Genomic DNA, 144,179 nt, shown 5'->3' with positions numbered 1-144,179 from the left:
CGATTAATCGGTTTGAAGCTTTTTTCATGATTAAAACAAGATTTCTGATTGTTTACGCTTCTTAAATGTGAGTATTTTCTTCATTTCTTTGCTCTGGATAACAAAGAAATCATTAAAAGTTAATCCATTTGATTTGTGGACAAAACAAGACATTTATGAACACCGATCAACATTTTTTAAGGTTTTCAGATATTTTATGGACTTAACGATTAATCGAGAAAATAATTGACAGATTAATCGATTATGAAAATGATACAGTTAGTAATACAGTTGAGGCTCAACTTAAACCTATGCGTGGCTGGTGCTTATCCTCTTTAGCGTTTAATTTTTTTTTTAATCTGGCGTACTTGGCGCGTGCCAAGTAAGACTGGTTTATGTTTGCCAAGACTTGGCAACCATGGCAAATCGTTTGTTCATGTTTCATTTATTGCATGCTTTTCTTTGTCGTGTAATGTTTTTTTAGTTGTTTCTTTTGTGTACTGTTTTAAGCACAACTGGAGTTTTGCACTCACTATCTCATTGTATCCAACACACTGACAATAAAGCTTTCAAAAAATACTATAACAGTATGTTATCCTAAATAGGGCCAGGATGACCTGCGGCAGGACGCGGTGATGCAACAGGTCTTTGGCATGTGCTCCATGTTGCTGCAGCGCAACACAGACACTCGTAAGAGGAAGCTCAACATCAGGCGCTACAAGGTTATACACATTATTCTCTCACCTATGAAACTTCATTTTTCATTCATCTAAAGTAGATCAACAGTAAAATGTCAATAATGTTGCACAAAATTGCACTTGTGCTTTATCCTCAGGTTGTGCCATTCTCGCAGCGTAGCGGTGTGTTGGAATGGTGTTCAGGCACTGTTCCCATCGGGGAGTTTCTGGTGGACTCCAATAAAGGAGCCCATAAACGCTTCCGACCCCAGGACTGGGCCCACTTATCCTGCCGCAAGAAGATGATGGTACTGCTCAGGCACATCACTGTGCTACTGTGGAATTAGTAATTAATGAACTACAGTTGCCTGTACAACTGCAGATTTATCATTGGAAATTCAGATGAAAGTAATAAAAGGAAATTCTAAATTTAAAAAAAGCACTTGGCATGATTGATAGCAAATTTAAAAACCTGCTCTGTTGTCTTCTATCGTCTATCATGATGCGTAGGAGGCTCACAAACTTGGGTTCGATGACAAACTCCAGGCCTACACTGATGTGTGCAAGAACTTCAACCCGGTCTTCAGGTATTTCTGCATGGAGCGATTCCTGGATCCAGCAGTGTGGATGGAGAAACGTCTGGCTTACACACGCAGTGTGGCAACCTCCTCTATAGGTATATGAGTTTACCTGGTGGCGTACCATGAGAATAATGTCATTAAATTGACGAAGACTGTTGCACAGTACATGCATGCCTACAAACCTCAACATAAAAACAAACAAAAAAACATTTTCAGCCTAAAGTGGCTGACTCCAATTTAGCTATTTACATGCTGTGTATTCTCCCAGTCAGGCTTTTATGCAAAGGAGGGGCCTGCTGTCCTGGCAGCCACTTGCGCTGTGGTTTGTGCCGCTTTGCACTGAGCATAAGACAGGGCCCTATTTCCTCCGTCTGAGTTGGAAATGAAAAGTGAATTGTTCAACAGGGTATTTACTCAAATTTCAAATTTGTAGGCACATTTGTTAGGGGTTTTCAATGGGTTTAATCCATGAGTGAGTGGCTGCATTGAAATCATGAATTAACCCCAGGTTTTTGTGTCCACAGTTGGGTACATTGTGGGTCTGGGTGACAGACATGTCCAGAACATCCTGGTTGATGAGCAGACTGCTGAACTGGTGCACATTGATTTAGGTATGTTTTATTCTTGTTTGTATAATATATGTATGTGTGTGTGTATATATATATATTACAGTATAAACACAGCGGTTCTTCGTCAATCATTGTAGGAGAGGCTTTGTAGGAGATCTATTTTACATCACTTTATCTTTTGTTTCAACAGTTAACCATAATATTAGCTATCATATGTTTATTCTTCACATCTTTGTTTTCCAAACCTAAAGATGCCTTTTCATGCTTTTACCTTTCAGGTGTGGCCTTTGAGCAGGGGAAGATCCTCCCCACACCAGAAACTGTTCCCTTCAGACTCTCCAGGGACATTGTGGACGGGATGGGCATCACTGGTGTAGAGGGAGTCTTCAGGAGGTGAGGGGGAGTCAGGGAGGAGTTTGTGAATACTGAGATTGTGTTCTGATGGTAGATATTTCATTTAATACTTATTAACCAAGGTTAAAGGAAAATCAAGCCTGAGAATGTTGTTTGTTTTCATCACATATGCCTTTTTTGTCATGAATATAAAAACTTGAGCACATTCACCACAGATCTTGTTAACTGCTAATGTACATACTTAAAATCACTTTTGATTATTTTCTAAATTGTTTAAGTTGATTTCCTACAATTTCCTTTGAGTCAGCCAGAATTTTAGATTCCTGCCACTTCATGGTAAAAATCTATTTTCGGGGACAGGTTTTTACACATTTTGGTTTGTGTTGCTTTCAGTGACACTGTAACTCAACGAAACACAGCTTATAAAGGGTAATTAAAAAGGACGACATATCTAAACCCATTGATTAACATTTGTGAACAGCAGAGTCCCATCAGAATGAAGAAAGTGTTATAATTCTTTAGTGGCTTAACTTCACCTATTTCCTTGTTTAGATGTTGTGAGAAAACCATGGAGGTGATGAGGAGCTCTCAGGAAGCTCTGCTGACTATTGTTGAGGTACAAACACACAAATATACAGACAAAAACATTTATTAGCTGTTCCTCAATTGCATTGCCATTGTGTGTTTTCATAAACCGTATATTTTTTTGTGCTGCTTCATGTGTGAAAACAGGTGCTGCTGTATGACCCTCTGTTTGACTGGACCATGAACCCTCTGAAGGCCTTCTACCTGCAGCATGAGGAGCAACAGGAGCTCAATGCAACACTGAGCTCCACGATGGGGGGTGATGACATAGACAACCACCGTAAATCCAGGTGATCCGCATAGAGGATGTGTGGTGTCTTTTTTTGTTTTTGCGTCATTTTGACATCATTTCCCACTGCTCATTAAAGCCATAGTGTGTAACTTTGTAAATATAAACAAATGTCTGTTACATTTAAACCATCATCAAATGAGTTCACACAATACCGATTCATGATATTAGCCCCACATGATTCTCTCCGTTTTTCAGTGTAGCTGTGTTTTATTCTCCCGCACATTTCTCATTTGTGTTTGTACTACTGAAGTTTTAATGCTCGTTCTCTTGCAGTGACAGTCAGAGTTTTAACAAGGTGGCCGAGCGGGTGCTGCTACGGCTGCAGGAGAAGCTGAAGGGGGTGGAGGAAGGCACGGTGCTCAGCGTGGGAGGGCAGGTCAACCTGCTCATTCAACAAGCCATGGACCCCAAAAACCTCAGCAGACTCTTCCCAGGATGGCAGGCCTGGGTGTAGAGCTGAGAGAAGGTACGCAAGGTCCCTGCCTCAGCCTTCATGAGGGAGTGGACACATTCAGCCAATTGCTGAGTTAAAACTTTTTTCATATCTCATTTCATTTCAACTTCCTCAGCTGTTGACGGAAGTGATGTGGTGAGAGATGAGAGAAAACATGTGGCCGACTCAAACAAGCTTAATAATATTATATATTATTATTTTTTTGTTTGATAGTGAAGAACGGTTCCTGGGAAACATAAACTGATTATCATTGTATTGTAATCGGCGCTGTCACAAACCTTTGCACTTTAACCCATTGAAGAAAACGTTCATCTGTGAATTGAAAATCCTGAATTCTTAACAGTTAAACTAGCCACACTGTCTTGATTTTTTTTTTTTTCTGTAAAAGTCAAACATATTTTGTTTTATACTCAGTTGATTGGGATGTTTTTTTTCTCACTGTTGGACTGATTGTTTAAATTGATTAACCATTTCCATACTATTTTACATGAAAACCATGTATGTATAAACTGCCTTTAAATAAACGTAACTTCACCATTAAATTCTTCTATAAACCCGTAATTTGTTTCAGTTCAGCTGTGAGCACATTAGAGGTTGATTCATTCAATAAGTTTGAAGTTTAAGATAAACCAAGACACAAATTTACAGATGAGTTCACTAATCCAATGAAGACATGTTTCACTTAAATGCAAACGTCATACATTTCTAAATGTCCAAATGAGAGACCTTCTGTCACCCATTAACTCAAGTACTGAAGCTTCATGTGTTTGCCTGTGTGTGTTCATCAAGTGGTGTAGTACTTTTCCAATGAATACTCAGTATAACGGTGCCCACAATTCCAAGTGTGACACCTGTGGGATGTTTAGACGAAGTATCAGTCCTCATTGTGTGTGTTGTGTGCTCAGGAGTGGAACTTCAAACCAATGCTGATGAAGTGTGGGGTGTGAGCACGCAGGCAATCATGCAAACTCTTAATGTTATCACAGCAGTTCAGGGCAAATGTGAGAGGAGTTGATATAGATCTCGCTCGTGACTTTGAGCTACAAGAAACTTCTTTTATAGCTTCATTTGCTCTTGTACTAGTGAATTTATTTCATGAAGACTTTTTTTTTCCTCTACATTCATCAGTGAATTGAAAGATACTGATTTAAACAGAAAATGACCACCGATCTGGTAAGTACAACTTGTTTAAATACATGTAAATAGTCTTCATACATGAGTATTTGAAATGGTTATTTCTGAATTTGACATGCTGGACAATCTCATTTTTTACAGTTGTGAGAGTTTTACTGATGCTCTGAACTCTTCTTTCACAGAGAATAAATGTAGCCACATTTTGAAAACGTTATTCTCACTATCACTGAAACTTTCTCTGACAGTATCTGGACTCAAGTCGTTGTTTCATTCATGAAGATGGAGAGTGGAAGCATGGCCAGGAAGATGTGAAGCCCCAGTATGTTCACCATATGGCACCAACACCTCCACCTGAGTTTAGCCACTCTGTCCCCCCAAAAAAAGGTAGCTAAGTCTCTTTTTCATTATAGTGGCAAAAAATGTATCTTTATCTCAGAGATTTGATGGTTTTACTAATTATGATCATGCATTTTAATGTTACTCAGCATTTATTATTTAATGCCATCTTAAGAACATCTCTTTTTCTGAAAGTTGGACACAATTTGTCAGCTATGTATCTTAATATTAACCCATAGAACTTTTTATGTAAGTGATATATTTGTAACCGATAATTACTCTTCTGCTCGGGTTAAATAGGTTCAAGTTAACACTGTTTTACTGAGGACATCCATTATTCTGTTATGACTAAAATATCAGTGTTATAACCTGTTTTTATTCTCCCTGTGAGTGTAAGTAGTATAAGTCAAAAAGTACTAAGAGGAAGAAATTATTTTTGATGGATCCAGAGTTTTCTGTATTAGGTTTTTAAAAAAACAGGTGTTGTGTGACAGAGTTTTGACATATCTGTTAACAACTCTGCTAAAAATGTATTTTATTGCTTGAAAGTGTTATTGTGTAGTTTGTTTGAAGTCTGTATTTTGTTCCATTTTGACTGTGGGAAATGGAGCAGCCTTAGCTGACTTTTGGTTCGCTGAGTGCTTTCTTCAGTTTATTTAAAGAAGAAAAATCGGTTTGGTTTTAATGCAACTGTCTTTTGTCATGAGCTTGTATTTATATGATGATTTCAGGCGAAGAATTTCTTCTTCTACAACAGAAAAATAAAATTGTGGTGAATTTAAAAAAAAGTTGCAAGACGGTTCATATATGAGATATGCGTCTGTGACAAATGGGAAATCTTTGTGAAAAGGATTTTACAGTCAGTGTGTGTTGTGTTTTGTCAGATGCAAATCAGAGGTGCGCTTCGTTCACTGTGACTGTTGTGCTCTCTCTAATGCTCCTGCTGCTGGTGACTGGAATCCTCCTCGGTTATTACTGTGAGTGCAGGATTAATTTCTGCTGTTCACTGTACACCTTTACCTTGCACACACTCACACACACACACACACATATTTGCACAGCAAAGACACTTCATTGACTTCCATTAATGTGGAAATTAGACATTGAACCATAACCAAGTTAATGCCTCACACTAACCAGTTCCTCAGAAATTAGCTTCTGCCCCTTTAGGACCAGGTTTTGGTCAAATGGTCCTGACAAGGTCAGTGTTTATGCCAGAAAATGCCCCAAAGAGGTAACAAATACAAGAACACACACACATATCAGTGCATTCTTGTACATTATTCTCCTGTGTTCTATCTTACCTCTCAGTTTCCTCCTCCTGTGTGCACGGGAGGCAGTGTGGTGATGGGAGCTGTGTGTGGGAATACCAGTGGTGTGATGGAGTGATGGACTGTCCAGCAGGCCAGGATGAAGCTCACTGTGGTAAATTGCCTCAATCTGAGCAAGAAGTGCAGGATGAAATCCACCTGAAAATCCTTCACCTGCCATTATATTTATAAAACACAGTAAAACAGTAAAAAAACAAAAAATGTTTTTTTGTGGATCATAACTACATCAAGGCTCTGTATTTTTTTCACACTCTGCTGTTCATGATTATATTCTGTAGAATGACATAATCCTGAAGGGTCATCATTAGTGTTGGTATAATGTCAGTCGTGCTGATAATAAGTGTTAAAAAGTGACTTGACTCTTAACCTCCACACCTACTTTCCACTTGTCACAAAATGACGAGTCACTGTTTGTGTTTGCTGTGTGTTTGCGCTCAGTGAGGCTGCGCGGCTCCAGTTTCCTCCTGCAGATGTACTCAGCTGAAACTAAAAGCTGGAAGAGTGTTTGCACTCATGGCTGGACCGAGCAGCAGGGCAAAGCAAGCTGCCGCACCTTTGGATACAGCAGGTAAAGTGTTCACGTGGTTCACTGGATACTGAAACAATCACTGCCATGTGAACCGTCTAACTGAGGTGGTACTTGATGATTGTGTGGTTTGACAGGGACACATACTTTAAATCAGGCCAACAGAGGACGGACACTGATGACGGATTCTTAATTGTGAAATCTGGTTTTAACCCTGATGCATTCATTCTCCATCAGCTTGTTCCCAGGTGAGCAACCTAGTAATAATAAATAAGTAACATTAAGGACTAATACTGGATCAATTTAAAGCTAATTTGTCCTTTTTTTTTCATTTGCAGCAAATTTTGTCCCAACAACAGTGTGGTGACATTGCGTTGCACTGGTATGTTAACCTATATTTTGTTTTTAATATTCTGATTTTTAACCTTTCTTGTTGTGTTTTCGCTTCTGGAGCCATTGTTTTCTAATTGCGTTGATAATTATCTGTCTCAGACAGAGGTACGGTAACATTTGCCTTTTGTTTTCAGTGAAAGTTGATGCAGTTTTGTTTGTTCTTAAATACTTTCCATGGTGCTTCAACTATGTAATTCTCCCATCATTATTATAGTACAAATAGTTCAGAAAAAGCTCCATCAACATGACAATTCTGTATTTATTCACAGTTTGACTGTGATTATTATTAAAAACCTTTTTTTTACACAAGCATGTAAAATCACAGTTGCATTGAAAAGCCCCCTCAGTAACTACAGTTTTATCCTCAGACTGTGGGAGTGGGGTGAATTCCAGCACCGCCTCTCGGGGCCAGCAGGCCTCCCTCGGGTCGTGGCCCTGGCAGGTCAGTCTGCAGGTCTCTGGCTCTCATCGCTGTGGAGGAGCCATCATCTCCCCCTACTGGATAGTGACTGCAGCACACTGTATGGCCAGGTGAGGTCTTACCACACATATTCTCGACGCAGTGGTGGTTGGTCTGATCCAGCCTGAGTCTTTTATCTGGTGTTTCTTTACCAATCAGGGACTCTAATCCTGGAGACTGGGCAGTGTATGCTGGGATAGTGGATCCGTTAGGCTCACTGTTCAACCCCGCCCACACTGTGAGTCACATTATTGCCCATGAGGGCTTCAACCGCCTCACTCGCACAAATGACATCGCTCTGATGAGGCTCACCAAAGCTCTTGACCTCACAGGTGCTTTTCCATACTTTTACCAAATAAATTATAATGGCCGACACTTGACCAGGGCTCCTGGATAATAATGAATTGTGGTTTGTTTAATAAAGATAACGTAGTCTGCTGTCATTTTACCGGTAGTACACCTAAAATGAATACTAATACTACTAATAAACTTTATTTATATTGTACCTTTCAAAACAAAATGCTTTTCAAAGTAAAAATAAGTGTTGTCATTTTTGTGCAATTTTTTTTATCTGCCTCATACATTTTTTCCCCACTGTATTGGTATAAAACTGTGAAATTCATCGGTGTAACAATCCTGTGCCTCTATTCATTTTGAATATCCTCACTTATGTTTTATATTCCTCTTTACATCTCTTATTGAATTGCATATTCTATTTAAATAGCTTATTCTATCCATAAGTTTTTCTTTCTTAAGTCACTCGTTTACCTAACTCGTTTTTAACAGCAGCCATCTTGTTTTCTTTGTAAGGCTCCAGAAACATCGGCGCTGTCTGCCTCCCAGATGTTGGTCTAAACTTCACCGTTCCTCAGAAAGGCTGGATAACACCATTTGTTCGCACAGCAAATGAAGGTGAAACAACAAAACTGACTTGGGTGGAAATGTGTGTTGTTATAGTACTACCACTGGAGGGCACTAAAGTTTATAATGTTGCTTTTATTGGCCTTTAAAGGAGGAAGCTAAGTATCTCTATGTAAGTGAATAATCACTTATGAAATTAAATCTGTTTGGTTTTCATAGCCCTAGAATAAGACTTTTATATGAACTGGGCCTGCTATCACATTTTTTTTCGCAGTAAGTAAGTTTGTTACTATTAACTATAACTTTATATAAATGTCAAGATGAAAGAAGGTCCAGGTTTATTATGATGATAATAATAATAGTTAATGATGTGGTATTTCTGTCTGTTGTGTCTCTTTGCCAGACGCTGCCTCTGCACACCTGATGGAGGCTCAGGTCTCTCTCATAGATGATGCAGAGTGCAACAGTTTCTCAGCTTACAATGGCAAGATATCACGGGACATGTTCTGTGCCAGAGAGATGGAGGCAGGGACAAACACATGCCAAGTAAGAAAAACTAAATATTTGTATCTCTTTGAAATTACACTGAATCCACAGCAGCACGAATCAGGTCCTTTTTTTCTAACTGTGAAAAGACATTATACACACTCGCATATTGTCACATGACGTGAAGTGTTGGTTGGTTGGTTCGGCTTTCAGGGCTGATTTGATTCAGTATTAACTGCAAATGCATTCCTTGAATACTGAATAAAGGGATTAACGGAAAAATATTATATTAAAAGAAATCGGTACTCACATAAGCAGTAACTGTGTCTTTCTGACAACTTGTTTTCTGGTATAACTCAGGTTTTCCTGCTCAACCAGATCAGTGGGATTAAAACTGTTCCTGTTTGTGAAAAGATTCAAGGCATTTTCACGCTCTTACGTAACGTGCTTTGGGGCGTATTTAAACAAAACCTGTACTGTGTCCTCGACATAGTTTAAATAATCCCTTCCACGTTGTAACTAACAACAAACAATGAAGTTGGGGCACGGGGAAACTGTCCAATGACGCCACATACTTTGAAACTGAATGACTGACAAATAAACCAAAGAAGACAATTGTAAAAGCCTTTGACATGAATTTAAAAGTATAGTGTATAAAATTCATTTATCGATGAAGTTGCATGTTGCAGCTCACCACATCCTTCCCTTCCAAGTATTTTACGGAATATATGCAGCCTCAAAAGATTAGTTTGTCATTTGTGGGCTACAACAATGGCCGTCTCTATAGAGCTCACCCAGCTCCTGATAAAACTGTAAAAAGCCTATTCTGGGATAGTGAAAAGCAACAATTCATTATTTTATTTTATGCTAAATGAAAATAATTTCACCAAAAAATGTCCACAATGAACCTTTTCATTTGTACACGTGCTGAACTCATTTGTAGACTGACAGTGGCGGCCCTCTGGTGTCCCTGAAAGACGGCCTGTGGTGGCTGGAAGGGGACATTATTTGGGGGGAACACTGTGCTGAGAAGAGCAAACCAGGTGTTTTTGGAAACGTCACTTATTTCCTGGACTGGATCCACCTGCAGATGAAGGTATGTTGAAGCATTTGCAGCAGATATTTTACAGAGCAATGATGAATTTCAAATTCAGTTTTAATGATTTAATAAATGGTTAATTGGTTCAACCCTAATCAGCAGTATGTTTGACTCAAAGCACGTTCTTGATACAAGTTAGGATTATTATTAGGATATTTTTAGTTCAACTGTTTTGACAAGTCAAAAGTGTGATCCAAATGCTGACATTATGTTTAATTGGTCTTTAACCTTTTGTTGAAAACTGTCTGTTGTTTACATAATGACATTCTATGAGCTAATCTTCTCACTAAGATATTTCATTTTGTTGTCGTGAGACATGGAGACATTGATTACATGCAGTGAAATAGTTTTTTTGTTTTTCTGTTAACAGATGCATCAAGATGAGTGATCACAAGGCCAGAGCCACTTCAAATGTTTGTTTACAATATTTTTAACAGTGCAGGCACATTTTTTTCCAGTGAAATATCTGTATCAACAATATAACTTATTCCCCATTAGTCGACCGCTCTGCATCTTCATAGTTTACATCAGTGTTGATGAATTTTTCAAATTAATGAGATTCTTCCCATGTTTTCATACTATATATTTTATTTTTTGTAACATATTTGTGAATTATATGTCTTTCAGTCATCTATAAAACAGCTGCAAAATGTCCCCGTCACTATTTCGTGGTGTATCAGTCAGTGGAGATACCGCACGTCAACACAAGATGTCACCCACAAACTACATCAAGCTTGTAACACCATCATCTGGTCCGTTTTTAGTTACAGCACAAATTTAATTTAGGCACAGGAAATACACTTTCAATATAAATAAGCAAACATTCAAAGATTCAAGTGTACCTTCACTTTCCAACTCTACGATTTGGTCGACAGTCGTGTGTTCATGGAGCTCAAATCACAGGATTCTCAGCTTAAAGGCACAGATAGTTTCAGAATGATTGTGCAGCACAGTCTGTGGTCTCACCATGTTCCATGAACCTGTATCACTGACTTCTACAATACTATCAAAGTGTTTTGAGTGTCAGGACACTATAAACATCATATTGCATAATACATGGAAAGCTAATTGGTTCACAGAAAACCAAGTAGTCTTTTCCAGTTTCCAAAAAAAATCATTTGGCTCCTAATTTTAGTGTTTGATTTGTATAAAATGTGATGTATAAATATGCACCCTTGAACATCTAAAATGAGAAGATTCAGAACAATACAACCATATTCAAAGAAATTTAAATATAAACTTGTATGTATGCAGTATTAGTAAATAGTACATTACATTCATAACAAATTGCATGATAGATCTAGAAATATTTGTCTTTGACGTTCTATTACACTTTTAATTAACTTAAGAAAAAAGGGCAATTCAGCAGAATAAGTCTGCTGTTCATAAAGCACTGAACAGAGACCTAAAGGCACTTCAGGCTGCACTGCAAACATGTGTAGTACTCCTTCCTCTGAACAGTGACTGACTGAGCAGCTTCATCCCATAACTTTAATAGCCTCGGACATTATTTTGATTGGAGGTTAACGTAAACATACAAGACGGTAATAGAAACAAACAGCTGTCGTTAGATCTTTAAAAGAAAGGGCTAAAAGAAAGATCTGTTGATAACACACTCTGCTGTAAAGACACACTCAAAGGTCTCATCTTTGACCTGAGTAACACTGAAAAAACTTTTTAAGCACTGCTAATCCACATTCATTTGATTATGTGTAAGGAAGACAGTTTACCTGTAGACATTCTTAAACTGCCCCGCATCATAAAGTGATTCATAGTTTTGTTCACATTTCTGTTTGTGTCCGTGATCACCTTCAATTCCCGAGACCCCTTTGTGCTCTGCCAAGCCGGAACTTGACTTGAGTGCCCTCTAATACTTCACCCAGGTTTTTGGTGTGTCATTAGAAAGACCAATACTGTCAGCAGCCAGCCACAACATCACTAAACGCTGTCCCATAGCCACATGGCATTAAGATCTTTAACCTGCTCTTCCTCTATGCTCGATGTCTTTCTCCATGTCACATTGTCTACATATGACAAAAGCTGTCATGAACTATCCTTGAGAGTAAGAAGGAAGCAGGGAACTGTAATAATGACTACATTGACAGTCGTTGGTTTTTCAAGAAGTCCACTTTTCAGTGTTTTTAGGGTGGACTTTCCCTTTAAGAGGCAGTTGGTCTGTGAAGGCTACCTCTTCAGGCCAAAGCAGATGAGTGCAGTCTTGAGTCAGTCAGACGTTCAGAGCCACGTGTCACTGGTCCATGCAGGCTCAACCCCTTCTCCACTGCTGTGGAGGGGCTCTGATCTCTGTGTCCCTGCCCGTTCATCCCGTTCACCCCTCCAGTCCCTCTCAGTCATTTGATACGATGACGGACCAGTGATGACTCGTCCGTTATCTCTCCGAAGTGGTCTCTGCGGCGACAGGGAAGGACCAGCAGCAGCAACAGGACGATGAGGACCACACCGCAGATCGCCATCAAGGTGTAGGAGATGATCCACAGCAAAGGCTCCTTCAGCACGCCGCTGGAGCAGTCGGCCGCCACGTCAGATGCTGAGAAAGGTCCCGTTATCTCTGATAGAGCCACTCCACCTCTAACTGCAGGAAATACAAGATGGGTGGAGGGAAGAGTTGTAGAAATATAAAAACATAAGTAATGTGGATATTGTTGCAAAAGATAAAGAACAATCAACTGCAGATTTGAAATTGTATCGCTAAATGTGTATCCCACTTCCAAGCCAATCCAAATTTATTTCTGTAGCACATTTAAAAACAAATTGACCAAAGTGCTGTTCATGACCACATAAAACCGAAAAGATATGAAACAATGCAAACTGAAAGCAATATAAAACATAGAAACAAGGTCACTAAAAAATACAAAACACTACTTCCAACTCTTACACGGTCAGGGAACGCCAAGGAGAAGTGATCAGGATTTATAAACATCAGTTTAGATTACAGATTAAATATATGTTCTTCACCAATTTAAGAACAGTTGATGTATAAATGTAAAGATGAGAAAATATGTTTGGAAGGATTTTGTTCAAATCTGTTGAGAGATTTTTATCACTTGATAATAAAACTATTGCTGATTACAGAAATTAAATATCAAGTGTTTTACTCAAAGGCAGCTAGTTGAGAGTTTTGTGTCTTGATTCTATCAGTGCAGCTCAGCTCATCATAGCTGACAACCCTATGCCTGTGGCCATATGTAGAAGTATGTTTGCTTAATACAGAACAAAAGTGATATAGAGAGAAGAAAGGTAATGTTGAATAGAAAATTCAGTCTTGATCAGTTGGCCTCGAAATGATTACAGGTCATTGCACAGTTTGCGCCTTTTTAAGTTATCACTCAACAGACAGCACTTTATTTACTTACAGCTGTTTAAGTCGAGTACTTGAAACTCCTTTCTTAGGATGACTTTCAACATGGGCCCTTCTTTTCTACTTGTATGCGTTTGAACACTTCATACAATTACACACAATTGGTATGGTATACCAAGAACGAGGACTTAAATACAGCCCAAAAGTTAAAAGACTAAGATTATGATAGCAGATTAACATTCACACCAGTGTTTAAGACACAGAATCAAACTGCAGTTATTTGGACCACTGTCTATCACTTCTTTGTAATGGTCTTGTCTAATCCTGTACCTGCACAGGTGCTGAGTGCAAAGCCAACTCTGTGTTGGGCTCGATCAAACACCACATAGAAGCCTTCCATAACAGTAGCTCCGATAATCAGGCCATTAGTTGACGACGACAATCCAAAACGAAAGCAGTCGAGTGTGCCGTCCACCTCAGTGACCGGCTGGATGTACAGCTGTAAGATGATGACAAGTGAACAGAGATGAATGAGAACTGGTATTGATGATGAAAGGATGACTTGTCTTTGTGTTTATGTTCATCTATTGTGAGTACCTGAGGCAGAATGGTGATACGAAAGGACTGACTGGTGTTTGTGGCTCTCAGGTAGATGGAGAGCTTTGGGAAAAATGTCCAGGGGTTCTCTCCCTTCATCCAGCATGCAAGCTTTGAGCCATCCCAGAACCCTGAAGAAAAATCCTGGATCTGAATCCCAGAAAAAGGAAAGCAAGCGACAGAGAGCGAGAAAGAGGTCAGTACAGCACCGCAACAGGTTTTTGCTTTTATTTTCCAACAAATGTCATTTTTTACAAGGATATGGATAAATTAATTGAAAATGCTGCTTGATCCCTGTTTTGTGTGCTGTAGTAAAAGGTGAAAAAATGTGTGAAATGGAGGGGGCCACACTTTTCTACAGCAGTAAAAGTCCTGATCTTTTCTCTGAAAGCAACTACGTCCTTGAACAGTGAGTGTGCGCTATCTTCCTCTGCATCTCTTTGCTCTGACAACATGTTTCATCATTGTCTGTGGAGAGACATCAGCGTACCAGTGAGCTGCGTGTGATGGCTTCTACCACCGCATTGAAGACATTGACAGGAAGTCGCAGCAGTGTTGTCCCACTGTCAACTATAGCTTTATCCATGTTATACTGAAAGAAAGGGAGAAAGAGAGTGAAGTGCAGCAGGGGTTTTCTCAGCTCAATAGGCCCCTATAGAAGACCTTGAACAAACAAAACAATAGAAGTGAGGGAGTTTCTCAAAATGACAAACTGGCTAGCATTTCCTTCCAGAACTGCAGATTCTTTTTCAATTTTGTGCTGTTACTCGTATATAGTCAGCTCATCAATAATGCCTGTACGATTGCTTAGAATAATTTTAACAGTCTGAGGTAGGAAACACAAGAGGTTGAAATTTACCTCTTTGCAGTCAAGGTCCAGATTCTGGTCTCCAACCTCCAGCTTTAACACCTCCACTTGGTAGTACCACTCCTCTATTATAGGAGTGTACCACACTGACCCATGGTACAGAGTAGGCTCAGCGCCTCCCATAATCTGAGGAGGAAAAAAGATCTCTTCAGTCATTTATGGGTCAGGTGAGACGACAGAAACACACTCACACAATCCATTTATTTTGGCTGAATATATAGTAAATACACACACAGTTATCTTATATCTTATCCATCTGTCTGTGTCAGTAGATCAATATGATGCATGGATGTAAAGCTTTGAGCCTGTCCATGTTCCAGTGTCAGATACTATCTTAGCTTCATTAGTGGCATTCAGACTTGACAGTGCCTCCAGTGGAAAAACCACTCAGACAAGGAAGATACCAGCTCATGTCACTTAAATACGCCAAGCTGATCTGACTGATCTAATTGTTTATTTAGTCTGAGAGTAAGAGCGTCTCATCCACATGCCACTCAAAAACCCCTCACTCAGGAGAAAGCATTCAGAGACTCCATTCACACCTGGTATTAACATGTGGATAGCACTGTTCTCATCTGGCTTGAAAACGCTTCCTAGATGTGTCTCCTGTGAAGCATGTTAGGAGCTGGCTGCCCTACCCTTAATACAAATACAAGCTGACCTCATGACTGTTTGCACAAATAAAATGTTGTTTGTAAGAGAGAGAGAGAGAGCGAGAGGAGCTAAAGTTAATCAATGCTCTACTCATGCTCAAATAAATTCAACCATTAACAAAAAAGAAATCATATGGCAATCAGAGTTAATATTGTGGAGGTGGCGGCAAATACATTCATGTGTGATCGCCTCTTAGTTTTAATACTAAACTACCACTGGCCACATGACCACCAGTATCTGAGGAGGTGATCTCTAATCCCTCTAATCTGTCCTGAGGATAAACTGCATTCATGCAGTTCAGGAATGTGGACAAATGCCACCTCTGAATGTGGTTTCTGTGATCAGACCTTGAAAAATGTGTTTTTTAAAAAAATCCTGAACTTCTATTACGACCAATCGTCATCAACTCATTGGCAGAGGTAATAAAAAAAAGTGATTCTGTTTAGTTCAAAATACATCTTCCTTGCCTTTGAGGGAACAGTACGATCAATACAGTTGACGTATTCATCTGATCAAACTCCTCTCTGTGTACTACTCACAAAACTGCCGCCTGCAGGGTCTTCTGTGCTGCTGGCTGACAGTCCAGCGCCGCACATCTGGAGGGAGAAGATGTCTGGAATTCCCAGCTGTTGCACCACAGAGTTGAAGAAGGGCTCCACAGTTGAGTCAGGCTGATTGAGAGAGAAGAGAATACTGTATGTAGTCCTTAACTTTTTCCACATTACAAATGCATTTAAAAAATGTTTCTGCCAGACTGTATTTTACAAAAACTTTCTAACTAAAAAAACATCCATCACAAAGAGCCAGATGTGAATTTTTTGGAAACATGGAATAGCTTGTACCAGTAACATTAATTACAGTAGTGTTCCATTCCAGGTTTAAGAGAGCCAGGGTCGTGCTATTGTTTAAGTGTAGCAGTAAGTCACACTGTAAACTGGACAGTTTAACCTTCAGAAGCTGATTTCTTTCTGGGAAAATGTGTTGTTGTTAAAACTGCATACATGCTTATCATATTCTCTAGATTTGTTCCAATCAAGTAATTAAAAACTAACATAGCTAAAACAAATCTCATGGCGGCCTAAGTCTTTTGCACAGGGCTGTATGTAGAGTAGTAGGTGAGAAAAAGTGACCCTTGACTAAAGAACAATCTCCTGTTTCTAAAAACAGGTTTTCACAAACAGAATAACAAAAATCCCTCAGACTAGTTAAACCTGAACATTCACGGGACACCCAGCAGCACAAAGTGGTCAGTGTGAGCATATCTGACCCTTTAATCACTGGCATTTCATCCCAAAGGATGCTGTGGTCGGCACAGAATCCAAGGATGCATTGTACCAGTTTACACTGTCATCACTCTTTATTTTAATTTTTTATTTTAACCAGGTAAAACTCATTGAGATTTATAACTTCTTTTTCAAGAGTGACCTGGCCAAGATGGCAGCACAAACACAGAATGTTACTGCAGATTAAGTGATAAACAGTACAGATACAACAGATTACACTGGGGGGCAAAAGCACCACCAGTGTTATTTTCTTTGCAGCAGAAAATAAATAATCAACATAGAACTTTTCTGTTGTCATGTGAAATGCCCATGACTACAAAAAAGATCTTATTTGGAACAGATATTCAGGGTTGGAAAATAAAAGCAGGACAGTAGAAGGTTATGCAGTGCTGTTCCATTAACTTGATACAATCTGACATTATCACATTACATTACGAGCTGGATGCTGGATGTAGAAAATACATTTTCATGAATAAAATAATACTCACCGTTAAGACCATGTTATAATTTGACATACAGCCTGAATGAAGGGGAAAAGTGCTGTTCCACATTCAAATGTATTGTTTCTATTCTACATAATCAATCCCCTAGTCACAGTTATCTATTCATGTTTTCTGATTTGAGCAATCTCAGATTGAGGAAATTTGATACTGGGATTTTCTCTCTCACCCGTGCCAGCATGGGATAGGCGAGTCCCAAGATGCCTTGCCAGTTGACCTGAGGAAGGAAGAAGCCCTCAGACGACAGGATGGCAGCTATGTTGATGATCATGGACCCATTTGGGCCTTTGGGGATGGAGACACGGTCGAGGCCCAGTTCACCTTCCCAGTTGCCCTGGGTGTACCTGACAGCCACAGTCCGACCAACTGACTGGTATGTGCTTGAGCTAAACGCAGACAGAGAAGCCCAGAAGTGGGAAGAGTTTACAAAGGCTTGTGGTGAGTTGATGAAGTTCCATTGAACTACATCAAATTAATACTCGTAGTAAGTGAAAACTCTGAAAGGGACTACTGGATACTGGTTAGAATATTCAATCAATAAATCAAAAAGAGTTTGTGTAGAAGAGCTGGAGCCACTCACAGTGCAGTGTTAAAGTAGTGAGTAATGAAGGGGTGTGGAGCTGCAGCCACAGCAAAGTTGCTGCTGCCCGTGTCCACCAGGATGTTTAGCTGGAAAGAAAAAGAGGAAATGTTTGCTTTAACAACCACAACTGTTATCTATTGCAACCACACCCAGATTTTCAGAGCTTCGAAGTCACAATGTAAAAAGAATATATAACCTTAAGGTGAAGCTTGTGGGTTATTTTGATGAGCAGACTTTCATGTTTAAAAACAATTACAACTTTAAAAAAAAGAAAATTGTTTATTATAAAATAAAGCAGTGCAAGAAAAAAAAAAACAGCGTCTTAAAAGAAAACATGGCAACACAAAATGTAAATGTATTAAAAAGACACACATTTTATGCTTTGAAAAATACCCATCACTTGCATTGTGTTGTATGTGTTTGGCAACTGCTTGTAGGACATCTGCTGTGTGTATTGTTTTAGAAACGTTTTGGTCTGTCTTTAGTCACAGGCTAATGCAGAGCTTTTCACTCAGTCAAACTCAGAGCATAACTGCACATATTCAGTATGGGCAGGAATGTCATACTGAATATCTCTATTGAAACAAACAGCCGTAAACAGCTTTGTAAATGAACACCTCCCGTTATAATTACTCTCTAATGTGTGATTTATAAGTCAAACACGATTGCCTCTGGCTTTGGACACAACTGGTATGTGTCATGTGCACAGTGGGCACCAGCTCACAACAGTTGAGATCATTTTGTCTTCCAGGCATCGAGTCAGCGTCTAGGATTTAATGAGCCTGCAGATTTCTGTCACCCCCACAACTGAGCAGTAGCCACACTGGCACTCACGAGCAGGCACTCGTCGCCATGATGAGGTCATAAACCATGACTCCATGCAGCCTCTTGACGACTCAACATCAAAGAGTTCTATACAGGGGTTTTTCAGTCACATCACATGACACAGTGCATGAAAATAGTTGGAAATAATTTATATGCTCAGCTGCTCAGGAATGAAAAGTTACTGCAACAATCAATCATCGTTTCTCTGTGGCTGTCTTTTGCTTTGTGTCAGACCAGAACAGCAGGAAGTGTTTTTTCTTTAGTTAAAAACGAGTATGGCAGACAAGGAAGTTATTCCAAACATCTACTTCCTTGAGCTTTGTCTCTTAAGCCCTAAAGCTAACCACACATAAACCATGACAAACTAAAGTCTGCTCATTTTTACACTGCACTATTTCCTCAGAAACCCAAATGACCGTAATTCCTTACAGCCATCAGTCCATTGTCATGCTTAGGTGTGCATAAAGTCATTACGAAGCAATTCTGTAATCATCAACCATGCGTTATCGATCGGTTAAGTCTTGTACAGGAAGCCACTGTTGGTCTGCCTGGAGGATGTGGGCTTATCAGTTCCTCCTCATTGGACTGGCACTGGTCCCATCACAGTGACCGTGCCTTCTAAAATCCCCTCAACCGCCTTGTAGATGGCATTAGTCCAGTCACACAAGACCTGAGCTGACCAAGCAGGCCATTTTAGAAAACACTGGGACCTTGTAGTGAAGGAGAGGGAGCAGGGGCATTTCTTATCCCCACGCTGCTGATCTGTTCTAGTCACACTATCCTCCTCTTGCTTGCCACCTGAGCCTCAGGCAAATCTCTTCCCCCACTGCTGTGCCAGCCTGCAGTTGAGCGCTCACTGTCTAATTGGCAGTGGCTCCGTGGCAGCAATGTGCATCTGCTACCTGTTTGTACCAATTAGCAGATGTGAGGCCTTCCAACCGACACCTCAGCCTCTCTGTGCCACATGCTAACAGATGTGGCAATTAGTGGCTCATTTGAATATTGCCTCATTTAACACCTTGGCCCTGTAATCACATTATCATTTAGTTCGAATAATACAGGGAGTATCACTTAATAGCACCGAGTTACAGGTCATTTTGCCACTGCATATGCTACAATATTAGTGTGACGACACTGACTGTATTTCTCCATCTACCACAAAATAAACTATTCCTGGGAAGCTATAAAAGTGGTGTGTCGCTCTACAACTCATATTTTCACTTACAATTCTGTCACAGCAGAGACAATTTTAGGGCTGCAACTAACTAACTAACTAACTGATTTTCTCGATTACTCAAGACCATGTTTGGTTCATAAAATATAAGAAAATGTCGAGACTGGTAGACTAGTTCACTAGCTTAGTGGGACAATTCAGGGGCCTGAGTCATTGGTCACGTCATTATCTGCACCTGTACTTCCCCTGCTATGACACGTTAAATCACCTGCTGTAAAAAAGTGAGAAATCAACAGATGCAGCTCTGTTGAAGGCCAAAGTTTCCTCATAAAAAGGTTAACACACGGTTGTACACATGCTAACAGATAAAAACAGTTTACAGTAAAAGCTTAATGGAGCCAATATAGGTAATGAATAGGGATGTATCAATTCTGAAAATGAGAGCATGCTACACATGTCACAAATGTAAAATTTTATTTTTTTAATGTAATTTAAATATAGGATTGTTTCAATTGTCACACACTAGACTTTATTTATTTATTTAGAGATTAACTGATGGATGGACTGTGATGTAAAATGACTAGGGATGGTTGTGGTTTTAGGAAGAAATTATTAGATTACTGTGCTGATCTGTGTGGTAATACAGTTGCTCTGTGAAATAGGGCTGTGGGAAACTGCTTATAGTTGTGAATAATTATGAACCACAGAGTTAATGACTGAGTGCTACAAGATAGCATAACCACTTTCTCTTCGCATACGTTGAAAAGGGTCAATGGGAATACTTTGTTAATACATCTGAATTAATTGTAGTCTGAACAAACTTGAATTAAATAGAATTGTCTCTTGTGTGGTGTGCCATTACGACATCTCTGTGTAAGCACAACAAGGACTGGCTGTTAGGTTGTGAGACAATTGCACTCTGGCAAGTGCTGCTATATTATCCTCCAGGAGGTTAACACAAGGAAGTGACATGCCAGACTACACTGATAAATCTCAGTGAGCCTGAAAACTGAGCTGTGCCACCAAGAACCTTAAAAACACTCATCTGTTGAAGTTGAGAAGACCGAGAACAATGAGTCAATAATATACCAAAGAGATTGGTTTGTTTGAGCTCCATTTTTAAATGCATCTACTTAAAGCACAGTCTTAAACCTACAACACCCAAAAGCATCATGAATTTTTAATAGTGACGGACCAATTCCCTCTTCCAGCTCTCCCGGGACCATTTAGTCCTCCTTAATCATTAATATGAACTTGTTAGACACTTTATGTAATGAGCAATATGAAATAATGACAACAAATTACATAGGCATATTTAAATGCAAACTAAGAGGAACACAGCTGAGCAGTAAATATGCCTGCACCCGGGTTACAGTAGTGGGGCAGCTCTTTGCTCCCAGGGAGCCTCATAATCCCTGTCAGCTGCCTGGTAAGAAACACTGGTCCTCACAGGCAACATCATATGAGTAAGTGCACGTGAGCAAGTCTACCTACAGACCCCAAGGCTGTGCAGACTACAGACAGCAGCTGCAAACCACAGCAGTGATATTGTGGTCTCTAAGAGAACCCTGTATAAAAACAGTTGTTGTGTTTAGGGATGAGACGATAACAAAATTCCCTGCCCATAATAATTGCAATACACACAATTTCCTAAATGTAAAAACGCAAGCCTTTCTGAGTGTGCTCTACATTCATTTGTTTGATTTCATACATATTTGTGCACATATCCTCAAGGCTTACAGAAACAGAGGAACTAATGTTACAAAAAATTTAGTTAAGCTACCAAGAGGTTAAGGATACACATTTAATGCAAGGGAAAAACCAAATCAAAACAAATGTTAAATAAGATAATGATAAATCATGCATAGAAAGCTGCCCTTGTGGCACTTCACTTATAAATAAACCACTAGGGCTGTAGGTTGGTGCAATAGACAGCATTTTTAAGTAACTCGCATGCAACTTTATTGATTATCCTAATAAAGAAATTTACTACAATCAAGTCACTGTGAAAGCTTTTGTGATAACATCTTGGGAAGTCCCATTCCTAGTCATGAAACAAACACAGCCAGCCAAGTGTTCCCTCATGCTGAGGCATCATTCACACTGAGACACCATCAGTGGATCACATGGTGCTTCACAGCAGCCACACAAGGTCTGCCATCAGACAGTGAATGCAACACATGACCTTTTGCATATCTATTGACTAAGAAGCAGAGGAACACAAGGATAAACAGAGGTGCATATAAAGCCAGTTTGATGGAATTAAGTAAAATAAAATAAAATATATTGTGAACACCTGTAGAATAAAGATAAGAAAAAAGCAACACATACAGAGTGAAACTGATAAGAGTCTTACTAATTCATAAGTACCAATGAATTCGGTTAAAGTGTACGATCGATTAATAAGTTAGTCTTGACAAAAGAAAGCAGAACATTGTGTAAAGTATCTGACATCCTTGAAGTTTTGTTTTGTCCACAAATCACTTATATTCATATGCTTTGTAATACAAGTGCAAAGGAACAAGAACATATTCACCTAAAGTAAATGAATTCAGAGAGGTTGTTGTTGTTTTTTAAATTGTATTAACAACTCGCTCAGACCTATTAATCGATTATCAAAACAGTGCTCATTTTGGAACCGATGCGATTCGATTTATCATTGCAGCCATACACGAAAACACATGTATATTACCGTTTGACCAGGAGTTCCAATGGACATTTCAATGTAGTAACCTCTTCCAGAATCTCCAAGCAGGTTGTTCTCCATGTCCAGAAAGTTGACAGTGCCAGTCGGATCAGAAGCAAGAGACAGGCCGTTTACTTCGGAGCTCGACGACGTCAACCGAGCAGGAGTCGCATCCAACGCCGACGACACATTCAACTTCCCCGTGTATATTTTCAGCGGTATGGTAAAGAGACACTTCGACACACCGATGTAGAAGCTAAAAGCAAATGCCCACATTATGGCAGATGTAGAGTATGCCATGGTTGTTGTTTTGCTGTAATATGTGTGTATAAATTATGATAGCAGCAGAGAGGAGTGTCGTAAAACAAGACTGCAGCTTCTTCAAAGTTTCCAGCTCAAGTTTTCAGTTTAGCCATAATGAAAACGCCTGTACTAACGTGACCGCCATTATGGAAACACAACTGTATCCCCGTTGCTACGAAGAATAAGGGGAAAAAAGAAGAAGTCGCTTAACATATTTAACATAGCAACATGTTGAAAACTGACTCTATCTCCACTGAAAACATGTTTGGCTGCTTCCATCCACTCCTCCTCCTACACCAAGCTAACCGAAATAGAGAACATAATTTCCGGTCAACACCTTCAAAATAAAGGACTCTTAAACATCCGGCACACGGTCAGATTTGTACATTAGAAAGAATATGGCATACATAACCCCAATCAGTGGTTCCCAAACTTTTCACAGTCCTGTACCACTGCAGACATTTGACCACACAGAGTCTCTAAGTCAATTATTTCCCACCAAATAGATCTATTTTTAACTTTTTAACTTCATTAAATAAAAAAAATAGCTGAATTTATCTGTGTGTCTTTTAATATGCTTTTTTTTTTTTCTTTTTTTTTTTACTTTGCCCACCTCCTACAACAATTTGCACACCCCAATATTGGAATCACTGGCATGGATGATAGTGTTTTCCCACTATGAATTTTGGATAATAATAAATTATTATGGTGTCAATATTGATTGAAATAATTGTAATTACTGAGAGGCCTTCTGTTGTGTTTACAACTGAATATAATACACATCTTTACAATATAATGAAAAGAATAACTAAATGAGATTAATTTATTAAGATCCACCCAAAAGACAAATGATCTACTGTGAATTGTTGTATGTTGGATGACACATTAACATCAGAATTACTCTATTTTACAGATCAATTGTATCAGTGATCTGAAATAGCACACTTTTCTGGAAAATAGAATTATAAATCCCCACAAGGATCTTTCAAACAACAGACATTCTGACTACAAATATATGTAATTGCTTGCACTGAAGTTTTACATTCAGTCACAGTGATTTTAACAGTGATGAGTGAATGTTGCGTAGACCAGTCCTGATTTAAAATCCTGAGTACTGACTTAGACAAGACAGATTAAAATGTGTCTAGGAAATACAATAAAATAATATGAAGAAATGAGTATAAGTAAACGTGAGGTAGAATCTTGTATTTATTTATTTTTTATGCCAGATGAACTTCCTGACACAACCCTCCCACTTGGGGACTCAAACTGGCAACCCCCCCCACCCCCCATGTGTATTTTTTGAGGAATAATCTGAGTAAAAATGTTCAATTAAAAGTAATCAGATTACTCTTCCAGTTCACAACATTAAAATGAATCATTGCTACAGATTTACTGTAAAAAATAATAATGCACAAAATAAGAGTGCCATCCCACACAGTTTTCCTTCTGCCCTGCCCAAACACACCTGATTGAAACTCATCTAGTGGGCTTTTATTGTGAAATCAATCTGGCCCAGTCGTTATCACTTCATGTGTGCCTGCCAGAACCAATATCCAGACTCAGAGCCAAGTATGAACGTAGAGAAGCACAACATGGATTGTTTGCGTCACTTAATCCATTGCCCTTGGATGTCTCATTATGGTTGTTAAGTAAAGCGAACTTGTTAGTCATGGTCAAGGACATTTCCTAATAATCTGCAATGTGCAAAAGTTGTAGTTATATAAAATCAATCATACATTTATAAGGTAGATGAGGTTTCTCAACCTTATCATTATATTTTAAGCACAACACCCCAAACAATTATGTGGCTGAAGTCATCCAGAAATCATGGCAGTCAGCATCAGTGTGTACAGAGCATCACATGTTACCTAAAAATAAAAAGCTTCTCTGTTTTATTCTGTACCTAAGCCCCAGCTCCTGAAATACAAGCTCTGGTGTAGATTAGTGCCAATAAAAGAAATCTCCATCTTCTTTCACACATTAGAAAGTGTGTGGTATTTGTCCATTGCATGTTTCAGCTGGGACAGTTTAATTTGCTGCTTTGAGACTTAAAAAAAAAGAGGAAGACCGATGTCACAGGCCTTCTTTATGCTGGTCATTTCACACAGAGACAACCACTGTCTGGCTCTGACTTCCTCATGAGTCCTCAGCTACACTGTCACATGTTTATCCCATTTCTCCCTTTCTCTCCCCCCTCTCATGGAACTTAATCACTCCCGTAACAATAACCTGAATTCCAGTAAATTCATCTTTCTGGTGCATTGCTTGTCATGCACTTGGTCTTGTGAATAACCCATTTAAGCACAATTCCCTTTTCTTCTTCACTGGGATACTTACTGGCCTGAGAGTATAAAAAGGGGGGAAGGAGGAATGCATTGTTTACTTGTCTGTTACTACAAATGAAATGCTGTGGGTCCGGATGTAGATCATGTGTGTTACAACTCCTTAGCTTAAAGGGTTTTTCTGACTCATTGATTTATTTTCTTCTAATCATTAAACCTATTTCGAAGCCGACAATCCTGCAGGACATGAACCAAATACTAATGATATGATATGATCAGACTTCATTTAATGTAACAGATTTCAATCAGTGACTATGATGGTGTTTCATAAAACAAGAAGAATTATGTTGACTGAATTTGACCAATAGCAATTTTTCCAGGAAATGCAGAGTTTATCTTAGTTATATTTTACTGACAACCTTGTGTTTTTTCCTTTAAGCCAGCGTGTCGCCATGGACTTTCTTCTTGCAGTTCCACTGTTTACCACAACAGGGCACTCTGCACCATTTCTCTGTGTTAAATCCAATCTGAGGGCCTGTAGCAGCATCTGTGTGTGAGCATTTGGGCATCTTAAGAGAGCCAGTGGCCCTATTTTGTAGTACAAATGTCCTTTGCTGGGACATTGCTACTTTATCTCACAGCTGTGATCATTACACCTGATGAGAGAGGAGGAGTGAGCGCTCTGCATTATCTCATGAGCATCCACTCCACCTTTGCCTCAACAACACTCATACAGATCCACTTGATCTCAGAAATTAGCTTGGGATCTTCAAGATATTTCCGTTACAGTTCCTGTACATTAATGAATTACAATCCAGGGAGCATGTCCATATTCAGGCTCACAATAAGTGACAATATGACATTTAAATGATATTTCTAAATTGTGATAACTGTTGGGGATTATTAGTCTATTGATCATTGTAGAATTACCTGAAGTAGTATAAAAAGTCAACAACTTTAGGTTAAAAGGTCAATAAATTGACCTGTGTGAATTCCACTGATCACATCTACATACTATATTTATTTGTTTACCGATGATATATTTTATATGTAATGTTGTTATACAACATTGCATTTATTCATTATTAATTGTTATGTAGTCGGTGTAATCTGTGATTAATTGTTATGTACTGTGATGAGCAGCCTCACAAATGCCCAATCACCATAAATCTATAATGCTGAACAGAGATTTGTTGAATCTGTTTGCATTTCCCAGTTGAATCAAATGCAACATAATTACAGCACAGGCATGACAGAGCTGAATGAGCAGCAAATGGGGATTACACTGGGGCAGGTCATAGTGATCAGTCTGGCCACATGTTTCAGAGGCAATCCTCATTTTGATACCCTGTCTATCACACTGTTTTATTAGCACACCGGCTGGTGTCAATTACCTTTTTATTCTTTAGTGTGTAAGGATTAGGGTTGTCAGTTAATAGTGGATAAAGTCATGGCTGAAAAGACGGAATCAACTTGGCTTGTACAAGTTACGGTTCCAAACAAATGTACCCAACATCAGTGTCCTGGTCAACTCGCTCTCATTGGTTATTGCAGTGTTCTGTTCACGCCCCCGAACGCTATTCAGTCGTAAACATCAAGCATGTTTAATACTTAAGTTTTGAAATGAAGGGCCACATAGGGACCGAAATCTGGCGAAAATTTGACGTGATTATACAAACATACTTATATTTAGTATATCACATTTCTGCCAATAAACTCTCCTAAATGTTACACACTAGACCTTTAAAGATCTCCTTTTTATGCTTTGTTGGTTTTCCTTCAGCATATCAGGTACTGACTTAGAGTTTGCCCGTGCTCCATAACAAGCTACTTTGCTGTCTCTGCCTTTGCCAGACCTGTCAACCTCCTAACAAGGTGTACATATGCACAGCTACTACTGCAGGAGAGCAGCCCAAATGAGGAGAGGCTGGATGAGATGAGGGGGACGAGCCAGACAACAAGTGCACAGGTACATCACTGCTCATTCACTGGTACCAGCAGTAAAAAAAGACAGCTAGATTTGGTTTATTTTGCTTTTCTTCAGATCAATTACTTGTAACTGTGAGGCAACTCTCACCACTACGACAGGCAGGAGTATGACTAAGGGTGGCTCATGCAAGTGTCACAGGCTATGCACACACACACTCTTCCCCCAGTGGTGGTAATGCTGCTTATCTAAAGTGTATCTGTGTTTGTTTTTTCATTCACAGCAAAGGCATTAGTGACACGTAGATTAGTCATAGCAGCTAGCATCTAAAAAGGCCTTAGTGGGAGTCAGGAATCCCACCACCCGTTCTGCTCCTTGCCTCAAGGCACTACTCGTACCTTCAATGCTTACATACACACACATATGCCTTCTGTGTTTGTTCAAATACCATCGGTCCCTCCTGATGTGTTGGGTGCCACAGAGCAGATGTTGCTGTATTAGTGGGTAGAGGGTGAGACTGGTGGCGGGCTGTGGACTCCTCGTTATGGAGATGTTATTTGTCAGTGTAGTTAGGGCACCGCTGTGCGCTGAGTTTAATGAAGTGGTTTCTGTAATTGTTTACTCCAGGACTCGCATAAGAATTGTGCTCTTTCTTGCAACCTGTCTAAATAAATCTAAATCAATCAGGAGATGTTGCATCTTACAAATGAGACCTTCCAGTTAAGGGGTGTTTCTCCAGTTTGTGATAACTGAAACATAAAGAAGATAGGTCTTTTGGTAAATGGTATTTGATATGCTTTATCAGTTCTGACAGACTGGAGTCACATGAGGCCACATGTGATTAGTTGTCATACATCCATTCAATCATTCATTCATTCATTCATTCATTTTTAGTAATGAAAGATAATTCTTTGCATTCATTTTTTCACTGGATTGCATATTGCTGTGCAGTGTGGTGTGCACATGGACTGTATATAAACTGGACGTAGTTTTCCTGTTTCAAAAATTAAGTTTAGGATGCAGCAGTTAACCATTAGGGGGTGACATTTTCCATAATGTGGATAACATTATCACGCCAGTTAACATTTTAATGAAGTTAATGATCTCAGGTCTTAATTAAGCTAGTTTCAGGTTTCTCTTCATATATATATAACTCAGTTCCCATTTAGAGGAAAATTGACAATAAAACATGGCACACATTATGAGTGGAAACCAGCTAGTCAAATGGGTATGGTACTGGGTGCAGGTGATGTCTGCAAACCTCCGGTTATAAAAAACTGACATGGGGCCGGTCAAAAATAATATCAGCCAGGAGCACCAACGAAGCAATAGTCATCCGTGGCCTTGATAACAACCCCACAGCATTTAAATTAATATATGATCTTAGCTCCTCCACAGCATGTTGATGGGTTAGCATCACCATCATGGTGAATATGTTGGTAGTTGTTTATACACAAAATGTAACAGTTTTCTGGCTTTCATAGTTTTCTGATCCAAGGATGAACAAATCTGTTGCAGGCCACTTGCAGATTCTTCCGCTGCTTTTGGTGCGAGGTCAAATTGGCTGTTAACTGAGACGGAGCACTGGAGCAGGTGTGTGCGTGTATTTGATACCTAATTTCTGAGGAACTGGTTAAATGTAAGGCCAAAATTTCAATTGTGGTTAGGTTAAGGTTAGAATAAGATATTAAGTGGTTATGGTTAGGGATAACTGTTTGTAAAGGCTGTCCAAATTAATGGAAGACAATGTAGTGTTCTTACAAGGACAGCTGTGTGAACATGTGTATACACTATGTGTCACTGTCCTCCACTGACTTCCAGAGGTTATATCAGGTGTAACATGCTACCTCATGAGGACAGGCATCTCCAAGGTGATAACCAATTAGAAAAGCTGAACCCAGTAGTTAGGAGTTGTAAGGTGTACAGAGATCAGATACTTCCCATCTCTCATGAGCCAAATTGCATTCACATATTTGTGAGACCTATTGCAGAGGTAAGCCTGTTGTTCTCTCATTCAGACAAGCACATTTCCTACACTCCACCACGTTTCTTTTCCCCCCAGCAGGCAGTGCAGAAATTCCACTCAGAAGTAATATTCTCACGAAGGCTTGTGCACTGACTCACCTTGCGGTTTGGTATTGAGTCTCCTTTGCGCTTGACTGTGTCCCTCTGTTCTTACAGCTATCCATCAGTTTCATAGCATGCAATCTGCATCCCTCCAGCCTCCCACTACCCGCCCACCAGTGCTGTATCTGTTTTGCTCTGCGTGTGTGTGTGTGCAGTGCAAAAATGTCCATTGTGTTTTTGCAAAAGGTTCGAGTGTGTACATGTTTCCAGCCCCCACCCCCTCCACAATAAAAAAAGAGAGGGGAGCTCTTGGTCAAATAAAATCCACTGCAGTGCTTCCCTGGCAGTGATAGGTGAGCACTAAGGGTGCTTGCCCCCTGGGTAGATGCTGCTCAGAGAGGGGGAGATACGGATGGTGAGGGTGGTAGTGAAGGACTGAATGAAGGCAAGCAGGGAGGATGCTGGGAGGCAATGAAGGGGGGGGGCTACTTCATACATTTTTATGACCACATAGATAAGGTCAGTAGTGTGCCATCGTTACTAGGCAACACTGCGACCCTGAGTTGGATTGAGTTGTGAAGCTGAGAAGTCAGATATTCTTATTACTACAGCCCTGCTTCAGTTCTGCTGTGTGCATTTGTTAACAAGCAGCCTGTCTCCATGTGCCATTCTGACAGTCAAGGCTGAAAGACTGCTTTAACTGGTCGATTAACTAACGGCACTGAAATAATTAGAAGGCCATTGATTGGGTTATTACATTGTTACAGTCATGTTGATGATACACTGGCATCCATGTGCATTCAGATGCGTGATAATGGTAATAGTGATGAAAAATGATGGTGAGGTATTTCATTATATATTTTTAATGATCCAGTTCATGTGGGGATACACTAGACTGTGGGTGTATTGATTTTTCCAGTTTTCAAGCAGAGAATGGAGGAGATGGAAACCAGGCACATATGCAGCCAGAGTACAAATCACCCAAACCCCCCCATTCTCTTTCTCCCTCCTTTTAATAACATGCTCTACCTTCACTCCCCTTCTTCTGCACTGCTCCTTTCGCTCTCTCCCTTTTTTCCATCACCCACTCAGCTCTCCATCCTCACCTTCTTATTTCTGCCACTCTTCTTGCAGGCTGTCATTATGTTTCCCTCCCCTCACCTTTTTCATTCGCTCCCTTGCCTCCTCTCTTTACTCCTCCCATTTCTGTCCCCTTCAGCGTCCTAGTTTAGAGCATCAAGGTTGGCTACAGATATGCTCCTCTGTGCCTTGGGGCTAACCAATGGGAAAGTGGCTGGGCTTGCTGTAGCCAGCTGGGGTGTTGGTATCAGAAATTGAGAGTGACTTGGAAAAGGTTACTGCAGGTTACTACTACGGTCTGCAGGAGTTACAATACATCAATTAAAAGAATGTGACTGAAATCTGCTGATATCTTAACCCACAGATTGGCAAATTTAGAGGAAGAAACTAAAAGAACAGCTTAACTATTCCTCCTGTCATGTGCTAAATGAGAAAATGAATATCAATTTATTTTTGTGAAGCTACAGCAGTTAGTTTGCTTAGCTGAGCATCATAAGATGGTCTCCAAATATCAAACTGCTTGTTTATTTTATTTCTGTGAAAAAGGTCTATTTATTGAAGACATGTAAAGTATTGTACGAGTTAAACTCATTGACAGTTTGCTGTATAAGACTAAATTGCAGTCACGTCATTCCAATCCAAATGATAATGATCACACAATTTTTCATTAAAAATAGTTGTCTTTTCAAAGATACTGTATATATACGTAATAATGTATAATGATAATGTATACATATACATATATATATATATATATATATATACATGGGTGGCCCTCAACTGTGCGTGACCTCATGTCCTTTGCTTGCTCTTTCCACTGACCTCAACAGAAACATCTACTCTTTGACACATTATCTGCTTCAACCCTGATGTCTTTGACACAGTTGGCGCAGTGTCAAGTTATAGCAGTCTTAATTTAAAGAGTGTGCATGTGTCCTGATGCTGATTGACCTGCAGGTGTCTTTTTATCCCACGGGGACAATAGTGGGTAAGACAGCACCTCTCTGATCACTCTGGCCCTGGCAACATGTAACCTTATACACACTTCTATCAGGGGCCACGAGCGCAGCTTGTCTCTTATCAGTGTCATTGTCATAGAAAACAAAGGGGATCATTATACCAGTTGCAGAGAATGTTTCTATTCTGAGTTGATGGGTCACATAGTGTAAAGGCAACCTGATCCTCCTCTGGGTGCTGAAAGAGTGAGCCGAGGGTTGACATTTTGCTGATGATAGGCCAGTCTATGTTTTGTTGTAAGAGACACTGGGCTTCACGGGAGTTGTCAAAACAACAGACCCCATCCTGAGGGATTACCCAGCCTGTCTGCACACACACCAGAGACAGGGTCAGCTGGAGGGGTGGGTCCTGGTGTGTGTGTGTGGGGGGGACATGTATGGTGTGTGCTGCAGGTCGATGGAGGTGGACGAGAAGACACAACTGAAGGAGAATGTGTTTTATCCTATTTTAAATGTTTTAGATGCAATACTTAAATTATTAGGGTTACATGGAGTTTCAACCATAGTAGAATTTTTAATATATTTCAAACTTTTCCCAAGAAACACAGAAAGTTGTCTCCTTTTATTTAAATCTATACACAAACATTTTAAATGATATACTTCATGTACAGCATTATCTCTCATGTAATGTTTGTTTTTATTTTAAGATTAGTTGTAAATTAAATATCTCAAATAAGTCGAACGGCGGAACCTTGATAGCATGAGTAATGAAGTCTTCCTGATACTGGACTATGCTACACAGTATATCGATCAATACACATTGTGTTTTTTAAATTCAAATAACATAACTTCCTCTTGTGTAACGGCTACCTCTTTACTTTGATCATAATCACTCGATTATTTGAGCTAAGGCTGGGCGATATGGGAAAAAAATCTTATCTTCATATACCCTCTTATATAATTCAATATCAATGTATATCACAATATAAATCAAATCAATATGTCTGTGGCTGGGCAATATGGCTTATAAATAATATCTCAGAATGTATATATATTGGGATATAAAGCTACACACAGGTTGTTTCTCTGGGCTCAATACAGTGACAGTACAGTAATTCTGTAAATACACACAAAAATATCTACTGTTGTGATCATTATCTTTCATTTCAGATAATATCTAATTTATTTCTTTGGCTTTTTATGTTATATGAAGGATATGTATGTGTGTTAAAAACAATTAACTAACTTAACTTTGTTGATTCCATGTATTTTGAATCAATATATATCAAATAGGTACTATTTTGTGTATTTCACTTAATATAATAAAAAGCATTGCTATAAATGCAACAGCCTTTAAAAGCAGGACAATCATGACATGACGAAATCCAAAATCCAAGGCGACATCTTGTCTCAAATATGGATACACTGCTCAGCCCTACACTTAGCACAGACGCGAGTATTACAGTGTGAGGACTCACGACCTTGGACGAGTCATGTTCATGAGTCGTCTCACATGTGCTTCACTTATCCACACACACACACGCACGCACACTAACACAGGCACATGCAAACACACACCCACGCACAGAAATGCATGCATGGCCACACAGCAAGACCAAGACTGTTGAGCAGCAGCTTCTAGGCCTCATTGTCACATTTACTTACCAATGTTTAGGCATCATGCTGGGGGGCTTCAATGAACTACACCCTTGTGCTCGTCTACACAGTAAACACCAACCCACTGGAAATCCTCTCCTATCATATTCAAACATGACTGCAGAGATACTGAATAATGCCACCTGCTATGTGTTATATTTTCCAGTATATCTTCATATTATCCTCCACATGTGACTTTCTTCAACTGTTGGCAGTCACACATGCAAAGCCCTGCAATTCACACACAATTATGTGCAGCTTCAGCCTTAACTTCCGTACACAAATGAATATCTTTTGCATTTAGTGAACACATAAGTCGCCTCTGCATGCCTAAGTATAATCTTCCAGGGGTTTCCACTCAATACATCAGCCCATTTGGCCACAAGGTCACAGCCCTCGTCTTCAGAGTGAGAATCAAGGTATTGTTTTTCACATAACAAGTAGCCAGTTCAGTGATACAGCTGTCTGTGTGGGGTAAGTAATGAACACCAGCACCTGTTTTTCATAAGGATTGAAAAGCCTGTGTGCCACCAAGAGAAACTCTCGATCTGTATGTAACGCCACGCTCAGCTAAATGTGATCTTTGGATATCACGAGAATCGCAGCAGAACTCCCACTGATATTAGGCTGTGCGGTTGTTGTTGTTTTTTTTTGTTGTCACTGGCTTCACAATAGTACTATTGGATTGTAGCTCTGAGAGTTTGATATGTTTGCGCAATTATTTTCATCAGAAAATGAATCTTCGTCAACCAAACGTCAGATAAAACATAAATACATAAACACAATACACTTTGTTTATGTAGCACTTTGTGTTATAAGTGCTTTAGAAAAAGAATGAATCCCAGAAATAATCAAATCGTTACGTGGTGATGCTGTTCATATACATTTCTCTTCAATCAGTAGCATCAATACTATGCTCAGCTGAGCATGACAGACTCACACAGCTGCTCTCATTTGGTGGTTGTAAGGGCATTATGGTCAGTGTTGATGTTGCTCTGTGTTTGTTTGCTGTCAAACACATGTGAAACTGTCCTTGTCCTGAGTAACTCCCTGTTGTGTGTGTGTGTGTGTGTGTGTGTGTCTATGTACAGTATGTGTGTGTGTGTGTATACTGTACACACAACATGAGTATCCCCCTTGCAAAAATTACCCTGACCTATGTTCTGGGGATAAAAAGGTCTCTCTGCTCTCTTCTCTGCTTTGATGTTACTAGGCAAATCATTCCTTATACTGTATGTGTCCATATTGGCTTCCTCATCCCACTTAAACATACTTATTAATGTTACTTGTATTTCTTTACCTTTTATCTTTAAAAAAAGAAAAGAAAATGTATTTCAGCCCCTCATAACATCCTTTTTGCAGAACTCGATCATACCAATGTCTAGAATACCAGGCTCGCTTGTTACCTGAAAGGCATTAGTTGGCTTCGCTCTTTGCCTCATGCACACATGTAGTCCTTGAACTTAAAAGAGGATGGAAATTAAAAATACAAACGTGCCCTTGAGCAAGGCATTTCAAATTCACCTCCTCCCCCACCGAGTGAGGAAACTATTCAAATACAAGAGCGAAGGCGCTGCGAAGCAGAATGTGCATCTTGTACGTCTTGTCAAATAAAGATCTGATTAATTTGCAGTCAGACTGTTATAGCATCCTCCCTCTTAAATAATCACATCTCACAATCGGCTGCCGCTAATGAACTTACTCGCTCCTCCATGCCAAGAATCCAGAGATGAAATGCCAGCATAACGCTCCTTATCCACTTTACATGACAGGCTGGATCCTTGACCCACTGCCCTGATTCACCCGTGCTTTTACCTCAGTGCACAGACTTGAACTTGCTTGGGTTTATCCTATGGCTTAGAGGGAAAGTGATGGGTGGTCAAATGATCCTCTTACTCAATTAAACATTCATTTTGAGGAGGTTACAATTGCTCCAAAAATGTAAATAAATGTTTAAAAAACACACCATACCATCTGGGCTTTACCAGGACTAATAAGAGAGCTATATATTTTTATGTCAAGCTAGAACCGTGTGTTCTGCTACAGACTCCAGCAAATGTTGTGCAGTGCTTGTGTTCGGCTGCTGCACTGAAGTGACCAATGTAGAGACAGGCATTTGACAACTACAACCATTTACACCACCCTGAAATACATAGGGTATATATGCACACACACACACACACACACACACACATCGCACTGCACCGCAATTTATATTTATTTTCCTTTGTACACGTTGGAATTGTAAAGATCCTTCCCTCGATCTTGATATAAGCAAATAAAATGAGTATCCTGGGGTGAATAAACAGGATTTCACTTTCAGTATATTCTGTCATGTGGGATAGAGAATGAGATGCAAACTGCCCCGCTAGTGATATCACAGTCAGTGAAACCCAGCTCTGTGGACAGGCCCACAGGCTCCCACTGCCTGCTGCAGCTACACCCTTGACTTCAAGGCAAGCATTAAAATGGAGGGGTGGTGGTGATGGTGGTGGTGCTGTTGGGTGCATTGTGAGGTTGAGGCAGGACGTATGTGTGTGAGCCTTTGGGAAGGGGACTTATTAACCCTCTATTTTCAGCCACCAGTAAGAAAATGTTGCTCCTGTTTTTTTAAAAAATGTTTTCTTTATAAAACAATGTTCCTCTTTAAGTGAACAAAAACGCGCATCATTTAATGCATGACTAGTTTTTTCCTCAGAATAAAGTTGTAACTCAGCGCACCTGCACGCCAGGAAGCCACGCTTTCAGACTGAGGCGCCACATTTCCGTGCGTAAAAATGTTATTCCAGGTGCCGAGGTGCGTCAGGTGCAGCTCATTTACTTAATGCAAATGCGCCTCGCACACACAGCGCGCTCTCACACTCTTTACCTCCACTAGCACCTTGCCCTCAGAACCGACCGGCAGCCGCCCCTGCTCCTTTAAGGCAATGAGGAATTAAAGCGTCTGCAGGGGCAGGGAGAGGGTTATATTCTGTGCAATGCTCACAGAGTCAGTGTGGTTCGATTAGAGAGCGGCAGCGGGGAAGATGCGCTTGCTCGCCTCTTGCTGGACGCACAGAGGCGATGAAGATGATCTGACTTTGGAGTCTCATGAAAAACCAGTTTTTCGTTCTTATTCTACCACCCCCTCCCCTCAGTTTGCTTCTTTGCTCTTTCAGTTATTTTGATTTCTTAGAAGAGAAAAAAAAATGTTTTCCCAATGATGAGCCGTCACTCCGTCCTGTGCTGAGAAAATTGGATCTTCTGATATTTATTTTTTTTAAGATTTACTTTAGCCACTTTGGGTAATTAATTTATTTTTCTGTACCAGGATCCGCTCCTATCGCTCTGACTCAGCATCACACACCTGGGCTTCACCCATTCAGCATCCTTCTGAATCACAGGGAGAAGCAGCAAGACGCGGAGCAGAGGAGGAGAGTGTGAGCACAGCTCTCCCCAAGACAATCACTGAGGCTCATTTATGCTCTAAGCGTAAAGAGAGGGCTAAGAAAAAAAGGGAAAAAAAACAGTGTGTGAAAAAAGTAAGAAGAAGATATTAAAAGTAGAGACTTGGACCGGTTTGTTTCAAGACAGTGGCAAATGTTTAACCTTACCTCAAGCGCACAGAAGAGAAACCCAGGGAGGCACCGGTCGGAGGAAGAAGAGAAAGCATAGCTTGGGGGGATTGAACGGAGCAGGGCATGTGGATATTGGCTTTTATCTTTTCCCAGAGCATCTTGAATGGTAAGTTTCTCCCGCTTATCTTTTGTTTTTCCTTTTTTTTTTTCTCTTTTTTTTTCTAGTGCTCATTTCCAATAGCAGAAAGCAAATCAATGGTAGACGGCTAAGTGACTGAGAGGGAGGATGGAGGTCACCTGTGACCCACATGAAATGGATTTTATATGGTTGTCAGAAGGCTGACACCCTTGATAGAGGGAGAGACACGGGCGAGGCACTGATGGCGTTTTAAATCCTTCAAGCTCTCCTACAAACTACTAAATCTCTGGCCTTCAGTCTTACAGTACAAAATAGCAGTTATTTTTGTGTAGTTCTATTTGTGTTTCATTAATTGTTTTGGTTTAAATGTGATTTTATAATTTCAAGTTGTAATTATTTAAAAATGTCCATCATTGACCTGTCATTTATTTCAGTTTTTATTTGGTGCCCAATGATGCTTATACTCTGTCACAACCTTGTTCCACTGTGGCCCTTAGTAATAAGTGACGTATTTGATGTAATGGACATTTGGTTTAACCCCACCCCCCTCCCCCACAATGAGCATGATTTTCAAGTTCAAAGTGGCTTAAATGAATATTCTGCTCCAAAATTGGACATTTAAACTCACAATTTAGAGACAGTAGTCAATCATTTTTTATTTGAATCATATTCAGTGTAAAATATTCAGCTGTATTTTTGGGTTTGGCTGTATGTCTGTGTCCAAAGTGGTCACAGATGTGCACCAGCTATATATGATTTATCTCTTAATGTAGTTCATAGGCAGAAAATGAACACCATTCATAGGAAAAAAAACAGTATTATTGATGAGACATATTACACAGACCTTTGTCAGTAAATGCAAAAATATTTCACCAAAGCAGACAGAAAATGTGAAGTAAATTTTCTGTTCAAATAGTAGATTGTCTCATTCTTCCATTCAAATACTGTAAACACCCAGATTTGGTTTTGCATCTTGTCTCTCTTTTCTTGCACACTTGTGTATTTTGCGCAAGTGCATGCATGCCATAGCATGCGGCTGTCGCCATGCATGCATATTTGCATGCTTATATAGTGTATCTATAATCAATAGCAGAAATTGAAACAGTTTATTGCATTCACTTATTGGCCAGAGTCTCTTTCTATGGAGGAATTATGGCTGATTGGGTGTGTACAAAAACAGGGGTGGAAAAAAGAATCGACGAAGGAGAGGCAGGGGGAAAGAAAATGGAAACGTATAGGAAAACGCATCAAGTTGACAAAATGGAGATTGTGCACATTCGGAAACAAAATGATGCCCATGGTTGCCTGCTTCTGCACCAAAGGGTCAAAAAAAAAAAAAAGCTGAATTCACAAAACAAAATACTGTGAAGGTGAGGATTCCCAGGTATGAATATATTTAACCACATAGAGCGACTGTGATATAATATGGTATCGTTCCCCAAAATGGATTTCCCCCTCTGGCTGGGATGATAAAATAAGGCTTCGAAATGGATTTTTGTTCCTGTGTTGTCGCCTTTTTCCAGCGCTGGAGCAATCCTCGGTCCGTATCATTTATTGACACTGACTATAATATGGTATCTCCCTCAGCCCAGCTTGTGCTGAAACTCATAAAGGAACAATAAGGAATCCTCATTAATCATAATCGTCTGACTTTGACATTAGATCAACTGCCATGCAATATTCTGTCCATTTATTGCATAAGGGATTAGTGGGTAGGCCTGTGGCAAACCACTGATAGGGACTAAGCAATAGACAGCGCTGTTTGCAGACGTTACACATTCTTTGTTCATCATTCGTACAATGTGTTTTTATGGCTTGGTGTGTTTCATTTTTTATCTCATTGTACAGGAGCCTATATGAGCTTGTCTTCTGCGGCTGGATGTTTTGTTGATTATCATGGAAACAATATGTTGACTGACTGACTGAATGAATGACCTTGTAGATAAAAGCCAGCACAGTGATTGGATTTCAGACAATTCTTGCCATTTTAGAGTTAGGCCTATCACATGCTCACAAGCCTGTCTCTATGGTAACCTCCATCATGGGTGTCAAAGGCTATCTGGAAATATTCACTTTTAAATATACAAGGTAGAAAGAACTATACAGTGTGTTGTCCACAGACGCCGTTCGTGTCTGGTGCTTGTTGACGACTTCCTTCACTCCCTGGTAGAGTCGTATTTGTCCACTATGTGGCGTATGATAATGCTTCTGAAATCAGACATTATTACAAAATGGCAGACAGAAAATTGTGCACTACTGTAAATGATTTTGAAAATAAAATTGGGAGTTTGGCTCTTAACCCAGTGGTAGTTGATCATGAATATATCGCACCTTGTCAGATCAGGTGAGAAGTGGCCAAATGGCAGAGAAGCTGCTCCCTCACAGGTTTTCATATTGTATAATTATCATGTCACGAAGCTAACAGTGATTTAAAAAATAAATAAATATGTAAAATGGATACTGCACTATATTTAGGCGACAATGTCCATTTCCAAAATTGCATTCATCAGGGAAATTTTAGCAAGTATAAGCAAGGAACGGACACAATTCTTCCAGATATTCAAAAGGCAAACATTTGACACATTTGCTTCATGTATTTAAAATACAGTGCTTTTAATATGCCCTATGCCCCATAAATTCAGTCATCAGTACAAGAGAGAAAGCATATTAAATATCTCTGCCTGAAAGCTGCCCCGAGGCAAAACCACAGCAGGCTAAACTGGCCTATTCAAATACTCACTGCAAAAGTATAATGAGACCAGACTTCTTGTACAGTCCCTGTGATGAGACTATGATGATTTGTGGACATGCACGTGACTTAACATGAAGCTCATGATCCAGGAAGGACGTCTTGTAGCTCGTATGTCTTCAAAACAAAATCACAAATTTTAGTCTCAATTAGCTGTTGCCTCTCTCGGTGGGGCAAAGGCAGATCCACTATGAAATAAGACACTTCAATCCAGTATATCTTAAAGTAAACAAAACAGCTGCCAACATCAGTTAGGCTGCCAATTTTACATGACCCTACATTATTAGTAACCTGAAACACTGAATGAAAAGTCTAAAAAAAAAAAAAGGTGGATGGATTGAGTTTGGCTGTGCGTTGCAAAGGGGGAACCAGCAATTCCCCCTGGCATGGCATGGCATGTACATGAAGGCACAGATGAGAGTCCCCTTTCATGAATCTCTGTGGTCATTCTTAAGTCTATGTAAAGCCGTCCAGATCAATGTTTCAACAGTGGTCTTCCCAGTGGCGACAATGGCCGCTCACATGCTCTGTAAAGCGGAGAAGTGAAACCTGACCAACCTCACAGCTGCACTCACAGGCATTAGACTGTTTACTAATTATCAATTAGGGTTTGGCTCAAGAAGCAATATCGCAACTCGTGAAATTGAATTAACCCATGAAAACATGTAGCGCACAGTCAAGTGATAGATCATCTTGTGCAGTCTTACCCTGATATGAATATCTAATGGGCTAAATTAAGTTAACAAAACCACTTAACTCTTGCTCACTTGTGAGTTATACGATGGTGTGTTGGCTTGTGTTTTGAACTCTGTGTGTGATTCCAGTTGAAAGGGCCGCTAATGTTGGGTAATGGATACCTTGATATGTGATCATAACAGATATCCCCCAGTTCATACATCCCAGCTGTGTAATGAGGGCTATTCTACTGTACTGTTCCTCCTTGAGCCTGTCTAGCTCTCTAATTAGGAGCAAGCTTTGGCAACGCGTGTGTGTATGAGTGCGTGCGTGCGTGTGTGTGTGTGTGTGTTGTGCTGCATCTCACAAAATGTAAAATCTAATTACCAATCACACTGTGTCTGTCTGTATTCCACTGAATCAGAGGTGTAATTGTGCAAGCCTGCGTGTAAATGTCTCTTGCGTTAAAATGTTAACAATATCATTTAGCATCTGCAGGGAAGAGCAGAAAAACCCTCAGCACCTCCATGTAGGTGTCTGATCATGTGTGCAAAGTGGGGTTGTAGTAATCCACTCAGCACCTATCAGAGTGACATGTTATATTACTGTGCAGTAACACACGGGTACTTTAATGGAGGGACTGGTGTAAAAGGGTTATTTGACAGTTTAAACGAGACTAAGTGAAGATACAGGCATGTCTGCACATGAGAGCAGTTTTAGGTTCGAGTATTTTCAGAGAGAAGAGCATCGAAGTTTCGAAAGCCCACTCAGCAGCCACTTTATTAGGTACACAGGACACCTAATAAGGTGGCTTTTGTGACACCTGGGCTGGTCCATCTGCTCACTATACATATTGTGTGTTCAGAGATTGGTCTTCTTGATTGTAACAAGTGTTCATTTGACTCTGGCCATTCTCCTCTGATGGCATCAACACTGCATTTTTGTCTGTGAGACACGGCACAGGTAGAGGAATTGAAAGAAGTTTTGTCATGATATAGGGTTTAGGGTCAGGGATTGCAGTCTCTGATAGTTGACAAATGCATAGAATCACTATATACAGTATTTTGGCAGAACGGATCAGCTATGAAAAGAGAAACAATTATATACAACTTTAAATCATGAGTTTGATGAGACACCAGAGCTTCCAAGAGGCCAAGTCATCTGATCCCTCTTCTGCAGGTGCACTGGTAAACCAACCATGACATGGCCAACATACACAAAATACTTTTATTTTTAAATGTAATAATAAAATTTATGTTTATTAATAGTGATAGTTGACAATCTGAGTGTCCTTAATGGCAGTGTTTAGTTCACTATTGAAACTTTAAGCCATTTCTTTTTTTGTCTAATTATTAAAAGCTTTTATGATCAAATCCCATCAAATAAAGAAAAGTATGCCTTTGTTTACCTTGTTCAAACACAGTCTCATAAGAATTATGTTCATATACTGCTTATTTACACCAGGGAAACCTTCAACGCTCAAGTTACATTTTTATCAGAAATGTACAAAAAGCTACAATTTATTAATGGGAATAAATGCTGCCACTGAATATTGCCGGCAGTAGTGTTTTCGCTGAAGACATAAATGTTATTTCAAGGACACACGATTGCTTGCATTGTTTACATCAGTGAGTGCTATGAAGATTATTGTCAGGATTAGTTTTCCTTCTCTCTTTTTTGTGCTCAAAGCGATGCTAAACCTAAATAATGTTTTTGGTTTTTTTTAAGTCCAAATTAAGTTTAAATTTGTTAAAGTCACCCAAATAATGCGACTGGGATTGTAAATGAGTCGGACTCAAGCTGGCCTGGGCGCTCTGCTCATGCGCCACATTTCTTATACCCCCAGCTTAAACCCAGAAATAATAGAAGAATAAACATGGTGACATTCAGGCCAATACATTTTTTTGACTGATGAGTAGACCAGTTTTATTATCTGTCAGCTTAAAGTAGCTTAGAGTTAAATAGTTCAAAGTGGATGGTAGGAAGATTCAGAATGGTGATCGGCATGTTAACAACTAACTATAAGTTAAACTGGAAACCACCTAATAGTAACATGCGGTGAAAGGGTATATCGCCCCCTAGCTGAGCTGAAACAGACACACTTCAGACAATAAATCAACTCCCCACTAGTGTGTACTGGGACAAGGATGATAGTCCAGTGTCGTCAAGCTACAACCATAGGTTGAGTTAAATGTGCATAGAAATGTACAGAGTGTGTGTATGTGTGTATGTGTGTGTGTGAACTATGCCCATACTTGTAGTGAGCTCCCCCCCAAAGCTTTTGTTCATTGTGGAGGACAGGTGGCGGAGGTGGGATGAGTTTGCTATCCATTACCCACCAAGACAAACATTCACACTGGACCTCATAAATACTGCCCCTTAATCCAGTCTTCCACATACCAGGGCCAGGCTTTGATCTCCACACACTGCGAGGCCCAAGGCTGAATTGATTCCTGCGACTCTGGTCCGGCCATGATGCATGTGCCTGATGCTCTGCGGCTCAGTAACACATCTACCACTGCCTCTCGCTCGCCGTCTTTTCACGACCTTCCTCTATAGTCCCCCCGTTTTTATTCTTGTAGGAATAAAATATCACACTTCTCTCCCCAACCATTTCATCTTTACCTCAAATCCGTGTCTTAATCTGATTATTAAAAGTCTGCATTTCCAGGAGATCTTCCACCATCAAGTCTACCCATGTGTTTCCTGCTCCACAGTCTGAATATTAAAGTAGGCTAAGGGATAACGGAGGAGGCAGAGCTGGATAGACAGAGTGACAGAAAGACAAATGGGTCCAGCTTGGTTTTTCGACACTGCTTTTTATTTTTAAACCTGGCACAGATGCTAAGATTTAAGACCAAGTTAGTGGAGGTTATTTTTAGCCGGCCATTTTTAAAGCGCTGTCATCTTGTTGGAGTTGAGGTAAGGTGTGTGAGAGTGGGTGCATGTGAGTGTGAGATGTTTAAAGTAGGTGCTTTATTTGTGCTTGCTGGTGTTTGTGTATGTGCAAGCACCTCAATGCATAAGAAGGCGTGTGGTTCACAGAGGATGTGTCCATTTTGTGCGTGTGTGCTTTGTGTGTGCTCGGTGGGTGGGACAGGGCGTGACATGAAGTGGAGCCACATGAGTCTGATTTATGTCCCTCCAACCGCTCATCGATCCCTCGGCGTGGTGTGAGACTGAGTGCACTGTCAATAATCTTAGCACTTTGTGGTATTCCTAGAATTCCCCGTCCACCTCTGCTTAGACCAAAGTGTGATGCTGCAGTAAGCCATCTTGTCCAAGATCAAATAAGAGGGCATTGGGCCTGGCAGCTATGCATTTGATTGCAGGGTAGACTAACAGTCCTGCAGTGGAGGAAATAGAGAATTGAATGTATTGTTCGAACAAAGGTAATTTGGACAGAACCCTGCATAGGTCCCCAGAAGCATGTAGGTGTTTACGTGTTGCTAAGTGTCCCCCCCAGACTGTTGCCAGGATGAGGTCTATTATATGTCTCTTTATCTAGACCATCCGTCCCCACAAGTGATTATGCTAATTAATGTTTGATCAGATGATTAAATTAAAACCTGATTCATCCAAAGCAGAATACATTTGTGTCTGGTTGGCTGCCTGGCTTCACATGGCACAAGTCCCCTGGTGCCCTAGCCTCTGGAGGACAGAGTGACCAGAGAGAGGTGGGAGAAAACGGTACAAAAATACTTATTTCTATTCAGACAGTGGCACGAAGAGGGGGAGTAGGAGATTTCTAATAAAGTAAGCCGTGGGCTGGGGAGAGAGGAGGAAAGATGGAGAGAAACAAGGAAAAAGGAGGAAATAAGTGTGTGTGGTTGTGTGTGTGTGTGTGGTGGAAGTGCTGAAAGGAGCCGTGCTGTGGTCCCTTAAGTGTTGAATAAACATGCTTGGTTTAGGGAAATGGCTGCGATAAATGTTTAATATGATAAGTCCATAAAGACGGTCAAATGAGTCTGGAGTATTAAAATGAGCATGGCACGCAGTAACAGCAGCAGCTTTTGGGGGTGGGGGGTGGGGGTGGCTGATAATGGCAGGCAGAGCTAACAGGATGAGAGCAGCCAACTGCTGTGACAGCAACATTAACACACTCCAGCTGCTGGTCACAGACATCTTCTGGACAAAACATAGATTCAAAGGTCTGCCATGGCCTAATAATGACATTATTACCTGTTCAACATTAGCTGCATGTTTGGACTGTACATTTCAAAGTAAAGCTCAACATTAGAATCCATACTCTATAATGCATGACAAAAGGAAATCCACATACAACATCCAAAAAATAAAAATGAAATTGAGCAGCATTAAAGTATTAACCTCACACTGCAAAATTCCTGGAAATTGGTCATAAAATGCTTGTTGACACAAAAAAGCTTAACAAGTTCATAGTAACCAATAGTGTGTTTATAGTACAACAAAAGCAATTCATTAGGCATGTGCCCATTAAATGGTGATCCTTATGTAATAGGTTTACTGAACATACATTATGTGCAAAATGTTTGCTTTACTCCATGGTCCATCATATATATATATATTATATTATATTATATTTTATTATATTATATCTCTGTATGAAAATATTAGTTAATGTTTGAGAAAAGTTTGTTTGTGGTCTTTGGAAGGAAATCCTCTGGTGCTCTTTGTACCCAGCATCCATCCTGATCATGTTCTTACACAGACTAATCAAAATAATATTTACCTCCCAAGGTTAATAAGTGTAATATCATTTTTAACATAATTTCTGGGTGGCAAGCTTTCATTCTGTTGTGGAAGAAATGGAAGAAATGGCCACATAAAGTTTCAGAAGTGAATTCTACTGTATACACACAAATGCTCCCTCAATTAGGTCTGATAGAATTGCTTTACAGAGTCCACTGTCAGATGAAGGACAGTGCATACAAATAATATAATTTCTGCTCAGGCAGACTTAATGGAGGCAGGATAACAATATAATATAAATATATATGCAGCCTATAAAATATCTAAAAACTTGTGCTGTGGCTGCAGCGAGTGATACAAAGTCCTTGTGGCCAGAGACTGATGCCTTATGATTCTAGCGTTGGACACTGACGTCTCCATGGACACTGAAACCTCCTGTATATCATGTTACCTTGTCTGGTATACAGGTAGACAGCGGTCATGTTGAGACACTATCAACAGCAATTCTTTTGAAGACCCTTACCCTTAATGTCTGGTGACATAATAAGGTTTGGTATCTCGTTGTGCTGTGTCTACTTGTCAGAAGCAAGGCCTCTGCCGATATTACGTTGTTTTAATGAGAATGTTACTGCTTAATCATGTTATCAGGAGAGATGGTGTATGCGGACGATTAGATTAGTTTGGAAACAATTCGATTAAAGCCACTTAAGTCTTAATGCAATGTAGTTAAGGATAATAATTTACAGAGAGAGCGTCTATGACGGAGGTTTGTAATGTTCAAACTTGCGCGACATCGGCAACATAATGACTGAAATCCACTCATGTGAAATGGCATATGCCACAATGACTATGGTGTTACTGACAAGCCGGCTACAGTAAATCTGAACATATCTGAATGCAGCTGCATTTCATTTAGTGTAAAAAAAACAAAAACATTCTACTTTTCTATGTTTTAGTTTTTTTAATTAATGAACAAAATGCTGGCCATTTGACTGTCAATGACACTTTGCGTTTGCATTGTATCATCATCCTTCACTTCACTGTGACTTCACAACAGAGCTAACAGCACTATGAAGTCAATTGCATTAACAGTGTATATTATTTTGTACTTTAGACATTATTAGACACATTATAAATCATGATTTGTTAGAAGTAAATGACCTTTTATGGTTATCTGTGTCTCCATACACTACATTGACGACACCCAGCCTACAGTAATCATACATTGGATTGGAGTGAATCTACACAGCACTTGCAATGTAATCTTTGTTTTTTTTTGTACTTTTTTACAGAAATGTAATGTAGATTTATTGCGTGTCTCACATAGCAATACATGATTTGCATTAGTGGAAGCTTTTATTCATCTGCAGCAGCAGAGGGAGCTGCTTTGGTCTGTGTAATCTCTCATGCACTCCACCTCCACCTCATCATCATCATCATCATCATCTTCGCAATCACCAGCGGCAGCATCATCATCATCATCATCATCATCATCATCAGCAGCAGCAGCAGCAGCAGCAGCAGCTTAATTTAGACATCAGTGTCTTTATCACTCAGCTTTACTAACTGAGAAACAGTGCAGGGTTTTTGGCTTCCCCTTGATGAGACAGGTAACCACTCTGGCCCATTTAAGACATGAAAATAGACTAGGGAGCAGGAGGAGGAAGGAGGAGGCTCATCTGCTGTGTGGGCGTCGTTTTAGTGTTTCATACCTCTCCTTGACATCAGAGGACAGATCTGTTGGTGTGGATCAGCGGCCTATGTAGCGCCAGCCCCTTCTACTGTCACAGTTTCACTTAATATTCATGAGAGCAAATTGGGAGAGAGTCGTTTAACTTTGCGTATGGTGTATTGCCTCTGGGCAGATCAGTTCAGTGGGAATGCTTACTCACAGTGGACTGCACGGCAGTGAATGCTTGTTGCCTGCCCATCTCACAACTTCTAGGGTTTGTATTTTACCTTCAGGCTCATGTACTTTTATATACAGCAACATTATTTCCTGCTGAAATGATTTTCAACACCATTTGATTGGACTAAATGGCAGACAACGTCTGTGCACGGTTTGAAATTTGGGTCATGAACAGGTCAACGTCCTATTTTTAGTGTATCCATAAGCCCACAGAGAAGGAGCAGGAATTTGGAGACTGTGATTGTTGAATGTGAGTGAGCCAGGTATGATCTCCATGTCCCAGGCAGACTTGCCCTGAGGGCACAGAGCAGAGAGTTACTTTAATTACCCAGGGTTCCTGCTGTCACTTTGTCACTGTGAAGCACCGGCTGCCATGCTGCTGTGGCAGTGATGACAACTCAGACAATGGCTTTGCTCGCTTAACAGATCCAACACAAGCGCCCTCTGAAATATAGGAAGCTGAATCAGTCTCACTGTCTCTGTGGTCCTCTCTTTTCCTCTTCTTGTTTGCTCTGTGCTGTTCTTTTTTCCGCCTTCTGATCTCCCGCAGTGTTCAGTAGTTGCTTGAAAGACAGAATATGTAAATATTGAATACATTTAATAGGTTGTCCCCGGTTTCCCACATGGCACTGCGTCAATTCACCAAAGAGAGTGAAAATCACAACAACCCTTCATCACTTCACCTGCTTTGATCAGGTGTCTGAACAACAGTTTCTATTAAAAACAGTAAAGCTGTGATCCTGTGACAACATGTTCCTTTGTGCGATTCAGCAACAGCCAGTGAGATAGCGAATTCACCTTTACCTGCTGTTTGCTCCCATTGGCATTGATTGCACATTTACTTAAATGAAGCGCCCCAGTGGCTCTCAAAGCTCACTGTCATGGTTGGTTACACCCTGTCAACTGATCAGTTCTATTGTGTGAAGGATCACAGTCGTGTTATGATACTCAACCATAGCTACTGTTAGTCAGATTGGACAGTAACACTGTAGGAGCATTACTGCAGCTGCTGTTCTAAAACACATTTTACTCAATAAATAAATATGTGCTGCACAGGGGCCACGCGGTTGGTGTAGGGGTTAGCACCCTTGCCTTTGCAACAAGAAGACCTGGGTTTGCGACCCAGTCAGATCAAGTGCCTTTCTGCATGGCGTTTGCATGTTCTCCCCGTGTGTGCGTGGGTTTTCTCTGTGTTCTCCAGCTTCCTCCCACAGTCCATGGGGATTAGACAAATTAGATAAATAAATTGGACACTCTGAAATTGACCATTGGTGTGAGAGTGGATGATTGTTTGTCTATGTATGTGGCCCTGTGACGAACTGGTGAACTGACCAGCGTGTACCCCGCCTATCGCCATGTCAGCTGGCACCGCGCTCCCCCGTGGAGGATAAAGTGGTAGAAGATGGATGGATGTTCTGAACATATATGCAATGTATAGTGAAGTAGCAAATTCAAACTATATGTGACCCAAATATTATAATACATGTTGTCCAAGTCAAAAACCTACCAAAATATCAGGTGTGTTGTACTCAAAGTTTAGTCAGAGACCTTGGATTTGAAATACTGAACACACTGTAGTTCACTACAGCGTCATACTGCAAGTGAGCAGTGCAGCTTTGTGCTTTGGAGGCAGATACCGACATGCCATTCTGCAAGCCGTTGCTTTTCAGTATCAAAAGCCAGTCAACTCTGGACCATGGATTTGTTCATCACGATTTTGTAAAGCTCAGCAGAAGGACAACTTCTTTGTGGACACATACATGAATAATTTATTTTTCATTTTCACAATATAATATCTAAAAGCTTCTCAAATCAATATTTCCATATGAGGGATATACCACGGGCCATTTTCAATATGAGAGAGAGATGCTCATGATTAACCGGCACAATATTATCACCTGGATTTAAGCACTGTTTTTGTGTCTTGTAACTACTTACTAGTTTTATCTGTTTTCAGCCAGTAACGTAAATATTCTGCTTTAAAGTCACTAACAAGTGACCGTAGCAGAACATTTAGCTGCTAAGGAGTCTAATATTTTCCTCAGGAACTTAAAATAATCAAGGCAAATATAAGTTGTCTTATTTAATTAAAAGGGGATAGTCACTAGTCTTTTTTAATGTACTATAATTATGGAAGTTGTCAGCTTCAGATCTTATACTTGATAAATGTTCAAGAGTTTTTGTGTGTATATAATATACGTACAGTATATACAGGCTTTGTACTCTCCTACACAAGAGTATTACTGATCTGTTTTTATTTTGCTGATGTGGCAGCAATACGCTTCCATGTCTAATCACTACAGAGACTGCAAAATGACGAGTAGTCCATGCAGTGTTAAAAAGGTTATTTCAAGGGGTGAACAGTTCATTTTCAAATCAGAATTGCAGTTTTAAACTATAGATGATAAACTACATGCCCTAGTTTGATTGTTCTACTTTTATTCTATCTTCTATAGCAGTTTAAAATCAGTCAATACATGCAGAGCAGCATTTTGTAAACAATTCATATCATTCTTGAATCACAGCACAGTCCACTAGCATATAGTAACACACATCGGAATAAATATTTTGCACAAATCACATCGTTGCTTCCCCATTATCCATTTAATGCTGTGTTATCTTTAACTATGAATCTGTGTCTTTCCTTCCTCATTTCTCCCTGAAGAGATCCAGTCAGTAAAATAATCATAGTCAATTATAGATGCATATAATGCATTTTTGAACAGTGTCATTTATTTCACCTTTACGGTTGAGCTCATGAGAAATTATGCCAATTTCTGATTTCCTCTCAGGCAATGTAGTAAGTGGTTGGGCCCCGAGGCCGTTTGTTGGGCCATGACATGGTGCCCTCTCTCTCTCTCTGTATATCTGAGGTCTGAGGGGCTGATGTACCTGCGCCACTGGACCATTTGTGGTCTGGCCGCTGAATTTAGTCAGTTCGTCAAAACAAGTGCTGCTGAAATGCGGTGTCGTCTACCAGAGTCCACCCTTTTTATATTTTTTCAATTTAATCAATCTCACTATCACTCGGCTAGTCTAAATGGTTGCATACACACAAGTTAAATTCACACAAGTTTCTTTGATGCTTGCACGGAAAATAAACTTTCCAAGTAACCAAACACTTAAATCTTAGATGTCTCTCCAGCCATTTGCTATTGTAGCACTCTCGGGATCAATACATTAAATGCACTAATTTTATTTTGTTAAAACTTTGATGTGTGCCTGTCTGATGCTGTATTTGTTTTAAATTAAGAACATTTTATTGTCTTGTTTTTGTACAAATGAGTCTCAAACCTTGAGCACCATCAAACGGGTGGGGTTACCAGAGACTGGAGCTTGCTTAGGTTCCAGTGAATATTTACAAAATTGGTATCTCTGTGCCAGCTGGAAAGCCCACTTACAACCCAGAACACTATACCACCAAATTTTAAAAAGATTCAAATGACCTAAAATGTTTTGATGTGAGACACTGTTCAGGAGTGTTTAAGAACAAAATTATTGTTAGGAAATTCCAGCACTGATATCCATTTCAAAAATGTTCATTACCAGCAAAAGTAGAGATAGAGCCTTTTTTTTTTTTTAACACACCATGTTGACCCCTTAATGATATTCACAGAAAGTAAAAACAAATATATGCTGATAAATTAGTGACAAAGGATGGCAAAGCTGCAGTCTGGTCAACAAACAGTTAATCTTCGATGATAAAACTCACAGCTGTGCTTCACCCTCAGGACTAATAATCCTGTGTAAAATACTGAAGTCACAATATAACTGTCAGACAGTCGAAACTTCTGCCACAGATTCAGAATTGTGCCACCATAAAAATGATTCCCAAAATCTAAATCCTTACCTGTGATACCTAAAATCTATAAGCTGCAGTGTTGCACACCATTGGTACATCCTCACAGGAAATGTCCTCAGGACCATGCGTTAGTCCTTGTGGCATCAGTCGAGGCTCGATGGTCGGGCAATAACTTACACTATGACTTTCTCAAAATATGTGTGAATATCATTTTTGTCTGATGATCACAAAGAAAATTATATAAATAATCATTTCACCACGACCTTCCACCACGTAATAATAGAAATTGCCAGAGTTATCAGTTATCGGACTTCTCGTTCTCTGACGGATACAAGCTACACACAGACAGTCTTCATTATCTGAATACTGTAGATTATGCATCAGCCTGTGTCTGCAACACGGGGAGTGCCGAGTTATGTGCATTACAGAAAGGTTACAAATTGCCATCTCTCCAATATGTCAACAGATGATTGTAGAAAAATAATTGCTGCAGTATTGATTGTTGGTGTGCCAACGCAGTCATTTTGAAGGAGTATTCCTAATTTGTAGCAGCAAATGTGGATGAGGATGTACACGCACAGGTCGCCACAGTCGAGAGCCAGAGGAGCAGAGAGAAAGCATGAAATTGTCTGCAATTTGAAACCGTGTTAGGAATTTATGAAGTGCTAAAATGTTTTTTCCCTGGGGGAGAGTCCAAGCCAGCTGCCTGTCCCACTGTTAGCCATTTAGCGCAGAGCCTTCAGGCTCGTCACCAGGCTGAGATACACACACATGAATACTGTATAGTTAGTTCTGTTCTGAAATATCAACATACAAACAGAGTCTGTCGCTCATAAACACTGAGGTCCTGATTGCAAACGAACATCTGCTGGCTTCTTCACGCTGAAATCAAACAGCTGTAGATTACTTTGAGGCTAATTGGTCCAACATTGACATTTATTACCCTCCTCTCGTCCCCCAGAGAATGCTCCCGCATAAACTGCATGTAACGTCATTCTCTTTACTGTGATGTGAATGTGAATATGATCAAGGCAGCTGACCTTATTTCATAATTGATAGTAGTTTATGTTAATTTTATGTTCCCAAAGTCCCAGGGATAGGAACACAGTGATGAATCCAAAATGAATGGTCATGTTGTGCAAATTGAAATGCTTAGAGTAAATGATGTTTGAGGAATACAAATTCATGCGTTCTCGTTTTTGTCATTTGAGATTGATATTTTTTCATAGTGAAGTACTTAACCAGTTGGCTCCAGCCTCCTCTGCGACCCTCACAGGTTAAGCGCTATAAATAATGGATTGACGGAAACACAAGAAGAAAAAAAGGGAACATTTTTTAAAGTCTCTGCTCCAGATTTCATTTTAGAACTACACTATATTAAGCACACTTCTTAATTAGCATGAATTTAGAGTTAAAGGTCCAGTGAGTAAGAATTAGTGACATCTAATGGTCAGACTGGAGATTGTAACAAATGGACGACTCCTTTGTTCTCCCCTCCCGTTTTACCTTTAAAATGTGATCTGTATACAATTAAGTAGCTATGAACAAATGCATAACTAGAGAAACATGTAAACAATGCTACAACATAATAAAAACAATGGTAATACATGATGGTAAAAGCCAATCTTTTGTGTTGTCTCTCTTGCAGTTTTCAGTGAGGACCTACATTCCACCTTATACTTTGTCAATGCATCTTTGCAAGAGGTAGTATTTGCCAGCACCACAGGGACCTCAGTGCCCTGTCCTGCTGGTGGCGCTGCACCTGCCTCACTGCGCTGGTATCTGGCGACTGGCGAGGAGATCTATGATGTCCCGGGCATCCGCCACGTACACCCCAATGGAACCCTCCAGATCTTCAACTTCCTGCCATCCAGCTTCAGCAAGCTGATCCATGACAACACCTACTACTGCACTGCCGAGAACCCTTCTGGCAAGATTAGGAGTCAGGATGTCCACATCAAAGCTGGTGAGTCCACAGAGCAGAGATTAGTTAAGCTGGTAGAGGTGTTATACTAGTACTATATGTAGTAAAAGGGAGACGATTTGTGTGAGCTGCACCAGGCGAAGATGACATGAAAATCACAGTTCAATGTGGGGGTATCTTTAGGTATAGTTGTTTTGTAATAGCACAATCACCTGAATGATTAACGCGATTATGAGTATTAAAAGTACAGTTGAATTAAATGCATAAACTCTATTAATATTTGGCAAATTTAATAAATAAATAGATAACTCGAAGCAAGACAGGCATGATTTGAATCAATGATTGATCTTAGATTGATGGATGGATATCTTGACTAGAAGTGATCATGATTCTGACTGATGCCTCTGAGTCTCTTCTCCATCACAGCAGTGGTGACCAGCCCTCATTTGTGTTAAGAGTATTTAGAACTGAAGACTTGAAGACAACTCTGAAATGGTAATGCAGAATGAGGAGGAAAAACTCTCATCCTCTTGTATTAAATGTAATGTGTAAATATATTTTTTATATGTATATATATATATAAAATATAGAGTGCTTAACACATTTATTAGACCACCACCCAAAGCCACAGCTGCCCTAAAATTAACAGCACTGGTGATTATCAAAATATTATATATAATCATTTTTTATGTTTCTGCAATGGTTAATACTCCAGTATGTAGAAGCTCTTTTGCTGAAATTATGTTTTTGCTGAAATAGAATAATTATTGTTATCCATGAATTTTCAAACATACTCCACATTATTATTTCTTGATTAAAATGTCAAATTATACTTATTTACTTGCATTCCTAAACAGAAATCTTTGTTTTAGTGGTAGAATGTCATGCTTGTTTCATTTCTGACCCGGCACAGACCGACAATGTGTTTTGCATCCACTGCATATGTGTGAATCCAGTGTAATGAAGAGGTCCTTCCCTTGCCTCCACCTCTGTTGGGCCTTGCATTTTCATCAAGGACACTTTAAGCAGTTTTTTTCCTAGATGAGAGCTTAATCCAACCCAAAAATGAAAAAAAGAATTGTACACTGATGCATTTTGATTTCAGACGAATAAGACCTACCTATTGGACCATGTGCATGTTTTTTTTTTTGCTCAACAGTTTCACGGGAACCCTACACAGTCAGAGTGGCCGACCAGAAGGCTATGAGAGGCAATGTAGCCGTCTTCAAGTGCATTATCCCTGCTTCTGTCGAGGCCTATGTCACTGTTGTATCATGGGAGAAAGACACTGTTTCACTCAGCTCAGGTAAGTTGCTTTGTCGACACACAGATCTCTTAGTGCTACAACATAAACACAGAGTTAACCGGTGATAACTGAGAAATCAGAGTGTGTAACATGTCAAGTGGAAAATGCCAGCATTAATATTCAAATGGCTAATGATGTTTGTCACTTTGTGTGTGGTGTATCTCAGTTATTGTAGAGCAGAGAAAAAAATGTTTTATGCCAAATTTTCACCAAGTGAGAGGTGCATGTGTTGCCTTCTTTGGGCTGTTTATCTAAGCCCCCTCTCTCCCTCCCTCCCTCCTCTGCTCCGCTCTGCTCTGCACCGTGCTCTTTGGACACTCTGTTCTGTTTCACTGTGACTCATCTTCTTACCTGTTTGCTGTCGTTGTCTGCCATTACCGGGGCTCTGCAGCTCATCTGTGCAGTCTTGTCTTCTCACTAGCCAGAGGATGTTGCTAACTGTCACGCTGAATCACAGAGCCTCGCTCTCCTATGCACACTCCAAGCCAACTCCATTTTGAGTCCAGCAAGGGGTAAAGTGGAACAGTTTACATAGCATCATTGACCTAGTTACCCTCCTTGTCTGACTCCAGTGGCGCAGCATGATAACGCAAGAAACCAGAACATTCTATGGGCTGGATTTTTACTCAAGTTTAATGGGATGCTTATCTATTTGATTGCTCTGTGTACTGCCCGCTGGCTGATTTTGCTTCATACTGGGGTGTTCAGGGACCTTTAAGTGAGCACTTTATGTCAATGACGGAGGGCAGAATCTGGGACGGTGTTTTGGTTGCATTTTAAATGTGTCTGCCCAAGCATAAAGATGTGTTGTCTGATCCATGCAGGAGACTTATTTACTCAAGGTTCCTCAAGTTACTCGCTGCGAGCTGCTGGTAGAACACTTTGTTTAATGTCATGGTGAGCGGGCAAATATACAGCATGCAGATATGATTACATTCTGTAAATGAAATGAATCGTGTTGACAAGAATTAGAGATGGTGTTTTTTTTTTTATCGCATCTGTTGTTCAATTATGAGGATAAAATGCTGTAAAATATCTTGTCTTACATCACTGCATTGGGGCAGCCGTGGCCACGTGGGGGCTGGGGTACCCCTGAGCAGGGTACCCAACCCCCAGCTCCCTGGGAATTTCCCTAAGGGATTAATAAAATGAAAGTAAGAAAGAATTGTCCAATGGTTGGGTAGTTTGAGAATGAAACAATGTGGTAAAATACTAAAAATAACCTTGTGATTAGAGAATTTTTAACAGTTTAAGTCAGTTTCAGTACAATATCCTCTCTGTAATAGATTCAGAGCATGCATTCAGCATCATCTTAACATAATAGGACCAGTGCATCTATGAGTGAAGTTGTATCTTGCGGCCTAATGGACTCCAAGCAGGAGGACCTGCTGTGTAACATGAAGGGCTCTCAAAGGTAATGAAAACACAACCATTTTTTAATTTTCAGTTGATCATAAATTAATGTAGACATAAAATGAACCAGCCTTTCGCCCTATGCCAGCTGGAATTGGCACCGGCACCCCCCCACAACACCCCCGTGTGGAGGATAAAGTGGTAGAAGATGGGTGGATGGAAAAAATGATGATAAACACTGGACCATTTCTAGATATTCTAATGCATCGTTAGGCATCACATTTAAATTGCAGCTTTCCTGATTTGCTGACTGTGATTTTAATTTGAAAACGATTTATCGTATAGCCCTACTGTTTACTGAAAAACCGGTCGTCGCCAGTGATTTCTTAAATCAGTTCTTATTGTCATGTCAAAAACATCGACGTCTTTCCTTTTGTCTGCAGCACGTCTGGCAGCCTATAGAATATGCAGTGACTTTTTGATGGATTGTACTGGGTGCTCTGCGTTTCCTTTCGAGTTCTGTCACAAGTGTTCAAAAGAACAACGATAATGGATTGTCTGTGTTTATTCCAATAAGTATTGCAGCAGGCCAGTGCTGTCAAAAGCATGAGCACACGGTCAAAATCACTGCTGCTCCATGATAAATATTTGATGGTAGATTCTGATGCATGAGCGGGTTCATTTCGCACTGTTATGGAGAGGGTATGTTTACTCTTGGAGGACGCGGCGTGTGCGTGAGTGTGTTTATATGTTTTTGCATGAGGGAGACCGTAAGGACGCCAACAGGGCTTGACAAAGGCAAGTGGGTGCAGTTTGACCAGCCTAGTTTTCTGACTCCTTCTCTTGGCCGTTTGTTTGCTTTCGTATTTTTTTTCAATTTTGTATGAAAGGAGACTCGGTCTCAGTGGACACAAAATAAAACTATCACAGAGTCACACTGAAATATTAATCTTAGGGTTTTGTTGGCAACAGTAACATCAAGGAAGCTTCGCTTAATACCATCACATTGAGCATCACAATGTGACGAAGAACTTGGTGTATTTCTATTGCAAATACGCAAAATAGTCACTTACATTATTTGTAGAATTTTTTTTGGCTTATTTGCTGACTTATAATATTTATTTACATGCACAGATTAGATGCATTGGTTCCATCTGCTTATTGAACATCATGTTTCTGGTGTAAATGTCTAACTTATACAGAGAAGACACTGGTTTAAATCACGGCTGCAAAATCTCTGAATATCTACTGGTTCACATTAGGGTCAAAAATAGATGCATAATTACAGGCTGGGGACTGTCTTAATTAATCAGCTGTGATTGAAAAGTTAATTACAATATGAATTACCTCTCCGAATGAGGACTGCTCAGTAGTCATTTGAAGCGGCCTGTTTTCAATGTGAATGAGCGCCATGCAAGCTCACTGGGTCCTAATGTTGCCACTAACATACCATTAACCTGTCATGAATTTTAAAATGGGTCTCACAGCATGAGCTTTCAAATGCCCGGCTCCGATCTCCTCGCCGCTTTTGATAAACAATTGACAGCGCTAATAGAGAGATGAAAGAGGCAAAAACAGAAAGAATGAAAGTAAAGTGGGCGAGAGGAGGAGCTGAGCTGTATCCTACTGTGTTGCTACCAGGGTTTAATATGGTGGACCTTTATTTAAGGCTTGTGTGTGCGTGTGTGTGTGTCACATGCACCGTGTTTTTTAATTTGACATGCTCCCGAGTTTGTGTCAAGTGGCCATGGTTTTGAAAAGGGTTGCTGTGTGTGTGCGTGTGTGTGTGTGTGTGTGCGTGTGTGTGTGTGTGTGTGTGTGTGTCTACCTTTTGTCTTTTATCATTCATGATATGAATGAGCTAAATAAGCTATGAGGTCTTGGTGTTGCAGAGATGAGTTTCAGCAAAATGAGTGCTCCGATACTGAATAAGCCACAAACAACATGTTATGCTCTCCTTTAAGATGCATGTGTATATTTTTTAGAGAACAAACCCTGTCTCTAAATGCACAGTATTATGCTCTTGTCACCCCCAACATTGATTATGTCCGTCTGTAAATACCAGTTGTCTGTGTTCCACACAGTGAGCACATATTGACGTTTTGTACATTTTACACCTTTTATAGAAGTATTAGTGTCGAGTCAACACAATTTCTGACTTGCACAGTGCCTCGCTCTGAACTTTTCATGCGTGTGTCAACATTTGCATCCATTTCTTCAAGTGTAAGCATCGTTTAAATTAAGAGACCACTGTACATCCAATTGTATTTCATATGTAGGTGAGTTCAGGTCGAGGAGGCGGTCATAAATAAATCCTTCCCAGTAAACACGTCTTCCTTTCATTTTATGTAATTAATCTATTTTTGCATAATCTGTTTATCCCACTTCTGGAGTTGGTAATAATAATAACCATTATGCATTCTATGCATTTATCTTTAAGCATTAACAGATGTTTCCTCATCTCAAATGAACTCCAATTGAATATATATATATATATATTTTTTTTGTCAGCATTTGGATCAAACAATTAATTAAACAAATGGCCTACATTTAATTGAGTGTGTAGATTTTACACAACAAAGCTAAGATTAAAATGCTAAGGCAATACCAGACCAAATTATCCAGTTAGAAGCCTGACACAGCTACAGATTAGGAGTGGGCCAGACAGACAGCCTGGATAATGCCCCAGGAGAGGAGAGGTGGAAAGAGGTATTCTGGGGTAAGAAATAGAGGAAGAAAAGAGGAATTATATGGAGAAGTCTCCTCCGTCCTAGAAGAGATTTGGTTTACTCCTCAAAACCAACATGCAGGCGTTTCATTTCCCCCTGACTGAAGATTAGAGGAGAGACGTAGGATGAAGAGCTTTATTTTGTCTTAGGACACAGACTCAGTGTGAAGGGTGATTCCAAATATCATTCCCTCCTCTTGTACAGTATGTGTTACTGTATGTAGTTGTACTGTATTGCTTTACAGTAACCCTAACCCAAAAAGTAAAAGGTTTTCTTTGTTTGGTGAGGAGTGAAATGGCTTAAAGCTAAAATACAACTGTCAAGAATATTTCACATATATTGACACAACACAGTGGCTTATTTTTGCATCCATTTCATATTTAAATTGTTAATTTCAGAGCTTTAATAGCAAACTAAGCACCTATTAAAAAAAGTATACATAGTATACAGTACTGGTAGTGTGTGTGTATATATATATATATATATATATATATATATGTATATGTGTATATACATATGCTAGACACTGTTCATATATATATATACACATATACATACATATATACACACACACAGTATATTAATTACCTTATGGTTTGTTGGTCAGACAGAACATTACATTTGGGTTGTGCTCTTGTCTTGGAAGTGCAAAATTATGATGACATTGTTCTATTTTCCGAGGCTTTTTTTTATTTTACAAAATTATTTTAACTGTTCTGTCAATGTTAGTTGAGAGGTATCCCTAAAATTATCTTTACAGAAAATGTCATATAATATGTATTGATATGATAGAATTTTGTATATAGATACAAACTTGTATGTAAGTTGATTTATTTCATATTGGCCACTCTATTTCAGCTTAGCTTCATTTACAGTTATTTACAGTAATCTTCAGGAGGGAACTTTTATGCTTTTTGTATAGATGGTTTACATTTGACTTACTGTATATTGGAGCCTTGATCTTCTTCTCTTCTCTTCTGTGACCTGCTTGGCGCAGTACCCCTGTCAGTTTCCCCCTGAATGGAAAATGCTGTTTTTATTTATTTGCTTTATGCAAATAAGTCCATCCAATACTCACAGCATCAGTGAAACAATCTGCAGATACATTTTTCTGTCACGCGCACATCGGCTGCCTCCTAACTGTGCGTTTAGCATTTAAGCGATGAAAGTGCCTCGGCACTCCTACAATTCTGTTTAGTCTTCTCTCGTGGGTTCTTGTGAGTGCTTATAGGGGCTAATTAAACAGTTTGCTCGCTAATAGAATCACAGACCTAACCAGCCACCAGCTCAGTCACTGGAATGTTAAGGATGTCTTCAAAGAGGCTGTTGTAGGTGTTGGGTTTACAGCATCAGTGCTCAGCAGGAATTTATCATGCCAGTGATGTGCTACCACCTCCATTTTTCACTGAGATTGACAGGGAGGGCACTGAGAGGTAGACGAAGACAGGGCTGTAAATTCCACACACCCAAAGTCAGGCCAACCTTGAAAAGAGGGCACACTGGTAGAATTGAGGTTAGGAGGAATGAAGATGCAAAGAAATGAGGAAAGGGAAGATTAGAGGCAGGAGAGTTGGCGAATCAAGTGAATAAAACAGAGGAGATTTAAAAGGTGGAGTGGAGGAGAATGGGCGAGGCTTTTTCTTTGGTAAACAAGGGACTGCATCACATTAGACACAGTCCTTCCCTTGAGCATTTTCCCCTCTTTTCTTTCCTTTCACACTTCTCTTTCCTTTTTAGCTCCACATCCACTTTGCCCCTCTTTTTCCATCCTCCTCCTCCTCTCCCCACATTTCTCTCTGTCTTTCTCACAAAACACAGTTTATTGATCTTGTTGTCAGGTGGCTGGAAAATAGGTCATAGCTCAAGCTGTGCGTCGTCCCTGCATGGACCCACACACTATTTCAGCCCAAGTCCTGAATATTAACACATACATGTACATGTGCATGTATAGTACATACATGTATAGTCCGGCTACAGCCTGAGTGTGTGTTAACAGCTGTACGCATGCGGCTCTTTCACATGCTGCTCCACCCATCACACAGTGAAACGCTATGAAGACAACAGAGCACACACACACACACAGATCAGCAGTTAGTGAAATGCTGACCCTCGTCTTTTGCTGCACCCACTTTTCCCCTGTCCACTCACACACAGATGCCTGAAAGCAGAGGGAGATGGGGTGCTTATTGTTTGCACAGTGTACATGTGTATGTGTAGGTGCTGCCACTGTGTTTCTATTTTGATTTAAGTCAGTGTCTGTACATGCGAGTGACAGTATGCAATGTGTGATGCTGTCAAATAGGAGGTGTTTGTGGCTGGGGGGAGGGTGCAGTATCCAGAAAGAAGGAAAGAAAGAAAGAAAGAAAGAAGTGAAGAAAAAAAATCAATAGTTGTGTGCATTAATCACAACGCTGCCACAGAGAATTATGGGAACATGAGCTCAAGGATGCATTTTGTGCGGTTGCAACATATGAGTGCTGTGTGAAGGGGAGTTGGGGAATTGGAAGAGGACGAGACCCTTTTAGTAAGAAGTGAGGTTGGAGCAGAGATGTTTGCTGGAGGGTGGGGGTGTTTTCATAATGTATCGTGTGGACAGTGTGTCTCACTCTTATTTATTGTTACTTTGCCCACTGTCTTTTGTGGATCTCACTTTAGACCAACCAGTCATTCAATAGTATTTTAATTGTTAATTACCTGAAATCTCATTGTAATTGGAAAGCTGTTCACGTCTGTGTTTTTGTGATTTATGGCTCACAGTTTTAGTATATATATATATTTTTTTACATTTATTTCACATCTTCTCTTAGATATCGGATTGCCATTTTGAAAGAAGAAAGCAGAGCACTCCTCTGACTTTCTGTTTGAGCTATTGCTGTTTGAAGTCTCCATCTTAGCTGCGGTGAAGGCTTGAGGACGTGATACATATTTGATAAGGATCGATAGAAGGGCTACTGAGACAGAGAAATCAATCTTGGACTGGGCTTCCCAAAAGCATCTTAAACCTAAGGTCGTCTTTGGTGTGTCCTTCTGCCTCAGTGGCAGATACTTGTTTGTTCTAAAACAAAGTGCGAATTTGAATTCTTTCTTGCTTTTACGTTGTCTTCCATTTCACATTGGTAGAAGAAGGGAAACATACCAGCAGAAAGACTGTTCCCTGCTCTCAAATTTGCTTTGTGCTTTTTTCCCTTTGCTTTCTGTGTCATATTAAGCCATCTACTGTCACCGTAATCACTATGCACATAAAACAATAAAGCAATCTATTTAGTGACGGGAGACTGAACAGCAGACAACATTTTGGCACCGAGGCTGTGATTCCCAGCTGATACTCCATACGGATAGACAAAATCAACAACTGTTGAAGCAGGCAGCCTTCCATCAGTGTTTACTAATAAACTATAGCAATATGGCAGCCATTAGGCTGTTTAGGCAGGGAATGATTAGAGTGGTGATGGCCGGGCACATTGGGAGACTGAACATGCTCTCATCTTTAATAGGCAATTTAGCTTCCTGTGATGAGGGGGAGTCCCTTTGTTTTCAGCTTGGATTGAAGGCAGAAGCTTGAAAAAGCACTGTTTTGGTAAAGTGTGTCATCATTACACCGTATTACCGTAATGTTTTTATATTTCATGCCTCAAGTAGTTACACATGATATTCAGACAAAGACAGTGCTGAATACCAAGACTACAGTTAGTCTATAGCTATAATGTGGATAATAGGCCAGATTTTTCCTCACGTGTCACGTGACTTAAAGGTTCACTTCACCCAAAAATATACAGTTTTTATATGTTTATGTTTGATCATCAGACAGTGGTCTGGGATACATCTCTCATTCCCAACAACACAATAAAAATATGAAAAATCAACACCAAAGGCACTTCCTTCCAAGAAAATAAAAGCACTTACTGCTCTTCACTGTGTTTCTGTCGTTTCATGAGTAAAAGAACTGTAAAAAATAAAATAAAATAGAAAATTCCCCAACATAATTTGGATCATGCCTGCTTCTTGGTATCAGTGTCGTTGCATGATACTCATCCTCATCAGCGCTGTCAGCTTGTATGTATGCTTCTTGTATATCTGTGCTACTTTTTCTGCCCTCTTTGATAATGGATAGATTTGATGAAGTTATATATTATACAATTGAGAAGAAAGAGATTTAGAGTTTTCTCTTACCATGAGGTTAACACACATAGCACAAGGGAGTTCCACAGATGCACAACAAGAGAATAAATGGTGGAGCAGTTTTTTTCTGCAGGTTTGTAAATGGCACTTATTTAAGTTAATCAATAATTATAAAATAAATAATAAAATAATTTAGTTATATTGAATCAGGACATTTCAAGGCTATACATTTTTGGACAGTGCTGCAGAGCAATAAAACAATTAGCTTATAGAAGAGTTACAATTGTTTATATAGTTGGGTGAAGTTCACTCAGGGGAGCTGGTCCATGCAGCCACAGAGCTTATGGATTACTGAAGTGCAACACTTGGACTGGAGATGGGCCAGAATGAGCCTGGCATCAGGCCAGGACACAGATTAGTAATAAGCAGGGGTGTGAGATAATTACAGCCAGAACAAGCAATTCATTTCTGTTTATAAACTGTTGGATGAATATGGCAAACTCCTGCATCCCTGTTTGTATGTGCATGTATTACTGACACGTGGCACGGTTCACAGAGGAATTAGCCCATATGATCCCGGCTCAAGTGCTGGGGGAAGTGGAGACAAACCAGTGTGCAGTTGGTCTAATTCTTCTTCCAGAAAAAAATACTTTGAGGCTTTAAAATTGACCCTTGGTGCCTGTGGCCCCATGCTGGATTTGATTTGACATGATCAGGGTTTTAGAGCACCGTGTGGACAGGAATCAGAGGGAAAGATGTAAGTTAATGAGTTAATAATGATGCTACAATAATCTATACATTATACATATATCTCTGGGAGTTCAATGTGTAATCAGTGCTGAAAAACCAGACGGCCTTAATAAATAACTGAGTGTGGGCTTTGACAACATTGACCAGACACTTGGTGTCACATGAAAGCTGTCATTTTTTTTGGATTATGGGAAATGTAGGATATAGAGTGTTTGAGGGCTTGACCCACAAATAGAGTACTCATCCTGTGCTGCTTCCATTTGGACCACCACAATCAAAATCACTTCTAAAGCTCATGTATTTCATATATATCCACCAACTTGATCTTATGGAAACACAACTCTAAGTCACTGGAGTGAATATTAAAGGTTCACAAAACAATTGTTGTTAATGACACACGCAGCACTGACTTGCAGCAACCATCCGGCTTCTTGTGGATTGAGGTTTTTTTGATTTACATGAATTGTGGCGAGAGGAAGTTAAGAAGCTTCAAATGTCAGCGCACATGGGCACCTGTGTTTTAAGAGGTACTTTAGCAGAGGCACGCAACAATCCAGTATCATATGATGGGGCGACGGTAGCTCAGTGGTAGAGCAAGTCGTCTTTCAACTTGAAGGTTGTGGGTTCAGGAATCACCCTGTCCTGTTATCAGACATCATTTACAGTATATGGCAGGGATGATGCCTCTCAAAACAGTGCAAAATACAAATGTGAGCCTTTTTAAATGAAACGGATAAATGTCTTTTCAAAATCCTGCAATTGCAGCTAATAGTGATTAACAGAACAGAATTAATTGTCAACTGTTTTTAGCTGCATCTGTTTAAAATCATCAAAGCACAATCGTAGCGATTTTTCGACAATACAAAGAAAATATTTCTATATCCATTCTTCTCAAGAGAAGACATTGACTTCTGTGATTTTGACAAACCGTGCTCCAGATTGAATCCATCAGTAGCAAATGACCAGCTGACTTCACTGCAAGGTGACCCTCAATCTTTTACTTGATGTATGAGGCATCAAGCATCATTATTTTTTCTTCAAGGCTCGTTTTCTCTCCTCTTGCCTCCTCTTTGACGTGAACCTTGAGAAAACACACACACACACAGATTGGGTATCGCTGCACCTTGTCTTTGACCTCACCTTGCCATTGTGGAGCCAACAACTAAGAATGAAACAACACCTAAACTCCCTGCAGGCTGCTGCTAAGTGGCTGTGGTGAAAACCTGTCGGCTGGATGGCTGACACTCAGTCAATTCCTGTCTGAAATGATCAGAACTGTGTTCAAATTCATCCACGGTTATGTTATTTTAGTGAGCATCATTTAAAACACCTTGCTGCATTCCGTTCATGATTCATTCTTAAATGTAAGGGGAGACGTCACAGAGAAACATTGAGAGCTAGAATAATCTGGTCCAGTCGAGCTTTCATTTGTGGCAGTGACGTCACGCGGGTGACAACCACGAGAGGAGTGGCCTTTTGACAGACGCATCCGGCAATCTTCACATCAGCGTAGGAGTTGAGCAAGCCAGTCAGAGCCAAGCACCCATTGCTGCACATGCTTATCACCTGCACGCAGCTGCTGTTGCCCCTCTGAGGGAGTGAGTGAAGAGGATGAAGCGATAGGAAAGAAAGAGCAAGAATGAATGGTGTGCCTGAGACAGAGGGTGATTTGTGTTTGGTGCACGGCACGTTCATGCATGCAATTCCCTTTAATATGATTTCAGAGTTGTGCATATGAAAGTTTTTATTTATTTATTTCTTTTTTTTTAATCAGTGTAACCCACATTTGTCATTTAAGATGAACAGAAAGAAAAATAACTGTGTTTGTTTTGATTAATGCCGCATCAACCCGGGAATAGTTAAAATGTGGTGGTTCACAGTGAAAATGTGCTTTGTAGCTGTTGTGAAATAAGGAGAGAGAGAGGGAGGGAGAAAGCTCAATCTGAATTGATTTTGCTGTTACTTTCTGCTGTACTTGAGTTTCCATAGCAACATGGTCAGGTTCCCTCGGCCTCCTAGGGCAAGTGTTGTCTGGTTCTCCAAAACAAATTCTCTCTCTCTTTTCCCCTATCCTTCCTCTGTCTATCTTCTCTCAACAGTGGAAATATTGTGTGGATGAGATTTTTCTCTGCTTTTGGCTGAAATTGTGTATTTTCATCAACCAGGCATATCAATGAGCACCAACCGACCTTCATGTTCATCATAGAAGAGCCTTGTTTGATTATAGTTATCCAACCAAAGTGGCAGAACAATGTGGTTTAATTCAGACACAGTGATTTTGTTTTTAGTTTCTTAATAAAACAACTGATATTTCCAGTCAGCAAAAAATAATGGTCCCAAGAACCAATACTTTTTCATCAGACCAGTCTAAACCCCAACTGTCTGATAATCACAGCAAAGGTTCTGCTGAGCCACATGACACAGTCTTAATGTGCCGTGCACATATTGCCTCTGCACAAGGAGAATCTAAATGAGCAAATGTACAGCATAATGAGGAAGGGTTGAACGGAATTTAATTCAGGATGTCTGAAATGTTTTTGGGACATGATCATTTCACAGGCAGAGCTTATCAGATCACGGATGATCATGTGGCAGAAATCTGCTTTAGTTCCAATAAAACTTTATTGCACAAGTTTGGGGATAATCAATAATAATAATAGCGGTAATAATAAAAAAGCGGTGTCAAATCTCATGCAGGGATTTTATTACATGCACAAAAGTGTGCAAAAGAAGATATTTGAAATGAGGCCTCCTCAAGAGAAAAGATGAATACAATCCTAAATTGTGTTTGCTTTGTATACAAAGAGACAGGTGGAATCTTCTTTTAAAAAGGTGAGAGGAGGAAGATCCACATTATATGACCATGACTATTAGAAAGACTGTATTTGGAATATTTCATTGATTGTTTGGGCAGAAGGGAAACAAGGCAACATGTTCTTTGGGTCTTTTGTTCCAGTGTTGCACTGGTGCATTGCTCTGGATCAGGACGTCAAGTAGCTGCCTATAAATGCAAAATGTTAATGCGCTCTGTGCTGTATTTCAAGTACGCTCCTGTGATGGCCTTGGACCTGTCCCAATCTGCTCTGTGTTTTCTTGCTGCAGATCAATGCTAATTAATACACATTTCCCTCAGGGACGGCCGGGCAGCCACGCAGAGAATCAGAAAGCGCCATCACCGGCTATATGCTCGGCCAGGCCCATATATGGGAAAGTAACCTTCAGACATATTTATAGGCAGGAAGTAGTCATGGTGGTGTCGCTGAATAGATAATGTTTTCTCGCACGCGGTGCTTTAATGCAAATCCAGTTCAGATGAAGTTCAGGCACTGTTGTTTTAGCTTCCATTTGGTAATGGAAGAAACAACACCTTAATGCAGAGACACAGGCATGGTCTCACTTTTGCATTCAGTTTCGACGATGCAGAGACTGTACATGGAGTACAGTATAAATGTGTGAGACCTGCTTGTTTTGTTTATTCTTCTGTTTCTCATTCTTTTCCCTCTCCATCTCTCTTTGAAATGCACTGTTAAAATAAATGGGAAAAAAAGAAAATAGAGATCTGTTTTTGTGTGTGCCTGGCGGACAGATAGGCACTATATAACTAGCAGTTTCCTCTGAAGTAGGGAGAAATCTATTTGCTTGTAGAAGCTGCTTGCATAATCCTTTAGTTACACTTGCCAGCTGTGAGCAAAGATACAGCACTGGGGGATTTGGCATGAATATCATTGGGAGGACAAAGAAATGAAACTGATAAGTGTTTGTGCACAGGGTCCTTTGCATAATCCAGGATAACCCATAATCTGAGTTCTTTAAATTCATGCTTGAGTAGATGTGGTGAGAAGCCATTAATTAGAACATAGTGTTTAGAAAAATTGGTTAGTCCAAAAATAACTAGAGCACTGGAGCTACTCTGGCATCAGAGATCAGGCTTAATTTGCTTTAACTTTCAAGTTTTGAACCCAAAACACGAGTGATGACAAATATAGTGTAAGAGAAAAGCCTTTACTGAGAAATCTACTATATGTAGGTATTCTCATGGCTATCCTTTGTGTGACACATTTCCATATGTTCTGTACAGTCTGGCCTTGTTTTGGTTAAAACCAATATGAGAGGATTATAGATCTTTCTCTCTCTCTTGCTGCCTCTTTCTCTCTCTCTCTCTCTCTCTCTCTCTCTCTCTCAGCTGCATGTCCTCCTTCCTCTCCCTCCTTCCATCAACAGTATGCACAGCAATCAAGAAAAAACACATCACTCAACAGCTTTCAATACATCTGTCCTTTCTCTTCCCACCTCTCAGTGTGCTTGTTTGCTCAGCCTCCTCAGCCTTGGCGCCGGCATCTTATTCTTCTGTGCATGTGTTTCAGATGCTAATAGACAACTGTTGAAAACTAACATGAAATGCCAACGGACTGCGATGTCTGTGGACCAGAGGTTGGCACGACCACACGTGTTAAGGATGCAATAAAACAATATTTGCATATATTCAGACCCACCATTGCTGAAAGGTCAAACATATGAGTACACGTACAGTGTGTAAGAATAAGTGACATCTCATGATGAGACTCGACCACTCACTCCTCCCCTTTCACTCCCCTTTACTAAGGATGTCATTCTTCTTTGTTTGAGTAGTAACCTTCCTCTTTGAAAGTGAAGACACACTCTGGCTGCTTCCAAACACGGTAGCACAATATGGCGGCCTCTGTAAAGCAAGTGGGTAAAAATGCTTATTCTCAGGCTCAACATTTATTTAAAGCGATAAGACACTTGTACAAACATGCGTATGAGTAGCGTATTTCATTTCTGACAACAAACTCCCCTTAATGTTACACACTGGACCTTTAAAACTGACTGTAAATGTTTTATTTTCAGTCTTTATTTAATTATACAGCAAAAGGCTAAAGTAAATCATTTGTTGGGGACATATTCAGTCACGAAATAACATATTTTTACACTCGGTGGTGAGTATGTTCAGCAGCAGGACGGGGATAAAATACACACCATTTGAAAATACATGTATAATGACGTGTTCATCATAGAAAGTATTCTATTTTTTTTTACATTTTCAAAATGAATGGCTTTTGACAAGAAAGAAGCTCTATGACGCAGAGGAATAAGAATTACGAGGCTTTGGTGACACACAGGCAATATTCAGCAGGATTGACTTATTGTTGGTTTTGGTGTTTTTATAGGATTTCATATTACAAACACAGTTAGCGTTCGACTGCCAGTCGCTGTAATTACAGTCGTCCAAATCAATGGAACCTGAAAAGTCTAGATGTTTTTTTGCTATTGCAGAGGATCCACCCATACAAATGGCTTCAGCCTATGTATACAGTATGTCTCTTGTGCCCAAATAGCCTTAACATTTCATTGTCCAGGGGAAACAAAAGAAATGATGAAAAATGGTGGAAGGACTAAAATATTGATGCGTTTGTGAGGTAAATGGCTCCAAACCTGAGTGCGAGGTTGAAAATGGGAGCTGCAAGGAGATCGAGCAAGGCAAAGAGGGGAAGAAATCTCTTGTAAAGCTGTGCTCTGAGGGGCTTGGGTGCATAATCAATGGAGTGAAGTGTGTGTTGTATCTGCGGTGTCGAGTCGGCTTTAGAGAAGACAATCCTATTTTTACAGGGTCTGTTGCTATGCTTCTGCAGCTAGAAAAAGGCGGGGAGCATCCACCCAGGGGTCGTATCACACCTCTGAAGTGGACAGAAGAAAAAAGAGGGGTTGAAATGAGGGGAGCTGCTTCTACTAGGTGACACATTAAATTGATTATTGATGATTTGATCCATTATACACTCAAAGAAATGTGTTGACACCAGCAGAGATGGACTCATTTCTTTTAAGGTGTAGGTGTGAATGCAGTGACTCACACACGCTATCTGTCTTTTAACTATTCATTACTATTTCATTATTTACAATTGAATAACTTACTTCCAAAATTCAAAAACTGAAACCAAATTGTGCTTGAAAATATTGTTGTTTAATGAAAATGCAGCAAAACCACATAATGGAGCTTCAGTGAGACCAGTTAATCACACGTAATGTCAGTCCGTCAGTGTAGTTGGTGCTTTTCTCAAAATAAAGATAAACACTTTTCTGTTATTTTGTGTAAACACACAGATAAACTGATGCTTACAAAAACAACATTACAAGGTTATTAATCCCAAACAAGTCCATCAAATTGTGTTTTATGTTTTTTTTGTCCAGATGTTGTCTATTAGTTGTCAGATTAGGAAGAGTGGTGTTGGATTAGCCAATCCAGAGCCAGAATCATTTTCGATTAGATTATAGTATATGGACATCTGGGTCACTGCGATGGCTCTGCTTGAGCAAAATAACATTAAGTCAGTGTTACACAGCAAGACAGTACACAGACTGTAATCAGCAGCCAGGCAGAGAGAGGATGACAGCATTAGGACAGAGATGGATGAGAAATCCTTCACTTTTACAACTTCACCATCACAGGACAGCGACAGACTGCACAACAAAAGCAGTGGTGCTCCCAAATGTCTGTATGAAGTCGAAATTACAAGCAAACTACGAGGTGTGCCATCGCATTATACAACGCCAGTATATGTACTGATTAGAATCGTGGTTAGGTTGAGGTTAGGGTTAGGCATTAATTGGTTAAGGTTAAGGATCAGGCTTTGTTTATCGTGTCCAAGTGAATGGAAGTCGACGCAGTGCCCTCAGAAGAATAGCTTTGCAAACCTGCATGTGTGTGTGTGTGTATAGAAGGTGATCAGGCCTGCAGTGCAGACAGCGCTGTCTGCTAATAATAATGGTTATTTTCTCCTCCTCTCTCTCTGTGCTCAGCGTTTGTGCCCAGGCCTCCTGGCAGATAGATGTGCAGAGATTACACCTTCTAATTGGTGCTAGCGGCTGTGGGCCAGTGTAGTTCAGCGTAGTTTAGTGCTGTGCAGTCTGTTTTTTTTTTTTTTTAATGTCGTGTGGGTTTGTAATCATGAAGATAATGGTATGTGTGTAGTATGGCAGTGGATTGTACAAGGCCATAAAAAGGACATGTGATCATGTGGGAGGCCTATTAGAAATAATAAATGGTTCACAATTGTACTTTTTTTTGTAAAAAAAATGTAACTTCACCTGATTACTGATCTTAGTATTTGATTAATTATGTTGACTTGCACATTAATGTCTTTAGGCAAAAATGTTAAAAGGACACACAGGAATGACCTGAACAACTTATCAACATCTACTGCATAAGATTTATGTTTGAAAGTATGTGGTTGTTGAAGGATTTATGAAGCATGTGATATTTGAAGAAAATGATGATATCATGATATATATTGTTAATAAATGTAGTATCACAGTTTATACACCAGAATATTGGTCAAATATATGTCAAACTATATCTAAAATTACAGAAAAATATGAATTAAAGAATAGTTTGCTGACAACTGCTCGACATGCCTTGAATTGCCCCCTGGGGATGAATAAAGTTTAATTGAAAAATTAAGTTTATTAGGGTCGCCATTAGTCATATTGGCAAAAGGTACTCTTCGCTGGGTCCATATTTACAGTAACATTAAAGAAATAGTATAATACAAAGCAAGAAATCCACAATAAAGACATTTTATCTGTAGTAGGGCTGCAACGACTATTAGGTTATTACAAGAATATCAACAATTCCGGATTTGGTGATCACCGATGAACATTTTTCAACATGTTATGACATTTTATGGATCAAACAAGTACTTTTTAATTAATCAAGAAAATAATTGACAGATTAATTGTATATGAAAATATTTGTTAGTTGCAGCCCTAATCTGTAGCTGTGTGTGTGTGTTAAAGCTTCAGCAGTATACTTTACTCTGCATATGAATGAATCAAGCTGAACAAATACCTGACGCAGCCCATATGATGAATGATGAAGTTGTTAATGTGTGACATTATTGGAGGTGACAGTGTGATCTGGTCTCTGGATGATGATGCAGTGGGCCTGGCTGTGAGAAGGGAACTCTGTCTCAGCGGTTTGCCTCAGTGGATTTTCTTTCTCTCTGCCAATCCGGAGCAAAGCGAAAGACAGCAATCTGATAATGAAATATGATGTGTCACTTTTTTTTTTTTTCTCTTGCATTTCCTGCACATTTTGCCAAGGCTTTACGCAATGCTGCTGTGCGGGAAAATGACACATGCATGTGTGTGCACACTGGAACGATGTGTGTCCAATGTGTCATTTGTATCTTCAGTATATATGTGACAGTCTGCCTCTCCCCGTGAAACTGTATCTTTGCTCGTGTGTGATTCTAGTTGCATTTGTCACTCTTTTTTTCCGGGGGTGCGTGTGTGTCATGTCTGATTAAAGTTAACCCCTGTGAGGCAGATGGTGCACCCTTCCCCTGTTTCGCCCCATCCCCCCGTCTGTCTCCCCTCCCTCCCTCCCTCACTCACTCTTCTACCCTTTTGTCACTCCATCCCTGTTCTCCTTCCTCTTGGCACACTGACAACACAGGAGAATATGCTCCCTCAAGGTCCCACCCTCCTTTTCAGGCTCCCGCGGGTGTCGTTTCCTTGGAAACAGTGTCAGAGTTGACTGGGTGGGTGCAGATAGATGGCTGCCCTTTATCGGACTACACCACTTGTCCATTAAAACCAACCAGACTAGACCTGTGTGCACACTAGCACCCCTCTATTCTTACCCTAAATGGACCATTCCACCTGACACGCGTGAATATTAGTTCGACCCAGGCTGAGGGTGTGTGTGTGAATTTGTGTGTGTGTGTGTGTGCGTATACTCTTTTTCTTTTTCTGTGTGTATAGTGAATGTCAGAGCTTATTGCTGCCTGTGCGCAGTGTGTGCACAGTGTGTGTGTGTGTGTGTGTGTGTGTGTGTGAATGATCGTCAGTATCTCTCACTGAATTGGACACATTTGGGCAGAAATTGTGTGCGAGTGTCTTCCTTCCTCCGTGTCCTTGGGAGAGAAACAAAATGGAGACTGGTCTTTTCCCTGCTTTGTCTCCCTCCTTTCAAAGTGATACAGCACAGAAAGCCATATTGTTCCACAGCAGGCTTTACTGAGTCTGAATGTGATATATCAATTTAAACAACTACGTTACACACCCAGATGTATGACTACAGTAATTGACTGTTCAATTATTTAAATGCAAACAGCTGCAGCTGGTGTGGAGGCCACACATCAGCATGGAACAACATGACAACACAACACAAACAAAAACCACATTTTTTAAATATAAAAGGGGCTGATATAAAAACCTCATTGTCGGATGTGTCTATAATTGCTGGCAATGTTAAAGCAATCTAATGCACGGCAGATATTGAATAAATACATATTGTATGAGCTTTATTTGAGTGTGAGCACAGCATTGTTATCCACTTTAATACACCCACAGCACATTCAGACACTGTACACTTTTTTTTTTTTAATGAAATCATAGTAGTCTGCTGTGTTTTGTTGCACTATATTCATTTTTGAAACTGAATTTATCAGTCATGGAGCATAAAACCTTGCTATTAGATGAGACTACAATAGTTGCATCATTAGTGTTTTACCTGTTTTGATGTCAATGTCAAAGGCTTGTGCAGCTTAGTTTGTGTCACACGTTATGGTGCATGAAGTTAAGTTTCCTGCACAGTGCCAGGCTCAAGCCATCAGAATTCACTACACACCTTAAATCCATGGAGATCAAGCAATATGTCGCAGAGTCAGAACTTCACTGAATATATTCACTGAGAGTATGAAACTTTCCCCTGTCCACTTTGTAGAACACATAGACATCACAGCAAAATTATGTAAAAGGTTTGTTGGTAATTTGGTAAAATGCTCTTCCTTTACCCAACTGTGTTCCCAAGGCACAAAAGCGATCCACCATCTTCACTTCTTATGAACACAGCTGGTGAAGTGACAATTTGCCTGAGATATCGGCTGGTATATATACATGTATGCATTTGAACACCATGGCTTCCTGCCAAAATTGCGTCGTTTGGATTCCAACATTTGCATGGCACAATTTGATGATCAGCTCCCGGAGCTCTGTTTGGATGACGTGGCATGCTAAATCATTTTTACCTTCCTCTGGGACTCTATAGCACCTCCAAGAGTTTAAAGGCTCAGCCTGACTTAGGAGAGGATACTGCTACCCTTTTTTTCTTGTCCTTGATATAAAGAGTCAATGGCTTTGGGAGTTTGCTAACTAAATTTGATCAATGAAGCAAAGAAGATGGTCGATGTAAATACCTTTTGAAATAGAACGATGTGATTTCACAGAAGCTCACCTGGATGTCCTGCACAGAGTTGGCCATCAAGGGCGATAAGATTAAGCTTGTCTCTCAGTTGCAAGTCTTTGGAGAAAAGTATGTCACATAAATAATTGAAATGCAAAGACATTGTAATTCATGATTCATTTGAACATGCGAAAAGGCAGAAAGCCACACGGATTCCAAAATGACCTACCTTGTTTCACATGGCCAGCTGTCAGAGTTCGACTTGGCGATCACATTTTTGTGTCCACACAGCCCGGAAACCCCCAAATCTGAGTCAAATGAATATTCAAGATTCAAGATTCAAGAATTTTTTATTGTTATTATGAGGACGTTTTTTGCAGAGACTCCCGGCTTGAGATGCACAATAAAATAGCAAAAATAACGAAGGACTTAACACTTACATAAGACATAACAAAATGCTTAACCCTTAAATAAGACGCAACAAAAGACTTGACATTTAAATAAGACACAACAAAAGACTTAACACTTAATAAGACACAACGAAATGTAAAACCCAACAAAGTATAAAACTACAGTGCGTGCAAAGTAAAATATATAAAACTACAAAGTGCAGTTTAGTGCATTTCAGCGTCCTTGGGTTTCGTGAAAGCCGCTTTATAAATCTAAGTCATCATTATTATTATTATTACCATTATTATTATTATTATTATTATTATTATTATTATTATTATTATTATTTTTATTACAAATTTTAAAAGCCCTCTATGCTCATTGGTTGGGTTCTCCACCTGTGGACTCAATAACTGTAATAATTCTATATATACGGCTTTTCTTGGTCTTCCTTACAAATCTACATCGTGTACTCACTTATACTGACTGCTCATAAAGCTTATACTGAAATGGGAAAATGAGCAATTTACTATAAGTAGCTTGGAATCAGTTGAAAAATGACATGACTCTGAGGGCGCTGGTCTCAGTGGATGCTTTTCAACTAATTAAAAAAAAAAAAAAGGAGGCAGGCACATCTGGCAGTACATGGTCAGATGTTGATTACATGTGATACACATTTGATTGATATTTTAATCAGATCTTATGATCATCTAATTATGTCTGTATTTCCATTATTAATGGTTAATTTTTGTCTTGGCCTGGACATTTACTTTAAAAATTTAAAGGTTTAAAAATACATACTGAAAATGTGGCTATTTTTGGCATAAACTGCTTTTCGCCTTTTTATTTCTATCTGCTTGATGTTATGCCATTTTTGAAACGTGGGAGAAAGGGAGCTTCATTTTTAGGGTGTCTCTTTTTTGTAGGCTGGCAGCCGAACAGCATACTTTTAAAGTGTCTCAACTAAAATATTTTTAATTAATCATGAGCTCGGGAAGGCAAGGCAATTTTACTTGTATAGCACACCTCAGCCAGCATGTCCATGTGGGCCCCATAAGGGTTATATTCTGGCTGACAGTATGGGGCCCGTGCAGGTTTGTCCGTGGTTTCCATGGTGGCCCCACTTGTATTTGCCCATTGTACTGAAACCATATGTGACCTGCATAATTTGCCCGCTTCAAACCCATGCCCACTTAGTATCCACTTAGTACCCAGGTAGCCTGGAAGTGAGCATGGATGGGGCCACCATGGAAACCAGCTTGAGACCCATATTGTCTTGTGCAGTACCTGTTCATTATGTTTTTCTAACTGATATCTCTTGAAATCCTTACCCAAACAATGTCAAAGCACACACTGGTGCAGTGGTTCAAACCGACAAAGTTTGTTTCATCCAAAGTGCTTCCCAAAAAACAATTCAAACTGTCAAAAAAAGAGGTAAAATTAGAGTTAAAACTATTAAAGGACATTGCAATTAAGACCATTTCAACTGGAATTTTGTTTCCAGGCGCTGTAGTAGCTTTAATAACTATGGAGAAAGCATGGACATACATACCGAAGTACAAAAGAAAGAGGTTCTTGGCTGATTTCTCTGGCCCTTTTTTTCCCAAGATGCATGCTGATCCCCAACAGTAGTTACTGTACCTCTGGCCTGATCCAGATTGAGTTTAGCTGCACGTGATAATCCATGTAGACACCCAGAAAATAACCCCAGGAATTCTAGTGTCTCTGGCTGTCTTCATCTCTGCAGGAGGGAACATTAGGCCAACCATGTGTTGTGCACTATCATCTTTATCTGAATTATCGTGTATGATCAGCAGCTCTGAGGACGAAGGAAGAGTTGTAAGATGCTGCACGCCAAGTAAATGAGTATCTGACAGATGGTGTTATTAATGACATCTCCGCAAACAGATCGTCTGGTCTTATGCTGTGAAAAGGATTGTCATCATATCATCAGGGAAATCCTCAGCTGTGTGATGATGAGAGGACGGAAAAAAAATCACCACCATGTTGACAGAATTACAAACTAATTTGGATAACCTCCTCTACAGAGACGTTTTAAATTGATTGAACTGCCACAGAACCTGTACTTTCGACAAATTCTCATCCAATTTCACCTCTTGTTTTTTTGGCACCAGGGTATCTTTGCCTGGTTGATTTGCATCAATAAACCTCAGTAAGCAAGGCACTGTATTGCTTAATTGGGCGGTAATGAGCTGTCGCATTATGCAGAGTGCTGAGGTTCAAGCTTATTAGTTGCTTGGTTGCCCATAACATTTTCCTGTCTTCCCTCCGCTACTTTAGTGTTGCACAATTGTCAATGTAATCTCCCCTTCTCTCTCACCTCCCACTCTCTCTCTCTCTCTGCTTCATCCTATTTCCTCAGCCATTTCTGCAAGTCCCCCCACCACCACCCCCATCCACATTCTAAAAATAGTCACCTATTATTCAGGAGGCCAGGGCCATGTACAGCCAGGCAGCAATCAGCATGGTGGCCGTACACATCACGATTCACAATAGCTGCAATTCTGCTAACGCTAGCTAATATAATTCTCTCTACATTATTCAGCCCTGCTGGTCTGAACAGGGGGTTATATACCAGACTAATCTGAATTAAAGTCCCCTTATTATTTTAACTATTTCGTTTCTTCCCCACGGTTTTTGTTTAATAGAAAAATACAGCATTTTGGTGCCTGTCCAGTCTTTTTGTCTTTCCTTCAAAGATGGCTGTTTTCACTGGTTTTGCAGAAGCAAAGCACTCTGTAGTAAGACTCTAAGGATCTAAATAACGGTGGTAATTACTGTACTTGGTAAGGATTTGCCAGTTGTTAATCCTTATGACCTACAGGTCTCCTTGGAAGTTGACATGTGGGTGTGAAGGCAACATCACCTTCTCTGGGCCACAGCAAAGTGATGACTAATGGTAATCTGACTTTGCTTTCGAAGGCACCAGATTACCTGGTGTTAAACCTGAAAATGTGGCACTGACCCGAGAACACAATTGGGTGAAACAGGTTCAATGATTTGCCAAATCTTTCATTGTTTCTCTTGTCGTAATGACGCAGTGGCTTTGAAACCAACGGGGCGGGGTCTGCATTTTCAATGCAGCGCCATCAGACCCTGTTTTTGTGCTGCAATAACCACTGGTATAGAAAACAAGTATCCTCCTCTGATATATTGTCGATGCCTATCATACAATTCCAGTTTTATCTATTGATGAATGAGTCAAAGACAAATTGACCTGACAGTGGAGAAAGGTGCATCTCATTTCATTTAGACAATAGAGAGCAGTGTCCTGACCCAAAAGAGGCTAATTTGACTTTTCTCCAAAGTATTTATCCAGCAATTAGAACTGTAGGGGGAGGGTGTTTGCTTCTTATGGTGGCAATGGTGGATCTGTGAAACGTTTTCATCTTGCAATCTCAAGGCAGTGAGGAAGAAAAATGTGCCCTAAGGCAACTGTTTATGTAACGCTGCTAAATGGCGAGACCTGTTCCACATTCATCTACATAAAGCAGCACAGTATTGCCTCGAGGCGGAAATAGAATATACACTCTCTCACACACACACACATTCAACTCACAGAGAATTAGAGAGATGAGATTATTAAACAATCCCTCCCACTGTTTCCCTGACCTCTCAACACACCCTGCATTCACTGTTTCTCCTGCTCACTTGTCACTGTTGATTGCCAAAAAGCAAGGCACCATATGCTGTTCTGTTTGTAAGTACGACCACCCCCTGTGACGTTTTAAATACACACAACATATTCACAGGAGCCCTGACAGACGCACACACACACACGCACAATTTTCCTGCCGTCAAAGTCAACGACACAGTGCTATTCCCCCTCAGCAAACGACTCTCAGATGATGAAAGTGAATGTTTTTTGCCTCTGATTTCGATGTGCAGCATGGATGTGATCAGAGACGCCTCACGTTGACAATCTTTACTCTCTCATTTCTGGCATTACACAGTCTGTTCTGCCCCCGCCGTCACGGGAAACACTCACACTAGACGAGCGCAAACTGTATCCAGCTGCTCGCTAATTCTTGATCTGTTAGTCTGGCCAGTGGATGCTTTCCAAAGAAACAGCGGCTTTCATCTCCGGTGTAAGTAAAGGTAAACCCTGAACAGTTACCTTCACCCCCTCACCACATGCCCCCCCACCCCATCATTTTACAGTTAATCATTTGTGATATTTTCAGAAGACGGAATCTTCTCACATCTTGTCAGATTTTTAAACACTCAATATAGAAGCATCTGGCTTTGTGAAACTTGTCTGTAATTATCCTTTATGAACTGATGGTTCATTATCGCACTGGATGGCTGCCTGCAGTCACTGATTAGCATATTGACTCTAATTGACTGTCTGGCTGACTACCTAAATGACTGACTTAAGTGGTGACTTACCAACTGGCTGGCTGACCAGCTTACTAACTAACAAAGCCACATTGTTGGTTCACTGCCTCACTAATCAACTGACTGATTCCCTAAATCGCTGCCTCTGTGATGACTGACTGATTGACTTGCTGTCTGCAGACTGACTGTCAGTCGCCATGACTCATTCGTCACCAGGCGTGTTTTCAACCCTGTGGAAAGGGAACCCCTCGCTCTTGATATCAGCTGTGATGCGGAAAGATGTGATGCAATTTTAATAGAAAAAATAGTGTGTGTGCATGTGTATGTTTCAAATGGAGGAGAGAAAGTTTCATCCTTGTTGACTAAAGTCTATCTATCTTGTTGCATTAGTCTAATAAGTGGAGATTGAGAACAAGTTTATATTGAACTGCGCCCTTATTTGCACACTCAATGACTGGCATCTGGAGCCAAACTTTTCATATTTTTTCTTGGCCTCTCCTATGTACAGCCGTCTGTTTTTGAACATGGTGTAGGTGTGGTCAATAAGGTTTAAATTATTAGTTTATTATTATTAGTTTATACTTTTTTATTTCTTTTTGTGCATTTCTCATTCCTCCGTGACTCATTTACTAAAATCATTTAATTATCTCTGTCACATAGCATACATTGGGTCCAGACACAGGAAAACAATGTGCACCAGCCTGCTAAGTTCTAGTATTTAGCAGGCTCAGTCAGAACATTTGTACATGACATTAAGAAAGAAAGGAATTACTGTGTTAGTCCGACTTAAACTGGACCTTTAAAACTGGTAGTCTACCACATAAAATGTCTTAAAGTAGGACTAACGCACAGAAAATACTATTGCATGTCAACTTTCAGACTTTCAGAAAATGTGAACTCGAGGTGTTGTCAAGCTAAAACTGCAGCTCTATGTAATTATGTATGGAGACATCCTGACTGTGATATTTAAGTATTATATTTTTGACTTGATGTGAAAATGTCTGTTAAAATAAAGGCCCACCTCCTTTCCAAGAGTGTCAGCTTCTGTGGGCGTCACATAACTGAAAGGATGTCATTCTTCTAGATATACATGGTAAGCTTCAGCAGCTGGCTATAAGATGTTTTACCTCTCAAGAGGCTTCTTCGGTCAGTCACCTATAGCTAACTCCTGAAGAATACGTTGACCTGGATGAATGAGAACCTCCACAGACATGTTTATGTGGTAGGCTTTAACTTCAAAACACACTGGCTGGTATGTGTGTCTGGACTGCTATAGAAACATGGTGTTGCGTGATAGCAGCCTTCACAAAGTAAGGTCCTTACCCAAGGCAAATTAAATAGGCTTAATCTAAGGCAACCGTAAACAAAATGATTTTCATTTTAAGCGATTGTATGAGTAGCACATTAATCTGCCAAAACAGTTCTATTTCACAGTGAAACAATGTGCAATCTGAATGTTTTTTCCTAATATTTTGGTCGTGGCATCACTTTTTTGCAGAGTCGTTGCAGGTGAATATTGTATGTGCGTGAGTGTGTGTGTGAGTAAGTGAGTGAGAATGAAGACCATCTGTAACAGCTGCTCCATCAGATGCTCAATTGGATTGTTTCAGTGTGTGTGTGTGTGTGTGGGTGGTAGTGAGGGGGTGTAACTTTGCACATATGCGTATGCTACTTATTTGCAGGTGCAGGTTCACAGTATGTATGTGAACTAAAACAGCAGATCTTAAAAGCAAGTGTAATATGTCAGCGTGTCACACAAGCTGTGCCTTTGTATATTCTGCTCCATTTATTACAGGCACATTAGCCATCTCATCTTTTCCTTTTATCTTTCATTTTCCACATTTCTACACTCGCGCCTGCAACGCTTGTTGAATTTTCTGAAGCTAATTAATGTTGAAAAGGACATTTTTCCACCAAGTCCTCCAAATGCTTTTTTGGCTGTCCCTTGGGGCCATGTAATTTCTCATCAATGAATTTAGATATTTTTTTTAGCTGCCCAGTATGTATGTATCCAGACATACGCTACATGCTCATATAATTTGATTCCTTCAAGTGTATTAACATTATCATTATCATAATTATTATATTTATTTTACAAAGACAAAAAGATTGGCCATTACACACCTGCAACACAGTAGCAGTATTGTTATGGAGTTACGTGTTTTTTAAAAGCGTCTTAACCCTTTAACACTGAGCGTATCGCAAACGACACATTGGTTATTATCTCACTGAATTCTGTGGTAATCCTCGTTTAATTCTACAGTAAAACTTGCGCTGTTGCAGGAACCCGGTGTATCAGCGTCTTTGTCACCAGAGAGGAGAGAGTTGGAAAAACACCTGTACATGGTTTCCATTTTTTGGACTGTTTTTAGACATTGAGACAAAAACTCAAACAAAGGTTATTTTAAATAACATGTTGTTCAAATTTCAAATTTACCATGCAATAGCTGGTGTTCGTGTACAACTACAGTGTTTTTTCTCAATAAAAGTTTTTTGTTAACTGTTACTACTACTATTTTAACATGCAGTACATTGTAAATTGTTATAGGACATTTCTCAGGTCCTTTTATGATTAAAATAAGCAAAAAGGTCCAGACAGACATTTTGAGTTTTAGGTATTAAACAAGTTAATAAGGCTGGTATGATATACTTACATCATGGTTTGATTTTATCACAATACACAATTCAATTTTGACCTCATATGTGGTTCTACAAGTATTCAAAAATCATGAAGCTTTGGGATTATTTTTCTTTTCCCTTACCCCTAATTCTCATTATTGGTATCATAAAATTAACGCCAGCTACCTTCTGGCTGCCATTACTGGCCTGGAATACACCCAGTCAGAAATGTCAGAAATGGAAATTGACCCATCGACTAAAGTCAAACTCTATTTCCAGGCCAGCTGGTGGTCCCCGTGTGTGTGTTTTACCCCCGTTTATTGTGTCCACCACAAGGGCATTTTGTCACTACCCAGCTGGTCTTATCAGAGTCTTGGTGGCATTGGAAAGGTCATCACCACAGGAGGCAGCACCCGCAACCGCTCACTCCCCACAGCACTGTTTGCACTTCTACTCCTTCTGGGCCTCTAAAGATGCCATGGACCCTCTCTCGTTGCTTTTTGGTTTCTCTTTCTTTTCTGTGTGTTTTTTCAGTGAAGTGAAGGCACTCCATCGAGGTCAAGTGTCAATGGTCACCTGCTGTGTCTGTACTGTATTCCCCTTTCCTCCAAACTCACTCACAGTGCTTTCACACTGGCACAACTCCAACACAATTTTATAAACCACTCCAACAATTTTATAAACCACGATTTGAACTGACTGTCATGTTCACACAAAAAATAAACTTAGTTAGGAAGCATTTCACTTAACTGGTGTAAACATTGCCTGGTTCGCTCAGAGCAACTAGAACTAGAGCCGAAATGGCAACCATGCTGGTGCTTGCCACATAAGGGGGCGTGAACAGTCACATGTTCCGATCATCATTTGCTGTGAGCTTTAAATGTGGCCCAATGCTGTCAGAATCCACGCACAAGTGAGTGTATGTACGGTGTGTGTACTACATGTGAGCGTGCTGCCTGAAGTTTCAGTGACATTACCTCCTCTTGATTTCAATCTCTGAGCAAGAGGCAGGGAGAGGAAACGAGTCAGAAAAAGTGAGAGCAGGGATTGCACAGAATGTCCTCAACTTCCTCATTATCTCCTTGGCTGCTCATGCCCTCGTGCAGAGTTGGCTCACTCTGCTTCATTACTGTAAGGAGACTATCTTAACGCAGGAATGGCAGGCTTCCAGTTGGCTCTATCAACCTGTCAGTCACTCCGGTCTAATCTTAGCTCTGCCCCTCAGTCCTGCCCATCATTTCCTGGCACTGAGGAGCAGTGAGCAGATTCTGTGTGCCTAATCCCACTGAAGTAGATAAGGACTTTAATGGTTGGCCTACTCAATTATGCAACCATGTTTTGTTGTCTCGTATCTGGTTGTTTGCTTTGGTGCTTCGCGCTGCACTGCTCTGTTTTTCCTCTTCTCCTCTGCAAACACACAGTGTATAATCTCGACTGCTTCAAGTGTATTTTTAAGAAAAAAAATTAGGTTTCTCACCACTGAGCTGCAGTCAACCTCCAGTACTTTATTGTGCGTTGAAAATCTGCATAATATATCCATCTTCAGGGACAGAAACAGTAGAATTCATACGTATGTGATAATGAATATTGTGGAATAGCTTTTTGTTATCACACACACACACACACACACACACACAGCTCAGAGCCAGTCTGCCCATCATTCCCTGCTGTTGTCACAGTAACCATCTCACCTTCCCTTCACAGTCCCACCCTAATGAGACCACTGGAGGACAGAGAGAGAGGGAGATAGAGAGGCAAGGTGCTGGAAGAGAGATGCAGACAGAACAAAGCCGAGATATATCACAGGCAAGATAGGCAGCAAGGAAGCAGAATTGCCATTGTCTTCTATCTGCTCTTTGCACACTTTTCTGTCGATTGGCCAGTATCTTTTCAGAAACAAAAGCCACTACGCTGCCAGCCACTTCCACTGATTGCACGGCACGCTCATGTGCCCTCACCACAATTTCAGTTTGCTGCCCGGGCATTTCCATATAAATTCAATAGCATTATCGTTAATAGATAATTACCCTGCACTGCATGATGTGTGACCGCAAACACAGATTAAAATTCAATTAAAGGTAAAAGTGTGCGCGGGGCTGCCTGTTCAGAGTGGCCCTATTTAAATCTAATAAATCACATTAAGTGATTATATCTAATGTATGTGCATGTTGACTGTGCATTCAGTGAATGGAGGCCAAAAAATAAATCAAAAGGGTAAAAAGTTTAAAAAAAAGAGCTTTAATTTTATGATAATACGACGCGACTATGATCTCAGCCCCTTATCGTCTCTGATATACAAATTCAGATAGAGTGGGTAGAACGAGAGAGAGATACAGACAGACAAAGGGAGAAAAAGAGAGAACAAGGCAGGGCAGACCAATAGTAAGATGTTAACATCTGTTCCTTTATGTACTTTTAAAGTCTCCCCATCTGCTGCAGCAACATAAAAGGCCTAAACGAAGTGAACGAGGCCCTTGGGCTCGACACAGATTGGCAATTATACACCTCAACATTTCAGGAGACCTTTAGTGGTTGAGACCTAAAAATTCCATGTGGGAAATCACATCTGCCAAATGTTAATAGGGAAGCCTCTTAGATTATCATGTGTGCAACAGGTAAGAGGCTCTTGTTTGAGTATCTGATGTAAAAGGACGGCCACACTGGTCTGGTCTTGACAACCTGTTCACATGTGAGACTTAATTTGGCAGTGCCAGAAAATGTTATTGATGTTTTCTTGTTTGTTTCTGGCGATTGCCTCCGGTTTAATCATTTACATGGGGCTTTGTGTCATTAGGCAGCATCTCACTGGGACGGTCTTAATGAGTCAGGTCTCACATGTAACCTGGACAATGTTTGGAGCATCTGTGGCATTAAAGGCCTTACAGACACATGGCGGCCCACACTCGCAGCTGTTTCTTTTGTGCAACTTTCAACCTGACAAGACATGTAAGAGTGGCAGTATTGCAAAATACGTATAGTGCTGAATACTTGGTTACAATAGGACTGTCAGGTAACAGCCTCCTCCTAATGGAACATGTTAGTGTCAATTTTATGAAAAAGCGATTAAGACCCAGGCCTCTCTCCTCTCTTGTGAGAAAGATGCTGATTTGCGGACTTTCTGCAAGAGTGCAAGTGAAATTACTGTGATAACCACATGCTGGCGTGCAACTTCTCAGCTTTCAGAAACCGCTGGAATTTTTCTGATCGCACAAACCGTTGCGTAGTTTCAGTAGTGTAAAGTGTGTTGTCTGCTCTATGTTAAAGCTTAAATGAAAAATCACATTTTTTTTGCTCTATTTTCTCAACTACATGCACTGTGTTTTAAACACATCTGTATGATACAGATGTGTTTAAACCGTTTGTCTCACCAGCAACAGAGTTGTTTACATGTACACAGTGATAGCACACACACACACACACGATGAAATGATGAAAACACCCTGTCATCGCTCCAACCTTTACAGTCTGCGCCCTGTGATACTCTTTACTACCAATCAACCTCCCTTGTCAATATTTACTATCATCTGCCTCCGTCGCTTCATCTGCTGCCTTTTTCCGTGCTCTCATTTCTCACCGTCAACTCAATTAGTCACATCTTTTAGTTTAATTACATCAAGTGGAAGGAAGTTGCAATCTCAAGTAGATCAAATTAAACCCTATGCAAATCCTGGAGCGTCTTGTTGCCAGTCTCAGTGGCAACAATGGCTGTCTCCCTCTTTTTCTGTTGGGAGGAGTTTCGTCAGTCTTGTCATCAGTTGCTAGATGAAATGTTACAGTGGAAATCTCCCCACAGTCGGGTTAAGTTTCCAGCGAGAATCTGATCTGTGTGTGTGTGTGTTAGTGAGGGAGGGAGAGAATGTAAAAAGGAATAATCTTCCATCTGTGTTGTAAAGAGTGCAGTTGCACTTCATTTGGATTGATACATCACATATATGTTCATTAGAGCTGAAACGATCAATTGATTAATCGATTACTAAATTAATCGACAGCTATTTTGTCATGATTAAAACAAGATTTTCAATTGTTTAAACTTCTTAGATATGAATATTTTCTTCATTTCTTTGCTCTGGATAACAAAGAAATCATTAAAAGTCAATCATTTTGGTTTGTGGACAAAACAAGACATTTGAGAACATCATCCTTTCCAGGTTTGACAAACACAGATCAACATTTTTTAAGGTTTTCTGATATTGTATGGACCAAACGATTAATCGAGAAAATAATCGACAGATTAATCGATTATGAAAATAATCGCTAGCTGCAGCTCTAATGTTCATACTCAAGCCATGTTCATGTGCACCAAGTCGTGTCCAGATGCAAAACAGTATCTCAATTGACCTGAAGTCGTATTTGTAGCCATATTGTGACTGTTAAACAGATAATTATCCTCCTTTTTTAGTTGTGTTTTTGGTCTCTACCAAAGCTCTGAGGGAAGCACCCGGCTCATTAAGTGTTAGGTGATGCTAGTTTGGTACAATGTGTCTGTAAAAGCTTTAAAGTATTTAGAGGGAATTAACCAAAAACGATCTGTATCCCTTAAAACCAATGAGCTGAAAGTTGCAGGAAAAAAGAAAAAGCTTTGCAGAGCTTATGAGAGGTGTAAGGTTGGAGACTTGATTCATTTTTCATATATATTAATATTGATAGGGTTGTTCATGGGTTTCTGTCAAATATTTTATTCATATAACTTAATTATACTTGTATTTTTCTGTCCCACTTGGTTGAACCATGTTAAAAAAAAATCCTCCCCTTAATCTCATTTGTGTCCCATCCGTAATATTGTAACTGGTCTTTTAAATAGTTCTCCTGATGGCACAAAAACTTCAAAGTCCTGAATCTGTCACACCACTTTATACTCCAGACCGTGAAATTGTGGCAGGAACAAGCCAGTGTAACATGTTTTTTTTTGCTTCATGTCCTCTGTCCGAGAAAGCAGTCGTTAATTAATATGCCTTGGCGAATGAAAATCGTGACCTTGTGGTCGGGTGGACTTGTCTCACTGCTCCCATCATGGTGTCTCACCATTCCTGTGTCTTCTCTCCTCACTTTTTTAAATTATGTTTTATTATCCTCTATGTAGTTTAGTGTGACTGTACCGCACTTTGTTGTTTTATGAGCGTATCTTGGGAAGAGCAGTTGGAAGGATGATGTTTTTAATTGTTGTGTCAAACAGTGACATTTCTAATTGTCTCATATTTATTATCTCTTTTACTTAATATTCATAGAGAGCTTACGAATGACATTTCACTTTTGGCTTCATGACGTACACTTTATCATCTGTATAATGTGATGTTGGAACGTGAACCTTTAAGTTCGCTTGATAAAAAAAAATACATCTATACAGATCTAAATATCATGTAATTATCCTGGATCACATGATTTACCTTGTTAATGTGGAACTGAACTATGCGACAGACATGTTTTTAATGTAATCTGCTCTTTAATACAAGCTCTATGAACAATGTTTTATTTCGTCTTTATTGCTTTGTACAAACATTTGTTTGTTTTGATGGACATACAGTATTATTGATTAATAACCAGGTAGAATAGATGTAGTCCAGGACACAACTATCTTTATGTGCATAACGTTTAAATTAGGCTTTTTATTCTGTAAATCGGGGTTATGACACCAATAGAACAATAACAATGAGCAGATAACAATTACAGACATTTCAATCACATCTATAACATGGAATAATTAAAATAATCATTACGATACTAAATATGTTCACAAACTTGACTTTGTAAATAATAAAACAGACATTGAGACTAAGAATGAGACATGATTCTCTGTGACCATGTATTAAATAGTCCTGTTTATCTTCAGTTTCCCGATTATAAACTTGTATTATAAGTAAAATACAAATGTCAGTTTAAAGGACAAAGGTAATGAGTCTAATAAATGAATAAATAAAATAATATAGTAAAATAATTATATGTAATTTACACATATTTCTTTAAAAGTCACTGAACAATTAATAACATAGTCATAACTAGTAAAAAAAATCATATTAATCATAGTTAATATGTTGGTAGTCAGGTGTCCAGACTAGGCTAATGCAGATTACACAAAAATGTTATGACTTTCTATTTTCTATAGGTGTCTTATTTCTATAGGGTTTTTTTTTCTTCTTTTTTTCAAATTGTATTCAGTCTCTCTATAGACCCAAAGTAAAATCCTTTTCTCATTGTGCAGTGTAGCATTGGTTGACACTAAATGGCTTCCATTACTGATCAAATAGAGGTAATTTGTGTCACAATCTGACATTAGTGAGGGGCTACATCTGGCTGTGTATTCAGATGAGCCAGGAGAGGCAGAGGGAGGGCAGACAAGGAAGGAAGAAGGAAAGCAGACCAAGGGAAAAGGAGAGAGTCTGAGGCCTCCTCAGACAGCTGGTGATGTGCAGCTGTCTCGGAGGCTGACTTATTCCCTGAAGTCTGCCCTCTGAGGGAGAGGCAAGAGGGAGAAGAAGAGAGGAAAAGGAGGTGAGATAAATAGAAATGGAGATTGAAATGGTGACAGAGGAGAGGGATGAAGGCTGTGAAACAAGAACGGATTCAGTTGAGGCGAAAATAAGGAAAACAATATGGGAAGAAATTGTAACTAAATGACATGAAGAAACAATGTGAAGGGACATAAATCAAATGAAATCAACCATGATGATACCAGATGATAGGAAAGCATTCATTCTTTATTTATTATGTTTGTTTCTAGACTTTCTGATTTTCTTGTTTGTGGGTTCATGTGAACCAGGTCCACCTTGATGGTATTCACTGGTACAAACCTTTAACTGGATGAAGAAGGAACTGATTAGAGTTTGTTGGTCAAAAGTTAAAAAAAACAAAAGTTTTTGGCCATTCATACGGTAATTATAACAAATAGGGGTGATGGTGACTATTTATATTGCCGCTTGACTGGATAGTGGAGGTTTAACAGCATAACTTGTCTGTGCTCTTATGGATTTTACAAATTGAATAATACATCTGTTGGAAGTGGCTTTTAATTCGATGACATAACATCCTTGAAATTCAGCCATTAGATGATCTTTCACCTTGTGATTGCTTTTGAGACTGTTTATCCTTGATGTTGGAACCAGCAGTTGACGTCGTGAATCTCACCACAAGGCCCATTTATAGCCAAGAATCACCTTTGTAAATAGTTTTTACTTAAGAATTTCATCAGGTTTGTAGTCTTACAGGCCAATGTGGAATATGGTCCTCAGTATTTCATCTTTGTACTGTCCGTCTGCTCCGTATGTAATTTTGCGATTTCTAAGAAACTTGCTGTTTCTTCTGTTAAAAATGGAAAATGGTGTCTCTGTGAAGTCTGATTCTGAGCATAATGCCACGCCGTGTCACCAGGGAAGTGTTGTCAGTTTAAGTGACTTTGACTGTGATCAAAGTGAACAATTTATCCTTTCTAGTGCAGAACATAATAGAAGTGAGCGAGGCCAGCGCTGGCTGGAGATCAGTAGCAGATGCTACTAGAGAGCAGGAACAGTATCTGGCTGGTTGGCAGGCTGGTATAATAATCAGACTGTATTCTGCCCATGTGTTCCCCTCAGACTGAACTAATATAGTTTTTGCTGGGTAATGATACAGAGACGCGAGCTCACATTCCCTGTAATTGATCCTGCTGGCTACCACCACACACTAACGAGATAAACGAGGAGGAAAACCCTCCAAGCAGCTGGAGGGGGGAGAGAGGTAGAGAGACACAGAGGGAGAAAGAGAGGGAAGAAGAGGTTTATATAAGCAAATACATGTGTGCGAGTCAAACTAAGGTAAAAGCAGGAGAAAAGCTTCTAATATGAATATACTGAGATTTTGATCTGTTACTATGATGGTGGCATGCTGCAGGGAGATCAAAGCAGGTAGCGTAAAATGGTTGAAGAGTGCAGGAGCTACTTGAGTATTCACTTTCTTTTTTTTCTCCTTGCTATTCCAGAGAGAATGAGCAGAGAGAGAGAGAGAGAGAGAAAGAGAGAGCAGTGCAGACAGAGCAACAGTGCACGGTATCTCTTTCATCTTTGACAAAATCCACAGGGGGATTGGGCTATTGTGAATCTGAAGATAAATATTTCAAAGGGGGTGTTGGGGCTGGGCTCCTTGCCTGGGTTCAGGCTGTGTTTCAGAGAGATGAAACACACCTGCATGGTTTGCAGCCTCCCCTCAAATTAGAGGTTCTGTAGCTGATGACGCAGGTTAATCTGGTCTTAATTTAGTGACTGGTTGATAATGACGGATCGTTGTCCTCAAACTCATTTGAACCTGGCCTTCTTTATTAAATAAAATTGTCTTTATCAACCTTTATTCCTCACTTTTAATGGGATTTTCTTTTTTTTATTTATTTACAGAGTTTGCGTTCTCTAAATTTAACATAACGTTAAAGATGTTGGGCAGATGACAATGAGATTATGCAGCAAACGACGTGATCAATATGTCTGGTGATATTATTGTTTATTCTGATTCTGCAGAGGACGGATCTAAACCGTTCTCTCTCTCTCTTTCTCTCTCTCTCTCACACTCTCTCTCTCTCTCATTCTCTTTGATGCTTTCCTCTCTTGGATGGCAGGTAAATATTTTTGATATTATAAGGAAAAAAATGTCATCCCTGGTGTTCACAGTGTGGACTAGTACGTGCATATTACGAGAGCCAATTTAGCGGCTCTGCCCTTCGCTTCCAATCAATGACTCTCAGATATACTCTGCTCGTACTGTAGCAAACGAGGAAAAAAGAGAGACAAACCAGCTCAAGTCAACAGCTAAACAATGTCGGTTTAGCACAGTGGATGCCAGAAAAAAAGGCCCTGTCTGCATGTATGAATGTGTGTTTATGGAGTTGTGATTTCTCTCGTGTGTGTGTGTGTGTGTGTTTGTATATGCAAGCAATTGTGTGCAACACCCTCTGTTGTCTGCAGAATTGGAGATGGAAACAGTTGAATATTCATGGTGTCTGTGCCTGGTTTGGGGCTGAGAGATAAGACGTTTATGTTCTGGCAGGCAGAGGGAAAGAGGGAGTGTGTGTGTGTGTGTGTGTGTGTGTGTGTGTGTGTGTGTGCGTGTGTGTGTGTGTCTGTGTGTGTGAATGGGGGTGGGGGAGAGGCCAATGGGTGCAGGCGAGATATGTCGACATCAGAGGTTTAATGGTTTGAATCTAACTTGGACCAATTAAAAGGCATGCTGCGTGCACCAGGGTGGGCTCCTATTCATTTAGGGGGAAATTGAGGTTGAAATGAGCCATTGTCGGGCCACGTGGACACTATGCATACTGAGCGACAGGCCTGCAGTGACTCTCCAAAACGGTAGATAGAGGACAGAGGAGAGTCTTTGACTGTGGACAAGGAGAGGCAGTGTTCGCTTTGAGAAGCAGAGGAAGGAGGGCGGGAGGAAGGGATGCATACACAGAGATGGGGAGCAAGGGATGGGGACAGATGCATGCAGAGAGATGGAGGGAAAGAGGAGGAAGCGAGGAGAGAATGACAAGAGGCCTGCATGGAAAGAACGAACAAGAAAATGAAGAAATAAAGAAAGAATAGACAGGGATAGATAATGGGAGAGGAGAGAATACAAGGGAAAAGGGTGCAAAGGGAAAGGGGAGAAAGAGACAGAAAAAAAACACTGTGCACTGATATAAGAACAGGAGACAATGAGCCATATATGCATACATCCAGAGCTTTCACAGGGCTGCATAGATGGGAATGCCGCGCTTGTTGGTAGAGTAGCTTTTGCCCTCCTGACATCAGCTGGACAGCGCAGTGTGGAAGTGCTGACTAAGTACACACAAACACACACACACACACACACACACACACACACACACACACACACAAAGACAGAGCAAAAAAGACACAGAAAATGCCTGCCTCGACAATGTCTGAAAATTGTACGTTGCAGCAAGTGTGTGTGTGTGTGCGTGTGTGTGTGTGCGTGTGTGTCTAATCATTGAGGAGCTCCAAAATAACAGTTGCCCTCTATCAGATCCCAAACCCAGATATCAAATGTATGCTGACAGTCTCTATTTTCAGTGTTTTACAATATCATTTCCACACATCATTTCCTCCTTACAAATGAGTGTGTTTGTGTGTGTGTACAAATGTGTGTGACTGCTGCTAACAAGCTCTCAGCCAAATAAAACAACTTGACATCCACATCCATATTTGAGATGTCAGAGGTGATTATGTGACTGTCCAGTCGTGAAACAGATCCACACTGTTGAAAGTGTATCAGTTGTTTCTCCCACTCAACCCCTTTCCCCGCCCGCCCAGTCAGTGTTATTGGACTAAATTGCGTACATCCCTTTGAGGCTCAGAGTCATGATGGCTGTTGAAGGAGTCTACATGCGACCTTTGGTTAATGTCAGACGTCACCCCCGGATGACAACGTGACATGACAGGAATCTTTAGTGACTCTTTTCTCCTTCACAGAGGAATGCGGGGCCTCATCAAGGATATTTCAGAGCAGCAAGGCCACATTAATTATCCTTGAGAGTGGTCATGATGGATAAAGGGCAACCTTCACTGTTTCTGAGGCTTTGGTTTTTCTCTCTTTTCAATATGGATCTCTGTCATGAAAACTCACATCTACCAGAAAGGCCCTGCAGTAGCAGAGCTTTTGGCTGGGTGAGTGTGTGTTCGGTCCAAAAAGCGGACTTTCACAAAACAAAATTGCATTAATATTTCAAACCACAGTGTGCAGGAGGAGGATAAAATATTTTTTTTATATATATATATATATATATATATAAAAATATATGCTACAATTTAAAAAATCCCTCGTGTTTTTATAGCCAAAGAAGCTTAGAATTAAAGAATGATGTTTATAACATACTTTTGTCGTATATGTTTTGTCTTTTTAAAGTGACCTTTTCCATCTAGAACTCCATCATTGTAAGCACCAAACATCAACCACCACAATTAAATATTTTTAATAAATATTTTACTTATGGCAGCACTGATATAGTATTTATATAAATGTCCTTGTTGTGTACTCTGACTTTTTTAAATGACTAAACAAAAAAGATATAAAATCTGATTCTGATTAAAAAAGCTACGAATGTGGCTCCACCTTCCATTTGTTTCTTTTCGTGTCTTTCTCCCTCTGCAAGCACAAATCCTGCATGTAAGACCGCTCCCTACTGCCTTATTTCCTCTTCCCTTAGTTGTTATTGACCTGCTTCCTTAGGTAAATGAGGGCCCGAGGCGAAAGTGTAATCCAGATTAAGTTTCGTACTCATTTACACGCCTCATTGAGTTGTTTCCCATAAAAAACCAACATGGCTACATTGTGAAATACATGTTGCTGGCTGTTGCTTAATATCAAAGCCAAGACGCGTCCGTTGTCGTGCTGCAGGCGATGTCTGTCAGAAGTGTGATATGCAGTTATGTGGGTTATTTCAAGTTGTCATGTTCTGTAGGACGTGTCGTCCCTGGATGCTTAACGGGATCATTTGTCTGTTTCTGTTGCTTTGTTTATTTGATTTGTTCAGAATAAAATCAGCAAAAGGGATTTTATTTTCAATGATTTAGATAATAAATAAATAATAAATAATAATTAGCATGACAGAATGACATCAAACATTGCAATAAAACCAATAATTATTTAACTTCTTATTTATCTATGAATTAATAATAATTGTAATATACTATTAGTTTTATGGCTAAATGTAAAATAATATTAGCACAGTTTTGCACTGCAGCCATAGCGTGCTGTGATCAGGTATGATTCCAAAAGCTTTTAAAAGGGCAGTAATCAGTAACACTATATTCTCTAATCTCGTCTTAACTTTTGGTAGCCTCTATATTCACAATGAGAGGATCAACAGATACTTAGATATCGTGTTTTATGGGCAGATATTTAGTGGAGAGTATTTCTCCGTCATTCTTCTGTTTTTGGTTCACGTTGGTGACCAACGACTGGGTAAAAGAATAATTTTGCCACAAATTAGGTTGTCACTAACCCTGGTTTTCTGTACCTTGTGTGTTTTTGGTCTGCCTGCCTTTCTGCTCACGTCACATTAGAGTCCTGTCTGTTGTTCCAGGGTTCATGTTCTGATTTTCATGTGTTCATGGTTCCTGGGTTTCTGCTCCATGTCGTTTTTTGCAGTTTCAGTTTTACCTTCTTGTCTTTGTGTTAGTTTGATTTATTAAAGAGTCTGCGTTTGGGTCCTCCATTTTTTATGACAGAGTTAATATTATGTCAGCTCTGAGACAGGACAGCATCTTCACTTAATACTTCCATTTTTGTCTTTTGTGGACATGGATCTGAAGGATATCTGATCATTGTATTGTGTATTGCACAATGTTGAGGCAATGTTGCCCACTCTGCTGGATTTTATATAAATGCTATATGTTATATAAATGAGCGAATGTGAATTTCCTTTAGAAAAATGCTCATTGAGGTGGATTAGAGGGTCAAGATCTTGGCATTAGTTGTCTCCCCAGCAACAAATTAGGTCTTGAAGTCTCGTCTCATTATTGCATTTTTTTTTTTTACCCTTAAATCAAATAACTTTGTATTATTACTTGCAGAGTTAAATGAGTGCTTCAGTGTTGTCCCTGCAAGACTGAATGTCCACTAGTCCTAATCTCAGTCTGCAGTCGATACTTATGTAAAGTAGCTGCAGCACAATCCCTTTTTCTTGTGTTTTCCATGAAAGTGTTATATGTGCCTTCAGTGTTCATAGTGTGTGCTTGAATACCAATGTGTGAAGCTGCAGCACACCCAGTTCCAGTCTGTCTTTATTATACTCGGTGTGTCTATGTTGTAGTGTGCTTTTGCCTGTGCACAGCAACCCAAGGAATCGATTATTGAGGGGGCCTGACAGCTCTGCTTGCCGGATGCAGTAGAATACATGCTGTAGCAAGGGAGCACCATCAGTTGCCCTGACAACACCAGCGTCTGTCAACACCTCCATCTTAATAGTGACAAATTGTACTTATTACATCAGCGTTAATTCCCCCCGATCTCCCGCAGATGAAGATACTTAGCTCCGTGCTGATCAAATTGTGTCAGCATAATTACTGGGAACAGAGCCCTATTAAAAACCAGAGCCTCAGACGCACTGTCCAGACTCATCCACAGGCCTATCACTCAACATGCATCTCTGCGTAGGAAGAAGAGATGGAGGAGGAGGGGGTGTGGGGGTAGGCAGGGAGATGAGGGGAAGAGGGAGTTAGAATGTTATTCTGAGGCAGCTGTATGCACAATGACATTCGGTGTCGTCTGTCTATACCTGAAACGTGTTTTGACTGTTGCACTGGTGCAGTGTGGAAAAAAAGCTCTCCGTCAGTAAAGGAGAAATAGACAAACGTGAAACTTTTTTAACAACTATGAGTGGTAATGACTGGAAATATGTCTCCAAGGAATCATAATCATTTATTACAGAATGGCAAGTGGTATGAGCGTGTAGTATAATAGTATGTAGTATAGCATATATATATATGTATATATATATATATGTATATATATATATATATATATATATATATATATATATATATATATATATATATATATATATATGTATATATATATATATATATAACATAGCATATAGCTCATTGTTTTTAGTTTTTCTCTCCCCTGTTTACTAATATACCATGTTATGGATGTCAAACATATGGCCCGTGGGCCACAACTAGCCCGCCAGAGGGTCCAATCCGGCCCTCAGGATGAATTTGTGAAATTTTGCACAATAACCTAATCATAGTGTTAAATACTATATTCTTCCGTTCCAGATACCTGTGACTAAATGTTTTGTGCCTTTGTAGATCCACTGTGATCTGTAAGCTGTAATGTTTAAATGGTAAACTTAGACATAATATTGTTGAAATTGTACTTGTTTTTCTCAAGAAATTTCAGGTTGTTCATAAGGTGTTTTGTAAAAAAAACCCACTTCATTAAATGTAAGTTTAAGTTCTTGTTTTTTATAGTTTGTCATGGTATTATTTTACCGTTCCAGCCAACCGTACAGTAGGTGGCCTCTGAACTAAAATTGAGTATGACACTACTGCCGTATTGTCATCAGTGTGTTTCCAGTTAGTTGTTGTTTTTGGATTTTTGCTCACATTCTCACTTGATGAAATGAATTTTGTCATTATACAGTTCCCATACATGAATATATATCATTAGAAAGCTTTTTAGTTAAGGGTACGAATATCACCCAACTACAATTGTCTTTCCCCTTAGACTAAGAGGAAATCACTATTTGATGAAACAGTTTAATTTATCTTAGATAAATTGTTGCTGTATTGCTGTTGGGAAGAGGCACTAGGAAGTCAGATGAAACATGAGCGCGTGGGGGGGGGGTTGAAAGCTTAAAAAAAAAACAATTAAAATTTGAAATATCATTAAAAGCTTCAGCCCAGTTTTACAATAACTGCAATTACCATAAGCAATTTTCACAGTTCTATAGATATGGATTCAGCATTGCGAGTAACTCAACAGTCTCTCTCTCTCTCTCTCTCTCTCTCTCGCTCAGTGTGTTGGTTGTGAATGGAATTCACAAATTAGTGTCGTCTGATGGAAATGTGCTAATTGCTGTTGTTAAGCGGCTGCAATAATTAGGTTATGATGGCAGACTGCTGCACATGTTGCACACACACACACACACACACCACAGCCGCCCAAAGCCAACATCCGTTTTCAAGTATGGTGGAAATAAAAGGCTAGATTTAATTACTCATTTTACTATCCCATCTGTGAGTGTTATTTACCAGACATGGACACGTACACAGAGCACAACAGTTCATAACAGTGAGTTATGTTTTGTTTTCGAATTACACCGCACTGTAACTTATTTAACAAAATACGTTAAATACGTGAAATACCTGCTGTCACAGAGAAAATAAATCTATATAAAACTATACATTTTTCATTTTTAGGAAAAAAAGTTACTCCACTTATTATTGCTATCGCTGTTGCTATTTGGGACAGAATCATTGTGATTAACGACAGACTATTGACATCTGGGATTTACACTGATTGAATCTTTGATGTTGGAATGATCAGATTGTCAGATTCAGCAGCAGGAAGTATACTTAGAGTCTGTTGTTAATAAGTTTGAAAAGATCATATGTTTTTCCACCTATGATCATTTATACTATGCTTTAGGTATAAGGATAACAAACAATAGCAAACTGAATAGAGCTGCATGATGGTTTTTTTTTAGGTCTTCATAGATTGGCTGTTCTGGGTGATATGGTTTGGATTCCTGGGACAATACTGCGTAAATGTGAAATGATACAAGTCGTTTGCTTAATATGTCTTAAAGCAAGGTTTAATAAGATGTCCCTATAAAGTAAATCACACAAATCCCTGTGGACTGAAAAGACTGAAGCCATTCTCGAGGATGTTGATTTACAGTGTATTTATGGTAATGACATATCACACAGCTCGAACAGAATTAGAAATAAGTTATTGGCTAAAAGACATCTGTTAAAAACAACTAAACTCCCCTTGCCCTGGATGTCGAGGAAGAAACTAGGTTCCCTGAATTATGTGAAGTAGGAGAAATTGAGAATGAGAATCCCACATCTGCATTGTCCTCATTATGCCGAATTAAGTACACCAGTTCTGAATAAATCCCTTTTCAAGATCCAGAAATGTTCTGGTGCAGTGATGATGACCAAATGGAATGGCTGTTTAGGTTTAATGACCTTAGGTTTGTCTAAAGCCACTAAAGAATGTCATTTTAATCAATGTAGTAACATTAAGTGGTAAATGAGTAGTTTGCTGGTTACTCAGCTGTGGTCATATCTGCATAGTGAGATGACAAGGACAAATCACAGAGGTGCTGGGACTTTCCACTGGCTATAGACTTTTAAATGACCACATACGCTTTTGCATATGGAGTAATGAATAAACTGCAGTCATATCAAAATGTAATCATGCGGTTTGCCGGCTCATTTGGCATTTGTCTATTTGTCTGCAGACCAACACTGTGTTTCTGTACATCTTTCATTTGCTTATTGAAATGATGGTGAACACCTTCACCCACATAAAGCCAGCGCATCTACTGACAATGTATGTACCGAGCTGAGGAGACTCACTATTAGATGTCACTCATTCTTCCACAGTGGACCTGAAAACAGAATTTCTATAATCGGTGTAAAATGGATGTCTGCTCCAGTTTTGATTGCTTAGCTTGCACTGTGTTCCGTCGAAAAAGAAATAAACACGTGGAAACAGGTCAGACATATTGACCATTTTTTAAAAAATGAACTAGGCTTGTAATTGTTGTCTTCAGCTCCATTTAACATGCCCAACGACTCTGGGCTTCAGCACAGATGAGTGGATCGCTAACCTCATCAAAGACATCAACAACCCCCAGATTCTTTCACCTTGGAGACACAACTCTCCTGTTCAGCAGTTTTTTTGTGTGATGTGTGCGTGTGTGTCTACAGAGAAGCTCAGCATGCCCCTATTATGATAATGTTAAATTATTCCTCTCTGTGTGGCCTTGTACGTGGTTGCTCTCCAACTGTGACATAAACCTTGTCTTTTTCATTTCATTACTTTCATCATTCTCTTGTATGCAACCTACATGTATCCTGTGCCTGTCTTTGTCGAAACAGACTCCATAGCTAGTGTAGTATTGTTATTGGCATCATGCAATGCAGGGCCATCATCCATGAAGAAATTCTTCATTTTTCACTCCATAATGTGACAGTGTTTACTAACCTATATTTGAATATCCAGTTATTATATTAGTTACAGCAAATCCTGAGGATAACAAATCTCTATGACCACTGAATTTACAGCAGTGTCGCATTCTGGGGAGAGATAGGGAGAGAGGGAGAGAGAGAGTGAGAGAGAGAGAGAACACTCTGAAATAGAGTGGGGCCCATGATTTATTAAGGTGACATCTTTCACTTGTTCAGTTGTTTATTAAATATGAATTGTTCATCTCATGACAGTTGGACATTTTTTGCATGGATTACACTTCACAAATTATTCATGGTAACTGACAGTCCATTTTTAATTTAAATCAGTGGTGGTATAACACTACCAGTCACTGCATTTCACTCTGCCTGCTTTGTTTTAAATTTGGCATTTCTTGTTTGGAAATAACACTGGAAATAACTTTATACCTAACTGTGGCATTTAAGTGTTATTTTAATAGATCAAGTCAAGTGGTGCAGGTGTGTAGCCGTAAAACCAACCAGTGGGGCAAATAAATGGCAATATGCAGATGGAGATGACTAAAATGAAATTATATTATGACATATATGCATTTTTACAATATAAGGTTATTATTCTTTCAACCTTTTGTCACAATTTAGCAATTCCATAATCTAAATGTAGACCCACAACAGTGGCAGTTGGTGCACTGAAGATGTTTTAATGAAAACAAAACTGTTCAGAAGAGTGTGAGAAACACAAGGGACCTTAGTCAAAGCAAGAGATAAGAATCAGAAATGGGCAAACTAATAAAAAATGAGGCAAAGCAGCAGGACTAAATACTCACAAAGAGCGGAGGCAATAAGACGCAGATGAAAACACATGAGAGTGGAGCAGGTAATCACAAAGGCCTGTGTAGGCCTAAACTGCCTACACAAGGACTTTATTATTATAGGATAATGTCTACGGACTTTGTAACTTATTTATCAGTTCATCTGTGTTGATTTCTTTATAAACTTCATGAATTGGTGATTTTCATTTATTTATTCATACTTAATACATATTTGAGGTCTTGAAGCATCTAAGTAAACCGTAAGGTGTTTTGATTGAATATGGGAGTTTGAGACTGCAGGATTTCAATGCAGTGTTCTGATACAGCCAAACACTGTTTTAGCATTCAGGACACAGAAGGAGAGACTGAGAGGGGGAGAAAGAGAGAGACCAAGAAGGAGAGAGCGAGAGAGAGAGAAGCAAGAGAGGAAGTAGCACGAGCCAAAGAGGAACACAGAGGTTTTTGAGGCTGTATAAGAGACAGAGTCTCTTAGCATTCCAGCTCTGATGCCAGAACTTTCATTGAACCAAGGATGCCTTCTTCACCAGGGCTTCAATGGCAGCTCTGTCATTTACTTGTATATCTAAAATCTATTCATACAGCAGGTGCATTGAGATAAAGGGATTTTTATAGGTGACTTTTACAGGTGTCAGAGACCATTGGATTCAGTTTGCAATAATCAACATTTTCTTTTTTCTCTGGTAAGTTTGTCGTTGCTAATGGCCACTAATGATAATACATATTTTGAGTTTGTCACATGTAAAAAGAGATGCTGGAGGATTACACCTCTCTTCAAATCTAGCTCATTGTAGTGATGCAGACCACTTTGTTATGATGAGTATATGAAAATATATTGAAGTCCAAGATGATCTGCTCAGTTTGTGTTGTACACCCAGTAACATAAAAAACTCCATTGGTGATATTGCAGAGCATCACACCAATGACCAAAATATGCTTCTAACTATTCTACAAGAACGTTTATGTTAGTATGTCTGACAACACAATTTAACAAGATGCTAAGGCTGACATTCATTACCAGCTCATTTGTTTTACCACAAACGCCATCAAATCTTCACTGCATGTCATTTTTGTATCGTGTTCTTGCTCTTCTGTTACTTTCCTGTGCCTGTGGCAGAGGGTGTTCCAGTAGTGACCATTAGCATGTCTTCTATAGATTTTTACAGACTCACTGTGTCTGTATTCACCTTGTGATGTGCAGTGGGTAATATGCTGCAGGTGCACGGTTGCCTACTGTTTGATGTGGTGTATTTTCAATATGTGCATTAATGTGATTGTTATTGCAATGTGGTTATTTACACAGACACTAGTAGATTATCAAGTCATTTCTTAATTTAGTTTTGCAGAATAATGCATGTAGCCATGCAGTCCCCTGGAGGTCTGCAGTTCACTCCTGCAAACTGACCTCAATCAGCTCAGATTAAAGCTGAGGTCGGATGTTTTGCCCCCATTCGCGCTTCCCTGCAGGTAGATGTTTATTTGAGAATGCAGCATTCTTTTCCTCTGACTTTTACCATTACAGAAGTCAATGCAGTGTTTCCTCACTAATGTTTTTGTAGTGGTAGATGATAATGTCACTATCTGTGTGTTGTAAAGGCACCATATGAAAAGTATGTGTGTATAAGTGTGTAATCTCTTTATAATAAGAATCATTTGTAGAATAAGTAGCTTACATGTGTACTTCAGGCAGGGCCTTGCATTACATTGTGACACTGCCAGGTGGAACATCCTTCCAGGTGTGTGAAGGGCACTGTGGTTCCCTGACATGTTTGGGAAAGTGCAGGGTCAGTGGAGTTTGTTATAATTTGCAGTTTCACCATTTGATGTCACTAATTCATACACACTGGGCCTTTATGGCTTATTTACACTGTACAGTGATTGGATAGGTGATGCATATTGTGCCGATACAGTGTACAGTAAGCCCATGACAGGCAGCTTTTTTTCCTTTCTTTTTTTTTTATTCTAATTTAATGTCTGAAGTGACGCAGAAGAGCTGAGGTGGGACAGAGAAGTTACCACACCAATGTAGAGCATTCATTTATCATCAGTCTATCTCTGCTGACCCGACAAGAAGCAGGTCCCTCCTCACTGTCTGACTCACTGCACTGATAGCTAGTCCCACATTCCTCTTTAAACAACCAAATCTGACTCACCAATATACAAGATTAGTCTTTGTGCTAAACATTTAACCCATTACATTCAAACTGTAATACCAGTGTCATATATTCGGTGTCAACTGTGTGTACTTCATCTAAGACTAAATACTACACTTGTGCTCCCCCAGTGGACATTTGTTAAATATTAGACAATTAGGGGTTAAGTCCTTGGCTATGACACTCTAGACGAGCCAGGGATCAAACCTTCCACTTGAAAGATGACCCACTCTACCACTGACCCACCACCACCACCCCCAGTTTCACAATTACACGATTACAAATCTGCGTCCAGATGCTCGCTGTTGGTTTTAAGCTGTATTGTATTGATTGAAAGTTGTTGGTTACATGCTAACAATAGTCTAATTGCAGTAAAGAACAGCAGCAAATAAACTAACATACAAAAAGATCCACACAAGTCAATGCTTTAACACCTAACCATTAAAATGTCCATCTGGACTTTTTTTTGCTTATTTTAACGATAAAAGGGCCAGAAACTGTCCTGTAACTAAGGGCTTTTGCCCATTTTTCCAGAATAACTTTCAATATCCTGCCGTTATTTACAATTTACTGCATGTTAAAATAGTGTATTAACAATTTGAAATGAAGAAAAACAAAACGTTTTATGTAAAAGACAAACAAACAAAAAATATTTAAATTTAAAATTTGAACATTATAAAACATATTTAAAATAACATTTGTTTGAGTTTTTATGTCAATGTCCAAAAACAGGCCAAAAAATGGCGTTTTTCCCACTATCTCTCTGGAGACAAAGGCACTGATTCTCCAGTCTTCCTGCAACAGTGCAAGTGAAATTACCGTAATAACCACACATTGCCTTTGACGTGCAACATCTCAGCTTTCAGAAACTACTGGAATTTTTCTGACAGCACAAACTGTTGCGTAATTACAATAATGCAAAATGTGCTTTGTGTTAAAGGGTTAAAAGGAATCGAAAGCTTTGCAGGTTAATCATTTGCGCCGTTATATAGTGTTAGTACCGTGCACATGAAAACCCAAAGATCAGTAACAACACAATTTTTTTTCAGGCAATTGATTTTGCATGAACAATCAGATTAACAAAAAAAAACACTCACTTAACACTCATTCATTCATTCCAGTGACTGAGTTGTCACTTCAGTAAGCGGCTCTCATTTAAATCGCAGCATCTTGCGAGTGTCTGCTGGCAGCAAGGATGCCATGACACTAGCTCATCTGTACGTCGAGTCTTATTTAGCCTGCTGAGAGTGAGAGCCTGCTGTTCATATTAGATTCTGTCTCTGGCAAAGTGGGGATGATTAGATAAAATGTGTTTGGTGGAGTGTAGCACTTTTTCACTTTACAGTAGCCGTGGCTGTGAATGAATAGAAGGAAGATGCTCCACTTTCTGATAATAACCCAGAAATCTCTGTCCAGAGGATTTGTAATGCATTTGGGAACACATTTTAGTGTTTAAGAGGGAATTGTGCATAATATCTTAGGCACTTTACTGATGTTGTGAAAAGGAATTACTCCCAGATGCTGATCTATAATGTAGTGAGTGAGTTCAAGACAAAGCGGAGGAATTAAAGAGGAGCGGGTCGCCTGAAAGAGGATACAATACAGTACAATTGAACACAATGGCTCTCCTTTTGAATACCCTCCCTACTGTAGTATCCCCTCTGCCTACACTTCCTTCTGTCATAACTGAGCTCTGACGTCTTAAAAGGCATTGCAGGAGCATAAAGGTGCTTGAAGAGAAAATTGCAGCAGCTCACAGCGGCTGGAGTGAAATACCATTTTGTCTCGCTCAAGATGGATTCCACAGTGAGATTTCAGAGGACCAGTACAGAATCAAAATGGAGAAGCCAGAGGGGAGGAGAGAAAAAAGAGAAAGAGGCAGTGTGTATGGAGTGGAGAGCTTCTGAGGAGATGTCTGAGTTTTGTTTTTGCCGCAGCGTGGTCGCCTTTAGCCTTCAGGAATTTATTTTCTTTTCTTCTTTTTTTTTTTAAAAAAAATTGATGTAGAATTATTTAATGGTTTAATTTCCCATTTTGTCTTTTATGATAATGATAATCACAACGGCATGCAGCAAGTAAAAACATGTAAAGTCCAAAGCCATGCAACAATAAAATGACAGGAAAAATAAAATATTTAAAAATGCAGTCAGAAACTGATAATGAACTTCCTTCCACTGCTTCCACGAGTCATCTCTCATACTGACATGCAAGCGTGGCCACCAGCTTCCACACTGACACACATGTGCAGAGTACACAGTCACACGCTCGCTCTTCACAGGTCCCACTTTCTGGTTGTCCATCTCACTGCCCTGTATGTTAACCAGTGGAACCCCTTCAGGACATCAAATCTGTGGAATCTGTTGTTGGTTCTATCTAGGTCAATGCTTACAATAGCTGTGTTTTCTCCTCTCTCTTTTTTCTCTCCATGCCCCCCCCATTTGCTTAACCCCAAGGTTGATTTTATTTTGCAAGTATAAACATAAAAAATCAAATAAGAGCATATTAAGCATGCTTTGCTTCTTTCAAAGCTGTTAGTCTTTCAACTAAAACCCAAGGATTTAGTTCACGTGAGAGAAAAGCAAAGGTTTCATGTCAACATTATTGCATGGGTAAATTAAATATCACGTTATAGTCCATGCTGGACTCTGTAACAAGATATATAGTTTGGCCTCTATCACAGTTTCATTCAGATTTCATTCAGATGTAAATCAACGTAGCCCTGCAGAGTGTTCACTGGGAATCTTTGATCGGGGGATGATGTTACGTGACCTCAGGGAAGTGGCATCTAATTTGTTAACCCACATAGAAAAGAGAAACCGCTTGTCCATGCATTTTTTATAAGATCTTGAAATTTCTGTGTGGAAGGCCATTTTCACCGACAACATGCAGTCTGCACCAGTGTGCTGTACATGTGGAATGGAAAGCATAGAACTTTTTTTTTTATTTTTTTGGTATACTTTGGAATATCCAATAGCCTTCAGATAAGCAACACGCTCAAAATATTCTGTCTATACACTTCCTCCTCCGCAGAAGATGAATTTGAGTCAAAACCTTCATTTGTTTTCGTATAATTTTGCCTCACTGCTAAAGTTTGCATGTTTTGTTTCCAGTCAAATGACAGGAAACACACAGAGAGAAGTGGAAAACTGGGTAGAAACCTCTTCTTAATCCCTAATTAAACACTTGAAATCTTAATTTTAAGTATTTTTAATTATTGCATAGGGAGAAATTAATATGTATTTACTCTTTGTTTTTGGACTTTTTAAGAAATGTGCTGAACTGCTGTCATGTTTTCTCTTCATCCTTGCGACATTGGTGTTATTGTACTTCTTTACCCGACAACATTACCTGTAGCTATGACAAGGCTGTGTCATAGCATTCCCACCACCGCACAGTGACGACAATCCTCCTGTAAATTGTTTTTTCGATCAGTTTTGACATCAATCTGCTCCCATGGGAACGTGGGCTTCCATGTGATGGCACAGAGTGAGATTTCATTCCTTATGGATGTTGACAACCCCACTCAGTCTGGTTTGATCTCCAGAATTAACATAATATTACCATTCCTACAAACCTGACTGTGACAGCCAAAGAGGGTTTTTAGATTCCAGATTTGGCACCAAGTCAGTGACAACACAAGAAAATATATTGGTTGTTTGTTTTCCATTATCTGGATGATTTTGTATCACATTATTTCACAGCATTCCTTGAATTATTCGTAATTCAGTCCAAATGTTTTTTTGATATCTGGATAACCTCTATACAGTTGTTGGTCTTTAATGTCTTCCCACTTGTTGTTCTTATCTTCTTTAGGACAAAGATATCTCATAACATCCACGGGAGCCTTGTATATCGTGGACGTCCTGCCTGAGGATGGGCTGAACAACTATCGCTGCACCACACGCCACCGTTACACCGGAGAGACTCGTCAGAGTAACAGTGCACGTCTCATTGTGTCAGGTCAGTAAAGCTCATACACATGCACAGTGGCGGCTACCTCACAGTCAACCAAACAAAGTCTCTCTAATTGGAATATTTCATCATTTCCAAAATACTTCTAAAATATTTCTTTTTAAAGAGAGTTTCTCATTCAAATGATTTGAAAAACACTTCAGACTTACTAGCTCCACACACTTCAACATAGAGACTAAATCCAAACTTCAAAAATGTTCACACAAAAAGTGAAACTTTCAGCTTTTTCATGACCTTCACTGATTTTTCACGGTTCCAGTTAAAAATTCATGGACTTTTCAGCCTCTTCCAGAATTTGACATTGGTGTGTCGTGCACTGCTTCAGAGCTAGAGCTCTTTTCTCTTCAACTTGCTCTGCAGTTCACACATTTCACCTTTCATACATGATGATCTAGCAGAACATGGGAAATGTCTCTACTTTCACACAGTATAACAACAAAACTACGTCATAATAATAATGATGAGTACAATAATAATAATAAGAAGAAGAATACATATTTGTATAGTGCTTTTTATCAAAGTGCTTTACAATACAAAAAAACATACAGTGTAACAAAACTGCAGTTTCTTAAGGAATTAGTTAATTTGAACAAATTCTGTATCTAACATAAGCATCATTATAGCTAAATGATAATGTAGCAGTACTAGATTAGGGTTACATCCAGAACCAGCTGTTCAGCTTAGTCACTGGGTAAGACAAATGTCCTACAAGTAGAATTAATACTAAGCAATTAAACCACATGTTAATCTTACATCATAGTGTATTTTACAGTGTAGTCTGATGAAAGAAGATACCTTTACAAATAATGGACAGATTGACAAGAACCAATTTGCAGTGACAGCTTCAGTTTCTTTACCACAATAAAATTCTGTCTAATATTGTAGGAATACAGACTGTGTGTCTCTTCACCCTTGCATAAAGAAATATAAAGTATATACAACTGTATCTTGACCTCAATAATCAATATTGGATTATACTCTCAAGTGCCTGGCAAACCTCACCACTAATTAACGCTAAAATCTCTGCTCCTTCCAGACCCGACCAATGCTGAGCCAGGAATCTTGGACGGCTTTGACCACCGAGAGGTGATGATTAATCATCGGGTGGAGCTGCCCTGTAAGGCTTCAGGCTACCCGTCGCCAAAATATCGCTGGCTGAAAGACAACAGCCCTTTGGAACCTGACAGCCGCTTCCGGCAGACGACCACTGGGTTGCTGATAGAGAGCACACAGCCCAGTGACTCTGGGATATACGTCTGTGAGGTGTGGAACAGTTATGGCAACGCTGAAGTCATGGGACGCCTGTATGTGAAACGTAAGTCTTTCAGTAAAACCGAGGTGAACCTCTGCATTTTCTGTACATTGGTCATTCACATCTCATGCAGTCTTGATGTACCTTATTTGTTAACTCACAAATCAGGAACACAACAGATGTTTAGTGAGTCAGTGTGAATGTCACAGCAGTCTGTGAGTTTGGAGTTTCCTCATGCTTATTAATTTGAAGCAGCTAAATTGAATCAATGTCACTTTGAGTCATTTACTTAATGCTCTCTGGAAACATTTTAAAACTCGGGAGCAGAGCTGTTGCTAACAATCATTTTTAAGTGTTGATTTATTGGCTGATGATTTGGCAGGTTATTTGGTTTATAAACTGACGCGCAGCAGTGCAGAATGTGAAAACGTGCAAACTGACATCATTCAATTGCTTGTCAGTCCCACAACTCAGTCACATAACACGACATTTTACATACTAGAATTAGGGTTTTGGTGATTTTTGTCATTGCTGATGATATTATTCGGCCTCTGTTTGGTTTACATGTACAGAAACAATGTTACATTATTTGTATGCTGCATCCTTTTTCTGAAAATGGTCAAGAAATACTATCAGACCTGACTGAGGAGGTGTTTGTGTGAATACAGTGATACTGCATTATTTTCAGCAGTAGAATTCACTTCTGAATCCTTTCGTGGACGCCTCTTTGTGTTTTCAGTCATACTTCAGCCTGTTTGCAGCCATCTCACTTTACTAGAGCAGTGTTGTTATATATATATATATAAGATGTATTTACATTTGAAAGATATGCAATACAGTTTTAATTAGTCAACAACATAGTAAATAATGGATCAGTTACAGTCGCTAATAATAATTGATCCATCATCGTTCACAAAGTGCTTGATTGTTTACATGTTTTTGCTTTAATCCTGAGATTTGGATTAGATTAGTTTTCAGAAATGTATTCATGATAACTAATTCAAATGTAAACACTCTCCTCTAGCTTCCAGTTTCAGCATCTTCCTCTCAATCTAGCTATAAAAAATGAATTCACTATTAAAAACCTATCCCTCCATCCATTATGAAAACCACTGGTTATCTTTGAGCGGATAAAAGGGAGTTTTTCTCTCTCCACTGATGCCTGGTTTGCTCATTATGTGAATTGCTGTGTTTCTCTGCTCTTGATGACGTTCAGTTCCTTGAGAAAATGTATGTGTTTTGATTTGGCGCTATACAAATACAATTGAATTGAATTGATACAATGGACAGGACGCCAATCCATTGCATTACCTCATGCTCACACGGCCTCACACCTCCTGGTCCAACAGATTTCTTGTTTTTGTGTCCTCAGAGCCTTTAAAGGTGGTGGTCAGCCCTCGGAAGGTGAAAGGCAGTGTGGGTAGCAAGGTGTCTCTGTCCTGTAGCGTGAGTGGCTCAGACGAGTATGAGCTGTCATGGTACCGCAACGGAGAGATCATCTACCCAGGCAACAATGTTCGTTTCACTGGGGTCAACCGAGAGAACCTCATCATGGAGGGAATGTCAAAGAGTGACGGCGGAGCTTACCAATGCTTCGCGAGGAAGGGCAAGATGTCTGCACAGGACTTTGTGCAAGTCATCCTTGAAGGTAAAATGTCATTTGTAGGATGGAGCATGAACACAAATGCTGACCAAAAGCCACATTATGGTAGCTGTCTTATGCATAATCAATGCGTTAGCAGATCAATACTGGTTTTATGCGTTAATGGTATTCTGTTGTGACTCTCAGCTGTAGCCTCAGACTTCACAAACACGTGCCACACACTCTTCAATCCAATAGCTTACCTTGGCATTGTTGCTGAGGTAACTGTCTCCTGTGGCCAGGGAGCTGTAAAAAGAAGATATTGATAATCTATAATAATGTGAAACAGACCTAGATTATCAGAGAGAAGCAGCAGGCAGACACAAACATTTCAAAAGCCAACTAGCCTCTGTGTCTGCAAGGAAAGCTCCTGGATCTCTGTTCATGATGACAGCTACACATGCGATGTTGTTTAGGACAGTGTCATAATACAGTGTGATGCATTTTTGAAAACATATGTTTCCTTTACTTTTGCTTTGGTTGAGACTTTATCATTGTGTCATAACATTGCTTTTATAAAAAAGAAGATTCGCTGAGAGCTAATATCACCATGTAAATGCACGGCATGTAATCTTTGCGTTTTTTTTGTTTTTTTTTAATTAATTAAAGGCTGAATAAAATGAAACAGTCCATTATCTTGAATATAAATATGGAACTTTATAGATTTGAAGATTATTGGAAAAGATTTACATAACATAAGAACACTAGCCTTGTTATTTTTAGATGTGTTGATGCAGGAATATTACCTATTCTTTAAATACACAGTAGTCCGTGTGTGCAGAAACAGAACTCTCATTACTGTAAACGTGTGGTCACAGTTTAACCATCGTTTCATTTACCACTATGCCTCCGTCTCCTCCCCTGTCCCACCGTGTCCTCCACCACAGATGGCACGCCGAAGATCCTGTCGGCCTTCAGCGAGAAAGTGGTGAACCCAAACGAGCCTGTCTTCCTATTCTGCAATGTCAAGGGCACGCCGCCTCCCAGGTGCACCTGGTCACTGGACGATGACCCCGTCATCAAAGACAGCCACCACCACCTGGGCCACTACGAGACCCACGAGGGCCACGTGGTCAGCCAGCTCAATGTGACCCACACCCAGGTGCAGGACGGCGGGGTGTACCGGTGCATGTGCAGCAACTCGGCCGGGGTTGTGTACCACCAGGCTCGAATAAACGTAAGAGGTGCTTGTCAAATCAGCTCCTCCAAGAACAACAATACACATACCTGTCTGTCTCTCTGTGTGTCTATGTCTCTTTTTCCCGCTGACTGTCTGGCATTTGGTAAACATGAGTGCTGGATGATGTTTGGTTGTGAAAAATGAAAGTTGCATGACTACTTTTCCTTCCATTTTAAAGAATTATGTGTCTTTATTTGCATTTACATGCTCTTTTAGGTTAAATTATTGATATTTGCTTCAATTGAGGTCCTTCTAAATAATGTATTATTTACTTTACTGCATTGCTTTCAGGTATTAGTTTGTTCACTGCCGTCTTTGTTTCCAAAATTGTTGCTCTGTATCACTTTAAGAACGATCCTGGTTTACAGCACAAAGGTAAATCTGGATATAGGTTTACAAAATGGTTTGGTTTTAAAATAACCAATACAGAAATAAATCTCTTCTAGATGCATGAATTAATTTAGCTGTGTGTAAGTGCATGTGCATTCATGTTTGTCTGCGTTTATGTGTTTCCTCAGCAGTAAATTAAAATATTCACAATCAGATGTTAGAGCAATAAATGTCATGTGGGTGACCAGCAAGAGCCGACTTCTTAGTACGAGTGGGACTGTGTAATTTAAACATTCACTTTCAAATTGTTAGCACCTTTTAATCAGCTTCACATTTTTACCTCTTTCTTCTAAAGCTCTTAAGTTAAACAAAAGCAACAACTGCAGTTTCTTAACATAACGAATATAATGTAATGTAAAGTAACGATATGTTCTCACTTTAACTGGCAGCTGACCTCACTCTGTTTAGATCTGATAATATATTTTGAAAATTCATAGTCTAAAAAAAATCTGCACTGCACAATTCATACTTGTGATTTGATGTCAACACCACTATCCATGAAAATGTTTTGGTATAGGTTCCTTTCTCATTCTCTGTCACCTTTTAGGCCGTGCCAGCATTCGTCCAATGAAAAACATCACAGCGATTGCTGGAAGGGATGCCTTTATTCACTGTCGTGTGATTGGTTACCCGTACTACTCCATAAAGTGGTACAAAAACTCTGCACTGCTCCCATTCAACCACCGGCAGCGGGCATTTGAAAACAACGGCACACTGAAGCTGACTAACGTGCAACAAGTGGACGCTGGCGAATACAACTGCAAAGTGATGGTCCAGCCCAACAAGATGGACTCTCAAAGTGTCCACCTGCGGGTGAGAGGTAAGCTGCATCGATTTGTGCGGAAAATATTAAATAGATATGAGGTTTGACCTTGAGAAGTCGTTGTCAAACATTTAGGTTCCATAGCATCTATTGCAAAAATATGTAAAAACAGTTGCTTATGAAGCTTTTTGCTCTCTCCCTTTACGCTTCAGTTTTAATCTGTTCATCTTAAAACGGATGATGGTGCACAGATTAGGTGTGTTATATTGATTAATAATGCTTTGCTGTAATGTTGTCAACTCTGATTTTATGGGTTAATTAAAATAGTTTGGTTTTTTTAAAACCACCGTCTGCTCCCTTCCACCTGTAAGCCTGCAGTTTTCAAACTGGTTAGTGTAGCGTAGTATAAAAGCCAGACACTTGGGGAAATGGCTCATTATGTCTGGCCAAGTAGTCTGGCACATGTCCCTAATAAAACAACAAATTGTCATTTTAATTGAATAAACTAAGATGTAATATTTATGGAGTGGGTTCTTTTACTTTTATATGGTGTTGTTAACGTCTTCTAGTCTCCAGGGATGAGTGCCGACCTTGAGCTGTGCCAAAATGGGCCATGAAAACCTATAGGATGCAGGCCTAGTGTGTTGTGTTTTGCTTTATTTTGTTTTACCCCCGGAAATGTCAACATGTTCCATCACAAGTGAATTTAAATTCATTTACATGTACCAAACTAAAACCAATCTCTGGATCACACTGGACATTGACTGCAAGCTTGCACACATAGTACTCGATATGACCACATTGTCTCCGGAAAACAGGCTCACTGCTTCCATTGATGATGGGTTTCTTATTGAATGATGTTTTTATGTATTTTTATATAGATTATGAGCTCTGTAGAGCCCCTCTATCTAATTGCTTATCGCTAACTGAGACAGTCATAATGATTCTTTAGTAAGAAGCAAATCACTTTCCCAAATGTTAAACTTTTGCTTTAAACTGTCACTTCTTTAACCTTGTGTTGATTCATCTTTCTGATGGTGAGGAAAACTCTATGTGAAAACTCTTGATTCCAAAATCACACACTAATATAGCAAAATAAGATATAATGTTTAGAATAGAACATCAGGTACTGTAAGACAGTGGTCTCGCTGAAAAACCCCTATGTTACAGTATTATTTGGACACATTCATTCAGAAATACAGACATGTATATCGGAATTGAAACACAACCTATGCTGTTTTCTCCTAATCTGTTACGTTTTTCTCCATGTACTTTTTATTTCATCTACCTGCATAGGGAGAACAGATGTAAATTAGCCAGTGGCTATAATCTGGCATATTTACATGCCCATTAACATGCAATGTCCCTATTTGAATAAATAAGTAAATACACTTAACTAGACCTCACTAGACAGGCATTAAATTAATCTTATAAAGACTGTTTCAGAGATAATTAAGCGCTGAGTGATGATCGCCACTGAAAAATACAACCTGTTATAGATAATAGAAAAAGGGCCTTCCCATTATGCCCTATTTCCCTGCCTCTGTACAGTATGTTAAGTTGTTGTCATTATATTACACTGTCCACGGAGCGAGGAAGGCAGAGGGTGGTGGAAGAGAGTAAGAAGTGAAAGAGAGTGATGATATAAAGCAATACTACCCAGTGGTGCTATAGCAAGCGAGTGCATTTGTTAATTTACTCTGCTCATGCTTAAAATGCGGAAGCGTCTTTGGGGATCCCTGGAGTCCATTATCTCTACTTTGTTGTGAATTAAATAAGCTGCTAAAGTGCTGCTTATTTCACAGTTATTTGAACTCAGTGGACACTCAAACACACATGACTTGTGTGATGGCGGGAGACTTACCAGAGATAGAACACAGGCAATTTGATTACATCTTAATCTAGAACTGTGTGATTAAATTGTATTTTTGTAGCCAAATTGACTTTGAGCAGCGTTTTTTTTATTTTTTCTGAGTACAAGCTATTGCTGCAATCAAGGTTTTGGATCATTGGGTAAGATGGTTCATTAAAGCCACTCGCCTCATTTGTAAGCACTTTTAGAAGGGTAGTAAATAAATACACTGCTTGACAGAGAGAAAACATACAGGTGCATTTATTTAGATTGACTTACTTTGAGATGAATCACTCCAGGATTCAAATAAATAAATGTTCTTCATTATTCTGCAGACAGACTGGGGTAAAACATAGCCCCTGTCTTTTTGCAGAACAATAAAAAAAAGAAAATGAAATGTTTGGTTAGATCTTATTAGACTGATCATATTTATCAACACTGTGTTTGATACTTTGTCAATATCTTCTTGATACAATTATGGATCTTGCTGTAAAAAGAATCTGACATATTTATGTTGGTGTGATCTTTTATTGCAGATCAAGATAATAATAATATTTTGTGAGATGGACATGTACTGTCGATCTGGTGGAAATAAATGAGAGGCCTGGAGGCCACTGTGTGTCTTTCTAGTTTTGGTCCTTGTGCATTTTAAGCTCCATTTTCTAAAAGAACAAACTGTTCCAGTCTGAGAGTGATGGGGGAGCTACTCCAGAATCCTTAGCTATTCATGTCTCCTATATTCCTTCAGTGACCGCATAAAAGCAAAATGGTTAGAATATTGTGGGATTACTAAAAAAAAAAAGGGACCTGGTACCAATCTATGGCTTAAATCACATGCCATCCTTTTGTCTCTTTTCCCCCTTCCCTCCCTTCCCTACAGTCCCTCCGTACATCCAGCCATTTGAGTTCCAGCGTTTTACCATCGGTCAACGTGTCTTCATCCCCTGCGTGGTCATGTCAGGCGACCGGCCACTGGACATCACATGGCAAAAAGACGGACGGCCAATCCCCATCAGTCTGGGTGTGACTGTGGACAACATTGACTTCACAAGCTCTCTGCGAATCTCCAACTTGACGCCTGACCACAACGGCAATTACACCTGCATTGCTCGCAACGAGGCTGCTGTTGTGGAGCACCAAAGTCAGCTCATTGTCAGAGGTGAGGAGGCAAAAGAATACAGTAAACACATAACCAGTGCCACTGACTTCAATAACTGATTCCCTCTGTCTTGCTATAGAGGCAAAATGTGTTAGTGTTGTGTTTGATTAGTTCTTTCTAACATGTGTGATCTATATCATAGACATCCTTAATGTTACTGTTAACCTCTGCTTGTGTCTATGCACAGTTCCTCCGCAGTTTGTGGTTCAGCCTGAGGATCAAGACGGGATCTATGGGAAAACTGTGACTCTCAACTGCTCCGCTGAAGGGTACCCACCTCCCACCATTGTATGGGAGCACTCAAAAGGTACATTAAGCACAAATTACTCTCTGCCATTGGGAGTTCAGTCTTTTTTTACTGCTAAATGAACACTGCTCACCTAAAGGAGACATACAGGATAAGTCACTGCACGAATGACCATGTAGAGTAGTGCAATAGATAACAATTACAGCCGGTCTCTGTTTTAGGACATTGCGATAATCTCAATGATATTTCTGGACTATGTTAAGCTGCAGTGATTGCTGGTTGTAGTCTATAACTGTGATGTCCATTGTCTTATCTTAAAAAGTTGTGTTGTCAAATATGCAACACAACTTTTTAACTTTTTTTTATGCAAATATGCATAAGCAGAAGAAAATTGCATTTATGTTACACGACAAAATTATGAAATATGAAACAAACGTGGCTTACATTAAAAGTCAGATCTTTTTGCCAGCTCCAACACAAAACTGTGTATCACTAACAGGCCTTCAAAATGCTGAAGCTGTATATCTTATACATGTAGCAGCTGTGTGCGTAGGTGTGTCACACACACACACACACACAGATCTGCACTGAAAACATGACGGTGATATTCAGAGTTTCCTCTTGATTCTTTATGTGACAATTTGGCAGTGACCATAAATAGGGTAAGGTGTCAAAAAAAACAACAGAGAGACAGACAGGCAGGATGGCAGCAGGTGAGTTCAGCCACTTGAACAGGGTGAATGAAGAGGGGCCCCAGGTGTTTGCTCCATCATCCATATAACCACCGATGAAAGCTTTGCCAACAGAAGGACAACAATCACGGAGGAGTGGGAGTGGACCATGTGTGCGTATATGTGTGTGTGTGTGTGTGTGTGTGTGTGTGTCCATGTGCACCAGGCTAACCCTAACCCATGATCAAAGGAATGGAATATTCTTTGATGGATGTTTGTGTATGTGTGTGTGTGTGTGTGTGTGGTCCAGGTATTACTCATGTTGTGGGGACCTAAATCTGTTTACACATGATGGGGACTTATCTTCCTTATGGGGACAAAAAATCAACTCCCTATAGATGAAGACATGTTGTATGGTGAGGATGAGGGTTAGGGTTAGGCCAGTATTACTTATGTGTGTGTGTGAGTGTGTGTGTGTGTGTGTGTGTGTGTGTGTGTTCTTGCATATGTTGTTAAATCGGGAGGTATTAGCCAGAGCCAAAATGGAACTGAAAGTCACTGTAAAATACTGTTGTAAGCCAGAGGGCAGTCTGGCATGCTTTTACTGTAGCAGAAGTAGCTATGAGCCAGGTGAGTGTCACCGGGAGATATAGAACAGTAAGTAAAGGTCAACTGCTATTAGCAAAACGACTAGCACTATTTGGATATGCAAAATCCATAATTCAAGGAGGACACATCACCCTCCCCCTCTCCGCCAGAGAGGGGGGAGGGAACAAAGTCACCACTTGACCCATCGTTCACCACGGCCACTTGACTGCATTTTAATTAAAAAGCAAAAACCCACAGGTCACTAAGTGGTCTAATCTTAAACATCAAATATATAGATAATAATTGCACATTGGCAGCAAGACACATTATCTCATTTCAGTGACGCTTTAGTGGTTATTTTGTAATTGTGAAATACACACATTTATGGTGAGTCTGTCCTGGACTGGATTACATCACAATGTGTTTTAAATCCATAAATGTTTTTTTGGATTTTTTAATCATTTAAATCAAATGCTAAGAGTAAGTCCAGAGAGGTGAGAGTAAGAAAAAAAAAACCTCATCTAGCTACATAAACATCTTTGAAGCTCACTGGCTGGGCCTGGTGCTGAAGGCCAGCAGCCACGATTGGCCTTTCTATCTCTTGTCTCTGTGTTGAAACTCTGCACCAATCTGCTGTTTTGAAACATGAGCGTGTCTCTTCCGACTGCATCATCATTACCAGTGGTCTGCGCTGCTTCCCTCTGCTCAGCAGCTGTTTGGGGCGGTTTAAGGATTTAGGCTCAGTGTTAAGAAATGTGTTTACAAGCTTCCCTAAATCTGACAGGCTTTGTCATCAAATCTGTAAACACAGGCACATGGTCACACACGAAAAAAAAAAAACGGAAGGAAAAACACTGAGGTGCATCGTCGCAGTGCAGAACCCCTGGTGTGTCTAGTGCTGGTTTAGACACATCTGATTTGAAACACATCTCAAAACACCTCCAAATGCCTGCGTAAAAATTTTTTTTCAAAAATACTCTCTGTCTGAACAAGACTTAATTGATAAATTCCTCCTTATTTAAAATGGTTTTGCTTTGTTGATATGTTCTCTTCCTGCTGCCACCAGGTGCGGGTGTCCCCCAGTTTCAGCCCATCCTTCTGAACAGCGGCTCTCGTATCCAGCTGCTGAGCAACGGCTCACTGCTCATCAAACACGTGCTGGAGGACGACAGCGGCTTCTACCTGTGTAAGGTCAGCAACGACGTGGGAGCTGATGTCAGCAAGTCCATGTACCTCACCGTCAAAAGTAAGAGCCTGCCTCAATAACAGTTGATGGGCAGTAATCAATAGTGTGTGTGTGTGTGTTGGTGCAGTAACCAGGAGCTGGAATCTCAGTTAAAGATAGTAAACGATAAGCGATGCAAATCAGCAATATCAATAGACAAGCTGTACAAATGATGAACACACTGATCTGAGAATCCCAGATCCTGATTATACTTCATTCAAAGCAAGCAATTACATGCTAAAGAGGCTAAGCTAAGCATTATAAAGATCTTGATCCTCACTCGACACAAGGTAAAATTTGAAAACAGATTAACTTCCAAAAGATTATGAGGAGACGACAATCAAACCTTTTAGTGCATCTCTTAAAATATTTAAGTCAAATGCAACATTTAAGGACCAGATGTTATTGAGTAAGTGTGCAGGCAGACAGCTGTCCCTAAGCATGTTTCTCTTTACATGCATGCGTGCACTTCTTATTGCCGTGTTCAGCGTCCCCGATCACTTGCCTCCTGTTAGTGTTTGTATGTAGTTCCAATAGAGCAAAAATGTGGTTCCTCATTTCCGTTGTGCTTAGACACAAGTGAGGCTTATTTTCCCTTCACTACGGTTATTAAACAGGAGCATGACGAGGGCCACTGATGGACAGTCCTGTCTTTCATAACTCTGGTCTTTGCTGTGCAACTCGTGAATATTAAAACATACCAGTGTATGTAAAATTACAACATACAAAGAAACATGAATAGAGATGCTTTGCACACACATTGAAATTCAGTGTGATTGAGTAAAACAGTTGAGGGTGGACCTTCTAAAAAGTTTATCATATAAATTCATTTAAAAGTTCAATTAAGATTTTGGAGCATACAAGGCTGAGAGACGTCACTGTGTGAAACTGTCAGTGCAGCCGAACATGCGTCCCGTGTTTTCAGTTTACTGACCGTAGCACCCACTGAGTTGCTGCTACATGCAGCATGTGCAAACACTGGCTGCAGGTGGTGCAGCCTCAATTTGTAGCATATCCAAAATGTGGGTAATAAATTGAAACTGCCTTTTGTCCATGACATGGTGGTGGTGCTGCTGCTGTATATACTGGACTCCATTATATCAGTATGAGTCTTTCAGAGTCACTAAGATGGTCTACCATAAACAAGTTAGAGTGAGATGATATAGATCAGTAATCCAATCAGCACTGAACAGTGCAGCTCATTCTCCCCCCACTTCACAGTGTGTGGGTGTGTGTGTGCGTATATATATATATATATATATGTATCTATATATATATATATATATATATATATATATATATATATATATATATATATATATATATATATATATATATATATATATATACATACGCACACACACACACACATACACACAGAGTCATGCATTTTATCTGGACACTGACTCCATGTTGTAACAGCTGAATGGAATCACTCCAAAACACATTTTGTTTTGGTTAATTTTGTACTTGTTTTGTTTGCAAACACTAACTACTACCCCATAAATCATATGTCTGAGATATGGATCAGATTTATGAGTGTGTTTGTGTTAGTGAAGTCCCTGTGAAGTCACAAAAAGAAAAAACGTGTTACTATCCAGCCAGTATGATATTTCTGTATCCTATCCTACATCATACGTCATTGAATTATGCGGCGCACTAATGAAGACTGTGGCTCTAACATGATGCTACAGTAGAGATATCCACATCAAATGTGGGGACAGTGCTATTTTTACACTTTGTCCATTTATGTCATGAATGATGTGTCTGACTGGGTCATTTAAAACCTCTCTGTCATTGATTGAGTTGACATGTCATCTTCACAGCTAGAATAATTCATATTGCAGGAAACAGCTGTTATCTGGGCCTCTGATCACACTCTGTGCTGTTTGTCCTTCTTCTGTGCTGTCGTTGGCTGCTCAGCCATTACATGCAGGCCCAGATGCATGAGTGTCCCTCATCAACAGATATAACATTTCATTCTCTTTAAACCCCTAAACTATACTCATACACTCAAGATGTCTTCTGCAAAAGTGTACTTACTCGCATGAGTGCTTTGAAAAAGGGAACCATTACTGTGCTCAACGTCTCCAACACCATCATGCTCATAGTGTGTGTGTGTGTGTGTGTCTGCGGTGCACGTGTGCACACATAATGCGCAAACTCTTGAGTGCATTTCTGCCTCATTTAAATCTATCAATACTTCAATTAGAAGCTGTTGAAGTGGCTCAAGAAAAGCCCAGACGGCACGTTTTGCTGCTTTATTTGCACTCTCTGGTTGTCTCTGCCCTGCATTTCCAGCAATGAGAGAAAGATTAAAAACAATGAATGAGTTATTTGTTTCATTGCATAACATTGGTCATATGCTGACAGCATTGTGTGCCCTCAGACTTTCTTGATGCCCATTGCAAAACAAAGCATCATTTTTCTTACCGTATAAAAACTGAACCACAAACATATATATATATATATAAAATGACTTGTGTTGAATCACGGTGTGTAGGATCAAGTTGCATCTTGAGGTGAAGATACATAAAACAACCAAGTGAAGACGTTCTGCAAAACAACATGGCAGTAAAACTTGGTCAATTTCATGAATTTAACAAAGACATAGCAGTTCCTAATAATAATAAATGAATGAACACATCATTTGAATGAATGTTTTCAGTTTCTGTCGATAGATCCCACTGAGGCTCCACATAGTGGACCTTTTAAGATGCCAATCAGAGACACTGTATTTAGAGTTAGATCAATTAGTCATTTATAATTCATTGATAGTACAATTCTGAAAGACATTTTGAAATGGTAAATCATCTAACATCAGAAAACTGCAGAATGTACTGAATGACATACACACATTTAGCCACAACTCATGTGTTACCTCCTTTGCCCAGAGTGAAGCTCAGTTTCCACAATTAATCTAGCAGCTCTTCTTCCATCTGTGAGTGTGTACACCACTTTACTGTAAAGGAATTGTGTTTAACTTAAGTTAAACCTAAAATTTCCTGTATAAAAGAGGTGTTTTATAAGCCACTGTTGGTTCAACATTTAGCCAGTATTTCCTGTGTGAAGAAATACAAATGACGCCCCCTCCTCACTGTTGAGTGACAGAAAAGTCCACCTCTTTGTCTTTCTTGCTCTAGACCTCACTCCCTCATTTCCTGCACCTTACTGTCTTTGTTCCTTCCCTTCCCTCCTTCCCTTCCCCTCCCACCCCCCAGCTTTCATTTTATCCCTTGTCGCCCCTCTTCTTACTCACACTTTCTCCTCTACCCGCCCGTGTTTTATTACCAGGCCCCTGTAATATCACTGGATATTAAAAAATATACATCAACCAAGCAATTATGGGCTATCAAAAAGAATAGGTTTTGCCCGGGGCCTTGCGAGCGCTGCATGGTAGATGCATAGAGATTAGATAAGGAGGAAGCAGGCAAATAGTCTCACCTCAGCTCAGGCCACTGAAGCACTGGTGAGGATTTTAGAACATTGTAGATACTGCAGTATGTGTCACATATCTCATTCAAATGGCACCACACGTACACAAACACACAAATGTAGTTTGAAAACTCTCCAGATTCACACAGATGTATTGGCTTAAAGTATATTCACATACACAAATAAACTGGGTACACCTGGGTGCACACACCTACACCGATGAGCACACGCTCATGCATAAACACACAAGTTCAAACAGAGGCAGTTATGAACACACAGACACCCACAGACTTATGTCATTGTGCGCCCTTCCTTTCTTTCAATTAGCTCGCACAAGCTTTGTCGGTGTTAACGCGCAGTGCCAAGGCCTCCGATTTAAACGGAGAAAATAGCCGCTGTTAAGGAGCAATAACATTTAGAGAAGGGGCTGAGGAGACTCTTTTAATAGGACTCACTTAAAATTCATAGTTGCTATGCAAAATAAATCAGCGATTTCCTGTGCGGGGGCAGTGGGAAAAGGGATGATGGTGTGGGGAGCAGGGGAGAGGGATGGGCTGCAAGTGAATAAGAAATGAGCTTTAAACGTCGGCAGTCCCAAGTCTGACACATTCCATCATGACGGTGGTGGATGGGGGCATGCAATGCAAGTGCACACGTGCATACACACACACACACATTCTTGTACAGCACCCTTAGTGAGGACACTTTTAGACAAAATTGTGAATTTCTCTGTGAGATGAATAAAGTATCTATCTATCTATCCATAATGCATTCCCTTACCCTTACCTTAACCATCACAATTACATGCCTAATTTATAAAGCTTAACCTAACCCTAACTTAAACCCAAGTCTAGCCCTAACCCTAAAGCCAAGCTTTAACCCACAGAAAGCCTTTTAAATTTGTGGGAGCCCCACAAGGTCAACATGTCCTCACAAAGATAGGTTTAATAAAAATGTGTCCTCGCAGCCTACTACAGACATGTACACCCATGTGCACACAAAGGCCTGCATGTAAAAAAAGGAAATGTACTGTGATGAAAAAGGGTGAGTGTGCTTGTTGACTTGCTTGATTTCAATTTGCTGCACACTGATACAGTGACATGGCCAATATTTTTTATCAGATGTTAGTTATTCATATAATTATCACTTTAAAAAAAGTCATATTTGAATGAATTTTACATTTTACAACATTATTTCTTCAAATATATTACATATATAACAACCAACAAGTGAGTCTGTGCTCGGTTGTCCTTTGTCTTTTTTGGCTGCTTTTTAGATGCTCTGCTGTCGTGATTGTCTGCTACTGACTCAGGAGGACAGTTTCGCTTGCCTGTGTCTTCCATGTTCACAACAAAACCACACAGCCTCACTGACTTGTTCTTCTGATGAAGTCAAATGCTTTTCTAGGGTCTGAATTTGAATTAATTTGACAGCCTGAGGAGAAACACATTCACTACATGTATGTAGCATTTCAGCATTCAATAGATGACTGTTTTATCAGGACATGGTGCAGGAATGAGAAATCCCTCTGACTAATATTCTGTCTTCTTAAGTTCTTATCTACCACCACCATGAGGTTGACAATTCTGGTTTCAAGCAACAACTGTCGGATGAGTTCAGATTGAATTTTTGCGCACATGTGCATGTTCCCTTTAGGATAAATTATAATCTAACTGAAAGTGTGTCCTCATAGAGTTGCTGTGGCTGTAGGCTCTTGGTATTTCTAAACATCAGATCTCCATGCAAATGTGTACAGTACATATGTAAATGTTTCAGTCAACTATGTACTATAATGAAATAATAAATAATCAAAATGTAAGTTTTTTTCACTAGACAAAATGCGACTTTACACACCAGGGCAATGCACAGACAAGTACAGTGTGTAATAACTGATTATAAATGCAAGTACTTGATTTTAATTTGTGTAATTGACTCGTGATTGTCTAACCTCCCTGGTACTCAAATCATTCCAGAGTGGCATCATTTGGAAGCATAAACAAATTAAGTAATCTAGATATTGTTTGACCCAGTGGGATGCTGTGTGTGCGCGTGTGTGTGCGTGTATGTGTGTGTGTGTGTGGTCTGTATGTTATGGTTAGTATGTGCACGCACATGCATATTTTTAAACATTTGTGTGTCATTGCTTTTGCTTTCCTTTACATATGTTTGTGCGTGACTGTTTTTTTGTCTTGTCACTGTTTCTACAGTGTGTATATATACACATATATATATGTGTATATATATATGTGTGTGTATATATTTGCATTTGGTGTGTGTTGTCCTTTTGTGCGTTGCTGTATGTGTTGGAATGTGAGTGTGTCTGTGACACAACAGCAAGGCCAGCGGACTTGTCTGCTGTGTAGGAATAATCAAAGTACTCTCTCCTTCTCTCTCTCTCTTCCTCTCCCTCTCATCATTAAATCATCACTGTCCTGGTGGGAGCCTGAGGAGGGAGATGGAGTGAGAGAACAAGGGAGCGAAGGGGGGGGCAGGGTGTGTGTGTGTGTGTGGGGGGGGGATCATAGTTAGCGCTGCAGGGGAACATGCTCTCTCTATCTCCTCCATCGTGTAGTGTGGCTGAGATGTGTCATGAGCACAAGTCTTCTCTGCTCTCTGTGCTCGCCCACTTAGCTCTCCCAGACACAGCCACTCTCACGCACACACACTTTCATACATATGCAGTTGAGGTAAAACACGTCCGCGCAGACACGTTACTCAGAGTGTAGAGACATTCGCACAGTAACTCCGACTCACACACTGCATCTTTTTTGGAAGAGAAGACCTTCATCCGCTGCTGCTGCTGCACCGCTACCTGCCAAATGTAGCTGCCACTACTGTCTTTTCCACTGACACAGTTATTCACTGCAGATACTGGAAACATTCTACTGCACATACTGCATCACAATTTCAAAAAAACCTGCTGGAATGTAAATAAAGGTAATCCAATTACCCATTTGACAGAAACATAACACTTTAAAGCCGCTCTCATCGCTGCATCTGATCATTTTTGGTGTCACGAGACACATGAGTCATAGTGAATTTACGGAGTCACCTGAGCTCAGCTCTGCAGTTTTTCTTTTTTTCTTTTTCCTGCTCTGGTTCTCCTTCATTGTATAATTCCCAGCTGCTCTAAAATCTCAATGCATCAGAAGACAGACAAAAAGAAAAAAGGGATGTTCACTATGTTTTTACATTTACAAAAAAAACTACAGGATAAATGATAATAAACATTATTTTAGTTGAGCCATAAATTAATTGTATTTTTTCCTAGCTGTTGCAACTAGTTACATTCTTATTAAACACATTTGAACTAGACTATTATAGTAGTCACTCTAATTTCAGTAGACTACTTTGGCTGTTTTTGCAATATTTTTTTTATTATAGCTTACTTAATTTGGACATTGGCTGCTACTATTTTTGTACATTATTGCTGCACAATGATGAATATTGTCCTGCACACAATAAAATGCCAAACCAAAGTTTTGGTGCAGGTGCATTTCTTGCGTGGAGCATTGAATAGATGCCCGTGATCATTTGCTTATACAAGTCTCCTTGAACCTTGACTTTCTTTAATTAGATCAGATTTTTAAACTGTCACGTAACCTGAAGCGACCACGTCAATTAAATACTTTTAGCGTCATTATATTGTCTGTAATCATAATTGATTGCCTTTGTACTGTCCATACTGATACAGATTAGCACATGGATTCATTCTGCTCAGAACTGCAGAAGTTAATATGGTATAATCCAATTTGGGAGCTTCACACTTAAAAGATCATTACACCGTGAGTAGCACCTGAGAGCCTGTGTGTATGTCATAATCAGAAGATGGATTCAAGTAGAGAGGAAAGGACAGAATGAAGTGTGAGTGTGTTGAGGATGAGCATAGACTGAGTCTGGGTGTGAGACGTTCACAACAGCTCATTCTGTTGAACTACACACACACACACACACACACACACACACACACACACACACACACACACACAGGGGCTAAATGTGTTACTAATGAGCCTGGTGTGCGGTTACAGCATAGAGCCAGACAGGCTCCACGCTCCAAGACCATGGCAGTTCAGTCAGGAGTCACCACTTTCTTCTCTGTTCCTCCACTTCATCCTCAGAAAGCAACCTGTTACCTTTTGCTTTCATTATCGATGTCCAAGTAGACTTAAACATGACATCATGATGGTGCATAGAATGTTTAAATGGTTATTTAAGGGCTACAAGTTTTTTCATTTTTAAGTTGGTTCTCCATGGCAGTGAATGTTATATTTGATTCTACCGTTGTCTTCAACAGCATATCTTCAACATCTTGAAGTCTTAACTGATACCACTGTTCTTCAATCTTCTGTCCTTTCCATCCAGTCCCAGCCATGATCACCTCCTACCCAAACACCACTCTGGCCACGCAGGGTGAAGAGAAGAAGATGAGCTGCATCGCCCATGGAGAGAAGCCCATCATGGTGCGCTGGGAGAAAGAAGAACGCATCATCAACCCTGAGACCAGCAGATATGTGGTCACTGTCAAAGAAGTGGCTGACGAAGTCATTTCCACACTGGTGGTGGGTTATCACTATCACTGCGAATCAAACAGCTTTTGAATATTATTTTTGATCTATTCAGACCAGTGAAAAGCAGAGAGGAAGAGACTGGAAGAAAGGGCAGAGGAAATTCTTGTTGAAATACATACACAAAATATTCAAGTGTAGCATGAAATATTAAAGAGCTTCCTTCCAGTTCAATTTAATGGTGATTAAAACACAGCAGGAATAGTACACGTGTAATGCAGTGCAAGATTGCAAGGAATATGTACCTTGGGATAATTGAGTAGTTCAGTGTCTCACATGCTTTGGGGTGATACTTTCTGTCTCTGAGTCTTTGCTTTATCTCTGTATGTAAAGTGTGAAATTGTTGAAGATGAATCCACTGCCCATTCTCACTCACATTTTCTAAATTATATTCTGCCCACCTGAAGGCTTTGCATGTTCTGTGTGGCTCTGTAGATTATGCCTACAGTTCGTGAGGACTCAGGATTTTTCTCCTGCCATGCCATCAACTCCTTTGGCGAGGACCGAGGCATCATACAGCTGACAGTGCAAGGTAAACTCCCCCTCACTTCAGGCTCAGTCCAGCTCATGCTAGGAGTTGGTATGTGTGGAAGCGGACAAAATCCACTTTAAGAGGAGTCACATTTTTGTAATCTATTGCTTAATTCATTCATTTATCAATGGAATTGCCACACTTGGCCTTTTCGGGTCTTATCCATAATCTCAGTGGGAAATCACAGACAGAATGAAAGCAATAGATCTGTCTGGTCTGCCTGCCATTCAGTGCTATTTCAGGACTCAAGATTACCTCTCTGTCTCTGTCGCTGTCTGTTTCCCACACACTCATTTGTTCACTTGCATCAGAACCACCCGACCCTCCGGTGGTGGAGATCCGGGAGGTCAAAGATAGAACCATAGCTCTTCGCTGGACAATGGGTTTCGATGGCAACAGCCCCATCACGGGGTATGACATTGAATGCAAGAACAAATCAGGTAGACACATATTAAAATAACAACAAATTCACAAATTAAATTACAAAATACTGAACGTGACTACGGAGTGAACAGGAATCCATCCATTGTTGACAGTTTTTTCAACCTCTCTGTCCATCCAGCGTCTTGGCTATCAGCCCAGGTAACCAAAGATGTGTCACCGCAGCTTAACCAGGCAACTATTATTGACCTCCACCCTTCCTCCACTTACAACATCCGCATGGTCGCCAAGAACATCATCGGCAACAGCAACCCCAGCAACGAGCTCACCATCACTACGGATGAAGCAGGTGGGTTAGCTTCTTGTGAGCATGATAAGTCCTGTGAAAGCCGTCATCAAACTATCATGCAGATGTAATCAATAGTAATTAAATTTCTCCATCTCTAATTCATATGATAAAAGTTATCAGTTGACTATGTTACTTTATTTGCTGAAAATGCTGTGGTTGAAAGTTGAAAATGAATGAAAGACTGTGAACATGAAGGTGGATTTATTCTTAACTAATCAGCGCCTTCTATTGAAAAAAATGCTTTACTAAAACCAGCCAGCAGTTGATGAATGATGTGCATTATTTTAGCTCCTGACGGCCCTCCACAAGATGTCACTCTGGAGCCCACGTCGCCACAGAGCATCAAAGTCTCCTGGAAGGTGAGGTCCAAAGCACTGGCTTATAGATTAGACTACTCCTTAGTTATTCTAATTTAAACTTTATAATATTTCTGATGTGTCACTATTTTTGCACAGATGTAAATTGAAATAGCTCCACAGTAGCATTGTGACTTTTAAACCAGTCAAATACAAATCATATTAAATATTGCTGTTTGTATTTGTGTTGGTGTATCCAAGGAATATAAGCAACATTTAAATGATGAATGCTAAAATATTTTGTCTCTTCCACGCTTTGCAGCCTCCACAGAAGCACCTACAGAACGGTGTGATCCGCGGCTACCAGGTGGGCTACAGGGAGTACAGTCCAGGTGGGAGCCACCAGTTCACCATCATCAGCTTAGACACAACAGGAGACACCATGGAGAGCATTGTGCTGGACAACCTGAAGAAGTTCACTCAGTACAGTGTGGTGGTGCAAGCTGCAAACCGGGCAGGCACGGGGCCATCCTCACAGCAGGTGGTCACCAAAACTCTTGAGGATGGTAAGTTGAGGATGGTTGTGTGTATTGTCAGCTCACAGTGAGTTCTTGAAGACTTCTGAACTGAGGTGAAAGCCCTGATGTATTTTTGTGTAAAGGCTACCATCTAGTGGATATGTTTTTAAACTGCATCACATATAGAAATACTTTATTTGACTGACTAAAAATCTATTTGTTTCAACCACCAAGATTTTTTAATAAAGAATAAATCTATTGATCTAATATCTGTCAAGTAACACATGACAGTTGCTGCCACTCAGAAAGCTTCCATTAAGAGTGAACTTCAATTCCCTTTATCCTCTTTTGTCCTTCTTAGTGCCATCTAGGCCTCCTGAAAATGTGTTGGCTGTGGCCAAGTCTCCAGAGGTCATCTCACTGTCCTGGATGCCACTGCCCAGAGAGGCTCTCAATGGAAACCTGCAGGGCTACAGAGTCATCTACTGGGCCAACCTGCCTGATGGAGGTATGGACATTAACCCACAGAACACAGAGCCTTTCGGCTGCTTTTTTCCATTACTATGTTTAAACGTACAGTATATACAGAGGCTATAAGAACATGCATGTAGAGTCTCTTATATCCCTTTTTTCACCACACAACCAAGGCAATGAAATTATTTTTTTCATTTTCACCAACTATATAAACACCTGAGCAAAAAGTTCTCTAAACTTTTACATATCGGATTGAATTCATGAAATTTGGAAATACGTCACAGTTCAAAGTTCACTTGGCTCATTTTTTTGAACAAAAAGAAAAGAAAAATCGTTTATCACTACTAACAATGCAGTATAAAATGAATCATAACTTTGACTCAACAACACATAAGGAGAAGAAAAAAAGCATTTTTAATGTCTGAATATGTGACCTATAAACACACAAACACACACACACCCGGATGTCCATATAAGGAGTTGCGTATTATTCCCACGGCAATTTACCATGGGTGCACCTGCGGCACAGATCTGTGCTTTAAAAATGATATAAAATCAATGCACTTCATTTGCCAATACTTTGACTCACCTCTACCTGTGAACCCATTTTAATTATTTGTCTGTCAAAAAGTGTTCAGTGTCTTTTTTCCCCTCATGCTGATTTGAATACAATTTACTTTACATAGTATTTGCGGTTTCTGTGGGTTTTTTTTTACCTTGAATGTTTATCTTGCTTTGTAGCAATGATCCGAACCTGCAGTGGCTGGCTCCATTAATAATTTACAATGCAATAACTCCAGCTGGGCCCATTACCTCTGCACTGAGTGACATAAGAAGGATGGAGGAGAGGAGGGCAAAAATTATAAACAAGAGCAAAAATGAAGAGTAGAAACTCATAATACCTGATTTATTATACTGATACACGTCATCATCATCTAGTGCTTGACATAAATGATCTATACAGTGCAATCAGTTGATTTTCCCCGATGACTGGTGATAAATTTCTGCTTTCATGAAAGAAAACAGTCATTCATAACTGTTGCTGGTATCATTGTTATGGCACCAAAGACACACAGTGTAAATCATTTTGATTCTCAGGCTCAGTGATGTGTCTCTTCTCTCACGTTAGAATTGGGAGAGATCCGAAATGTGACCACCAATCAGCCATCTCTGGAACTGGACGGCTTGGAGAAGTACACCAATTACAGCATCCAGGTCTTAGCCTTCACCAACGCTGGAGACGGTGTCCGCAGTGAACAGATCTATGTGCGCACAAAAGAGGATGGTATGAGAAATATTATCACATTTTAATCTCTGACACTCAATAAAAACCCTAACCCTTTTTTTTTTTTGTTTAATTAAAAAGGATGATTAGATATTTTAATGAATGATACCTTTCTTTACCATTTCAACACACTGTATATTCTATAGGATGTTTATCCAGGCCCCGCTGTGTTTTTCTTTAGTTCCTGGTCCCCCAGCAGGTGTGAAGGCTGCCGCCTCCAGCAGCTCAGTGGTGTTCGTCTCCTGGCTGCCACCACTCAAACTCAATGGCATCATCAGGAAATACATCGTCTTCTGCTCGAACCTACATCCCATGGTATTAGCATTTGTATACCATAAAACTGTGATCCGAACACTATTATTAACATTTGGTACATTCACACTGACTAATATGTGCAAAGGAAAAACTGTATGTATGCTTACAAGTGCTCTTACATGATACTTTGAACGTCTGTATTTTTGCAGTTTGAATATGGCAGTCCTTTGTTCATAATTGCATTTCTACACTCAAGACAAAGCTACTTCTCAGTTATACATAATCTCCCCTCTCTTTACTACTTTACAGGTGATGAGTGAGTTTGAAGCGTCTCCAGATGCGTATTTCTACAGAATACCAAACTTGGCTCGCAACAGACAGTACAGTATCTGGGTGGTGGCGGTGACGGCCGCTGGTCATGGCAACAACAGCGAGAAGATAACAGTGGAGCCTCTTGCCAAAGGTACTAGCTAACAATTTCTTTTCATGTTTCATGCATTCATGTATTTTTTTTAAAAAGGGACACAGGATGTCTCATATGTTATTAGAAATCCAGGTTGTTTTAATACAAATAGATACAAATTCATGAAAGAATTTGACACAAAAAAAAGTAACGATAAACTGATGATGAAGGAATTTAAAAATGTTTTGTCAACTTTACCTAAGCTCAATATTACATTTGATAAATGTAAAAAAAGGATGCACCTATTATGGCATAAGGCGTAGTTTTCCACGGAGAAATTTGAACATATTTCTAACATTGATGACATAAGCTTCATCAATTCATGTTGCCCATTGAGTGTAAGTTGTGTTGTTTATAGCTCCAGCCAGGATCCTGACCTTCAACGGCACAGTGACGACTCCCTGGATGAAAGATATTGTTTTACCATGTAAGGCTGTTGGTGACCCTCCACCTACCATCAAGTGGCTTAAGGGATAGTAAGTCTTATACAAAATAATCATATAGACTACTACAGCTCAGACAGGATATCGCACAAGTGTGAAAATGCGGCAGTCTTTAGTTTATTATATAATCTTTTCTCTTTTTCAGCACCAATGGGACTCCTACCCCGGTCCTGGTGGATGGCCGTCGCAGTGTCCATGGCAATGGCAGCTTCATCATCCGCACAGTGAAAGCAGAGGATTCTGGCAACTACAGTTGTGTGGCCAGCAACAACTGGGGTTCAGATGAGATTACACTGAACCTGCAAGTCCAAGGCAAGTAGTTGCAGGAGTAAAGATACAGTACCACCGCTTGAATCAGAAAATGAAATGAAACCAGACCAGACCAGAAAAAACAGAAAAACACCTATAGGAAATACTTACTGTAGAAATAACTTCTACAGATGAACAATGTTGTGTAGGTCTAGTCTTGTTCTTTTTGGCATGACTCGTCACCACACCCTAGGTGACCATGCTGTAGGTGTAGGAGTGGGAATGAAGATCAACCACTAGATCAAGAGCGTTGTCTTTTTCTTAGCTCCCTTTTCGTCGATGCAATGGTGCAGTGGAGTGGACACAATACCTCTCCCACTGCCCTGATTCTGCAGCCAATCTCACGCTCCATTGTTCCCTCACTCGTGAACAAGACCCCAAGATACTTAAACCCCTTCACTTTACGCAAAGACGCATTCCGCGCCCAGACTCCATCGGTTTCGTCCGAGATTTAGAGGTGCTCATCCTTATCCCTGCCGCTTCACAGTCAGCTGCAAACCGACCCGGTGAGCAGGGTAAACCCCAGAACGGTGATGCCATCAGGATCGCGATCCTCCTGCCACCGAACCGCAACCCCTCTTCACCATGGTCGTGCCTCGAGATCCAGGATTGGGGAGAACAGGATTGGGGAGAAGGCACACCCCTGTCTGAATCTCAGCTCACTGAGGACATTTATTTCAAATACAACTGTGCTAAGTGCTTTTTTGTCTGACCCCAACTTCACAGTCCCTCCTGACCAGCCACGCCTCACAGTTACCAAGACAACCACCACTTCAATCACATTGTCATGGATACCCGGAGACAACGGAGGGAGCTCCATCAGAGGTGAGAGTGGCACACACACGCACAAATTGAAACCACTTTAAATTCTCATTAATGTCTTCATATATGTACAAGTATGGGCAGATTCATCACAGCTGTATGTGATGTACACGTAAACAAATACGCTGCAACTTATATACACAGTTCTTCATATACACATATATACACATAGCTGCCAATGATAACCAATGTCATCTTCTCCTTTAACTCTGGTCCAACATCCCTGTTCCTGTCTCTCATTATGTGCTGCTGAGGCTGAGTATTTGAGTCCTAAAAGGTAGATTAAAAAGCAGCAGGGAAGATTAGGTCTGTTTAAGTGGAAGATTAAAGTTCTCCATCTTAAAGAAAATGCAATCACAGTGAGACTATTTGTGGTGATTTATCATTGCTTCTAACCATGGGGCTCCTGTCTTCTAAATTGCTGTCGGCCATGATAGCTTCTCTGTGACATTTGTTTTGCATTCATGCTCGCATCATATTCAGGAAACAACACACACACGCACACACACACAGAGACACACACACATCAGCTTTAGAATTGTCTATTTATTCAGCTTGACTTGTATTGGTCAGTCAACACTTTTATATGGATAATTCTAAAGATAACTTTTGGATTAACTGCCATAAAATGTGATGTTAGATCTTAAAGTGGCTTTTCATCAAGTGCCACCAACCTGTCAATAAGTAGACTATTAGCACATCACTTAAGATGATGACTCTATTCATTTAAGCAGCTGTAAAAGATTAGGATTAATTCTACTATAACATATCCACAGTCAAACTATATTATAAATACTGTATTCATACTTTACTTATATTAAGTGTAGTATATTATATATTAGTATAGCATATATAATATAGTATATCAAAGATTGTATTATTAAGCCTAAATAATAAGAATTGGAATACTTAATTACTTTTTATAAATTTGACAACATTCATATGATACAGTAGAAGCTCAGTATTAATAATAATTAAAAGTATTAATGAAAGCTGAATCCTACCTGACTGTGTACTGTAAAAAAATGAACGTTTTTGATGAGGTTAAACAGAGAACTTTCCTCTGCTAGATTTGTTATTGACTTTTAAACGTTTTACAGAGCAACAACAACAGTTAGTAACAGTTAGTTACTTTCAGTCATTTCTGTATAATTACATTTCTGTTCTTCCCCCTCCCACTTGATTTTTTTCCTTCTCTTATATTCACTCTCCTCTGCTGCAGGTTACATCCTTCAGTATTCAGAGGACAACAGTGAACAGTGGGGCAGTTTTCCCATCAGTCCCAGTGAGCGTGCGTATCGTCTGGAGAACCTCAAGTGCGGTACCTGGTACAAATTCACTCTGACAGCACAGAACGCAGTGGGACCAGGGCGCATCAGTGAGATCATTGAAGCAAAGACCCATGGGAAAGGTAGGGAGTGTGGCACTATAGAGCTACATTAAATGAGGTTTGAATCTGAGGATCAGTCCAAATGCAGTGCTTTTTAGTGCATTATGTGACATGATGAAACACTTCTTCATCTGGGAGTCATGTTCCCATAGCTACATTACAGTTTGTTTTTAATGGAAGCCTTGCCACTGATGATAAGACAAGATTTAAATTTATCTAAATCATCTTCCAAAATGCCTCTAAAAGTATAGAAAAACGTTTTTTGACTTCCATTCACCTGTAAAATAATCATGTTAGTTTACTTTCAAAGTTTGTTTCAAACTATCATTTTAAGCTGTGGTATGATTGTGTCTGTATAACTAAAACAAACCTGTGTTCTCAAATCTCTCATCTATCTTCAGAACCCCAGTTTGCCAAAGAACATGAACTCTTCACCAGCATCAACTCCACCAGGGCCAGGCTCAACCTTGTTGGCTGGAACAACGGTGGCTGTCCAATCACCTCCTTCATACTGGAGTACCGCGCAGTGGACTCAACCACCTGGACCACAGCCCAGCGCACATCGCTGACTAAGAGCTACATCCTGTACGACTTGCAGGAGGCGACTTGGTACGAACTGCAGATGAAGGTCACCAACAGCGCTGGGTCGGCAGAAAAGAGGATCACCTTTGCTACGCTCAACGCCGATGGAAGTGAGTTAGTATTTGTTGAGTCTGGCCCACAACTGCACAGATGTGGAGAATCATGGGATCAGTATAGAATAGTGTGATGTTGACACTGACATGCCAGTTTATTTTGCTTAAGAGTATTAAGAAAAGTCAGTTGAGTTTAGGGGCCAATTCAATTCAGATTGATGCACTATTTGACTGTGGTTAACAGCCGTGACATTACGTCAGCTGTTAATAACAACAGTGTTTTAAGCATCAAGTGCCTTGAGTACATTTTGAGCGTCACTGTTATTTAAGGAAGGTTTTGTCAGCCTTTCAACAAATTGACAGGCATTCTGATGCCTCAGTTGAATTAGAAAGAAAACTGGGACTTCAAATTCTCCACGGGCTGTGATGTTGCTTTATTTGCCACAGGCTACAGAGTGTGTCAGTCACACACAAAGGGAAACGTATAAGCTGTGCAGGAGGATAGGAGGTGGGGAGAGCTATGTGGTGCTCTCCAGACTATTCATTAATTTTCTTTGAAGGGTTTTGCTGAGACATGTGAGCTGCCTGTCAGGATGTTGGCGTGTGTGTGTGTGTGTGTGTGTGTGTGTGTGTGTGTGCGCGTGTGTGTGTGTATGTGCTGCTGTCAGTTCAACAGCAGTTCTCCAGCTCAGCTCAGTGGCCCAGGAGACTAACAGCACATATTCAGTCTCCTACAAACCTACTGCCTCAACATGCTTTTCTCTCGCTCTGAGCAAAGACAGAAAATACATTTTAATGGTGAATTTAATGAAAAGGCAGGCATTAGGGACTCTCCACCAATTTCAGTTCAGTTCAATCAGTTACAGAGCCTGTTCCTGTTGACAGCATAGGAATTGATAAAACATTGTTTAAATCCACTCACCAGCTGGGAGTTCAGGTTTTCTCCTGTAGTTCAGAGGGAAATGAGGTGAAGTGGTGACTTAAATTGTCACTGAATGTGTGTGCATTTGTTTATATGTCTGTTGTGAACAGTGTTGGGCAGTTACATGTTAATATTATTACTTTTTATTCAAAGTAATAAGTAAGTTTTTTTTTTAATATACCTTCTGAGTAATGTGGCCAACACTAGTTATGAACCCAGTGTGTGCTGAGATGAACTCTGAACTGCTGTGACCTTGGTCATAAAACAGATGGATGGATATTTCATCGTCTTTTCATAATAAATTTGTCAATATGTTTGGATTTGTCTTCTTCCTTCAAGGTACCATCCCCCCCTTGCTGAAGACAGGAGATCCAATCTCAGACAACATGTCAGGCAGCGGAGGTCTGAAGATGGTGGTGACCATTACCTCCGTTCTTGTGGTGGCTGTGCTGGTCTTTATCATGCTTATGGTGCTGAAGAGGAGACGGAGGGAGCAGAGGCTCAAGAGACTCAGAGGTGAGTTCAAGATTACTTTGTACACACTGAAATCATTAAACACCAAATATGTAAACACCTAAAATAAGTTAAAAAAAATGATCCAGCCATTCACCCACATTTTGTACATACACATACTGTATCCACACTGTGTACACACATGTTTGCCAACACAGAAAGGAAAAGTGATATATTCAGAACTGAAATCTTTAGACTGTGTTAAACCAAAACTGGAGTTAAACTTTTTATAATGAACTTCAGTGTTTGTCTCTTCTCATGCTTTATTTGCCTTTTTATTAGAATAAGTGTGAGTGAATGTGCAGCACCTTCACTGCTTTAGCTTCTCAGCCAGTACAGAACTATCATGGTATTAACTGCCTCTTTGCTGAATTTACAGATGCCAAAAGCCTGGCAGAAATGCTGATGAGGTATGTATGCTTGATTTTAATTTATGCTTGCTGCTTTCCTTTAAGCAGTGGACATAAATCACAATGTAGCCCAGAGTTACAGTGACTACAAGTAAAAATCAAATATATTGCACACAGGTTATGCTGTCCCTCTTGCCTTCTTACAACCACTTATTAACTTAAATTGAACCGAATTAGCATTTCTGCAATACAATAAAAAATAATTACTCACCTGAAACGTAATGAAATTCTACTCATCAATCTCCTCAGTAAGAACACGCGGACGCCAGACACAGTGAACAAGCAGCAACAGACACTAAGAATGCACATCGACATCCCAAGAGCCCAGCTACTCATCGAGGAAAGAGACACCATGGAGACAATCGGTGAGACTTACTTATATTAATGCTGATGTGACTCTTTCTTTGCCCCCTCTCTCTTTCCTACTTTTCTGATATTTTTTTCTGTCTTGTAGATGACAGATCCACTGTGCTGCTGACAGACAATGATTTTGGGGAGACAAACAAGCAGAAATCGTCCACAGTCACTCACACAGTCCACTACCAGTCTCTGTCCCAGGCCACTGGGCCACTGGTGGACGTGTCCGATGCCAGGCCTGGAACCAGTGAGTCCCACCACCGTCAGTGCTCAACATTTTTTCTTCTCTTACTATTAATATTGCTGCAATGATGATGTGTCCTGTGTTGCTGTTATTATTGTTGATGTCTTCTGGCTAAAGCAGCCTTTTTGGTTTTATTTCATGACTCTGAAGTCATGATTCTTGCACAAATTTGCCTCAGCACCATTAAATAGCATAATGACAGCACTCCATTCACATAGCCATATGCAATGCAAAGCAAAATTGCCTTTCTATTAAACTTTTTCATAGATTGCCATCATACAGTGGGTGAGCTGCCTCACAGCAGTGTGATTACAAAGACCCAGCTCTGGTGCTTGATCTCCACTGAAGCAGAACTGATGAAGAATAACCATCTCCCTACTTCATTTTGACATATACTCACCTGACTTTGCACATACACTCAGACTTAGAAATAATCAGATGAGATGTATTTTTTTGTGCCAACAAGGTGCAATACTGTATGTTAGATTACCCCCTGAGTATTTGCCAGTACAGATTCACAAATTATGTTAACTTAGTTAGTACAGAGGGACATGCAGCTTAGCATGTCAATCAATTTAAAAAAAAATCACTCTTTGAAACAAAATAAAGAAAAAAAATAATAAATAAACAAACATGTAAATACTTTCCTCCATTAGCATATTGGCTTTTTTTAAGGTGTGACAGCTCACATACATGGATGCTAGCATACACGCCCTAACTCTATATAAATGCATGTACTGGATCTTAAAATGCACATAACTGTACAACACAGCTGTCTAAACACAAACCACGACAAAGCCAAGCACTTACCACATTCACACACATGCATTTCCACACGGTCAGTCATGAGATTGGTTCGTTTAACCTGGCCAGTGGGGCATGAATTCCATTTGCTGACAAAGCTGCTTTCCCCCCCCTGCTATTGGCCAAATACCTCCATCATTTCATCCCTCCATCCACTGCTGATGAAATTACTGTCTGACCTACTATGATTACCAGGACTGTTCTTCTCTGTTCCAATCCTGAGAATTTCTAAAGGCTCTTATTGTGATTTGGCCCAGCAGAGCATGCAGCAGCAGCCTGTCAGAGTCAGTCTGAAAATAAAAATGTATTTATATCTGTATGGAGACAGTTTGTGCTCAAAATGGATGATAATGTTACTTTGTGGTGCTGTGAAATGTAATGATCAGTGTTGACACACAATTCCTTCATCTTCTGCTACAAATGATGTACTTTTAGCTTAGTTACCATGATCAGTTTTCATAATAATGTACATTTTGTCAATCCTGATTCATACCTATCTAAAGATCAGAGTCTAAGTGCTGGAGTCCCCCTATGGGCTTCCATTTGTTTATTTGGTTCCACCATTAAGAAAGATGACTGGAATCATTTATTTCCATTGAATTACTACAGAGTATTTTATAATTTTAACGCCGTTTTCATAGATGATCCATATGAAATAATGCTATTTTTATGATACAATTAAACAAATCTACATTAAACAAAAGTAGATTTGCTGTTTTATTTCTTCTCTTTTAAACAACGTTCACGCTCTCTCTCCTCTCACTAGATCCCACTGCCAGACGCACTGCCAAAGCTGGTCCTGCCGCAGCACGGAGCCGCTACGCCAGCCAGTGGACCCTCAACAGGCCGCACCCCACCAGCTCCTCACACACCCTGACCACTGACTGGAGACTCCCCACACCACGCGCCACTGGATCTGTGGACAAGGAGAGCGACAGCTACAGTGTCAGCCCCTCACAGGATACAGGTGAAACACCATTCTTAGCCAGTATCAAAATTGACTCACTGCCTTTCTTTGTAAATGAAATTCAGTTGGATAGATCTACAACCAGTCTGACCATGATCCGGATGATGTATGCAGGACGACAAAAAGCATATCAACAAATGTGCTTGTTGTAGTTTTCCAGGAGCAATGGCTATCTACAGTAGTAATGGCTTCTAACAACTTTTGCCTGTGGGAGCTCCGTGGAGCAAGTCACTCCAGCTAGTCCAGAACACTGCCGCTCTACTTTGGACAGGAAAAAAGAAAAGAGACCACATCACACCTGTGTTGCCAATCTCCATTGTCTTGCTATTTGTTTTAGGATTGATTTTAAAATGTTATTGTTGGTTTTTAAGGCTCTTAACGGTTTGGCACCATCTTATCTCTCGGAATTCCTTCATCTTCACACCCCATCCCGAGCTCTGAGGTCAAATAACTGGTTGCTTTTAGATGTGCCAAAATCCCGATTAAAAACCCTGGGTAATCGGGCCGTTTCTGTAGCTGCCTTTAAACGTTGGAACAATTTACCGATGGAAATTAAATCTGCCCCCATCATTAAACATTTTAAATCACACTTAAAGACCTACCTCTTCTCCTTGGCCTTCACTTCAGGATAAGAATAGTCCACCCGGACACTTCAATCTAGTCAATCTCAATCTCCCTTTTTACTATTTTATTATGTCACTATTTTACTGTTTTACTTTTTTGTTTTTATTGATTTTGTACCTTTTATGTTGCTGTGCCTGTTAACTCTTTGGTGACAAGCACTTTGGTCAACCTTTGTTGTTTTTTAAATGTTTTAAATATCTCTAAATTGTGTAACCTCTAACCCTCAGATCGTGCACGGAGCAGCATGGTATCAACAGAGAGTGCATCCTCCACCTATGAGGAGCTGGCCAGAGCCTATGAGCATGCAAAGATGGAAGAGCAGCTCCGCCACGCCAAGTTCACCATCACTGAGTGCTTCATCTCTGACACCTCATCCGAGCAGATGACAGCAGGGACCAACGACTACACCGACAGCATGACCTCCAGCACACCGTCTGAGTCAGGCATATGCCGTTTTACTGCTTCACCGCCCAAACCTCAGGATGTCAGCCGGGTCATGAACATGGCCGTGCCCAAGGCACACAGACCTGGTGAGGAAGCACATTTAACCACACAAAGAATACACAACTCATCTAACCTTGTGTTTTACCTGCAAACTTTCAGAAACCCTTAACTCATGTGCAATAATAGAGGTTATGAATGATATCTACATAAGGTAGACAGTGTTTGCCTGTAGAATATCTTATGATGACGATGAAGAAAATTTAGATGGTAACATTGATCGTTTCAATCCTGGGGGCACATCCTGATTCCTCATTAAATTATTGTGTAGTACTTTAGACTCTGTGGAAGTGTTTTCCATGGTCTCCAGTGAGAGTAGCTGTTTGTTTTTCCTCAACCTTAAGAGAGCTATAACACAGTATACAATTCCATCTCATATCATAAACAAGAATTATGAGATGCAGATCCCTCCCAGGGATTCCTTTTATTGTAAGAAAACAAAGAACTTCTTGCTTCTTTTTTCTGAACTTCATGAAGGCTTTGGCTCGTGTGTTACTACATCTGATCTGATCTCTTCCCTCTTAGGTTGTACTTTTACCTTACATGACCCTCTCCTCACCCAGGTAGCTCTGCAGATCAATTACAAGATCTGGCAGAGCATGGAGACTTTCTGCTGAGCAGACATTGAGAAAGACATCAGCTTTTCTACCAAATGCACTCATCACATCCATCACTCCATCTGGTGCCATGGATCTGGGGGCAATGATAATTAGTGTTGTTGATGTTGCATCCCAGCACCAGAAATATAGGTCTGTGTGTGTGTGCGTGTGTGTGTTTGTGTACACTTGTGCGCAAGGGGACACTGTCCCAGGATCCTCAGAGTTTAGACAATCAGATTACTTCTTACATTTTGAGCCTCATTATGTTTGTGTGCAGAACAGCAGACTCAAATGACTGAGAGAGAGAGAGAGAGAGAAAGAGGGTGACTAAAGGCTAAAATCTGTCATCCTCATCTAAAGCGAATGTCACTCAGTACAAAACAGCACTTAAATGCTACAGTGGAGACTTCTCAGTGCAATCCCAGCCTCTCAGCCTTTTCATGGAACAGTACAGGCATAAGAATCAGGCTGTTTTGCTTCAGCTGTTTTCTAATGTTACGGAGTGTTTGTTTTGGCAATTCACCAAGTAAACAATATGCACTTGTATAAAAGAAAGTGTTGTTTAAGCAGCCAAATTGGACGCATTCAATACATATTGAGTGATTCAGATCTAAACGTAATATATTTTATTAAAATATTGGCCTTTTCAAGTTTAATAGCTGTGTCAAATGTTCTGTATTTCAGCTGACTCTGCTGCCAATAGACTGTAGATTGCGCTCCTGGGAGACATGCAATTACACACAGAAACCTGAAGCAACCATTGCTTCTATTTTTTTTATTAAAGTAAATTAATTAATTTGTTTTCCCAGGATCTTGGGGGATCCAATGTCTTCATGGATAATAGGCTCTTGAGATTAATTTATAAGAATTTCATCTTGCAAATCAAAGGCTTGCGTCTTACACACAGATTGTGCAAATATGATGCAGGGATGTCTTTCTCTTTACACACAAGAGCATCATTGAGGGAGACCATATTGCCGATTGGACCTAACTGAAGTTGAATGGTTGGTCGAGATCAGGGCATTGTGTGGACCAGTTATGTTTTTCCACTATGAAAATAGCATCATAATATATAAAATAAAAAATAAAGGATCAGAAGCACAATCGTGTCTACAGTATAATGTCACTACGCAGTATGTTGTGTTAAAGCATTAACTGAGACCGAGCTACAAGCTATTACAATACTGTCGTATCTTCACCTCCTGAAGTTGTCATGATTTTTAAGCATGAATTTGGAGTCATATTCTTAAGCCCAGCTTCAATTTGGTCATAGTCAAGAATTTGTTGCAGCTTTTAGATGCTAACTATTCTACTATGTTGAGTTACTACCATACTATCAATGACATCTTTGTACTCTCTGATGCATTCAATTCTTAGAAGTGCACGATACAATACTGAAACCCAAACCCAGTATGGAGGTCAGTTTGACTGACAAGTGGTGAATGATTCAGCTTCAACCTCATCTCTGTCTCTGTTACATCTGACTGACCTGAACTGACCTCACCTGTCCATCACAAGGTTAAAGGTAGAGAGAGTTTAAAGCCGTGTTTCCATTATGGTGCAGTTTGGTTTTGGTTTGGTACAGTACGCTACGGTATTGAACCATAAAGCCCTTGGTCAGGCTTGTACTGTATTTTGACTGAGAACAGTACCTTTACTTGGTGGACGGGGTGTGCGCTGTGCACGATGGCCGCGTCAGCGCTTTGTATGAGAATAGACTGCAGGTGTTGAAGAAGAAACATTGGTTGCAAGGGAGTGACGCTTTGTGTGTGGTCCCATTTACTGTACAATCTGCATTTTACAGCCTGAGGAATTTTTCCAGACACATTTCTCATGACTTTCCACAATTAACACCTAAATATATATTTAACTGAATTAACGTTCTTGGCCATACACCAACACTGGTGCTGGTACTAATTGGGCTTATTAAAAAACACAGTGAATTATTCATTCTTCCCGAGAACCCAAAGATCCATCGACTGAGGTCACAGGCTGGACTGACTCTGCAGAAGCAGTGATGTATGTTCGAGCACTCGTAGGCTGAGTGGCTGGCTGTGCATGTGTGTGCATGTGTGGGCTGTGCACATGAAAGTGTGTGAGAGATAACGCGGTGGGACGTGATTTTAGTGGTGAATCATAAACCTGTGAATGACCATTAAACTGGATCTCTCAAAGATGAATGTCACAATGCTTCAATGTGAATTAAACATCACAGACTACATCTGGCAACATAAGACGTTAATCGTGATATACTTAAATATCGGAGCAGTAGAAAAGATAGAGTAGCAGTGAAGGTACCATAAACTCACTGGACCAAAAACAAAGTGTTTCTCCTCAGACACTCCAAACAATTAGTACAAGATTAAAGAGGTAGCTTTCAATTCATTTTTATTACTCAGTGAGTATAATAAATATGATCTGGTTTGTCTGTTTCACAGCTTTTTGTATTTTTCAGCTCCTTGTTTTGGTCTACTCACTTGATCTTGTCTGCGGTGGTCGGGAACTGGTTTCAGCAATACAAGCTCTTATGAAAATGCTATTGTCGTGATTTTACCACAATATGTTTTGATATTTATTAACAGAACTTTAATTGCCAACTACTTTTCTCCTATGTGTTCCCTCCCAGGGGGAGAGCTGTTCCACTTGCCACCTTACCTCCGGATGGACTTCCTGTTGAACCGTAGTGTGCCACTAGCAGCCCGAGGTGGAGGAGTCAGCAGCAGCAGTGGCAGCAGCAGCAGTGGTGGAGCGGGAGGAGGAGGTGGTGCTGGTAGTAGTAGTAGTAGTAGTGGCGGTGGTGGTGGAGGAGGAGGAGGAGGAGGAGCAGGAGCAGGAGCAGGAGCAAGTGGAGTTGGTGCTGGTGCTACAGGGGAAACTAGAGTAGGAGGAGGAGCCATGGGCCAGACCTGCCTGGAGCCCCAGAGGAGCCGCACTCTGAAGAGGCCACCTCCAATGGAGCCCACCCCCATGGAAGTGCCCACACCCAGGGAGGTTCAGCAGTGGCAGCCAGGAACTGCCTCCACCCTCCCCCATCGGGATGTCCGGGAGAGGGGAGAGGCCCGGGGTGAGGTCCGCGCAGACGCCCCCTCCTCAGGAGATCTTGCCCAAGCACAGGCTGCCAAGCTCAGCACCTCTCAGGAGTCACTGCTGGACTCCAGAGGACACCTGAAACAGAGCAACAATCCCTATGCCAAGTCTTACACGCTGGTATAACACTGGGACTCACAGCGGACTACTTCAGACACAACAGGACTTCTGCAGACACAGTGGCAGAGGAAGAACAGACGACAGGCACAGGAACAGTTTTCCACAACAGAAACTGTTGTATATAGAGCCGTTTCTGACATGCGTCTGAAGTGGATGCTTTTCTTTGAGTCTGTCTTTCTTTCTTTCACTCTTTTCTTTCTGTCCTCTGTCGCTCCTCTCTGTTGCTTTCAATCTTTACATTCTCTCTCACCTTGCGCCTCTTCTGATTAATTTTCTCTCACAGGTTTTATTTTCTACCTGAGTATTCTTTTATTCTAAAGTGACAACATATGAAGATTGCCAAAATGATTTATTTAAAATTTCAGAAAGAGAAAAAATACTATTGAATTTATATTAAGGACAGTTATAGTCGTCATCATTATTATCATTATTATTATTATTATTATTACTATTATTATATAAAACAAAAAACAATCTAAAAAAAACAAAGGGAGAGGAAGGAGGACTCTGGAGCACTCTGCAGGAGAACATTGCTTTCTTAATTTATTTTTATTTTATTGTGGTAGTGTGATGAAATCTGTGACTGGGTAACTTGAGGGTTTTTTAGCACTATGAAGAGCCAACAGAGGAGAAGAAGAGCGATGCTGGACACGACCGCCAATGCTGACCAATCTTAATGTTTTTCAACCTTTCTGATGACTGCATGGCGACTGATCAAATGACAATTAATAGGAATGGCTGGAAATCCCAAAAAAAAGAGAATTTTTGTCACACTATGAAATTATACAATGTGAATATATATAAAGAGATCACTTTTATTTGTGGATATTATGGGGGGAATGATTTGGTTAATAAAGTCCTTAGTCATGTTTGCACACATCTGACTTTGCTTCATATGTGTAACGTCACTCGCTGTTCTCGACTGTCTGTCACTCCTCCACAATTTCTCCTCTTTTCACCTGTTCATACTTCATTTATCTCAAACTGAGACAAAAACACAGTAGATGTACTTCAGAAAACATTAACCTCAATTATATAACAAGAAAATAGAACAGAAAGGCCAAAACAATCATACTTCTCATTATCAATTCCACAACGTGTCATGTTCTCTGTTGCATTTGTGTTAAACTTTGCCCTTTTCCTCTTTTTCCTCAATTCAGCCTCTGAACTCTTTTTCCGTCTTCACGATAAGTTCACACTATAATGATTGCACTTAGGACCAATTACATTTCAGCAAAAAATAATAAATACATTTTTCACACTTTAGTTACCAGAAATGCTCCTTGTCACAAACTGTTGCTCACAAACAATTGACCCTCTTTCTTGAAGATTGTGTGGTTGAAGGGGTGAACCGCTATAACCGTGGCACTACAGTATATTTATTACATGCGCTAGAACAACAAAACTTATCAAGTCTTACTCAAGTCTCATAATGTGTCATTTGTGACCTTATTTAGACAAAAGTGTTAAGATAAGGGGTCGCTTCACCTCATTTTAAATGTCAGCTTACTATTCATTGAACATACCATTAGGCCTATTTAAAATATTGCTTTGACACCGAAGGAAATTTGTCATAGTTGAAAATGATCCTGATTATTTTGATGTATATTGTTTAAGTTTTGTCATAATATGTACGCATGGTTCAGGAAGAGATGGTCTATGAAGGTTCTAATTAGACTCCAGAGGCTAGATGTCACAGTTTTATTCACCATGAATCTGTTCAAAAATAGATTACATTCTAAGACTTTTTCTTCTTCCATCGTGTATTTTTGAAGCAAACAGAGGAAATATTATGTCAACATCCCAAACAAACCAAACTCAAGTGAATAAACACATACTAAAAAAGAACTAAACAAAAGAAAGCTGGACTTTTCATGTGAATGAGGTACTGTGTCATCATGGATGGACTGCAGCAAAGGGTAAGTAACCATGAGAAGATGTGCAAAATATACTTGTAAACAGAAAAATTAAAAAATATTAAATCACATATTAAACAGCCATTAAAAGAAACCAGTAAAATGTTAAAATAAATGGTAAAATATAAGAATAAAGTGTAACATATAAGGTCATACACCACTGGAACAATAAGGAATTTAAAAAAAAAAACAACAACTAGAAGGCAATAAAATTGAAACTCAAAATCAACAATAATGAATGACGTTGCAGGTGTGACGTTTTGTACAAAGTTAACAATAAATACAATAGAAGAAGACAATGATGACAATCAACAATAATAAATACGTACAAAGTTCAACTGTGTAGATTGTTTAACGTATAATAAGTTATGTACGAAAGAGTCCACATCAGTCTGTCGAAGAAGGTACTCTGCTGTCTGTCCAGTGTGAGGTGGAGAGGGTGGTGCAGGTTGGTAATTGCCACAGCTGTGGCTGATCAACAGATGGCGCTGTGCAGTCACTGAATTTAGCTGATTTCTTGCAAACATTGAGTGAGCCTGTGGTGTTTGAGAAGGTGGAAATGGGAAAAGGTTCAGCCCCAGAGCAATTTATGAGAATCTGAAAAGAGACATCAGTGGCAACTCAGCAGTCGGTTCCACTAAGTTTCTATCTGCCATTTGCATGAGCACACCACTCTGACCACGGTGAATTATTCATGCCAGCACTGACACTGGGGCCCTAGATCAGCATTACACAGTCACACTGATCGCTATACAGAGCACTGGAGAATGTGAATGAGAGAGCACAGGCAGGGAAAAGACTGCATTCACATAATAATATACATATAAATGTATACAATGGGAATCAGTTCTACTGATGAATTAAATGGCAATCTATTGCTTTGAACACATACACTCTTAGTTTACTGTGTGCATTTAATAATACAGAAATGGTCAAAATATAGATAAAATGTGGATGAATGACAATAATTGCCATTTTCTATGGCCCTCCTGCACTCTGACAATAATTTATGACTGCATGTGCAGTTGGCCTCATACATTAAGAAGCAGGATTTTAATGTTAGTGTGTGACTTGCCTGCTGGCTGCTGGCCATTGTCACAAACCCCACCACACTCAGCAACCACTGAGAGAAAATGTAGGATACAGGAACAGTATTTAGACTTTAGTTTTTAAAGTCTAGTACAACAGTAGTGTTCTCCATTGTTTTTTTTTCTATGTGCAGTGTCCAGCAATACTATGTTCAAAATGCGTTTAACATTTTTTTAAGTATTGTGTAAAAATGTAAATTGTATATCCTGGTTGATTTGGTCAAATATATATTTGTACTAATAGATACATTTCTTAAATTACTTAATTAATTAATTGATCGTTTCATCAGTTCCGCCCAGCACCCAGTGTTTATCTAGTTTGGATGTGAACAATTATACAAATATTTCTACATAACCACTATGGAAGCATCGATACTAGCAGGGGGAGCTGGGTGTATTTGCTTATTTATTTATTTATTATTTAAACTTCTCATTTACAACACTGTAAGAGATAAACAAAATATATAAACAACACTACAACAGACAGCAAATATATATAAAAAAAACTCAAAATGTGAGGTAATTCTTTAGTAACATGTAAAGGTCTTTCAATAATTTTCGGGACTTTATGTAGAGTTGGATCTCATTATAAAAGCATCTAAATATGGGTGGTGTCTTTAAGAATTTTGCCTAATGGATGAAACATTTGACTAAAATAAACAAAATATTTATAATTTGGTCTAGTTTCATGTTCTCTATTGTTACACCAAAAATAATATCATTATCGTTTATATAAGTGCCAAGTCTGTATTCTCTATTTAACCATTCCATACAGTGTTTCCACAACAACTGAGTATGAGCGCATGAAACTAAAGGTGAGTCTCAAGTCACCTGCTGCTCACCTACATCGTCATTTCCGCTGACGCGACACTCACGTGACATATTTCCGGTAGCGCTTTGAAAACTCCGCGGTAAAGGAATGAGGAAAAATTGTAGACTGCAGAGACACCGCTGCAGGTGAGTGTGCTGTGTTATGTTATTTTATGTACATTGGGTCATGTTTTGACCAGTTTTAATAATAATGTCCATAAACACAAAGTACAGAGCCGCTGTAGAGACTTGTGTGGGTTTGTGTTTACAGTATTTCATGGTGTTTGTCAGGTGTCTGAGCTCAACAGCGCTCTCTATAGGTGAGCTCATCCTGAGGAGTGACTTTTATTGTATCTGTCT

General features: G+C 39.9%; 4 protein-coding genes across 6 annotated transcripts in view; 3 read left to right on the top strand and 1 right to left on the bottom strand.

Moving 5' to 3' along the window:
- The window catches only part of atm (ATM serine/threonine kinase), a 25,110-nt gene extending 21,058 nt beyond the window's left edge, over nucleotides 1-4,052 (top strand). Inside the window, exons 56-63 of the mRNA XM_044032204.1 lie at nucleotides 585-701; nucleotides 815-964; nucleotides 1,167-1,332; nucleotides 1,762-1,848; nucleotides 2,085-2,199; nucleotides 2,713-2,776; nucleotides 2,893-3,035; nucleotides 3,311-4,052. Coding sequence (XP_043888139.1) covers nucleotides 585-701; nucleotides 815-964; nucleotides 1,167-1,332; nucleotides 1,762-1,848; nucleotides 2,085-2,199; nucleotides 2,713-2,776; nucleotides 2,893-3,035; nucleotides 3,311-3,491 — 1,023 coding nt within the window. The 3' untranslated portion in view covers nucleotides 3,492-4,052. The remainder of the gene's footprint in view (nucleotides 1-584; nucleotides 702-814; nucleotides 965-1,166; nucleotides 1,333-1,761; nucleotides 1,849-2,084; nucleotides 2,200-2,712; nucleotides 2,777-2,892; nucleotides 3,036-3,310) is intronic.
- A 94-nt stretch (nucleotides 4,053-4,146) lies between these two features.
- On the top strand, nucleotides 4,147-10,769 carry LOC122773490 (transmembrane protease serine 2-like). Of its 2 annotated transcripts, XM_044032224.1 has the most exons (13): nucleotides 4,147-4,664; nucleotides 4,871-5,009; nucleotides 5,846-5,938; nucleotides 6,273-6,386; nucleotides 6,731-6,860; nucleotides 6,956-7,066; nucleotides 7,157-7,200; nucleotides 7,580-7,742; nucleotides 7,831-8,003; nucleotides 8,482-8,583; nucleotides 8,936-9,078; nucleotides 9,962-10,114; nucleotides 10,488-10,769. In XM_044032224.1, exons 1-13 carry the CDS (start codon nucleotides 4,650-4,652, stop codon nucleotides 10,503-10,505), a joined length of 1,398 nt encoding a protein of 465 aa, XP_043888159.1. In that variant the 5' UTR covers nucleotides 4,147-4,649; the 3' UTR covers nucleotides 10,506-10,769. The 2 variants fall into 2 exon arrangements, with proteins under 2 accessions (XP_043888159.1, XP_043888160.1); XM_044032225.1 differs by lacking the exon at nucleotides 4,147-4,664 and having other exon boundaries at nucleotides 4,958-5,008; nucleotides 5,844-5,938.
- A 76-nt stretch (nucleotides 10,770-10,845) lies between these two features.
- Nucleotides 10,846-23,216, bottom strand: bace2 (beta-secretase 2). Its single transcript, XM_044032222.1, has 9 exons — nucleotides 22,613-23,216; nucleotides 17,919-18,007; nucleotides 17,508-17,724; nucleotides 16,095-16,226; nucleotides 14,893-15,027; nucleotides 14,524-14,625; nucleotides 14,034-14,183; nucleotides 13,767-13,935; nucleotides 10,846-12,710 (listed from the first exon to the last, which is right to left on the bottom strand). Exons 1-9 carry the CDS (start codon nucleotides 22,904-22,906, stop codon nucleotides 12,469-12,471), a joined length of 1,530 nt encoding a protein of 509 aa, XP_043888157.1. The 5' UTR covers nucleotides 22,907-23,216; the 3' UTR covers nucleotides 10,846-12,468.
- Nucleotides 23,217-35,731: 12,515 nt separating this feature from the next.
- LOC122773481 (Down syndrome cell adhesion molecule-like) lies at nucleotides 35,732-140,882 on the top strand. 2 transcript variants are annotated; one of them, XM_044032207.1, is made up of 33 exons: nucleotides 35,842-36,603; nucleotides 52,031-52,348; nucleotides 53,466-53,612; nucleotides 103,575-103,721; nucleotides 104,770-105,048; nucleotides 106,358-106,633; nucleotides 107,515-107,811; nucleotides 108,745-109,017; nucleotides 111,693-111,971; nucleotides 112,159-112,278; nucleotides 114,544-114,723; nucleotides 122,503-122,699; nucleotides 123,141-123,237; nucleotides 123,549-123,677; nucleotides 123,800-123,967; nucleotides 124,256-124,326; nucleotides 124,586-124,829; nucleotides 125,143-125,289; nucleotides 126,385-126,540; nucleotides 126,722-126,861; nucleotides 127,105-127,258; nucleotides 127,617-127,734; nucleotides 127,847-128,013; nucleotides 128,737-128,835; nucleotides 130,055-130,243; nucleotides 130,624-130,914; nucleotides 132,119-132,295; nucleotides 132,672-132,702; nucleotides 132,952-133,067; nucleotides 133,157-133,321; nucleotides 134,874-135,074; nucleotides 135,926-136,228; nucleotides 139,425-140,882. In XM_044032207.1, the coding sequence occupies exons 1-33, from the start codon at nucleotides 36,561-36,563 to the stop codon at nucleotides 140,009-140,011; spliced, it is 6,306 nt and encodes a 2,101-aa protein (XP_043888142.1). In that variant the 5' UTR covers nucleotides 35,842-36,560; the 3' UTR covers nucleotides 140,012-140,882. The 2 variants fall into 2 exon arrangements, with proteins under 2 accessions (XP_043888143.1, XP_043888142.1); XM_044032208.1 differs by lacking the exons at nucleotides 111,693-111,971; nucleotides 112,159-112,278; nucleotides 114,544-114,723; ... (20 more) ...; nucleotides 135,926-136,228; nucleotides 139,425-140,882 and having other exon boundaries at nucleotides 35,732-36,603; nucleotides 107,515-107,804; nucleotides 108,745-108,839.
- Nucleotides 140,883-144,179: the final 3,297 nt, after the last annotated feature.

This window comes from Solea senegalensis, linkage group LG8, assembly GCF_019176455.1.
Source record: "Solea senegalensis isolate Sse05_10M linkage group LG8, IFAPA_SoseM_1, whole genome shotgun sequence".
NCBI lineage: Eukaryota > Metazoa > Chordata > Actinopteri > Pleuronectiformes > Soleidae > Solea > Solea senegalensis.
The sequence above is the reverse complement of the archived record's forward strand: the minus strand, read 5'-3'. Positions and strand labels throughout refer to the sequence as shown.

What these genes read in the sequence shown, in the direction of transcription:
- LOC122773490 (XM_044032224.1), top strand. An exon ending in GGTGACATTGCGTTGCACTG is followed by an intron (nt 7,201 to 7,579) that starts GTATGTTAACCT and finishes TTTTATCCTCAG; the next exon opens with ACTGTGGGAGTGGGGTGAAT. An exon ending in TGTTCGCACAGCAAATGAAG is followed by an intron (nt 8,584 to 8,935) that starts GTGAAACAACAA and finishes TCTCTTTGCCAG; the next exon opens with ACGCTGCCTCTGCACACCTG.
- bace2 (XM_044032222.1), bottom strand. Translation starts at nt 22,906, where the DNA reads ATGGCATACTCTACATCTGCCATAATGTGGGCATTTGCTTTTAGCTTC. An exon ending in CACTACTTTAACACTGCACT is followed by an intron (nt 17,725 to 17,918) that starts GTGAGTGGCTCC and finishes GTCTGCGTTTAG; the next exon opens with CTCAAGCACATACCAGTCAG. An exon ending in GTATCACCATTCTGCCTCAG is followed by an intron (nt 13,936 to 14,033) that starts GTACTCACAATA and finishes ATCATCTTACAG; the next exon opens with CTGTACATCCAGCCGGTCAC.
- LOC122773481 (XM_044032207.1), top strand. Translation starts at nt 36,561, where the DNA reads ATGTGGATATTGGCTTTTATCTTTTCCCAGAGCATCTTGAATG. An exon ending in TGTGCGCACAAAAGAGGATG is followed by an intron (nt 126,541 to 126,721) that starts GTATGAGAAATA and finishes GTTTTTCTTTAG; the next exon opens with TTCCTGGTCCCCCAGCAGGT. An exon ending in ATCAAGTGGCTTAAGGGATA is followed by an intron (nt 127,735 to 127,846) that starts GTAAGTCTTATA and finishes TCTCTTTTTCAG; the next exon opens with CACCAATGGGACTCCTACCC.